Here is a 144,179-nt window from a genome sequence, read left to right on the forward strand (position 1 = left end):
TAAATAACTGGGCATCGCGATGCTTGAAAAATAACTTAGGTCTTAATTGGGCTCTGGCAATCAACATGAAGGACTGAGGCAGACTGATTAATAGGATAGCTCAGGAAAGAAAAAATAAGTTTGTCATGCACTGTTTAAGGAAACCAGTTAAATAACTAGATTTTATTACTTAAACTTTGTGCATCTGAAATGTACGGCAAGAGGACACCTACCGAGGACTGGCATTTATCCTCTAGAGGCCGGTAGCTCGCTGACATCCACTCTTGGGTTCCTGGTTGAAAAAGGAAGCTGGCTTGGTCGTGGGATCGGAGGACGCCCACTGACCCTTCAGGTCTCCTGAGCCATGTGGGGAATTGGTGAGGTGAGGAGAAAAGCGATTGGCCATTCCAAATTGAAAGAAAAACTGAAAATTGTAATTGGACACACTAAATTTAGAATAAAAATTAAAGTTAATATTACAGGCTATATTTACAGTATTTCTGCATATTATATTTCCAACATACTGTATATGTACCATCTTTCTGATTCATTGTTGGATGACGGACTAATGTTTGATAAAGGGAAAAAATATCAAAGCTCTCCACCTACTAAAAATCCTCCTGTGTTTTACTAACTGATTTTACTTTTCATATTCACACTGTGTTATTATTGTCTGCAATGCATCTGAAAAGACCCTCTGTAATCTTAACTGTTTTTCTACCCCACTGCACCTCTGTCATGTTTACATTAATTTGGGTAGTCTTTGTTATTATTATGTTATGCTAAGTTTTCTATCTTTTTTTATTTTTTATTTGCAGTTCCTTCTTTGAGCCTTAATAATTGTCAACCCCCGGATGAAAACACCAAAGAAAATGCCTGCATAAATTATGAAAAGCAGCTCTTAAATAATTCTGCCTCTAACCTTATTTCCTATCAGGTGGCACTAGCCTGTTAAAAGTATGCAATGAATAAGGCATATAAGACACGAAGATGTCAAATTAATGTTTTTAATTCCTTTAATATTTTTAAATGGTTTGAAATGCCCGGAGACAGTCCCTGTCATGCCCTTGCTGCTTTTCCATTGCTGTTCCATTTGGTGGTGTCTTTGAAACTGCCTGTGGATTTAAATATATATATTATATATTATATATATATACCTATATATAGTATATATATATATTGGTATACTATATATATATATAATATATATATACGTTGCACGTGTCTGAATGAAAGGGGAGTCTTGGAGTCACGATGCCTAATCAAACCCTTTTCCCCAAAAGTTCAAGTCAAAATTTGACATCACCCTCAAAATGCATGCAAGTAGAGGTTATTACTTAATCAAAAATGTTCAACATTAGTACTTTGTAGCCCCCCAAAATACTGGAAATGTTACATTAAATAGAAGAAGTCAAACACTACTTGTATAATGTGCTGAATATAATCAATATTACTCCACACTTGACTCTTTTAAGGCAAACACTTGACTCTTTTAAGGCAAACACTTATCATCTCCAGAATGTGTTTTCTCAGCTAAAATAATGAAGTTGATTTAGTTTTTTAGCCTGCATGCAAATGAAATGTCCACATCTAGTCATATTGTATCGGTGTGGAATACATGCCATAATCTCAAGGGGGCGCCATTTTCTATTTTCTTTCTAGGCTCTGGCATCATTGGTAGTGGTGAGTTATTAAAATATTAAGATGTCTCCTAGCAATAGCTATAACACTGACCAAACAGATTGGTTTAAGCATAGAATCAGCAACAATGAATATTCCTACTGGACAGTGCACTACAAAAACACCTTCGGATTTGTTATTTGTTCTCCCATCCACTATTTAAAATGGTGCGTGAAACAGCAGTTCTGGGTTGTGGTTTTTACCGAATAGGATGGAACAGTTTCTTAACAACTGTGAACACCTTATTGTGAAAGTGAATAAAGTGGGCTATTTTCTGTAGCAGAAAAGTCAGGAGATGTCCGCAATTCTTGGTGAAACAAACACGTTTTTGGTTTTCAGGTAGGTCAAAATGAGTTTACTGAAACTCGAAGACATATCTTCAATTGAGGGTTTTTTATAATCATACATGTACTTGTGGGAAAGGAAAATCCGTGTAATTGATATCCTCTAGCTTGCGCACACTAGTGCTAAATGATTCTGAGATGAATATCTTGCAAACGGGCCAACGCTCTTTCACAGGTAATGCTCACGTTTAATAGCCTATAACATGCTTTATGCACGGAATTACTTGCTTATATCAGGGAGTTTGATTAAATCAAGTCTGGTCCCATTTCCACACAAAACATGTTATATAAGAATTGTTTTAAAAGTCCATTTCTTTCTTTCTTTCTTTCTTTCTTTCTTTCTTTCTTTCTTTCTTTCTTACAGTATATTTAATTTAAAAAATGTCCCCCACATGGTTAAAGATAGAACAGAAAAATAACGCTAATATCATTCAGAAAATAAAACGTTTACTAAACCCTTGATACATAATGCTAAATCTAAGTCGGTCACATAGGAACAATACATTACACAATAATTCAGTGGTAATACCGGCAACGCTCCAGCCTATAACCTGTAAAATACAGAACTAATGCTATAGTAGTGTACATTCTCCAAGTATGCAGCTTATATCGTTTAGACTCGCTGCTAGGATAGCAACTGATGCTGATGCTGGGGCACAGATGCGGCTTTTCTTCTATCTCGCAGATCTGGAATCACGTGCCAAAGAGCTCCTGCTAAATTAAAAGTTTGCCGTTTCAGAAAAAAAAAAAAGAAAAAAAAAAAACTGAGCCTCGCCGTGTCCAGACGCAGCAAGCACTGCTCCCCGGCTTTCGTTTTTAAAACAATACTAAGTCCCACCGGAGAGAGACCGTCATCATCAGCGTTTATGGCTGTTCCTTCATCATTTGACTAATATACGTTTACAGTGAATTCAGCTGGATCAAAGGGGGGGGCATCAGTCAGATGGATTGCAATTACCTGGTTTGTTTCTCGAGGACATTTACGAAATAATATATGCTGGAAGTAAAGGGTATGCTTATGGGAACTCAGCAGTCCTCAACAATAAGGTAAAAGGAAATGAATTGGAGATCATTTAAAATGATTTTTTATTATTATTTAACTTATGTATTTAGAAACATCAGTTGTGTAGTGTAGTTGCACGCGTGTAAAGTGACTATTTAGGCTGTAACTATCTGCGTAAATTATTTATTTTGTGAGTTTGTTTATTTAGTATTTTAAACACCACTCACAGGTTTTCATCGGAATTCGTGTGAAATAGTAAATTGACCCTTTCTTTGTTAACAGTATAAAATGTTTTGAAGTCATAGGATTTTCCTTTGCTATATTTGTATTATGGATTACTGCATTACTATATTTACATGTGTCTTTGTAAAAAAAAAAAAAAAAAAAAAAAAAAAAAAAGCCTTAACTAATTACTTATTTATTGATTGATTTAAAACATTTCACTTCAGCGCAGTCTTTTCCCTGTCTCCATCATCATAGTTTGCACGCGCTTATCTTGACTGCCTGCTTTCTCTTTATAAGTAACTTAAACACTGTGTTAATCCAGCTGCGTGTACGGAAAGTCCAAAACAGCTACAACAAAAATACCGTTTTGAAATATTTAAATGTCCTGCGCGCTGGTTCGAAGTGCGATAGGACTAAACCTCATTGTGAACATCTGAAGTAAACCCACACGAGCGCTCTGTCTGTGCCCAAAGCAGGTTCCCGTTGCCAGTCGCGCTATCATGACTGATGGCGAGGGGAGAGAGCAGTTCCACCCGCTAGGTAGCGAGGAAGTCCGGGTCCCGATCTCAAGCTCAGAACAATGCCCGGCTCAGGGCAAGGACCCCGGGGATGAGGATGGAGGCAGCGCTGGGAACCCCGTTCTGGAGAGTCTGGGATCAGGGGGATCCAGTGGTCTGGACAGGGCTCCGGACCTGGTATCCGAGGAAGAGGAACAGGTCCCGTATCCAGTTTTGGCTCCAGTGGTCTTTTTTTGGCTCAAGCAGACGACGCGTCCCCGAAGTTGGTGCCTCAGATTGGTTTGTAATCCATATCCTTTCCAGTTAAAAAATAAAAAATAAAAAAATAAATATAAAAAAGTGGCTATGAAAAAGTGGCTATCAAACGCGAACGGGAATTCATTTTATGTTCATGTGTTCTGGACTTTTGCAGTTGTATTGCTTTTTTTTTTTTTCAGAAGAAAGGGTGAGTTTGGTACCCGGAGTTCTTGGGTATTTATATGTATCGTTACTTATAATCATGCCCTACAGAAAACCATCAAATGGCATTTGATGGAAGCATTAATGTTTGAGTTATTGAATTAATACAAAAGATAATATTGTCAACACTGTGTTTTATTATTATTATTTATTTATATATTTTTAAAGAAATTGAGTAGACTCCATCAGTGTGACGGATGGTAATAAAAGCCAAACTTTGTTTAGTGAGTGGATCTGTTCGTAATGTTTAAAAATAGCAGTTGAAACAATAAAAATGATGCGTGTGTTTTGGAGAGAAAGTTTTCCCGAGGTGATGACGAATTGATTTTATTGGTTGAAGATCACGTTTTATGAGAGACAGCTTTTATCTTCCTCTTTTAATAATGGCTGCGGAGCCGTATTTATTTATTTATTTATTTATCTGTTTGTTTGTTTTAAACATCTTTGGTGGTTTTAATAGAATACTCTGAAGCTTACATGAGTACCAGACTTGAACACACTCAATTAATATACATAGATGATTATGATTAGGAAAACGGTATTGCTGTTATTGTCATCCACTCCTTTATTTTACTATTATTAATATTATTTCCGTTTTCTGTGTTGCCTTGAGGCTGGATGTAATTTGCGTCATGTCAGCTTTCTTTATATATATATATATATATATATCATATATATATATATTATATATATATATATATATATATATATATATATATATATATAATTAGCTAGATCTTATATACTTATCATATTATAGGATACTTAAGTTATTCAATAAGAAATCGGATACCGGTTCACAACACAATTATTATTATTATTATTTATTATTATTATTATTATTATTATTATTATTATTATTGGTTCTGTTCTTTTGTTTATTGTTTTAAATATTATTATGTGTTTTATTCTTTTTGTTCCTTGAACATGGGATTATTCTTCTGGCTGCGTCTGCATTTGTTTAATGAATGCTGCTTTAAGTAAAGGTAATTATTCTGCCACAAGAGGCAATTGATTAATAATATTTATGAAGAGTGGAGTCTGTTTGTCTTGTGTTATTCTGCCATTGATAGACAGTGCTGTTGTTGTCAGAAGTAGGTGATTTTGGCCATGCTAGATAAAGAGTTTATTGTTTGTTCCAGCCTCTTTAGTTTGGCAATACAATAAAGAAGTTTGCAGTTCAGTTCAGAGTAAGAACCGAATACAGACTTAATAATGCTTAATAATGCTTAATAGTCGTTAATAATGGTTTGTTTCTTTATATGTGAACATGATTTACATTCTGTTCTAATATATATATATATATATATATATATATATATATATATATATATATATATATATATATATATATATGTGTGTGTGTGTGTTCAATTATCAATTTTCCTTGTTTCCAAATGTATCTCCTATATATTTTACAGCATTTTTTTAAAAGGCTCTTGCCCTAGGTATAGAGATATATTGTCTTAGTAAGAGGTACCATATGTGTAGAAAGTGTACCAGTACTGTCAGTTTTTACATTTATTAATGCACATTGCATTCCCATACAATACCACTAAAATTGTGCCTACTAGCTGCCTTCTTTGACAACCACTCATTTTGTACTCAATTGCATACTTGATGCTTGTTGCCTCTTGCCAAGATCCAGTAAAGGGAATTTATATCTCAAGGGTACTGTGCCTGTTAAAGCTAAATGCGATGTTTCCTTTATCTGCTGTTTATCACTTTCTAACCGGGAATAGGTAAGAAGTAGGGCCATCTGTATGCTTTTCTACGGACATAATAAACTAGAATGATTAACTTCCCATTGGTTGTGTTCTATTGCATTATACTGCATTCCAAGCTACCATGATTCAGCTTCATTGTGAACCCATTAGAATAGATCATTGTTTAATTTTGTCAGATTTATGGAAATACAAGTGTGGTTATGACATGTGCAATAACAATTTAACTGTACATGCAAAACATTAAAAAAATGCATTATGTTCCTTACAAATCAGTTGTATACTTATATATTTTCATATATCTCATTGTATTAAGAAGCATGATGCTTTATCAGTGAAGTCCACCTTCCTCCCAAAAGCTGAATTCACAACCTCCCTTTGCTCTCCTGGCTTTTTTGTGTAAAATTATTATGTCACTTCCAGTTTAAAAATGATTTCCAGGCTTTTTGTATATACTGCTGGTAATTCGAAAACAGTCTGTAGTGCAGTAATAAATAAAATTAATTTTACAAATGATCTGGACCCTCTGCAAGAGAGGCAAATAATGCTTCTAGTGCATAGCACTTTAGTTGTGTTTTATTAAACTCATAGTAAAACCAGGAACGAATCAAAGTAATATGCAATGGGTCTAACTTCCACCCCTGTAGTTCCTATATGTAGATTCATTACACTGAGATAACCAAGCCCCCAGTTGTGATAACAGGTTGCTATCACACATTCAATGCAGGCTGATGGATGTTGTTTGATAGCGTTCTATATAGAGGGCTGGGAGACTGGTGCAGATTCTTATACCAAAGGACAGCAATCGTTACAATAAAAAAAAAAAAACACATGTACTTACACAATACAAGGAATAATTTCTCCCTAAAGCAAAATATGGCAGTAAGATCTGAATTACAACCATAGTCTTAGATCTTTACTGAGGCTGAAACAAGCAATGTTTTCGAGGCGATCTCAGATTGGAATCTGTGTGTGCTGTTTCGGCATTGATGTGTAGAAGTGTCTTTAGTATTGTATTCATGCTGAAATGAATGATGCTCTCCAAATTGTTTCAGAAAACCGTCATATTTTTACTCAGTTGTCTGAGATTTCATTAATTAGTATTTGATCAAAGGTCAGCGCTATGGATAAAGTTTCCTTAAAAAAAAAATGTGTGGAAAGTAAAGTCTTCATGTATTTTAAGCCCTCCTTTCAGTTTGTGGGTAACAGATAAAAAGTAAAAAAAAAAAAAACTGTTGTAACTAAAGTGTTTCAAATGACTGTACAACGAGTCATTGCTGGTGTAGTTTATATCATATTATTTTTAAACAAAGTGCTGCTGCTGAATTTACTGGAAGTTCAAAGCGTGTGATCCAGTAGACCATCCATTTTATTGTTGCATTCCTGTCACAACCCTGCCGCACTGTAAATTAACCGTCATTGTTATGTCAGGAAGCAACTGTGGTACCCTGATTAAATAAATTCATAAACCCATGTATTTGTCTGATTTGTTCCTTTTCTACTTTGAGCTGTAAATTGATAATGCAGACTGGGTTTCTCATTGGCTCAGGCATCTTGTGTGGTGGCATTCTTGTTTCAATACAGATCTCTGCCAGCTGTCTAATACCACACTTGCAGATTATGGCAGATTGGTCTAACAGCTGAGCCAGGCTTTGTCACTGGCCTAGGCACTAAAGTGCAATGTTGTTATACACTGTAAAGATTAGCTGTGAGGTATCTGTGAGGTTTACTTCTCAGTGTGCTCACACACATCTCTTTGGAGATTATCCACAGATGAAACCTGTTTTTAGTACTGTGTTTCTCAATCGCCATCAGAGCCAGGCTTGATCGTGAACACATTGATGCATTTAGTAGAAAATGCCTCAATTATGTCATTCATATCAGGTTTGATTTCCTGAATTTATTAAGGATATTCAGAACGATCTAGTAAACAATCTAGTTTCCCAGTGCTGTGACGATCATGTGGTGGGATCTGTACAGTACAACAAACTCATGCAAAACTCACTGTTGACCTTTTTTCAGAATGAATAGCTCCTGTAGCCAGCATGTTAATGTTCACTTTCAATAAAAGTGGCAGATGTTTTTCTGTCTCATTTCCTTGAATAAGACGGAGCCCCTGAGCCAGGACTCCGCAAGGTTCTGTCATTAGTGTATTACTTACTTGTGTGCGTTTTAAGTGCTGGTTATTATCAATATCAACCCTTAACATGTCGGCATTGTACCTTTTAGAGTGCTGTCTTTATGGTGTAATGAGTGAGTACAAGACAGGCTGGCCTAAACATACTGTATGAGAAACAGTATTGAGAAAAAATAACTCATGGTACATAGTATTTCCAGTATTCCCTTTTGTTTATTTCAGCCCAACTGTGTTGAAAGTTTACAGTTTTTGTTTTTACACCTGAAGGTTTGCTAGAGAGCAGAATTCCTACAGATCCAGTGTATTTCATGAAACAGTCCATCATCATCTGCTTTATAACATGCATTTGCTTTTCTTCTGTTGCATTTAGTGCACAGTTAACCTAGCTGAAAGGCCATTTAGCAGAGCCATTATTCATGCTGAGGCACTAGTAAAGTGTGTAATTCTCAGCAGTAGGGTTAGGTTTTAAAGACATTTTGAAGAAATTCCCTTCTTTGTTAGCCTCTCTTGAAGAATTCGGACACCCACACAAAGAATGAAGAAATATTTATTAATGAGTTTTGTGCTGTTGCCTGGGTTACTTGTCCCTAATGAATCTCAAGGGTTGCCTTTTCCTTGTCACTGCAGTTAGAGGCAGCGTCTCTGGGTACCAGGAATAGTTACCATGGCAACAAGAGTCCCTAATACCCAGGCAGGCTCACCCACGTAACCACTGACGGAGAACCTCATTAGATATGCTGGTTTATTTACAGTATTCAACTGTGCTAATGGCCTGGTGAAGACCTAATATCTACAGTAGATTATTCCTAGATATATTATCAGCAGTTTCTGGTCTATCACTACAGACTTTTGTAAAAATCCTGAAAATAAAACAGTATTTATTTATTTATTTTTTTTAATATATAGTTTTCAGTTTAGAACTCCCTAGAGTTTTTTTTTTTTATTTTATTTTTACAATTTTAACATGATTAGAGCTTTACACAGTTAAGTAAATGACTAAATGACATTGTAGGTGACAGTTGTGGAAGTTGAGGGGAATTCAACAGCACAATTTAGACTTCATACAGAGAGTTCCTGAAACAACACTCAGCTTCGCATTCTTTAAGGAGTGTTAGCCAGACACCAGTACTCGCCAACAGCTGTAGGCTTATCTGTGCAGACCAACTGTGTTTTATGCAACTGCACAATGCAAAAATATACTTCCATCTACACTGTATAAAAAATGACTAATACAGAACATGTACCTATCAATGAATTAGTTTTTTTCTGCCCGGTTATATCATACAGTTGCAACAGATATTATTATTATTATTATTATTATTATTATTATTATTATTATTATTATTATTATTATTATTATTATTATTGTGTGCTGAGGTGGTAGAATAAGAATTGTTTAAATATTAATATGGTACTTTCATTCCATTTTAAAATCATATAATTTATTGCTGAAAGCCTATATTTTCACATTATATATGATTAGCCTTTTTTGGATAAGCTAAGGCTTATTTACAAACACATTCACACAAGCATGAAGCCAAACAAATAGATTAATAATGAAGTTTGCGTGTATACTTTATGCAGCAGATTGTCATATTGATTTATTATCAAAGATGTCTTGAAATAACACACTTGAATGCAGTGGCTGTCAAATGTGTAGTATAGACTGAGAGCCATATTGATACATCATTAGAATCATATTAATGTAGGACATGCAGAACCAGATCTGTGTGTGTGTGTGTGTGTACGAAAACAAATATCCTCAAGCCTGAACTCATTCGGTTTCTAGAACATTCTCTTTCCCTTTTTTAAATATTTTATTTATTTTTCTCTTTGCAGTGAACATCTCACTTGCTTTTTCTTTTTGTGTTAGTAACCACTAAAATGTTATATTGGGCTGACATCTGGGTAAACAAAAAGCAAACAAAATATATACTATATTGTAAATTTGTGTCTTGATTAGTGATTGACAGATTTGTTTTGATGTAAGACCATTATTTGGCCTGTCAACCTTTTGCTGTGTTTTATTGTTTGTGAAACAACAGTTGCAGCTAGGAAAGCTTTTATAGTATTCTGAAGGTAATAACAAAACTGTATTATGATGCAATATTATGCGTTAACATGAAACTGAAAGATAACTCCAGATTCTATCATGAAACTGAAAGATAACTCCAGATTGTATCATGAAACTGAAAGATAACTCTAGATTGTATCATGAAACTGAAAGATAACTCCAGATTATATCATGAAACTGAAAGATAACTCCAGATTGTATCATAAAACTGAACGATAACTCCAGATTGTATCATGAAACTGAAAGATAACTCCAGATTGTATCATGAAACTGAAAGATAACTCCATATTATATCATGAAACTGAAAGATAACGCCAGATACTATCATGAAATTGAAAGATAACTCCAGATTATATCATGAAACTGAAAGACAACTCCAGATTGCATCATGAAACTGAAAGACAACTCCAGATTCTATCATGAAACTGAAAGATAACTCCAGATTGTATCATGAAACTGAAAGACAACTCCAGATTGTATCATGAAATGTTGACTCTGTGTAATGTCTGCAGAATAATTGATATGCTTGTTGTGTTGTTGTAATATCTTTGTTTATAGTAGTTTTAGCATACAAGACGACACACTGATCTTTAAAAAAAGCTCCTTGAGTCCTTGTCAGACTGAAGACAGTTCCGTACATGTACATCCTACTGGAGAAATGGTACCTTATTTCTCAAAAAAGTTAACTACAAAGAAGAAGAAGAGTATCCTGTCTTCAAAACACATACTGATACCTACTTTTTAGAATACTATTTGGTTTTTAAAAGTATGTTTAATCCAAGGCAGAGTGATTATATATATATTCTGTAAAATCTATTTGACACCATGAGGTGTCAGTTTGCCATGTGCTTCACACCTTTTTAAAGCTCCCACTCATCTGCACATGTGTACAGTAGGTCAATTCAGATCCGAATCAGTTAAAATGCCCTCGACTGGCTAATTACTATAAAGAAAAGGATTAATACCAGCATGTACTCAGTCATGTGTAGAGTATAACACTGCTCATTACAGAAACAGTTGATGTTCCATAGTAGATGATCTGAAATTGAAACAAGGATGTGAACACGGCTTTTGCCTGCCAATGCCTAATACAGAGGCAACAACATGCATCCCTAATTAACGTGCAGACTGCTGATTGAAAACTACGTCGTCTCATCCAGCATGATGCTGCACTTCTGTTCCTTCTCTGTTTTCCTGCCCTTAATTTCTTTATTATAAATCATCCTGAGGCCAGAACAGATCACAAAGCATTATTTACACTGTAGCTGATATCATATATATATATATATTTTTTTTTTAATAATTTAAAGGTTAGTACTATTCTTTTGTGCAACCAGGGCCAAAGCCAGGCATTCTACACGTGTGTGGAGGGACCAAGTAATCTTGTAATACTGCACCTCAACTGCGCATTAACCAGGGCTTAGCTATTTTCTAATTTCACCTGTTTGTCATCATTGACTCCCTATTTAATTACTGTCACAGCTCAGCTCTTTCTCTTGCATTTTGCTTTTTGTGTGTTTTGATTTTTGCATATATTGCAGGAAACCTTCCTGAACCCAGAATCACTGAGTTTCCGTCCTCAGGATTAGCCCCATTGGAATAGCGACCCACAAAATATAAGATACACCATCGGCCCGACTAGAATTCCTAGGAATCACCTAGGACGCTGTCAAATCCGAAGCCAGCCTCCCACTCGACAATCCTGGAATACATTCGTCAGCTCATTAACAACTTTCAGGTATCAAAATCAATCTCTAAACGCAACCCGTTATCTCTCCTCGTCCACTTCAATTTTGCAATTTGCATTATTCCCAAGGCAGAACATTCATATCACACCTTCTCATTCTCGCCTCAACTGCAAAAAACCTGGATTCTCACGTAAAAATATCTTTTAGAAGCAAGAAACCCTTCCAACGCTCCAGCTTTCCTCCAATACTTGGATCGTGGTAGCATTTACGCAGTCAGGCTAACGCTAATTCCCATCTAATATGTCCACTCATCCTCTCAAATACAACAAACATTAACACTAGAACCACCATGCGGGTCAGTTTGACCCATTTTGCATTTAAAATGTTAATTACTATTCCGTTGTAAATCATATGTGTATGTCCATTTTTGACCTTTCCTAAGTATATGAATTAAATATCCTGATGGCGTTTGATAGCCAGCATTGCAAAAATGATACAGATCTACCTAGAGCCCCCATGTGGATCAATGTGACCCATACATTACAATACATGACTTTTTTTAATATAACATAAGATATTCTATTATTTTTGTAAATGCAGCCAATAAGACACACCTCCTCCTCTTAGCACACATGTTTTTTTTTTTTTAATTTATTTCATGCCTTTGTTTGTAGACAGACTGTGAGACAAAGATTGCTATGATTGTGGATTTGTCAAGATGACAACTCAGTGAAAGCCTAGTTGCTTATTTTTCAATGTACCTGGGAGACAACAATCCTTCATTTTGTTCCACAAGTGCAACTGGGAATATATCAGAAGAAAATATTTAATCTTGAATGTAGTCATTTTGATTGGAATACGGCAAGCTGCACTCAGATGCATAAAGCAAACTGAAATGGCAGGTAGGATAACTTATGTGCCTAATATGAAACACATCTTATGTATTCTTTTTTTATATTACTATTAGGAAAAAATACATTTCAGTTTTACAGGTTTGTATATACCAGTTTACATGTGTTTACACAATAGCGTTCAATGGAACTGCGTCTGTGTTTACAACACAGCTCCTGGATGCAGGCACAGTCAGCTGGCAGATTCTCCGCCATAGAGTACAATACACCCGTCATAGTGGAAGTAGTGTTATATTTTCTTTTTATGTAGTATTAGAAACTGTGATTTTGGTTTTATAGTACATATCTGTTTTATACGTACATACCCGTTTCTTTTGAAATGTGTATTTTATTATATTCTTTCATTGTTTGTAGTCATGCTGTATATGTGCTCATTAAAAAATAAAGCCTTTTACGTTTAATTTTCCACTTAAATACGGTGTTTCTGCGATGCAAATGTTCATGAATACACCTTTTCAGTTGTATCCGACAGTATGTCTTTCATTTTCATAACGAAACAGTTTAAAAATGTATCAGTCAAAGTGACCCACGTGGCGGTTCTAGGTGTTAATATATGGTGAGAGATGTGGTACGACACTGGAAATCTGTCTTGATTGTGAGTTAAGGAGTTTCACTATTAGGATAATGACTGGAGTTGTGAAACCCAAATCTCTGAATGTGAGTTCACCTTTTCCATTCCAAGCAGACATGATAGTAGCAAACCACTGATCGATCCTGTATTAACTAACACATAGGATGGTCGGCATTTCATCTCTCTAGATATCAGACTGTGGTACATCTTGCTGCAACACATTAAGTTACAGCAGCTCATCTTTAATTGTTTGGATATCAGTTTCCCACAATTTCTTCACCCAAGCTTCCATCTTCCAAGCATCTGCAATAATGCAGTCATCCCAGCATAAACCCAACCCTCTCCAACCTTCTCCTATCAACAAAAACCTATATGTTAGCAGCCCTCTCTCCATCCACCCACTCCTCTTATGCAACATGCTGAGCAACCTTCCCTACTTTCTGTGCTCATAACAGGATATCCCCCACACCCTTTAACGAAAACTGGATCGTAGCTTTCATTGTTCATGATCAGGACACTGCATTTATCTCCTCTATAAAAACCTACATTTCAGGAATTAAATTTCACTTCCTAGCATGTTCATCCCCTCGCTGACCCTTCTCTCCATCCCAGCAGTACACCTGACCCTCTGAGGAATCACCAAGAGCCTCCCTCCTGCATCTCCTTCCAGACTTCCTATAACAACTGATATCCTCAATACCCTGTTATCAATTCTCAGACCAGGATGTTTCAATCCATTCGATGGCATCGTCATGGAAGCAGTGTGCCTAACGGCCATCTTTGGATTATTGAGAAGTTCACAATTCATATTACCTTCATCATCCAGTTTCCCAGCCATAGGCATCCGCTCCTGCGACCCCTCTCTAGTTCCAGATCTACATTACATCCTGTTTCTGACAGCATCCAAGACAGACCAACTCCGCCACGGTCAACTCATCCAAATATCAAAGATAGACTCCCCTCTCTGCCCTTTCTCCTCTCTTACTAAGTTCACATTATTAAAACCTTTCAGTTCCTTAGCTCCCCTCTTCACTAATTGCTCCAAAAGCATCATTACCAGACTTTGGTCCACTTCCCACCTCTCCGCCCTCATCACCAGAGCAGGTCTTTCTCCCCTATTCTACACCGCACACTCCTTCACGATTGGCGCAGCCTCTTCAGCAGCCAGAGCCCGCATCAGCTGTCACCGGATCAAGACCATGGGGCGTTGGTCCTCTTCAGCAGCAAATTCTTACATCCGTTCCCTGCCATCTGATATTACTGCAGCTCACCAGTCCAGAGCTTGTATGCCTGGGGTAAGGGCACCCTCTCCACCAGGACTAAAAGAGGTTTTCCCATAATAGAAAGGTTTTTTTCCTCTCCGCCAAGCGGTTGACTAACACATAGCTTGTTCCACTAACCATTTATTTTTTGTTATTTTGTTTGTTATTGTTTGTCTTTTCTGGTTTTTATGTTATACAATGGCACGCAGCCTTTGTTTGTCTTCACAGCTACGGGTTCAGCAGGGAGCCGGTGGTCCATCTTTTGGGGGGATAGTGAGTCTCACTTCCCAGACCTGGAGTTCCAGTAACTGTAGGTTCTTTGTGTGGTCAGAGGGGACCACCGGACCACTATTGTTTTGTAGCTTATGTGCTATGAATCTTGCTTCAAGGAAGAAGGCTCTGTCTTACTTCCTCCTTTACCCTCCTGGGACGTGACCCTCATACTTTTAGTGCTTGAGTCCCCTAACTAACAATTATTTGTGTTCTTTCCGATTCTCTTCTTCCTTCATCAAAGCTTCGTATGAGCATTTCTGTCCTCTGAGGATCGACTCCGATCGTTAACTGGGACCCAGTCGCAAAGCCGAGTCTATGATGACTGTCCGAAAAGTCAGGGGACTCTGTCTTTTATTGGCCCTGAGGACAGTAGGGCTAGCCGTGACTCCAAAGGGAAAGTTTTCTCAGTTGGAATCAGGCCCATCCTTTTCTCTGTTTCTCCCCTGCTCTAGAGGCCGAGCCTAGAATCCCAAGTTGCAAAACATTCCCTTCCTCTCGCAGTCCTGGTTCCTGCCCCTTTGCCAGGTAAATTAATGAATATTCATCCTAATGAATTTTAGTCTTAATCAAGTTCTGAGCAGAAAAGAAGCACAGCCCTGACCAACAAATTCAATTCACACATTGCACAAAGACAAATAAAACTGAGGATGTGCACAACTGATCCGTTATATGCATGTGAAGCTAAGCAGTACCTTTGTGACTAATTTATTTTTATAGTCTGTACTCCAACAAATGACAGGAAAATGAATGAGTGCAATTGGAAAATTTAACAGCCAGTGCTTCTTTAATGTAGCTTTGGGCCCAGTAGATTTCTCCCTATGTCAGCTTGTTGATTTTTATAGATCACATTTTTTTTTTTACCCTGTGAAGTTTTCCCTGGGGTGTCAGTAGAAAGGATGGCATTTACAAGCTCAACGGGGAAGCAATGTCTAAAGAAACAAGCTATCCTCTGGTGGGCTGCAGTCTCAGCCTGATGAGGTTCTTGAAGGTGTGCAGAAATGAAATTACATGCCAAAGCGCTGCACACATCTGTACCACAGCAGTGCTTGCAAAATTAATTTATTTATTTTGTTTGGTCATTAGTTAGTTAGCTGGTTAGTTTACCGCATTACTGTCTTATTTGTTTTATTTTCATGCGGGTCCCCAAGAAGCTTCTTGGCAGTTCTGTAATATAGAATTGCATGGAAACAACAGTTGTAGTGGTCCCCGAGTAGTTCACCTGGTAGAAGTGCACCTGGTAGCTTGCTGACGTTCGCTGAGGAGTTCTTGGGTTGAAAGAGGAAACTGGCCTGGTTGAGGAATCTGAGGACACACCCTCTACCTTCAGTTCAGCTGAATTGTGTGGAGAATTGCTGTGGCGAGGGAACATAATTGGACATTCTAAATTGTGGGTAAAATAACTGGGCACTCTAAATAATAAACAAAAAAGAAACAGCAGTTATTGTTTTTCTGTTCATGGCAAGAATGCTTTTTTTTTTAACTTTCTCTGACTAGCAGCCTTCCCTCTAAAGTTTTTAGATACCGAGGAACTTGCCGTTTTGACTGAGAAAGGGTAAATTATCAGCGAGAAACCTTCAGCCACACATTAACACTTTTAATATATTATTTTTGTTGCTTTATGTAATTTTTAAACAATATTCTAACAGAAGTATTGCAACAATTTTACAATTTGCTTTAAATTTAAACAAGACATTTATTGTTGCTCTACCTCTGACTCTGAATCATCCTCTGTATATAACTGTAACGCTATGGTTTTTCACTCTATTGAACTGCAAGACCGGGACGCAAACCTGCAATCATGTGGCCAAAAGACAAATGCCTTACCAGTCAACTAAAGAGCAAGCTCTCTTGTCGAGAGGAAAGTATGTGTCTTATGCTGATGGTAGTATTAGAAAACCATCAGCCACTAGGAGGAGGATCATTACATACTTCCCCTGCTTAACCCAGGCCCGTCCTTGAGCGGAAACACACAGACAGCGTCACATGTCTTGCAAGCCAGCATATACTCTATAGGATATGTAATTACCTGATCCCACCACCAGGGTCAGGATTCTTCCTGTAGGGCACCACTGTAACGCTGTGGCTTTTCGTTGTAGATTTATTTCTTTTTTTCTTCGGCAGATAATTTTTTTTTTAACGTCTTATTATTATTTATTTTTCTTCTTTTGGTCCTGCATACGGCTCAACCAGCAGTCTGCTCCTCTCTCCCTCTAATCTCCCTCTCTCTCTCACCATGTGCTCCCCATGGCTGTTTGCGTACCACACATTCTAGTGTTCCCCCCAACAGCACAGTTCTGCACCGATTGTTCCTGGACTAATCCATCAGAGCCCATTTAGTAAATTATTTTTCTATAGTTGTCTGTTGGGCTCAGGAAAAAAATCATTGACGCTGTCAAACTTTCAGTTTCTATGGCCAGTAGAAATATAGTTAACTAAACTTATCTGCAAAAAATACAGGTAAATCCCCAAGCCTGGCTTGGCAAAGGGGTTATATATATATATATATAATAAATATAGACTTTCTCAGAGAAAAAGACGTCACAGGCAGGGGTCAGCATTTTTATCATGCTTTTATAAATCTCTGTGATTCATTTCCACAATGCCTTTACTGCACTTAACGACACTCTGCTATGCTCTTAGCATGGCTGTGACAGGCTGGAGAGTGGATAGAGGCCCAGAGACAGACTGCAGTTCAAAAAAATAATGCTTTTATTATAAATAAACACAAAATAAAAGGGCACAAGGGCAAAACAAAGGGATTTAAACACAAAAAGAAAGACACAAAGGAAAACTTACAATAAATAAAGATTTCCAGGCTGGGCGATGCCTTCACTGGATGAGAAAACCCCCAAAAAAACCCCACCAACTTAGTTCCTCAGCTCCCTCCTCTCAATGGGAAGTAGAGGCCTCCTTTTATGTCAGGTGGCTGGGTGCTGATTGATTGTTAATTATGCTAATCAACTAATCAACCCCAGCCACCTGAACATAATAAACCCAAGCAGGTAGAGGAATTTAACCCCATCCCTGCCAATTTATAAAGGGCGGAGCTTTGCTCTGCCACAATGGCCTACTGCAGTTAGCTTTTAAAAACTAGTAAAGCAAATGTGTGGCACCTTGCAGTTTTAAACAGTTACTGGTACTTTGGATTGTTGACTCAACAAGAAGGATGCTAATCAAGAACAGATTGGAGCAGTACGGCACTATGGCAACACATTGATAACATGGAGTTTGCATTTAGACTCTGAGTCCAGTGTATCGCTGCTGGATATTATCAGTAATCAGTGCTGAGATATTAAAAACATACACATGTGATAATATAAAAGGAGAATTGTTTTATGTTGGATTAGTATTGGATGGATGTCTTTCAGGCATATAGATTCTCATATAGCTAAATCAATCTTACTGAAAATCTTCACAAAAAAAAAAAAAAAATTTATGGAGTAGAGTTGCCTTTTTATATTGCGATAATGCATCTTGTGTATAACTGATCACTAGGTTAATCTGTAGGCCCTCAGGTGAACTGTTAAGCAATACCATATATGTTTCTGTTTCCAAAGCTGTGTAACTAAATACCTTTGCTGCTCGGTTACATAGGCAGGAGATTGTTAAAGCCTATATCAATAAATGTGTAGATTTCTGAAAACCAACATGTAATATCCGGGCCAGGGTAAATGAAGATGACAGCGCCTCTATAAAGGTTATGCAGTGTTAGCGAGCTATGATTTTGATATAATCTGAGTGTAATTCACCACCATATACAGACTTCTCTGATTATCAGATGTTTAATTTTTTTCTGTTTAACTAAGTTTTAAGCTAATTAGGTTTATAGACTACTGAGTTTCCATAAAACAGACCTGAAATCCTGCAGCATGCAGCAGCACATACATTATATAAGGAGGGCTTAATTTGTAAACAAAAAAGGTATAATTAAGGAAGAGGAGTAGCATCTTTTGCTTCTAGATGTATTGAGTTACAGCAGCTCCCATATATGCTTCAAGTTCTCATCTGCTTGTGGATCGAGGTTTCGTGCCTTATTATATGTGTAGGGAAGTGCATGCCCACGTTTGTCAAGCCACGTTTTAACATAATCTTCAGGCCTGAACAATAACAGTGGTTGTAATAAAAAAATAAATAAAGTAATTTTCTTACTCATACATCTTACATCTTAAAATATATCGTTATTTTATGTTTTTGTTTTGTTTTGCAAACTGTACAATTCTCTCCTGTCAGACAAAAAGGTACCGGATCTGGGATCCTGTGCGATCTGGCTCAAGTGAACCCCTGCATGTAAAAGCAATATTAGGCCTCCAATATACTCTATTATTAAAACAGGTACAGCACCTGTCATGTCTTGGAGTTTTGAAATGAAGTTGGAAAACACGCAAGCAGTAATGACTAATCAAGGAGCCTGGTCTCAAGGGACCAGCTTAGCTGTCAAATCGAAGAAGGCCAGACTTCAGAGAGAGACTGGCACTGCAGGCAGAAGAAAGAGGTTTTCAGGTGTCGATTTCCAAAGCCTAATAATAACACAAAAAAGTGTACTCTGCACAGCTGCTTCAATCTGAGTCACGTCAGATATCGTTTTAGTTTTCACTTTTTTAATACTGTTAAATTAGCAGGGTGGTAGTCTATTGTAGTGATATAGAATAAAAGTGACTGTGAATAGGAATGTGAATTTAAATATGTAGCTTCTCTTTCTGTGAAGTCTTGGGGCCTTGGTAGAAAGCTGCCTCATCTCCAATGAGGTCAGCTGTGACAGGGCCAAATGGAGAAATTCTAGGCTACTTTGTTGTAATTAAATCTATTACTTTAATTAAATTACCTCTGATAGAGCTGTTGCCTTTGGCTTATATCTGCTCTCACAACCGGTTGCCCGTTGACATGGTCCCTTTCAGATGAAGGGAACATTGCACACTTAATATTACTCATTATTAAGGTTTACACTGTGCATGTTGATAGAATCTTGGCAGTTGAAAAACTAAACTGCAGACTACAGTGTACAGTACATCCAGCAGTTGATACAGTCTTTGTAGTTTAAACAAATAGCGAACACACATGACTACAGCATTATTTTCACTGAACAAATTAGGCTCTAGGATGTTGCTGGAAATAAGAAAAGCAGTTCTTGGCTGTGTATAATCAGGGTTGGTCTCCCGTTGTCCCACTTGTGAATCTCGCGGTGTCACAACTAGTTTTTTCATGTGGAACTGACACTGTTCCTGCCAGACTTTCAGTGGCACCAACTCTCACAGCTAATTTGCTGAGTTCTTTTACTGCTCTTTTTTTTTCTGACACGAGAACAGTGCACAGATTTAACTGGTTGACAAGACTCATGCAAGGCAGCTGAAGACGTTTCTTGTCAGCTGTTTGTACCTTATCTGTCGGAAAAGAGAAAGTCATAACTCAGTCTCGATGTATTTCCAATGTCATCTTACTTAATACTTCAATTGTTTTTCAGCACATTGGCATTTAGAATCTTTCTCCACTCCAGTCTGCCCTGTGCCTGCCTATCTCTGCTGCCAAAGATTTCCTTTATCTTATATCTCTTCAAACAGCTGTCTCGTGATAAGACAGCCTTCAACAATGCAGGCCAGCTCACAGGTTTAGTTACAGTTTATATCACAATACACAGGATGTGATGCATGCGGCGGTCCAGATGGCCTGCCTTTATTAAGTTATTATTTTGTTTAATGAAACAAAATAAGAAAGTATTTAGATAAAGTAGCAGAACAGGTATTCTTCCCAACAGTAAACTGCATTATTTTAACATGCTTTATTAACCGTTATGCCAAGTGCATTCAACTTATCCAAGGAAAAACTAAGTCAAGTAGACAACTGTTTTTTGTGTGTGCTTTCTTCAGAGTACTGGATAGCTTGGCTACTAGTTTATATATCTAAAGTAGAGTAGAACGTGCTGCTTACAGTATTGACTTTCATTAATTGAACTTTATATTTGGAACCTTTATTATTTGCTCAAAATGCTGATTCCCTCCTTTAAAATAGTAACTATAAGTTCTATTGAACTATTTGGTCTGACAGATACTGTGTTAGTTCTTTTTGCAAACGACAGTATGTGAGGATTTCTCATAGGCAAAAAACACCGCTTGGTTGCTAAGAAACCAATGTGTGCATACTCCACACTTTTTCAGCAGAATGCGCAGAGCTGAGCGTGCTGTTTTGAAAAGAAAATATGATTTCTTATTTAACTCTCTGGTATGGTGATACCAGGTTTTAGAGACAAATAAAAGTTATTTAAAGGCTTTTAATGTAAAAAATAAATAAATAAAAAATAACTAAAAAACGTGATCTTCTGTGTCCAATTCGAGATGCGTTTTCTTGACATTCATTTCCTTGGTAACCAGATCAACCCACAGGCTTCCTGAAAAATAAATAAAGCAAAGATATAGAAAACTGTAATCCTTGGGAGATCAGGCCAGTCAGTGGTTGTGTTCAGTCTGGTGGTTAATTCCAGCATAATAAAATGTGACCAAGGGTAATGTTGATAATGGGTTGCTTCCACAGTAATAGGAAAAAAAAAAGTATCTTGAAGAATCTTCAGTTTGCTATGTTTCAGTCCTGGTCCTGGAGGGCTGGTGTCTCTCCTGGTTTTTTTTCCAACTGTACCCTAAATTACTTAATTGGACTAATTAAGTAAAATTACTTAATGAAGTACATTTAAGTACAGTTGGAACAAAAACCAGGAGGGACACCAGCTCTCCAGGACCAGGATTGGAGCCCCTGCTCTAAACAGTGACAGATCCAGTTAAATGTTGAAGTACAATAATGTATTTATTTGGCTGAAAGCAATTTACAATTAATTATTTTTACATACAAATTCTAGTACCTGTTTATACAGTTGGACTTATATTGCAACATACATTGCTCAAGGATACAACAGCAGTGTCCTGGTATTGAACCCACCACTCTGTGGTCAAAAGTCCAGAGCCATAACCACTACACCACAAATACTATTTGAGTTTTATATGCACGACTTCGCTATTTATATCCACCTTTTTAAATCAATTGACGAGACACCAATTTCTTTGTAAATTAATGACAATACATCTTAATTCAATCTTAAGAATCAATTGAGTGCAGTATTTTCAGTCTTACGTCAGCACAGTTTAACTCTGAAGATAGTCCTGGCCAGGATATTATAAATCTTGGGCTTGATAAGTGTACTGTATCCCACTCCTGTCAAAACAGTGGTGGGTTAATGATTTCCCATTAATGACAATTAATGACAATACATCTTAATTCAATCTTAAGAATCATTTGAGTGCAGTATTTTCAGTCTTACGTCAGCACAGTTTGCCTCTGAAGATAGTCCTGGCCAGGGTATTATAAATCTTGGGCTTGATAAGTGTACTGTATCCCACTCCTGTCAAAGCAGTGGTGGGTTAATGATTTCCCATTCCGATTTTAGATAAATGTCGTGTCAGTCACTGTGTTTGCTCTGTAACTCGTACAGGCAACCCTACCTGCTGTTTTGGAAGAGCTTCAGATTATACTCGCCGAAACGGACATCAGCATAAAGAAAAATAACCTAGATTGTTTAAATATTGACTTCATTTCTGTTTGCCATAGTCAAAGCTGTTTGTTAAGCATATCCAATAAGATAAGCAAAAACGTGTAATACGTTCTTGGTTGTATACTGTACAGTTTTTCAAAGATTAAAATCAACATAAAGGAGATTAAATATATAATATATATATATATATATATATATATATATATATATATATATATATATATATATATATATATATATATATATATATATATATATATATAGATATAGATATGATTATCGCCATGGTATCTGATGTAAACAGACAATCAGTAAAAACAACGGGTACAGCAGTTTAAAATAGATCTCAAGAACTCAAGAATCCTGTGTCTATGGATGTTTATGTATCATTAGGATGTGCTGGCGCATTTATCAATGTGACATGACATTTGCTTTATGGGCTTTACACACACCAATAGCTACCATATCTACTATATCATCTGCTGTTTATTAGTAAGTGATTTGTGATGCCACAGACCACAATTTGTATGTTGATTGTTAAACACACACATGTGCACCAGCCCCTGTTGTAATGCTCACTTCTGTAATATGAATTTGCCGAGTGTTAATGCTGTGACCCCCATTTCTGTATCGGTACTAAATTTATCCCTTGTAATATTTGTTGAGAGACAGGAAGGTTTTATTGAAAACCTTAGTAGGCTGGGATAGTATAGCAAATTAGATGAAATACAGTAGATTTATTTGAATATGTGTCAAAAATAACATATACAGAACAAAGGACTAAATTGAATTTAACAAAAAATATAAATTAATGGAATAAACATATTAGCACACTTGTTTTCATTTATCATTAATAATTGGTTTAAACAAATAACAAATGATCCAAATTTGTTCTACTTGCAGCATTCATTTACATTTTCCTAAAATACCCTTTCCTAGCTAAAGCTTCATTGAATTGGGCCCGAAAACTGGTATTTTAAAATTGGAATAGTTTTTATTTATTTATTTATTTTAAGCTGTAGACATTTTCAGGCATTATTTAAAAATATTAGCCACGGATAGCAATTAAATAATTACAGAAGATTATTTAGAGTTAATGCACAGAGCTGGGGCTCGAGCGAACCATTGAAATGTGGTAAATGTTCTTTTCTGACACTGAAAATCTGTTTCCATACAGATGAAACAGTCCCGGAACATGTAATATAGGGCTACTGCTGCCTGACCAGATCATTTCCCAATTTAGGTCTGTAATTACTGCTGAGTGGAGCGTCTGAAAGGGAACTGGTAATATAAGAGACACACGCTGATATGTTTGTTAAGGATGAGTTTAATTTGATGTAATGTCCAACCTGCCACAGTGTGACTGCACCTAATTGAGGAACAGGAAACCTTAATGTAGAAGCATCAATCACAGCTCTTCTGTGGAGCCATAGACTTGACATGAGAAAATGTTAAGTGGTGAAGGGGAGTGTTCACTTTAAATAAGATAGAAACAATTACTTTTAATGAACAGGATTGCTGTGTAGTCTAGTATTGCTGTCCCATCACTATAGGGGGGAAGGGGTGGGGGGAGAATAGAGATTTAGGGCCTTATTTGTGTGTAGTGTGTGTCTAGTTACACAAATATTAGACTATTAGACAAAAGTCTTTAAAAGTCTAGAAAAAATTATTTCTGGTATTTAACTCTTTGTGTTCTGCCATTGGATAAACACTGCTGTGCAACTGACAGCATGATTTCAACTTCTGAAGAGTGTCCAGCTCTGCTTTAAGATCTCGTATTTAGAAACATGAAGTATTTATGAAGTACAATATCCTTTTGATTTAAATATGTAGTGTAATGTAATTCTAAATGCCGCCAACTTGCATCATACAACCAGCCCCCCACGACTGTTTCCTATTCACTGTCATTTATCTGTTTACATATCATTTTATGTGAATGTTGGCTCAGACATTCCCAGGCTAAGCAAAGTCTGGTATTCATTAAAGTGTCCTAGATGGTTGGAGGTTTTATTAGCACGTTTTATATATATATATATATATATATATATATATATATATATATATATATATATATATATATATATATATATATATATATATTTTTTTTTTTTTTTTTTTTCTGCTGAGAATATGCTAGAATATCCATTGTCGTTGAATAAGTAAGACCAGGCTATTACATTTTAATGTTCTATAATTATTGTAGCTTGGTTCACTTCAGATGTAAACATGGAAAAATATATCATTATCATACATGATATAAGTGTTCCTAAATCTAGCTGAGCACTGAGAAAAATATATGTTCCGTACATGTTATTTCTGGACGTACAACACAAGAATATAGGAATACCATCCATCTTAACCCTATGATTCGATTTGTGTAATATAATTAGAATCTATAACTGATTGTTCATTTTTGGGATTGGATTTGGTTAGTGTATGGAACAGGCAAATACAATTAAAATGTAACCTTTAAAGTCGTTGAAGATAATTTCAAAGACCAGGTGGTTAAACACAAATGAAGAAACCATAAATCACATAAACAAATTGTGGTAGTTAATGTTTTTTGACTGCTTTAAAATTAATATTTATGTTCTATTTGTGTGTTTTTGAATCAATAAAAGGCATGATGTATGTAAAATGAACTGATCTGAAATGTATTCTTTGGTATTTTTGCAGAGCATGAATGAAACAATCCTATTTTTCTTGTATTAAGTTTGTTAGTTAAGCTCATCCTAGGATGGTTTAGCTGAAGTCAAGTTATAAAATACAGTATTTCATTCATATGAAAGAAATGCATGTATACCTTATCTTCAAAATTAATCACTAGGAAAGCTCATTAGCAAACATTTGTTGAGCTGCGATTACAGCTGTATAATGACATTGTGATACAACTGACATGATAAGAATGGAGGAAAGTATATAGAGTATTTTTAAAATTGGGAAACTTTAAAGTTACAGTCCACAGTAATATTGCTATGTGTCATTATGTACAGCTATGGCCAAAAGTTTAGCATCATCTAGAATTTTTGGACTGAGAAATCATAAAAAAAAAAAGCAAAACCATAACTTTTATTTAACAACATGCAATCAAAGAAACTACAGAATGATTTTGTAAAAGTCTACCAGAAGCCATCATGTAGTACAGTATTTCTTATTATTTTTTTAAATGTCACATTTTTCAATTTTTGTCAGTTTTTCGTTAAGTATAAGGAAAACTACAAAACAGTATGCAATTCATTGTCTTTAAGGTAATATTATTTAGGTAATATTATTTATTATACAGGTCTCATTCAACTTTACGCAGCAAAATGCGTTCATTCGCCTGGGTGGCCATAGCAGTATTTGTTGGAATACAATAAGTACCACCAGAGCATTTTTCTTAAATCCCTGCAGTGCTCATTCTGTACTTTTACTTTTCTCTTTGCAAGACTCTACATTTGTTATAAAAAAAAAATATTTAAAAAAGATGTCCCCCTCCTTTGGGCTGCTTGCGATTCCAGCAAGCTCCAGCATGTTTGTTCCACACTGTCAGCGCTGTCAGGGCTCTGAATACAACTGACTAATTGTGATAGAGGGAGTCTCTGCTCCATGGAAATCAGAGAGGAAATGTTACTAATTGGACTCCAGGCAGCCGAAGAAGGAGTTCAGATAGTTAGACTCCTCGAATACTGTTAACCTGCCAGCAGGATTTATTTTGCAGATGCTACACAGATGCAAAAAAAATACATAAATCTGAAATTGAACAAGGTAAAACTAAGATGATATTATGAACATATCATTACGGTACAATAGACTACTTAAGAGATAGAATGCACCATATTGATATAACCATTTTTTTGGAATAGACAGTTTGAAAGGTTATCTCCAAGTTTCAAATGGCAATGAAAAGCATTGTTAACAAGCGCCTTTGTTGAGTCATCAATGTCATACAAGTGGCGAGTTTTGTGGTGATTGGTCTGTCCTAATACACTAGCACCAGGGTACCTCATATAATATAATTAAAAATCATATAGCGCCAGCAACATTAAATTCTGGCACCAGTAGACATGTTTAATTTTTTTTTAATTCCTGAGCAGCCATAGATGATGATAGTTTTTCACTGGGTCTGGACTATTCACACAACCCACCCACACTCATCATCATACACAGGAGAGTTGTGTCATGTGGGAAGTTTAACTGCAAAAACTGGTCATAAACATGTCTTAGCAGCACACTTTTACTCAATTATCAATGAAATCAGTGACTCAAAATGGTATGTGGGCTTAGGGATTGGGAGCATAAAGGATGTGAGGGAACATAGTAGGTAATCAATGCAGCCAGATAAGGTGGGGCAAGACCATGGAGAGATTTATACACAAGGGTAAGGAATTTGAACAGGCAGTGATAATTGACAGGGAGCCAGTGACGCTGGAGGAGGAGAGGGGAAGTATGAAAGGGGGGGTGTTCAATATGATATGGGCAGAAGCGTTTTGAATTTGTTATAATGGTGTATAAGCATAAGAGGGAAGGCCAAGGAGGAGGGAGTTACAATAGTCAAGACGGGTGAAGATTGAAGAGAGTGGACCAGGAGTTTAGTAGCAGAAAGAGAAATGGAGGGGCGTATTTTGCTGATGTTGAATAGATGGTATTATGGCCATGATATGATCAGAAAGGGAGAGGGTGGAGTCAAAGACAACGGCGAGGTTACTAACAGAGGGGGATGGAATGAGGGACAAGGGAGGGAATGAGATAGTGGGACAGTGTGGGGGTGAGGAGCAGGAAGAATAAGAATAATACAAATAAAAATACATTGTATTCATTATTGTTGTTATTATTATACAAGCGTTTGCTGCACATGGTATTTAAGCACCAATATTAATTTTAAAGTTTCATTTATGCTTTAATTTCATTCAGTTTAGGGGCAAGCTTAAAATCCTGTTCTGTTATTCATGTTTATGAACAACTTCTATTAAAAGTTCTTCAGAAACTTGCTCTATTGCGCTTCACTGGCTTGCGACCATGCGACAATTGTTGGATTTTTTTCAACATCATCCAATCCTGTGCATTTTGCTGTCACAGGCACACAAGAAAAGGCTGTACAACTTTTTTTAAAAGATGCAGCTCGCGGCAGTGCGGATGATGTCATTCCAACCACTGACTTAGACAAAAAATTGTGCCGCGGTTGGAAGTATAAACCAACCTTTAATCAGCATTCATTTGAAGATTAATTCAAGACAGCAAAGAGACAATAATGTCAAAAGTAATAACTGATGCAACCTGCAACAACAGCGCAAAATGCCAAAGAGCATTGCATTCCGTCACCTGCTTCGTTGGGTCCAAAATTGTGACGTAATTATTTTCCAATAAACTGCTATGTCAGTTGAATACATTTTGTACCAGTGTTCGTTACATTTTCTGTTGGTATTAGATTTTACATTTGTATAGGAAAGCTTACATCTCTTGTGGTTGCTCTTGATGGATTCTAATTGGAGATGATTCTGGAAATATAATATTATAATACCTTGTATCAAATTGAAGCTAACATTTAGACAAGCCTTGTTCCCAGACTATAATGAAGTATGATTTAGAGTGCCTAGAGTTTCAGATATTATTTTATGCTAGATTTAAGGCAAATTGTGCAACATATCATCATGAAGCATAAAACACTTTATTTTTATAGCTTTTTGCCTGAATAATGGATAGAAAAAAATCTTCTTACTACTCTCAGAGTCATTAAAATGAAATATGTGTGCCAGTATAGCAGCTTATTACTGAACATGCAGGATAAACATTGTGAATGTAAGAGGAATGAAAATCAATCAGCAATGCTGACGAGGTGGTAATTGAAACAAAAATCTATATATCAGTCAAGCAGCTGTTTCAGTTATGTGTGAGGTTTGCTTCAGGACTCCAGGATGCATGCAATATATTTACTGTTGAGAAAACCAAAGATTGATATTTTTAATTTAACCTGCTTTTTACTAACGTACAAAAATAAACTTTATATTTAAAAAAGGTGGATGATTAATACAAAAAATGATGCCTTAAAAGGCATTCATAACACACCATACAGTATGAGACAAAGACAGGAGAGCTATTGGAATATTTCTCATCCTTGGCAGTGGAATTGAACAGAGTGGTAAGTGTTTGCTTGAGACAGGTGGTTCCTTATTCCAGCTGTCTCTGTCATTCATATAGAACATTACATTGGGGACATGTTCTTCTTTGTGCTTCAATGAGAAATACTTGGTGATTGAATAAGACTTTTATGTTGCTAACCTTAATGTTCAGACCATCTCTGTCTCCTGCTGTAACTTTATTGCTGTCCCCCTCACTCTCTCCCTGTAGCGCGTTACCATGGAGATTTGTTCATGAGCAAACCCGGTCATAAAAGTCACTGTTTCAATCACACAAATAATAAAGTCATAAACTTAATCTACAAAAGATGTGTTATATTGGCATTTTTTTTTTTTGGTTGTTTTCTTTTTTTTTTTTTTTTTTAATACATTAGTGCAGTGTTGTCAATCACAGCAAATCCAGGTTCAAAACATATTCATAATTATTTACTTGAACCAGTTAAACCTCAAACCAGGTTCAAAAGCACCTATCTGTAAAACCTGAAATGGGGTAGCACTCCAGGACCGAAGCTGCTTTCCCCTGCTCTTGACTGTTCTGGCTGAATCAGAGGGCTTAGGTGTTCAGTGCAGGTGTCTTTTGGATTGGGAAGTGATGTACTGTAAATCTGTTGTACTGTGGAAAAGTCATAGTAAATACTACTTTTAGAATATTGCAATCACCAATGGAACCATTGTTTGTATACCACTCTGTTAAATCTCACTGAAAAGCAGGAACACTTTTTGCTCCCGTGATAGTAGCATAAGCCATTGAATTTTTGGGGACCATGTCCTTGTGAAGTTGTTCGTTCTTACTGTATCTGTGTTGCAGATGTGGTCCTTAATAGCAACTCTACAGCACACTTTAAAATCCATCCCCATCTACAGCAGCATCACCCATGTGATTTTGCCTAGGCTGGTTAAAAGATGATGCAGTTTGATTTTGGACTGCAGTCGATTTTTGCTCTGGCTTTAGATCTTGTGGAGTTTCCTGATGGTGCGCGGTGCATGTATGAAAAATCTATAATTAAACCGTTCAGATTTTTCTGGTAAATCGTGAACACATTACCCATTAAAACAAAACAGTTTAAAAGCTGTAACCACACGTCTGACAGCAAAACAAGCTGTAACCACACGTCTGACGGCAAAACATGCATCTTCATAGCATAACTACACTATCACCCCAAAGATGAAAAATAACATCATACACGCTGTAGAGCCCCTGTAGGGCAGCACATTATCTGTTCTCACCCACTTATGTTCACTATATATATATATATATATATATATAATATATATATATATATATATATATTAATATATATATGTCCTAATTTGAGTATTTCACTCCCTTCAATGGGGACAATAAACTGTGAGTACCTTTTTATAATGCTGTTGGTGTCCCGCTAGAGATATGTATCTTTACCACCTATCCGTGCTTTAAAGCCTTTGAATAGAATATATTTAAAGTCAAGCATGCATTCAGTGTTTCCAAAATGGCAAGTGTTAGATGAGTGTTTAATAAAACTAAAGCACTAATTATTTTCTTCTTGTATTAATAAATAACATTTAATGTATTGGGTAAAGGTAAAAAAAATGACTTTTTAAGGTCAGTAAAAATTCAATTAATTAAAAATAGCAAACATACCAACTTTGTTCCTCCATCACCCTTTGGGTTTCATGTCCTGTCCCTTGGTCTGTTTCAGTAGGGAAGAAGGTACTGGTGCACACCCCTTATGAAGCTCTTATGAAACTGTTTTTTTTTTTTTTTTTTTTTTTTTAAACTGGACTCATTTCAGTCTTGCTCAGAGATATGCTTTATTCAAAATGCCAAATGTCTGTGACTGAAGAAAAAGTTTTCAATTATGAATTTATGATTACAAACACATGCCATAGTATAATAAACGGATGAAAACAAAATGAAATATTATGCAAATGCAGAGCGTATAAAGTATTCCATTGATACCTCTCTTTTCAAAAAACAGTTAATGCCCAGCTCTAACTGTCAATATTGGGGAAATACTGAAACAGAATAAGAGATGTTAAAGGCTAGCTAATGAGTCATAACAGGGTTAGTCGAACTGTAACATTAGTGGTGTTCTTTGTTATAAGCATGTTGGAAAATCCTTGCATTTTAATGAAGTCACTTAAAGTTCTCACCAGTATTAAGTGCATTTTATTCTACTTTATGTGTGGAGAACATGGTGTTCTGAGCCAGTTAGTTACATAAATGATGCCTTACATTCCTTTCTAATAACCATTTGTCCATTAAAACTACAAGTACTTTATATTGGCCTATTTGTAAAAGGCTAGTTAGATGGCATTGACATTTAAACATCATTAGGCTGTTAGACCTGTCTAAGAGTTCAGATATGAGGAGATTTTATACTGTTTGCTCCTGTGCTTTTTTGCTTATCAAATCTGCATTCATTTATTTTCCCCAGCTGCAGACAATTGGTGTTGCTAATCCTGAAAGCGACTTTACCCCATACCGTGGAAACTATATCATGTCGTTATTGTTATTGTTGCTCTTTGTTCATGAAATATTAATTCAGATTAAACAATACATCACGGTAATTATCCTCCTTGTTTTGTCTGATGCCAGCTGGTGAACAATTTTTTTTATTTTTTAATGTGTTGTTATAGTTGGTGTAAAAAGTCATTTTGAGGAATTAAAAAAAAAACAAAGTTTAACCCCTGAAAGACTTTTCTACAGAATAGTTGACTCGCAAATGTATAATTTTCATCAGCAGTACTAAAGCAGAAACCTTGATTCTAAACCAAGAGAAGATACTTCTTTCTTCTTTAATATAAAATAAACCTCTTGCAATGCAACAACTAGAAGAATCTTGTTACACTGCACAGGAGTGGTCTGTGGTATGAGCTTTTTATTTCAAATTGTGGAGTCTGCTTTAAATTAGCACCCTGTGTACGTGGTTTGACTAACAAAGTGAAGGTACTGTGTAGGCTACTTGGCACTGAATATGTACTATTATTTTATATGCTAAACTTCAGAAGGAATGGTTTTAAAATTAAGTGTAAAAGTAATTGAGTTTTGCTATAATTGACCAGAAACTCTGAGGGGTAAGGCTGGGTCTGGTTGATTGCCAGTTAAGGAAAAACACATATGGGTCTCTAAAATATTATATAAATTCCCCCAGATTTGAAGATGTAAGTTGTAATGGTTTGGTTGTTACTGGTTTGAAAAAAAAAACAATGACAGTGTTATAAAAAAAATCGAATTTTGGTATATGGGTTTTCTAATATGAACTGTTCCACAGTGAACCGATAGCAGATCACCCAATTGTCTTCATTAAGCCAAATTTGTATATAGTAAAGATGCTAAATAATAAAAAATAAAACACCATAACCTTTGACAACAGGATATACAGTACCATTTCTATAATACAAATTCTGAAAAGATACATTTGATTTAAAGAATTACATTTAAAACAATAGATTGTATTCATTTAATTGTTATTACTGTGAGTGTGTTGTCTCTCTAAACCTTGGTGAAGCAAAAATAGCATCTAATCTATTCATTATATAGTGGTGTTTTGTGAACTATGCATCAGCTGCAGAGTCACTTACAACAAAATCTCCCCTAAAAGATGGAGCACAAGGAGGTTAAGTGACTTGTTCAAGGTGGCACGGTCAGTTTGAATAGATAGAGTTCAATATGTTCGGTTCATGTGTAATATATACACTTTATTATATATCCCTTTAAAATATTAGACGTGAAAAAATGAATTTCAGATACCTTTTAATATATTATTTTCAAGGTCCTTATTGTAGATGACAAGAACAATTTGTTAACACTTTATATTAAAATGCTGCTTCCAGAGTATCAGGCAGCGTTTTGATTAATTAAATTGAGCTCTAATGTTCCACATGATACCAGGCATTGAAGGATGAAATATGACAAGCTGGTGGGCACATGTAGGTGTGAAATGATACATCGAGAGAAAGCTCAATGACATTTTTTTTTTTGGGGGGGGGGGGGGGGGGGGGGACTTCTAACGGGTGAATTTTTAGTTGATGTAATTAGGCGGTGAATTGATCACAAGGCTTTGCTTCCCTAGGCTGTAATGCTCTCGACAGAACTTGGCACATTTAAATATATACAAACCTGGCAAAAATACACTGCACAAAAATCCACACAGGTATTAAGAGCCATCATACCTAACTAATAACTATAACCACCTCTAAACACAAGGACACATCAGCCCTGATGTTAGTCCGTAGCAGGGCCTTGTATTCTTTACTCGTCTGTCATTTTCACGAGATTTCAACGTACCGGTCCACTCCTCCCCATTTGGAATCCCCTGCTTGCTCACGTATTCTTATTGAATTATGTCTTTGTAAATTCCATCAGGGTGAGTTCTCAGTGAATGCCCGTTTATTGTGACAGGCATGAAAAAGAAATCAAGAGTCGCAAACCGTGGCGTCCAGACGGGGTGCTTCTCTCAAATCTAAAATGCCAGCCATGTAATTTTAATCCTCTTTTCAAGCCAAGCATTGATGTTCACAGAATGTTCATTTTATTTGAATAAAAAGAGGAACGTCAGTCTTTTTTTTTTTTTTTCACTGTGTGGGAGTCAGGAAAAAGAGGTCAATCCCTGAGCAATATGAGAACTAATACAAGAAAGAGATGGATTTCTCTCCAAAGGCTTAATGTCATAACTTCCAGGGTTACAAAGCACTGCCTTTGCTTTGTGTGTGAGCACAACGCCTTTACTTCAAGGTATCATTTATCTCTATAAAACAAAACTGATATGAGCATTGCTGTCAGAAATGTGAGTTACTTAAATTAAAACCCTAGCATGTGTTTCCCAAATATTTATTTTTAATGGGAACTGTTTTTAAGTTGTTTAATGTTGATAACAATAAATGAGATAGTCCTGCCTGGGGCTCTGTTGGCCTCGGTCAGTAAGGATAGCAGGTTATTTCTATTAATGAACAACAAATTGACTCAATAAATACACATGTTTTTATTTTACTATACATATTATATTGTATCAAACCCTGTACTATATTACAGGTTATCAACCCTTATATATATATATATATATATATATATATATATATATATATATATATATATATATGATATATAGTATATATCAAATATAAGAGATATATATATATATATGAAATTTCTATATATTTATATAGATACCGCATCAAAAGAAACTTATCACTATTACAACACATTTATTTAAAAAATAAAAAAGGTATATAAATGATGGACATTGACAAAATGTTTTTGGTTTGTTTTTAATCACTTGATCATTCATCCTTGATCATGGCACGCGTGAGTGGCTATGACTGAAGCATATGCACTTAATCACCTAATTAGTGAGACAATTGGCTGGACACTGGATATGGAGTGATTTCAGCTGTTTGAATAAAAGCAATAAAGAAAATCACAGAAAAAAAAAACAATATGCCACATCCATCAAGAGAGCAGCGCTTTCGTGCAATTGGCAAGTTGGAGGCTGGACTAGGGCAGCTTACTGTGGTGGTCACAGCTAGCAATTTTAAACCTGGTCAATGACAGGCCACAAACTGGGAGACCCAGAGTCACAACACCTGCCCAAGATTGACAGATCATTTTGCAGCATCTTCGTGATGTCAATTGTTAATCAGCACAATAAAAAGTCACTGCACCTGCTCTAAAACTGCACCTGCTCAGTTTGTCATTTTCCGATCTAGTGAATTTTATCCAAATATAAGTAATAGGTTTCTTTTTATGATCAACTATAAGTGATATGTGACTCTATTGTTTTTTATAGTGTTGTATCTGTGTTAATGTAACATTGTACAGCATTGTATCCTGGTTCAAAAAGCACTACATAAAACAATAATAGATCCAGGACTGTTGGACAATATCTGCACTGCTGGAGATCACAGACCAATAATCCAGATTCTAGCCTGCAGGGAAACCCAGCTCAACCTTTAGGATGTTGACTTTCTTAGCTTAATTCTGCTTACTAAGAATTATAAAGTCTACATATCGCTTATAAAATGCTGTAAGGAAAGGTGTGTTTGTGGTACGTTTCTGGACATAAATGGTTCCTTTTAACAACCCATAGTTTATAAAAAGAATTGTAGATCGCTATTGTTGCAAAGCACTCGGCACCATCCTGGCACTTCTTTCCTTTTGAATGTCAAAGGGACGTTGAGGTTGCTGCAAAGGTAATTACATCCAATCTAAGTGCATGTTCAAGAGCTAATTAAAGCCTTTCCTGATCTCTGGATACTGTGTTATTTCTCTTCACCATTGGTGGAATACAAATACGGTTTTCCATTAATGTTTGGTTACCCCCCCCCCCCCCCCCCCCCCCCCCCCCCCCCCCCCCCTAACCCCCCCCCCCCCCCCCCCCCCCCCCCCCCCCCCCCCCCCCCCCCCCCCCCCCCCCCCCCCCCCCCCCCCCCCCCCCCCCCAACCCCCCCCCATAAAACCCCCCCCAGATACAACTTTTAAGATACAGTTGTGTCTAGATGTCAAAGGGGGAGAGGCGGGGTCACCAGTTAATCATTTGCCTTTCAAACAAACTATGATGTTGCAAGTGCAATTTCGTGAAAATTATGAAATTCAAACACACACTGTAAGAGATCACATTAAGGTTATAATATGAAGCAAAGGGATGTATTTTAAAGACCTAAACAGCTGTTTTGCAATTATAAACAAGTACAGTGATTTCCAGGAATATTGACACAATTCCTTTGTGTAGCATGCAACGTCATTTTGAAACTATTATTTAATTCTGAGAGAAAAATGATAGATAAAGACAACGAGTTGTCAATACTTAAGGGCACAACTGTAACATAACGTATAACATGTTAGGCTGCTTGGAACAAACACTCTGTTTCACCCGATTAATATTGCACTCAAGTCAATTGGGAGACAGGAGTAAATCCAGATCTTGTGGCATCATGTCCTTTATAAAGTATAGCTATGGCAGCATCACAAGCTTTGATGTAATTCAAGCAGTGATGTGTCACTAGAATGACTAGCTGCGTTCTTGTATATAGTTTAGATAATGGATTAAACCCTGCACCCAAACACTTTGGCTCAGCTGCAGCTTATTTAAAAACAAAAGAAAACAAAAAACCCACAGTTGTTGACTGTTATCCTGGGCAGACAGCATTCAGGTACTTAATCAGTAAGCCAGTAATTGACTGTCATACAGCTTTCTTCTTCACATTAGTCATCTTGCTGGCTCTAGTCTGAAGGCTGCAGAAGAGGTTGCTATAGAAATTGTTTAGTCAAAGATGGCAGCAATTGTTACTAAGCAACAGGAAAATTACAGAATGATGGGAAAGGAAAATGGTTATTCTAGTGCGGTCATGTGCCAATAGCTTCCTGACATGTTTGTCAACAAAATAAATGAATTGATTTTACCACTTTTTTTGTTGTCGATCACATTTTTTTTTGATAAACTGAAGTTATAATCATTTTAGAGGCACTGATCAGGTTATAGTAATCATGTGATTTATCCTGTCTGTTTGTTTATTTATCCTCCCAAATTACAATTCATAATTCTTTCTGTATACCATCTGGTTAAATGATTTTTACCATCTTGTTAAATGATTTCTACCAGGTTTTAATTTGGCCTTCGTTATTATTGGTCTTAATCTTTGGTAAATAATAATAATACAAACCCATCATTATTAAATGTTTCTTGATCGAGATTATAATAATTATAATAATGTGCATTTGGTGGAGAAAGTGATAATGATTACTGTAATGAGTTATTGACATTTTATGACACTTAAGTGATAGTATTAGAAGTAAGCATGCTTCTGATTGTCTGCAGTTGACTTTCTTTTTCTTAGTTGTGATAAATACAGCATGTGGTTAAAATACCTGCTTATTTTCATGTTGGCAGATTGTCAGTGAATTCTACAGATGCTGAAATAATTCAAATAAATGGCTGCATATTCCTGCAGTGTAGTCATTACTGCTATTGTAATTAATTTACAGCTGTCAGCTCACTGGTGTAGTCTTGGAAAGATGGATGTGTAGGCAGTTACAAGCTTTCATTTCATATTTCCATGATCTGTAGCTATGCTAATATAATAATACTAACACTAATATAATAATAATAATAATAATAATAATAATAATAATAATAATACATTTTGTTTTTATTTAAATGCAGGCTCACCAAGTCTCATTCATGTAGTGGGACCTACTCATTAGTCCCGTTGAAGATTTGCAGATTGATAGAATATATTGTTGCTTGGCTCTCTGTCAAAGATACTTGGGGGGGGGGGGGGGGGGGGGGGGGGGGGGGGGGGGGGGGTGGGGGGGGGGGGGTGTGGGGGGGTGTTTAAATACCGAATTTCATGTAAGGATTTTAAAAAACACTCATTTCTCAGAGCTGTTGCTTTGAGAGATTGTCTAACCTGCATTCCTCCAATTTTTCAACACGTATGTGTGTGTGAGAGCGTGGTGTGAGAGTGCGCTTGTGTCACCTGCGTGCGTGTGCAAGTGCACGTGTGTGTGTGTGTGTGTGTGTGTGTGTGTTTATGTGTATGTCTTTGTGCGTACGTGCGTGTGTGTGAGCGTACGTGTGTGCGCGTGTGTACATGTGTGTGTGCTCATGTGTGTGCACATGTTTGTGTATGTGCATGTGTGCATGTGTATGTGTGCGTGTGTGTGTGTGTGCTGAGCTGTGCTGTGCTGTGAAAATGAGAAGATGCTCTGCCAATCCAGAGACAAGCCCAACTGCGGGAGATACCCAGCCTCGCTCAGCTTACTGCTTTCTGAACTAGCAAGCAGCTTTTTTACAGACACTTGTTGTGAAATGAAAGTGGGGCCACAGGTATTAAGAGAGAGGCCTTACTTTTCTAAGTTGCTTAGAAATGTTACCTGTCTGGGAGCACTGAAAAAAAGAGTTCTTGTAGGTTTTAGCAATGATCCTTTATTGTGGGTCACAAACTTAATAAACATATTAAACATACCAAGCCTCATCCAGTATTATAACACACCCAGATATGTTCTCCTGGTCTACATCTTCCCATGAGAATGCCCCATGATTTTCAGTTTTATACAGCATACAGAGAATCATCAGGGGAAGCTACAGCTAAACTGCGATACATTATTTCTGTTTTTCTTTTGTTTTTTTATTTTAATTAGTTTGGAGAAATCAGTGAAGCTAGTTCTAACGGGGCTATGAGTCAGCATTCAAATCATGTTGGGATTCGTGTCTCCAGTCAGCTCTATTCTGTTTCATTTTGTCCTTGTGGAACCAAGAGTACCTTGGTGAATATAGTCTTGATAGCTTAATCTTTTTTTTTTTTGTTTCTTCTTTTCTCCAGATCATTGTGCGTTAGATTTAAAGCAGCCCTCATCCAAGCTCCTGCTATTTAATTCCAGCCTTCTGGTCATGAAGGCTTTTATTTTCTTTGAAGTCTTATTGGTGCAGCCTTGTATACCCTTTGATTACCATGTGATTGTGTGACCCCAAAATAAGGTCATAGCTGGATCACAGAAACGGATTTGGTTTATTATTGAGTGTGCTGTCTAGTATTGGCCCTTTTTTGTAGTCAAGTAAAGGGTCCCTTCTCTTGATTAACTTCCATGTATTTTCAATTCCAAGCTTTCTCTAAATGAACACAGGGGGGGTGGGTTGTCATTCTTTATTGGAGGGTATTGATTTAGATTTTGTTATTTCAGTTGCAACCTCTGTTGCCTGTGACTCTCCAGATGGGTAACCTCTGATGAAGTTTTCAGATCAATACTGCAGTTATAAATGTGAGCAATCAGCTGATGAGAGAGACGGGGACGTTATGTTGATATCACGCTTTGTCGCAAGATTGATGACGAATTCTAGCCTGTGAGATACCCTGGCTTTCTCCACCAGCAATTGCAAAACTCAAAGACTTCATTCTGAGGAATACACATGTTGACTTCAACACGTCTGAAGAAATACATTTAAATCCACATACTTGATATACACCTATTTTTTTTTTTTTATTAAAGAAAAGATTAGATTTTGTTTAATTTTGTTTTGTTTGAATTGAATTGTATTGAATAGGAAAATAGCTTGATAATTGTTGGGGGGGAGTTGGGAATTAACCATATTATATACTTGTAATAACTTTAGCAAACCAGGTGTTTACTGATCTCTTGAATGTGACAAAGCAACCTGTGTTTTTGCTTTGCTTAAATTAAGATATACTTGCTTAGGTACTGTAGTGATGTAATGCCATAAAACTACACTGCAGGAAATTCTTGATTTTAAATAAATAAACAGCATTTTATAAAATATTGATGTGGTACATCATTCTAGTATCATTTCCCTTGTTCTCATGCGTTTACAGAAGGGTTGGGAACACTGTATATTTCATATTCCGTATTTAATAATTTGTGGCAGCAGCTGCATTTATTCCCTTCTTGCTCTCTCTCTCAATCTCTCTCTCTCTCTCTCTCTCTCTCTCTCTCTCTCTCTCTCTCTCTCTCTCTCTCTCTATCAGATGGTTTTTGTTGTCTGTTCTGTCACTGCTATACTTGTTCACAGTTACAGTGTCAGCTTCAATGAGGCAGTCATTCCTCAGAAATGCATCAGTTAGTTTTCTTTGTATAGAACTCATGGTTGAGGTGCTCCTATTTAAACTGTTTATGCAGATGGCAATAATAGTATTGTGAATATCCTATTGGGATTAGTAAGAAACAATGGGGCCTAGTGTTTACTTGGTTATTTTTTCTTCTTTGAGAGGGGAAAAGTCAACATGTTACAAAACAAAGAAACAGACCTGACTCGGTTTCAATATCTTTATGAAGACTGATTAAAACACTTAGTGGTAGATGCCAGTTGCAGTGCAAACATACCTCAATTTACATTTGCAATGCGGCAATTCACGAAGTGTACATTTTGTTGTAAGTACTAAGAGAAAATATGTTAATGAAAAGAGCCTCATTATACTAATTTAAATATTTGTTGCGTCTTGTTAGCAAGATCTCTAACACTGCGAGAGTTGTGTGACATTGTTCAAATAAATACCGGGGAGTTGAGTTGTGGTTTGCTGCAGCAGAGAGTGCCCCAAGGATAACGTCTATACATGCAAGAGTGCAAAAACCAAAATAACATTGTTTTTGTTAAATGTAAAGGCATTATTCTATCCGGCTTCATAATTTACCTATTTTAATACTGTTAATATACTAATTAAATAGTATTATATCAATAATATATAGATATATATATATATAGTATATATATATATATACTATATATATATGTATATATAAGTGAAAGGCAGTTTAATTCCATCAGATTCTATAGTGGGGCCCTTCACCCCCAAAATCAGGCAGTAGCCCCTTGCTAAATCGGAAATCGTTCTAATATTTGAGAACCCTCATTTGCATCTCCACCCCATTTTTCCAAACTTATTTGTTTAGTACATCTCACCATAGACTTACAACTCGTTTGCAACTGATTTGCGACTATAGTGACAGATGCAACACTTTAGTACATCTACTCCTTAGTATTTATTTAGGATGAATAAAGATCTTCTGTTGATCTATGAACTACTTTTAAGTTATAGATGACCGCGATGACGTGATAATATTACCAGTACTGTAAAAATGTTGTAATCATCCATCTCCCCTCCTCCCCTCCTCCACCTTACTGCTGGTGTCCATCACTCATGCGTTTGCTTGGCTTGTAGACCTGCCTGCCTTGTATCAAAGACTACTGAAGATATTACAAGGATTTTATAATATGTTTTAACTTGTAAAATATTATGGGTTATGAAACAAGCGCAAGACACATTTTTATAGAGGAATACTTCATTCTAATGGTATAAAACAAGCAATACACTTCTGTGAACAACTTTTTTCCTGCTAATAATGCTAGTTCTAGCCCATTTTAATTGTTATGCTTCTCTCAGTAAATGTATCTTTTCTATTGTACTTGCTTTAATATAGAGCCATTTATTTAATTGTTTAGTTTTTCCTAATTGAAATCCGTAAAATTTCTACTTGTCATTAAGTATCACAATTGCAGCAATTGATATTTACTCTGCAACATATATTAGTTTGTAAAATGTGATTTTATTTTCTTTTTGATTGCATACAAATAAAGCAGCGCCTAAGGGAGAAATGCCAAATATAATAACAGAACTCATGTTCAACCCAACTAAGAACACATTTATATTGGAAAATCTATACTTTATTGCTTCCTTTGGGGTAATAGCAGATACTGCTGTGCTTTGTAAGAAATAAGTATAAATGCAGTCTCTCTGTTGTCGAAACAAACAAGATTAATGTTCACTTTTAGATGTGTCCATTGAGACCTAAATAAACACTTATCAGATACATTGTTATTGCGCGCGCACACACACACACACACACACATATATATGATACATATGAATCTTACCTGTCACACACTTCTATTCGCTATACAGCTCTCAAATGAGCAGTTTGGAAAATAACAAATACATAATAAACAGAAAACGGTATCTCTTTCTGTGGAGTTGTATAGGTATGAAATATGGGCAGGATGGGAATAAGACTCCTGTTGCATAGCAGTTTCATCCATTCCAGGGTTTATTGTCTGCTTGATTTGCCCCAGTGTAGAGGTACAGTAACAACCTCAGATGTGTCTTATTAAACTTATAGTACAACAAAAATGGATCAAATTGCTATGCAATGGGAGTCTTATTTCAAACTCTGGAGTTATCATAACTAATGTATTCTTCTTGCTGTTTAGATTGACTGCAATGTGTTTGTGTCTCTACTTGAGTTAATAAAATACAAATAATTTTTTAACATTGTTATTGTATTTATTGTGTTTTTTTTTCCTTCTCATTCTTAAGTAGATTGTTAATTTACAAATGCTTGACAGTGATATTAAATAATGACATTTGGAAAACCTTCCCATCAGTCAGGTTTATAATGATTCAGTCGCAAAGGCTCACTAATGCAGAAATAGGCAGTGCTGACCTCAAGCTAGTAGTCATTTCCCTTCGCTTTACTTTCTGTTGCCATTGGAGAGTATTTGTGTTTGTCTGTTAATTACCACTGTGGAGATAATTAGCCGTTTTTTTGAGACACATACATTTAGAATAGTGTTGCTTGTTTTGGAATAAATGTTTGAGAACACAAATATCAAAGGCAAATCAAATCTCATTTGTTCTATAAAGAAAATATAATTTAATAAGGGAGCCTGTGGTAATGTGGTATGTTGCTGGTCTTGCAGTGCAGTATGAAATTTACACAGGTATTTTTGTCCCAGGTGTGTCAACTTGTTCTTCATGTAGTACGTCTCTAAATCAGTCTCTGACTCTGTGCTGCCTGTATAATCGGACGTCACAAGTCCCAAGTCAGATCTTTATGAAGGATGCCACAGTGACAATCTAACCAAAGCAATATTTTGAAGGAACTATTCCATTAAGCTAGTCTGACTCAGAGGTTGTGCCAGTGCAAGGGTTTGGATTTATAATTCCTTTCTTATTTTTTAGTTATGTGTTTATTTTTCATTTGTTCACCAATTTTTTTCTGCGTCTTTTGTTGAGCTCCAGTTTCGCATTAGGAACGTTTTAGGAACTTTTTAGTATTTATAATTTAGATTTAGTAGTCTCACTCATAAGAGAAAGAAGAAATACAAAATAATGGAGTAGTCTCAAATCTCACAACCAATTATTATTATTATTATTATTATTATTATTATTATTATTATTATTATTATTATTATAGTTTTTTTATTTTTACCTGACTTTGGCATCTATGCATTAAAAAAAAAAACCACAGGATTAATTTCTGATAATAATTAACAAGGCATTGCTTCCTTTAAAATGTCAATATATATGTCTGTACTTTTCCCAATGAACCCTATAACTGTGCTCATTCTGCAAAGAGTGGGTCTTTCATTTGTGTTGCAGTGCAGCTATATGTTAAAATGTATCAAAAGTTTAGTTTTTAATTACATTCTGCTGCCATTGTTAAGGTTAAAATCCTCCCTGTTGGTGTGAGTGGGAGACAAGTTAAGGGCAGACAGACAAGGACGCCAGCTGCTTTGTGGCTGTTCTGTAGCAGTTTATGAACTCAATACTGTGGCCTATACAGAGTGTTCTGTCTGTTATTTATTTTAATACACTTGATTTACGTAGATCTTTATGGAGTTTACGTTATTTTGTAATGTACACAAATTAAAATCTTATCCTGTCTAAAGTATGTACGGTTACTGTACAATCTATTCTATGTACACCAAAAATTACTTAATTATTAAGGTCTTCATCTCGTAAGAAGAATTATGGTAAACATAGGAAACAGAATGATCCTAGGTTTCGAATCTGCTACTGAGTGGTAATGTGGAATTAAACCCAGGTAGGTCTGACTCCAATGGTTTATTGTTACCTTTTGACTTTAGTAAGCATAAGGGTTTAAGATTTGTCCATGTCAATATTCAAAGTTTATTTGACCTGTTCCAACCGTGGTTGAGCCATCTTACTCCTGATATTGCAGTTCTGACTCTGACTGAAACTTGGTCAAAGAAATCCATCTCTGACTGTGAGACACATATTTCAAATTATACACTTTTTCATGCTGACAGGGCATATAGGGGTGGGGGGCTGCATTATATGTAAAAGATCATTTCCATATTGAACTAAAGTTAACTGATTCTGTTATTAAGGGTTATGAGATTATTGGTTTGCATTTATATTTGCCACATTCACGCCCCTTATTGATAGTGAGTTCCTATAGACCCCCGTCTGCTTCTGAAATAGTTATACAAGATCTTTTTAAGACTTTCATCTATTCTAGACATAATGGGTGATTTTAGTTATGATTGGCTAACTACTAAATTCAATATTTTAAAAAAATTAAGCTCAACATTGTGTCTAACAACTCATCCCAATCCAAAATACAAGACTCCATCTTCCTTAATTGATTATTTCTTTACAAATACGCCTCACAAATACAATAAGGCAGGAACATTTTCTAATGCTTCCAGTGATCATAACACAGTTATCACAGAGCTATCAACAATCATGCCCCACTTAAAAAACATAGTGTTAAAACATACAACTGTCCCTGGTCAAATATCCTGCTCTTTAGCAGAAAGGGACCAATGCTGGACTAGAGCACATCAAACAAAGTCTGGACATGACTAGCAGCAGTTTCATACTTTGAGGAATAAATGTATGCATTTAATTAAGAAAACTAAATCGGATTACATTTTGAGACTACTGGTAATGTAAATGACCCACACAGATTCTGGAAACTGGCACAAGAATACAGTGTGCTGCTGACATTAACTCTCCCCCAAAAAGTGGCATTTAATGATTGTAATTATATTGAGAGTAAAGACATTATCGTTTGCTTCAATAGGCATTGTGTAAAGGCTAGTCAAGCATTTGAAAATGATGTAATACTGGATTCTGTCAGAACCAATAGTCAGTCACATATTGATTCTAATTCTGAGACAGCAGCGACTACAGCTACATTTTATTTTTGTGCTATGAAAACAACAGACATACTTATTCAATTATTAACAAGTCTTGATCATAAAAAATCATCTGGTCCAGTTGGGCTGGAGCCGTATTTTTTAAAAGCAGCAGCTAGGATTATTGCTCAAACATATGCATTGTAACTCCTCAGCTTTGTCCAAGTTAATTGATTGGGCTCTAAATATTATTCTTCCTTCTTGGTTTTAGTGTTGTTGCTTCAAAGATCACATCATAGGTGATTTGAAGTAAACAGAGGAGGCACTTTATCTCTGTGTACTTAGGTGATGTTAAATAGAAGCTCTGCTTTTGGACCTCATTTAGCAGCAATCAGAGTGTCTTGATAGGGACATTGCATTGCAGGAGCTGCATTAGGACATGGTGTTTTTTTTTTTTTTTGCTGGGTTTGTATCACACCCATTAATAAAAGGAAGGTCTTGTGTCTTCATGATAGCACCAAACAGACTGATATTGTCGCTGTCCTTGGTACTGATTGAATTACTGGCTCGAATTGTGTCCTGTCTTGTTCTCTCAACTCCTTAATATTAGCTGCTGACCAACGCCTAGGAGCTGACAGGCACAGTGTTCATAACAAGTGAGCCAGTAGCTATTGCACCCATCTCTCAGGAGGAGTGGGCTATTGTTGAGCGAAGAGCAAGTTATTTCAATGTGACAGTGAGGTAAGAAAGTAAAGCAGTAAGGAACATGTGAAAAGGAACTCTTTAGTACTGTTGTTATAACATTGCTCAATGAATCCCAAATGAAAAAGCCGATTCACACCTAACAGTGTTTGTTTACTGGAACGTTTGACCTTTATTTGCCACTCTATGTTTAACCCTTGACATGTCATTTGTAACCTAAATGCTGACAGCCTGGCTTGTACTAATTGGTGCTCCCTTTTCTCTGTACCACATTGTGATAAAATGGGATTTGGCTTGAGCAACTGCATTAGTGAATGCTTGCTTTGGATCAGCACCCAGCTGTGCTCTGGGCAGATCTACTATATATTATAATGTGTCCTTTTATCCAAAGACCCATACACATACTCCCCTGTCAAACAGGCAAACAAGACAATAAACTGGGTCAGGTTTGAATCCCAGCTTGATAGAAAGACCGTTTGCTCTTTTAATACAAAGGGTCATCACCCTCATCAACTTCTACCACTGCAGCTTAATTCCCTGCTTCTCCTGCTATTTAAAAGTTAATGGACTGTTTTATATGGTATTGTGATCCTTCTTTGCACATTTCATTGTGAGAGCTTGTTTCTAGGTGTTGTTGACCTAGGCACAGGTGGACTTGTGGTATGTGGTATAATGATCATATATCTTTGGGTTACAGATGAAAACTGCAAAAGCCTATTAGAAGCTCACATGCAATATTATACTGTAAATGCCTGAGCATAAAATGAATGTTTAATTTAATTTACTTACTGAACAGAGTACCGCAGAAGATTTTCTTTTTTTCATCCACCACATTTTTAGGCTGTTTTGTTTTTTAGAGCTATTAGTACTTGCTTATGACTTCTCTTTTGAAGTTATTCTTGTTTCAGTAAATAGTAAGGACGGTTCTTTACGCTAGCTATGATCTACAATGCTATGTTCAGATCTTTTTTAATATAACCATCTCTGAAACCATGTCACTGCTGAGCCATGAGACTTGCAGAGGCTCATTTCCATTACTATTGGGCTTTGATGATATCCCAGTTCATTCTCTTTTACTATTTCATTTTGTTTTGTGCCAAAATCTGAAAATATTAATTGGGTGTATATTGCCTATTAATAAAAATACATTCTTACAGTAGGAGTGTTGGATGGGGGGGCTTGCATTTCTTTTGAGTTTTTCAGAGCATTCTCACTCATGGTTCACCCTTCCTTGACTCTCCTTCTCACCTGGTTTGAGTACGTCAGCATGCTCGTAATCCTCCTGAACTGCACCACCTTGGGGATGTTCCAGCCCTGTGATGATGTCAAGTGTCAGTCCGAGTGGTGCACTGTCCTTCAGGTAAAACCCCTGCTTTACTGTCTTGTTATCAACAAAGACAGCCAGCGTGTTCACGTTTATTTTTTATTCTGCCTGGCTGTAAGAATTTAAGTTTCAATCAGCTTTGCTTTTTCCTGCCCATAAAGCCTTAAATACCAGTCAGACCTAGTTTGCGTGGTTTTAGAATCAGTCCTGCTTGTTTCCATTGGCAGCAGATTGAGATCAAATTGATTTTGCTGCTCTGTTGTGCGAACAAGTAATCAATATCCGATTAACCTTTTGTGGTGATGAGTCTATGCTAATAGGCAGAACTCTTAAGTAGTCTGATATTGATGACTTATCCAATGCTACAACCTTAACATATTTTTATGGAATGGACGAAATTGTGGTTGTACACTGCAAATGGAACCAGGAGCAGCTGCAGTTTAATAATGGAGCCCAGTATTACAATGTACCATGCAAAAGCACTCTCAAATAGCGTTGACTATAAACAAATATATATATATATATATATATATATATATATATATATATATATATATATGGACTTCCACTGATGTTGGATGATTTGGCCAACTCATTTGAGACCTAAAATATGTTTAACCACTGTTATGTGGATGAAGGGTTTTCACTTGGCCCTAAGCCAGATTTGCCTTGATGATGTATAGACTAAGACTGTTCACAAATCACACTTTAGTTCTTTCGTTGATCTGCCTACCCACTCACATGTAGGTCAGATTCGAAAAATGCATCCAAGAGCACACACAATCTGATAACGAGCATATTATAGTGCTGCTTCTCAGTCGACTTCTTGTCACGCTGCAAATGCAAAATTAACATTGAGTATTTTATTTCTACACTGTGGAGGATGAAAGAGCATTCCCATTGGACTGTAGTACTTCGGATCTTCGTTGAGAGTACTGCATAACTGTTATTAGTTTTTATTAAATAATATTGATCTGCTTTGTTTTTTCAGGCATTTGATGACTTTATTTTTGCATTCTTTGCTGTTGAGATGGTCATCAAGATGATTGCCCTGGGGATTTTTGGACAGAAATGTTACCTGGGAGACACATGGAACCGTCTGGATTTCTTCATTGTCATGGCAGGGTCAGCATATCTTCTAGAAAGCCAACATTCATTACATTCTCTTCTATTCTTTTTCACGTGAAGTATTTAAAGAGTAAGATGGGGTTCCGAAAAATATAGTGTTATGCGTCCCCATGTGTTGCTACAATTGTTTTAATATTGTACTTGTCATTTTTCTTTTCATTGTTAACATCCTGACAACTTTTTACACTTGTAACTTTAAAGTCTGTTTCAAAGCTCTTTTCAAAATGACTGCTCTGGTGGACTGAGGTTTGAGATTTCCTCTAAATCACTGCAGGAAGAGCGATTAAAAAAAAAAAAAAAAACGTAAGTGCTCTGGCTCTTCTGTTCCCTACCACATCATGGATCATTACTGCCGTGTTACCTGTTTGACAATGTGGGCAATAATCCTTACACTACCAGTGCACTAGAGCATTAAAAAAGACTTCCAAGTTATAAGAGTAAAAAGTTGTCAGGATGTTAACGAAAATAAAAATTGCAGGTATATTATGTAAACTGTTGTAGCAACACATGGGAACGTATAACGTTGTATTTTCTGGAACCCTGATACTTACTCTTTAAGCAATTGAATAGCCTTTAAAACACGGACTTGCAAATGCATTGGATTATTATCAAATAAAAATGCTAGAGAGATCAGATTCTACTAGAGAAGTCAATGCCCAGTTTTAAGCATGAAAAACATTGTTAATGAAAATGTTATGCAGCCATCATTTCCTGGCTGAGTGTATTCATGAGACTCACAGAAGCTTATCACTCAATGCCACTGATGACATGAAGTCCGTACTATAGATGGGCGACTTTAACTTTGTTCCGTTAATTAACTTTCAGTCTATTTGGCTGTCATTCTTGCTGACTGAAAGGTGAGGAATATACAATCCCCTAGATATCGTGATAGAGAGCAGGGCACGGGGGAAGGTTAAATATTCCATTTATTGTCAAGTGGAACTGAATGTACTATGTTTATTAGTGTTGAATTTGATTATTCAAGGTTTAATTAAGTTTAGTACATTTATAGTCTTTTGGCATCCACATACAGTAGTTAATAGTTCATAGCATAGTTTCAGTGCAAACCAAAACATAAAAGTAAAAATAAAATTGGAATGACAGAGGTCCCTAGCCTTGGACAGCAGCTTTGACAGGTGTGAGAAAAAATAACTTGTCCTAATCGGCATTCCCGAAATTCAACACTGGAATGTAATACAGCAGGTGGTTGTGTTTAATGCACCGCTACTCCATGTCAGCAGATGCCCCTGTGGACTGCATGCATTGAAATGTGCCTTTTGCATAAATCAAAATAGATTAAAGCATTCAAAATATGTTATTTATTGTTGTAGTTATGCTAACTTGTTAAAATAGCTGAAACTATATTTATTATACAATTCAGCTATTTGGATAGAGTTAGCTACAGCTTGAATCTTTCCATTTTCATTTAATATCTTTTTTCGGCACAACATGAATAACAGTCCAGCACCACTCAGTGTTACATATTTCACACTTCTGAGTCTTTTAAATTGACACCTCTGGTGACTGACTGCTTGTATTTAGAGAGAATAAAAAACCTTTTTCCTGTTCCCTCTGTTAAACAGTGATGGAGCTTCCATGGTGCAAAGGGATTTCCTGTGATTGATTTTGGCAGAAGTGCCTCAGAAAGAGAGAGGGGGGAGGAGAAGGAGGGGGAGGGGGAATATTGAATGATTTAGAAGCAGTTTAGTGCAGGGCTTTGACTTGGACAATAAAAGACAGGTGACTCATGGTTCATTGCTGCAAGTAATCGGATATACAGTACAATGCTAATTTTGAACCCTAATAAAATATATTAAAAAAGGCTTTTACTTGCTGTAGTTCTGGAGCCTACTCTCTATCATCTTCAAAAACGTCCTCCACACTGCCTCCTTTGCAACTTGAGTCTTTCTTGCCTGAGCCAGTCTGTCTCAACGTCCCCCGTGTAACCCTTTCTAAATTTCTTAAAGCTACGGTGCTACGCCTGCTGTACTGGATATGTTTTGAATGTGTTGTTCACATCGCCTGTTACGGAACTGAACGCTACTTCAATATGGTAAATACCAGCATGGCTTCTCTTTTGCAGGATGCTGGAGTACTCACTGGATGGGCACAATGTCAGCTTGTCTGCGATTCGTACTGTGCGGGTTCTCAGGCCTCTCAGAGCCATTAACAGAGTTCCTAGTAAGTGCCTTTTCCCTCAGACTTCTTATACAATGGTATTTGCTGTCAGACAGAAACATACATTTTTAGCTCTGTTCCAGCTCTCCACTTTAATGAGCGTTAAAAGTACAGTACGTTCAGACTGCTCGGCTGACAGCATCACAGTTTATTTGTTACACTGAATTAGTTACAGTAACTGGAGCAGAAGTCAGAGTGCAGAAGTTTAACGTCTGTACTTTGAGGATAGTTAGGCTCTGAGCAGTTTTTAGCTTTTTTTTTATTTGTGTCTATTAAAATCGTATTCTTTATTTATATTCCCCGAAGGTCATTTGGAAGGTGTATTATACAAAAAGGTTTTTCAACTTATGGCAAGCCAAGGTTTAATAGATATAACTAAACACTATATGGCATTAAAAACATACAAATTAATAAATAACAGTTGTATATGTTTTGATTGTGTGAGTTCTTTAATTATGTTCCTTGTAAACTCTGGAGCCACGAATAACACTGTAATAAAATCTTTTCACATGATCAAGATCATAATAAAGGCCTGTAAAATCATTGACGGTTAGATATTTTTATGTTTTAGATGATGTCTTGGATTTTAAAGTTGGCATCTAACACCATATATCATTTGAGCTCTTTCAAGATAATTGATTTAAATCATGAATCCTTCTAGAACACAAGGACTGGACAAGCCAGAAAGGAAATACATTGCATTTCTAAGCTTTTTATTTCTGCCTCCCCCCTGTGCTATTGTGCAGCACATCAATGCCCAGTTCTCTTGGGCGAGATCCCTACTCTGTCTCACAAGCTTGCTACCAGTTGCAGCTCCTGCAGACTCCCTTCTGAGACGCACTGCCACACCTCTCCAGCTGGGGTCTGTGGTTATGATGCTGGCTTCATTGTGTGGGTTTGATTTCATTCCCTACTTGGATAATTAGATAGCACCGCTGCTTGTTATGTTCTGGAGCCAAACAGAAATTCTGAGGTTCAATAGACCAACAACCTACCATAAAAGCACAAACTAGCAGAGTCCGATATCCTCTTATAAGTGGATTTCTTGAAAAAGCACTGATGCAATGTATTTGTTCTTTGGTGCAATTCATATTAAAGACATGGCCAAACTTCGCATCCTTTCTAAAAGAAAAAAAAAGGCAACAAGAAGACTCTACTCTTGGTATATATTGTATATAGTGGGTATCAGCCAAGTATCTTGAATGCAAATTTACTTTTTAAAAGGGAACAAACTAATATTTTGAGAAATCCGTCATTTTTTGTTTCCTACTAAAGACTTTTTTTTTAAATAAAAGGAATAATTGAACATAGTATTGGGTCATTTATTTTTCTAAGCCATCTAGAGTTTATTACTCCATAGACATTAAAATTAAATTGCAATAACCGCAGAGGCATACAAAATACGTGTAGCTCCAATGCAACAGTGGGCATTTCTGGGTTAGAGAATCCTGATTGATACAAACAACACTCACCATGCTGCTTCTCATCACACTGCTGACAAATGACTTATTGATAATCCATTCATTGTATATTTACTTGTTCTGGCTGTCACAAAACAGAATCATATCTCACTAGTTGTGCCTGTTCTCGAATATCTGATTCCAAAACACATACAGTGTTTCAACTTACGTAAAGAAGACTTTTTTTTTTTTTTTTTTTTTTTTTTTTACATTAATGACATGTTTCTTTCATGCTCTGCACACAATTGCAGGTCAACCCGAAACTTATTACCAAGACACTTTCCTATGTAGGAAACTGATGTGGCTTAATTTCTTATTTCCAACTCAGCAGAGTATCCTAGCAACCATTTCCAGCACATAGGGATGTCAGTAGCTTTTAAATTACAAACTCATTGGTCATTAATATGTTTGCCTATTTCTGTTGTTTTAGATCAGGGTAGGTCCTGTAAAACGTGGCAGCTAGTTGGCCAGGATTGTTGCCCTTCGTCAGGCAATAAGTAAAGCTTAATCTTTAAAATAAGTTAATGTGATCCTACTATGTAATCCTTTCACCTGGACATGCTACACAGGCACAGGGAGGCCTCCAAAAGTGGCTGTCAGCAACCTCTCGCTCGTCTTTATAAAAAGTCTTATATCTTTTCTCCATTGTAAATATACACAGTATGACCATTTTTGACCATTTGTATACTTTAATGTACGGTTCTTGATAGGTTTAAGTACTCCTTATATACAGCGTATGAGCACTTTAGCTTGGACCTAGAACAGCGACAACAAGCTTTACAAGTGATCAATCTAGGTGCTCTGATTTTCTTGTTAAATATTTTCTTCACTGGCATTAAAACAGTTAGTGTCTCGGAAAATCACTGAACCTAAAACCAAGTGTAACTTCACATTAGTCCAAACACTGCAGGATGTAGTTTGACATACGCTAGTTAGGGCATGGGTTCGAAGGCTTTCTGAGCAAGTCTCACCATCACAAAGCTTTTTTATTACGTTTTCTGACAGATACGGCTTGTGACAGTTTATCAAGGAAAGTGCAACACTAATCAGCTTATGGTTTGCGATTCTGTTTCCTGACATGGTTACAACAATCAATCTCCATCCTCAAACGTAAACAACTAACTCTTATCAGACCCTCTGAAATAATGAAAGTCTTAAAGGCACGGTTATTTGCTGTAGGACTGACTGGGACGGCCGAAGTGGACAGGACCGTCCCCATGGCCAATCTTTATTGATTATCACACAAGAGACACAATTATTGTTTTGGAAATTAAACTGTTTCTCTACAAACCAATCCTTGTAGGGACATTCTGTGTCAAATGGACCCATGCCCCCCTTATAACCCTCTCCAATTTTTATTAAACTTTACACAGTGGTTTCTGTATATATTTGAGTAATCTCACCCAAATTGTAGCTGGCATACTGTTATGAACCATATTTATTGCTTCATCTCTGGAACCCTGTATTGGCCTGTAGTGAAACTCTGAAACTCAAGTTTGCTGTCTCTCAACAAACAGTTGTCCAATTTAAAAATACAAATTAATTAATTGACAAACGTTTCCACTAGGGCACTAGTTAGAGAACATTTACTTATGGTAATAATGCATTACAATTGGCAAATGAAATTATCGGGAATTTCTTGATTCTCACCGGGAGACAGGAGATCGGGAGAATTGGGAGATATGTGCTTATATATTGATACATACCACTTGGCGATGTGGATTGCAGTGGTAACATGTGAGTGGTCTCCTAATGGTCACATTAAGAGGAATGTGAGCATGCTGATTTAATCCATGCTGATATATGAATATAAGCTTTAATCCTATTCATTTGTTGCTCAATATGAATAGAAAAGAGTCCTGCTGCTACAGAGAGGGACGTTTTTTTCAGTTCAGCTATAGGGAATTAAATATATCTGTTGAGTGAAGTAGACTTTTCTCTACATGATCTGCTTCTTATCACAGACATGTTTGTACTGAAAAGCAATAGTTCTAAGAATAGTAGCAACATTCTTCACTTTGTTCCTGTTAATATGCAATTTGGTTGTTTTTACAAGTTGCTTCTTAAAAGCCAGTAAAGAGACTAGTGTATTTTAAACCTGCCGTGTTATGAAAAGAGGGTTCTTTTTATATGTGTATTCATTTATTTATATTATTTCTCTAAGTGGGTCTCCTGCTTTTTTTTTGTTAAAAGTTGTGACTACATGCTTTCTACACTGTTAAAAATTAAATGGCATTGACCTCAGTACTTGACACACTAACTTTGCAATTCTTTTAGATACAAACTTTTTGTCTGCTTGACAAATCCACATTCACCCTGTGCATAGAGCGAGTCTTGGGTATCACGCTTGATAAGACAATTGATTTTCAGCATGGTTCCCTGCTGCTAGTAGAAGAAATAATCATCTCTGGGTTCCTTGTCTTTATTAAACATGCAACACTGCCTTCCCATCACTTCTCCAGGTATTGGGCACCACTGTCTCTAAACTTGTTTTTCATCCAGCAAATATGACAAAGGCTCTGGATAGATTCACTTAATGATTAAAGTCTTCTACTTTCTTAATCCCCCTGCCTCTGACATTGTCCTACTAATGGAAACTCCTGTGTGCTTGTTATAGGAATCCGTTACTGGTGTAGTGGTAAAAAACAAAAGTGGACAAACTAACTACTTTGGTGTTCCAGAGATTACATATATGCATGTCATTTGAGGTGGTTGTGCAGAATTGTGGATTAAAAGATAATTGGAAGAGATTCTGCCCATCTTCATATAATACATTTGAATATGCCTTGGCTTTAACCCTTGATATAGCCAGGATTTGCTTATCACAGGAGAGTTGGAGTGAGTGAACGCTTTTCCTTAAATGAAAAGTGGGTAAATGCCACATTCCGCAAATGATAAACTCGTTTTACCCGCATTTACCCTCGACTGCACTACTTGAATGCACTGTAAATAATGCATGCATTACCATTAAACATATCGCAAAATGTGCTTTGCAGATCGATGGGATTGTTACTTAATTCTCATAAGAGGGTCAAAAAGGGTTGGGGGTTAAAGAGTCTTGTTTAAAAATACATGGTTAACTTGAGAGTTTGAAAGTGCAAGCAAAGGTAAAGAGCAGAGATAATACCACAAATTGAATTCAGTTCCACAAGCAATAGTTACAAAAGCTGGAAAGCAATAACGACAGGCAGATAGAAGGGCAAACAAACTTTAACTGACCTTTAAAAACAATATATGTGGAAACGAGCAGAAGACCAATTACCTAAAAGGCTAAGCAAAAAGGTTGATTCAAATGAAAATCTGCGCTGCATGTGCCCAGGATCAATTCTAACAATAAAGCAATAGGACACAAATATTCACTTTGCGACCTTGCAGGGTCTTAAAGAGACTAAGGTGAAGGTGAGGAGATGCGAGTCCAAGATCCTCAAAGAAAACAGATGCACTGTATTGAAGAATATGATTTGATAAAGTGGTAGTCCTACTGTGTGGAAATGCATTTGATGCTTGAGTGAGGATTTGCCCCACATTTAAGATTTTTTTTCTAAGCTTTTGAATAAGACTCTGTTTGTATAGTGAAATAACTAATAATGTACATGAATGTAATACGATATAAAGTTTTTGTTTTGTTTTTTTGTTTTGTTTTTTTTAATTACAGCAGATTGGGGATGTGCAGCTTAACCATTCAAAGTTGTTTTTGTTTGTTTGAATTTCTGTCACTAGTGGGTAAAGATCATGACCAGTTAGTTGTTATCTGTCTTTGTAGTAGTCCACTTGTGATTTTCTCAGCTATTATATAAAACAGCTGTATTTATTTATAAGCATATGCATTTCCTTTTAGTTATACCAGTCTGCAAAATGTGGTGCAGCAATCATAAGTAAAAAAGGTATCACAATATTCCCACATGTTAATTAAAGGTAGCTGTTGAATGGAATGGAATATTTCTAGAAAGATATCTTCTGAAACAAATGATATGTTTCTTCCAAACTGGGCTTTCTAACAATTATTTAACACAACGGAATTGTATCTGATTTCATCCTAAAGCTTTGAGAGTACCACTGAGAATTTGTGATGTCAAGATTTACCAGCTGTTCCATAACACACTGCTGAAGGCTATCAACTACAAAATAAAGAAGAACAACTTCCCTGGTTTTTAATGTGTTTTTTTAGTTTCATAAATTTTCCTATGCTTGCTTTTGTACTGTATATAATACAGGCCTTCTGCCAGCTAAACCTTTCCTATGATTTGCTCCTCACCTAGGTAGCTGTGTACATGTTGTTGTTGTCATGCCAGTAGAGTAATGCACATTTATTTTAATTTTTGAGTTAAGTAAAACAAATTAACAAAATGCAGAGCCCTGCTTCTGTGACATGGGTACAGCAAAGTAGAAAGTCCGGAGTAAATGAAGGGGCTTGAATTAGAAGTAAAGAAGTGTTCTGACTAGATGGCAGACAGATGTGTTATAGCATGACGTTCTTTTGTGTGTGTTTCTTTCTTGCAGGTATGAGAATACTAGTGACCCTGCTGTTAGACACTCTGCCTATGCTAGGCAACGTCCTTCTCCTTTGTTTTTTTGTCTTCTTTATATTCGGGATTGTCGGAGTGCAATTGTGGGCTGGCCTGCTGAGGAACAGGTGTTTCTTAGAAGACAATTTTAAAACGTAAGTACTTGTTTCTGCTTTGCATCTAAAACACCCCCTCAGGGGATCAGTGAGTGAAACAGATTGATGCAAAGTGGCAGCTAACTGCTCCTGGCAGAAGTGACTTTTCAGAAGCTGAGGATTTTGTAAAATAAACATCTCAGCCCCAGCAGAACAACACTAAAAAAATAAAAAAAAATGTTACCTTAAGCATTTTTGTTTTCCCCAAAAGGCTGTACTTTACAAATCTTTGAAACAGAATCTCCAGCAAAGGTTTTGTGAAAGGTGAGACATTTTCAAGGTATTCAAATCATTTTCACAAATCACTCCTTTTTCGCTGGATCACTACAGATTATCCTACATTTTGAGGTTGTCAAAAAAACGAGAGCGAGTGTGTGAAAAATATTTGTACGATAGATCATGCTCTTGATAATTAGATTGTTGACTAGAACTGCAATCAATAAATCTGCACACTGTAACTGTTGGTGGTGTTTTTTCTAATTTTGCCTGGTTATCATCAGGATGGTGGGCAGTAGACCATCTATATATCTATATGTAGTTAGTAATGATTTTAACATCTTATGGTAATTTGAGTGTCAGTGATTTCAATAAAAGGCATTAGATAAACAAATCTAATTAAACATATTTATTTTTTAAAATATAGCCAGTTCTGTTACGAATTTATCATTTGCTAAGTACAAAGAGGGAGATGCATCAAAGATGTTCAACAACAAGGCTTTATAATGCTAGGAAACAGAATTAAACATCATTTGTATGCGAGGAAAGCCTTGTTAATAAAAGTGCAGTGGACAGAAAAGCATAATTGGCAACAGATTGGAAATATGTTGTTTGGTGAAAAAGATTTAAGCCATTAAGTACAAGAACATCATGGATACAGTCTTCTGAGGTCTGGAGGTGGAAGCAAATTATTATCTTCTCAAAAGTCATTGTATTTATCAAACACAATAAAAGTTTTACCCAATATTAAAAACAGTCATGAATAAGTCAAAGTATAGAAAGTCCCTATCTAGACAGTTTCTGTTATTTGAGCATCTGGTTAGCAATGAAGATTCGATTTCTTCAGTTGTGGGACTGAAGCTCCAAAATTAACCAGAAAGCCTTGGCGATAAAATTGTTTATGCAGTATATGTACAATCTGCACAAAATAAGGCAACCATAATAACTTTTTTTCTTCTAATCCTTATTTCTAATGCCATAAAGTAAATGCTGGTCTTAAAACACTTAAAAATGAATGGAAAAACAAAAACAGAAGCTCTAGTATGTGTTCATAATAGAATCACCAGGGGCTGGTTTTTCAGAACTTTGGTAATCGGATTTCTGCGTTTGATCTGGATTATATTGTGCAATTGGCTTTTTCAAACATCAAAATGCGATCAGGATTACTGTGATACAGATTTCGTTTTGGTAATCTGATCGCACTTTTAATCAAGATTAAATGTTGCAATTGGGTTTTTCTGAATTATCAGGATTACTTTGATCCAAAATACCAGGGTTATTGTGATCCTACTGTAGAGGTGGATTTAGCTTTTAAATAATCATAGGACGGCGATATTTTGTTTGAATTGTCATAGCAAACACACAACGTATGTCCAAATAGAGTGTTAGAATATAATATTTGATTGTTTATTTAAGTTTTGTATCCATGCAAGCAAAAAGGAAAAAACATATTTTTAATGGTATAGCTTTAATTAAAAAAAAGCATACGTATGGGCATACGCCTTAACATACACCTCCTTATACGACAAGGAAGACGAAGAAGTTTTATTTTTATTCAATGTAGATTAAGTTATTTAATTTCTGCTAAGTAGGCATAAATAAAATAATCATAACGCATGCAAATATGTGTATAAGAATATAAAACAAAATAAATAAAGTTGTGTATTAATCATTATTACCATGATCTTCAAAAAATATGTATATATATATATCTATATATATATATATATATATATATATTATATATATATATATATATATATATATATATATATAGATAGATAGATAGATAGATAGATAGATAGATAAAGAACTAGCTTATTAAAAAAAATTGATTTCGTAATCGTGATTATTTGTTACAGTGTCATTTTCTGAAAAACCGGATCAAAATGATCCAGGTAAAAGTAATCTCAATCACAAAATATAGGATTACTAAACCCAGATCACTTTGATCCAGATTAAAAGTTTTGAAAAAGTGGCCCCTGGCGGTTGAGTATTCTAATTCTCAGCCCTTTAAAAGCTCTGCGATTAAGGGTAGTGATTGATTTTAATAAAGGAGATTAATAAATCCACCTCCCCAACTCTCAAGAACCACAAGAAAAAAAAAAAAATGTGTTGTCCTACTGAGTTGATTGACCAAAAAGCCTAGCAGCATGGCCGTAACTAGCTATGAGGTCACTGAGGTCGTGTCCTCAGTTGTGGGTTTCATCATCAATGCTGATGCTCATGTTCTGTTAAAGTGCAAAAGACTCCTTCATTTTCTCTGTTAGTTTGCCGTGTAACATAGATTTGCAGGTTGAATGTAAATACCAAGCGGCCACTGCCAGCTATAACTTGAAACCTAAGTTTGACCTCGGTAGAATGTCAACTCTGGTTATGGCCTTGTAGCAAAGGTACCTTGCTTCATAGAAGATGTATTTAAATATTGTTGGTACCTAGGCACTAACGATAGAAACGTTGCTCTTCTTTTGCAGGGCTTACAATCTATCTTTTTTAACCCCGTATTACAAACAAGAGGAGGGTGAAGAAACCCCATTCATCTGCTCCACCAATAGGGACAATGGGATGGTTAGGTGTCCGGACATCCCGCGCTTGAAGGAAAATAGAGTGGAGTGTTCTCTCAGCATGTTCCACGACAGCCACTCACACAACAGTATGGACGTGGGAAACATAAACGGCTGCATAAACTGGAACCAATATTATAATGTATGCAAGACTGGGAACCTGAACCCACACAAAGGAGCTATTAACTTTGATAATATTGGATATGCCTGGATCGCTATTTTTCAGGTAGGTTCCAACGCACTTCCTTGCAGTGCCATACCAGTATTTACTTATTTATCTGTTTTTGAGATAAAGTAAGAAACGTGTGGTAGTTGACGAGACGCTGGCATTGGCATTACCCCAACAACTTAAAATTACGTTGTCACAAAACAACATAACAATTCGGATTGAACATAGGTACAGAACACTATTTAAATGCAGTTAGGTTGTAACTTTTGAAGTAGGTAAAATCATTTACTAAACTATGACATTACTGTAATAAATTAATCTCAAAAGAAATCGAAACTTAAAAAAAAAAAAAAAGGCAGATACTGTACAGCCAAGGGCCAGAAACCTACTGAAAAGCAGTTCGACCGCACGTTCTTAAGTTCATCAGATTTCTATAAAGAAAACAAAAGGTTGGTCTTTTTTAGCGCTCGGGAGCTTCATTTAAAACCTCCTATAAGCATCTTAGCTGTTTCTTGCTACTAGTATAAGAATATTGTTTTGTCTTTTTACAACAACAAAAAAAATGTTGCAAACTTACCAGTGATTTTGCACACGCGGTAAACTTCCTGCAGCTGTCCTAAGAACAGAGCTATCAATTGGTTTTAATTGGCTATAATAATTACTCATTTTAATATTCATTGGTTGTGAAAGCCTGAGTTCCAAGGCTGTGTTTCTTCCCATAAGCCAGGTATCACATGGCTGGTTTTCTGTTTACCTGTCTTGGTGAATAGCTGTGCCTTCAGGCTCTTCTCAAACAGTCACTGTTGAAGCAGGAATGATAAGTTAAGTGTTCTGATTGATGTTCTTTAAAACGTACTTAATTACAGGACCAGACCTTGTTGCCACTGCAGCTACCAGTGTAGGTGTAGTATCTGAATCAAGATGATTTGATTTGGTTGGTTTTAAAGAAGGACCTCCTGAAATGCTGCCCTTATTTGATTTTGTAGCATGCTAAAGGATTTCTCATGGAAGGTCAGTGTGTTTGTTGTACTATAAAGCATATGACTCCAATCTGTGTTTTCTAATTAGTGACTGATAAAGCAATCGATTTGACAGAGAGCCTACCAGCAGCGCTTTGGGTGCGGCACACAAGAAGTGTCCCTTCCTTTGATTTAACATTGGATAGGGAACAAAAATATAAAGTAATATAAAGGAAAGGGACCCTTCTTGACTGCTGCACCCTGACACTGCTGGTGAACTCTTTGCAGTGACAGATAGAAATGTATACATTGGACTTGATGCAAGCCTTCAAGCATTTTGTTTAAAAATGTTCTATTTCTATTCCGCATACTTCATTTTACCATCTAATATTTATAATGTGACACAGGAACATCAACAGACCTTACTCTAAAACATGGTTCTCATTTTTAGTGTAGCTGAAATATTTCTGCTGTTGCAGAATTAATGAATGGGGAAGCCTTTAGTTGTACAGATGCAACAAAACTGTAGGACTATCTCACGCTCAGTATGAATGTTTGAAAGGAGCACCTGCATGAAAAGGAGGCATATTGAATAAGCAGGGAGACTAAATTACCCACTCGCTAGATGCTGCTCCATGGAGGTCACAGTTACCAGTGTAATGGAAGGGATAAAGCCCACCATTATCTCCTTGTGTCTTAAGGATTGATAATAGGTCAGCCTCCAGTATGTCTTCTTGAATGTGTTGCCTGTAACTATATAATGAAAACGGTTCCATTTTAGACAGTGGTGGGGATGTGAGCGCTGGAAGCTAGAGCTTTTTTTTTTTTTTTTTTGTAAAGCTGAGAATGCAAATAACATTAGGCTTAACACCAGAGATCAGACATACAATATCTGTAAACAAACAAACAAAGAACATGGTTGCTTAAGGCTGCAGTGTCCGTTGATCATATCAGATAAACGATTTTGTGTATTTTTAGATTAGATTTTGGCCTGGATCACTTAAGCAACAGGAAATGTAGCTTTTAGAGGGCATCTATCTGTAGGATAATGACTGCTCTACTCCGGAACTGATTCTGTGAGGATTATAATTTAGTTTATCATTTGCATTGGTTTAGCAGAAAAAGGTATTGCAGTTTTTGATTACATTATGCAGTTGGTTCAATTCACCAGTGATTTCAGGGTAGTATGAATGGGAAGAATTTGTATTTCAGGTAAATAAATAATGTTGTCTTAATACGTTTTTATTGTGAGACACTGTCCATTCGCTTTCTGGCAGGCGTACCAACGGTTTGCCATAAACTGAGACAGAAGTGGGAAAATAAAACTTCCTACAGAGCAGCTAATATTGACTTCCCTATAGCAGTGTCAGCCTTTTTTAAAGTGACAATCCACATTTTAACACAAACATTCCATAAAGTGTGCGTCTCCTAGGTCCTTCTATTAAAAAAGTAATATAAAGTCTTGTGCACAAGATAATCGTGAGCTTGTGTTATGAGCTTGCTAATCATTTCTGCTTGGTGTTGTCCACACAAGTTTCTGATTGGAGAGGTTTTTGACTAGGTTCAGAAAGTGTGGAATTGAACTCCTGACACTGCATGAAGTAGCTCTTGCCCTGCACTTCACTGCACATCTCTAATTGTTTTTCAACCCAGAGTATCCTTTTGTATGTTTATAATTGTAAGAACTCTGTCTTGTGGAATGGCCCTGTTAGATATTAGTGCGCCATTGCTAAGTTGCTGTCCTTCCTTGATCAAACTGTAAGGTAGAGCAATATTCTGACCTTGAGAACTATATAATTCAAAAAGGGGAAAATATTGTGAATCATTTTCAACAAAATACCAGAGAAACCAACACCAGCAAAATGTTGAAATGAAGCATTTACTTCAATTAATGAATAATGAGTCCCATTTTATACAAGCTAGCTGAATGCATTAGAGCAAGAACATGTCATCATGAATTATAATGCAAGCGGCTTTAAAGGTAGTCTTTGAACTTGTTTGTACATGTTCTTCTCAGTTTGAGTAATGTGGCATTTAGTATCAACACAATGATAAAGATTTATAGAAGAAACCCTAGAGGAACCAAAAGCAGATCACAATAGCAACGCAGTAGATTTAAGTTATAATGCAGTAGCACACTGGTAACAATATGGTACCACAGTAATCAATCACTAATTCATACCCTTATCTCAGTGGTGGTTTTAGGCACATGCAGTTGCATGGGGCCCCAAAGCGCAAGTTTATGTCAGTATTTATCAAACGATTTAAGCTAAAATGGTGAGACATTTAAAAATGAACTAATTTCGACACACTACAAATAATGTTTGCTAGCGCTTGCTGGGAATGCATGTATAGGTGTTTCACACACGTAGGGCTGGAAACAAATTAAAATAAATGCGTATTGTCCTCGCATCTTACCATGCTCGATTATATCTACAAAGGGAATTTGTTGGACCTGTATCCTAACTTCAGTATTATTGATTGGCATCTGCTTTTGACTGTGCCTGTCACAGTAGCGTCAGGGGAGAGAAGCTTTTCTTGCTTCACCATAAAATGAATCAAAAACGTTTTACTTTCTACAATGTAGCTTGACTGGACTAGGGCAGATATCGATCATGCACAAGATTTGCAGAAAACTGGATTATTCAGCTAAATTTGCAGACCTTGCCACTGCGAAAGCACGAAAGGTTCATTTCTAACTGTCTCTGTGAGTGTGTTTTTTTTTTGTGATCACAGTAGTAAAACACATTTAATAGTGTAGTTGTTACCCTGTTTGCAAGTCATGGCATCGTAACGTAATATAGGCCTACTGGTAACATAGGCCCCGGAATCAAGCTTTGCATGGGACCACCACAGGACAAATGCCGCGACTGCACCTTATCTTAAAATATTACCACTCTGTGCTTTTCTACCAATAACACATACTATTGTAGCTTTAGTAGGAAACCATTGCATTAACACAGCAAGGCAAACCATTGAAGATGATTTAGCAAGCGGGGGGTTACAAATTCATATCTTCCTCATCTTTATATTTGATGTTTATTTCTAACAGACAATCTCAAGCCCCAAGCACAGTTAGTTCCAGTGGTTGAGCTGGAAAGGGGGACATCAATATACTAGTGGAGTGAGTCTCTTCTTCTCAAGCCTGGTGTTAAGCCAGCCTTCTGGATGTGCTCTCAGGAGCGAGCTGCCCATCATTTTAATTGAATCTTCAAGCCATTTCCCAGGTGCTGCCACCACATAAACAGTGCATCTAACCAAATCTTATTTTGAGTGGATAAAAGAATAAAATGCATTCAGTGAAATAATGATACTGTCCTTTGGTCTGGTGATGAGCAGGCAGATTGAAAAAAGAAACAGTGATTGAAAGTGTGTACTGCAGGTTTGTATGTTTTGTGAGTGTTTTTTTAAATCTATTCTCAGACTGTTATAACATTGAAACTGGATCTGAACTTTGTATCAGGATTCTGATAGGGAATGTCAAATTAAATCAAATCACAGTAGCCATTTCTCTTTTTAATATTTACAAATTATATACACTTCTATCCTTTAGTGATTATAGAAATGCTGTTGTTAGAAACCATTGCCTTTAAATTGCTCAAAACCATGCAAAAAAAAAAAAAAAGGTTTTATATATCAGATTGTTTATTTTTATTTCTTGTGTCACAAAACTTGACATGGTTGCTTTACTGTATATCATGTCTACATAAACACAGGGTTGGGGAAATATAATGTTATATTACTTTTAAATATTGGTAATATATATATATATATATATATATATATGATATATATAAATAAAAAAAACACTTGTGAATCAGTCTGGGCTTAAAACTGTTGCGATGGGTACATATTTAATTGTGACTTCTCAGAGCTCTTCAGCAGTAATTGATCATTAATTAATTGGAATAGTTTTTAAAGAACATTCAACTAAATGCAAAATGTTTTTCTTTTTTTTCACACCAGGCATTGATTTCTTTTGAACATTTAACTTTTTAATTTAAAATTATGAAAGTATAGTGTCATGAATCTCCTCCTGGCGGCTGATTGGTAAATAATCCAGACATCAGCGTAAACATGTGCTTGCCTCTTGACTAGAGGGCTTGCTCTTCAGTTGAATGTCAAGGCGTTCATCTTTGAATTGTGTGGTTTGCGGTTCACGCCCAAACAGGGAACAGGATTAATTAAAATACACATTCTGTTATAACTGTTACTCACTGTCCCAACTTTATCATTGATCTTTTAGAGCTATAACCTAAGACACAAACACAGTAGATATTGTAACAGTGCTGGCCATTTCATGAAAACAAATAGTAATTGTGTTAAAAGTCAAAGTAATCGCGACACTTTTTGCCTTTTTGAGATGGGTAATTCTGACTGCTGCTGCGTGTTGCCTAATTAGATTTCAAACACACTGTGCTGTCAGTGCTAATGGCAATTCTTTGTTTTTGCTTTTCTAGGTCATAACTTTGGAAGGTTGGGTGGATATCATGTATTATGTTATGGATGCACATTCTTTTTACAATTTTATATATTTTATATTACTTATAATAGTAAGTATTTTTCTGTTTTTCAATATGCACATCATTACTGTCCCAGCATTTTAATCACCTTCAGTAATGCTCAGCTTAGCATAATAGCTGCATATGTGTTTAAACCCATTATAAAAGCATTAAGATTTATTGTATAATTATGTATGTTTGAAACAGACAGGACTTTTAACATAAACTGCAAATGTAGGAAGCATGTGCAAGTGACTTCAGATATAAGCAAAGAAATGATGACGTATAGTAAGCACATCGCTTGAAGAAGCCTGTACCTTTCTGGATATATAATTTTCTTACTTTACCAAGAAAGAGGAACAAAGCCACTGCCTATGATCTGGCAGAGTGTTTTTACAGATGATTAAGAGAGAGAGCCAGGATAGACAGTGTCCTGTGGCTGAACCTGCCCTGGTGACTGTTGTATTACTCATTGTGGTGTAAAGTGAACAGTGCAGAGAAAAGTGCAGAGAAAAAGGACAGGGGCTATAATATTTATCAAAGCAGTCCTGCAGCAATAAACTGTGTGTAAAACCAAAAAAAAAAAAAAATTTTGTTTTCATAAAATAATTACGTTTTTTGAAAAATAATTATAGCAAGATCTCCTGTATCAGTGAAAAAACCTCAGCATGGTTGTTTCTCTGGCCACAAAACCATTAAAATGCACAAAAAAGTTACATTAGTGCACTACAGATCATTGCAAGCCATTTTAAGCATGTATTTATAAAGGGTCCAGGCAGAGTGTTGCTACAGATGTGAGCAATGGTTGGTTGAATGTAATTGTAAAGTTCTGGTGTTGTTTATTTTTTTCTCCAGGTTGGCTCATTCTTTATGATTAACCTGTGCCTGGTTGTGATAGCAACCCAGTTCTCAGAGACAAAGCAGCGTGAAAACCAGCTCATGCAGGAGCAGCGCGCCCGCTATCTCTCCAACGACAGCACGCTGGCCAGCTACTCGGAGCCAGGCAGCTGCTACGAGGAGCTGCTCAAGTACATCAGCCACCTCTACCGCAAGGTGAAGCGGCGAGTCGGGAGGCTGTACAGCAACTGGCAGAGCAAGAGGAGGAAGAAAGTCAACCCCAACAGTATCAACAGTGTTATTAGTGGACAGGGCAGGAGGCGTAGAAACAAACGTCGAATCCGATCAATCCACCACCTGATTCACCATCACCACCACCACCACCACCATCACTACCACATCAGCAACGGCAGCCCTCGTGGCCTCAGGGGGAACTCTGAGATCTGTGATGTCATGGAGATGAGATCCATGAGACCTGGGAGTCAGTTAATGCTTCAGTCACCCTCCCCCAATCTTCAAAGCCCTTCGTCCGGAACAGAGTCGGTTCACAGCATCTACCACGCTGACTGTCATTTCCAAGGGCCACCGGTCAGATGCAAGTCTTCCAATGCAGCAGGGAATGTTAAAGTGATCAGCGGGATTCATGGAGGCATGAACTATCCCACCATTGTCCCCTCCATGTCCAGTAGTAGGTCCAGCATGCCAAAATCCAAGGGGAAAAGAAACAGCAACCACCCCATGAGTCTAAGCAGGGCAACGGGTAATATCAGCATCCCAGATCCTTATGGGAAGATCCACCAGTTTGTGGGAGAGCATGGTAAGATATGTCTTTTAGAAGTTACTTGGCCACCATGTAGAATATAAATCAGGCTGACTACATTTTTGCAAAGGGGCCACACCCATGCTGCATTATTTGATAGCTGATTTGTTCTTTAAGATGGAGTTGACCATCAGACACAAGATAATTAAATAAATAACGTTAATAAACACATGTTAAAAAATGCAGCAGCAGCTGTAGATTAATTATGAATACCTCTACAGGAGCAATATTCAAGACATGCACAAAATTATTTAACAGAATGGTGAAATAACTCACCAGAATAGAAAACATTGAATTACTCGGATTCAGGCTTTTTTCAGGTGCTCAAAACAACAAACTTTTTGTAGCAAGAGAAACAGTGGCACGTTTCCTTGTTTGCTTACATGCCATTTTGTAGCGATAAGGTGCACTTGTGAAAATCAGAATACAATGATATGGCGCCGGTTCGGGAAAGATTGAATAAACCAATCAGTGTGCCTCAAGACACTCTCACGATGACAAGTCACATTTGAAAAGATTGAATAAACCATTTGAATTATCAGGTTACAAAACAGTACTGTGTCAGCTGTGAATTAATCCTTAGCAGTGCCAAAAATGTGTTATTTTAAGCGAAGTTCCTGTTCCTTTAGGCAGGGCATTTACAATAAGAACAATCTGTTTCACCACAGGGGTGTTCTCTTAGACGAAGTGTTCTCTTAGGTGCTCCTATATGCGGAGACAACTGTATATGTATTTCATAATTTTTAGTGAAAGTGCTTTTAGACTGATGTTAAATAAGGTGCAAGCTTTCAGCCCAGCACATGTTAGTCTCACCACCAGAACTAATGACATTGTGGGGACAGATGTAACTGCAAGCCCTTCTGTGCAGGTGTTATAATGATGGGATTAGATGTTGGACAATTGTGTTGTGCTTTTGATTACAGGACTATTCTACCTCAGGGTACAGTCTCTGAGGTACTGTATATTTCATAATTGGGTATGTTTAATAACTTCTGGCTGCCTTCCATCACAGTCCCAGTTGGCTTCCAATCACATGTGTCTGTTGTTCTTCTGGGGTCACTTCTATAACAAGTCTCAGTCCACAGAGGACAGCTCAATTCGGATATCATATATTGATATTTTTATTTTTGCTTTTAATTTGTTACATGATCAATATAGCAGAGCACTCAATAATAGTGGTAATGTCAGGTTGCAGCAGTCAAAAATAATCCTCATTTACTTTTGTGTTTTGTCTTCATCATGCACTTATTGGTACATAATGTGTTCTGTGTAATTGTTACTTTAGCTTTTAATATTTAATGAAAAAATATTTCTGAATGCTTTAATACGTTCTTTTTTCTCTTGGGAAAGGCCATCTAAATGTAAATTTGAATCACTAGGCCTCAAAGTACATAACCAAGATGAGGCAGACCTAGCTTTGCTCTTGTTCATCTCCTCTGCTGCTTAATGTTTAAAGATTATAATAACAAGAAGTTGTTAAATATTTTGTTGCTTTCATAGTGCCCTGAAGCAAAATCATAGACTTCCACACAAATCAGCAAAGAAGACACATATATAAAATCAACCTTAATGAGCAGAGACTTGTATAGAAAGTACATTTATCATGTATTCCAGCAAGGAACAGTGCAGAAACTCACAGCTTCCCAAAGACTTGTGCAAACACAGTACACTGATGTACAGCCTAGAACTTGAATTTCTAATGTAACTCAATACCTGTTTTCATGCCAAATCAAGCACATGCTTTTGTACCATTTAAAACCAATTAAAACTCCCAAAGCCAATCAAGGATTTTGGAATTGATTTCCTCAAACCCGCTAACAAGTTTAAATATTTAGCTGTATACATTACAGGAAAATTCCAGCCCTCCTGTTCACAAATACTGGGAAAAGAACTTTTTTTAAAAAAAAAATTCTTCAAATCTGGTCTAGATCAACACATCATATAAAAATCATCCGATCAAGCTACATTAAACAAGAGTAAATTATAGCAAAGTTATGGTTTAATACAACCCAGCTGTGTGAGATATTAAATACAAGTCTAACAGATACATAACGCAAACGCGCAATCTATAAAACAAGTGAAAATGGTTAACATTACCGTTTTTTGGTTTTTTTTAGGCCTAGTAGCCAGCATTTGTATAGACCATGTCAAATGTCTGTGCAAAAGAAATGCAACAGCGCAATAGATAAATAATGTCTCTGTGTTTCAGGTGTGTATCGGGCTTCCAGTCGCCTGTCTGGCCTCAACATGCCCTGCTCAATGGCCAGCAATCAGCCCAGCATGCTGTCCTGTGAGCTGGCTAAATGCCCTTATTGTGCAAGCGCACTGGACAACCCTGAGTTCGATCTCAGCGACTCTGACAGTGGCGACTCGAACGCAGACGTGGTTTACGAGTTCACACAGGACCTGCGGCGCGGCACAGAGTTCAGGAACCGCCAGTCCGGTAGAAAGAAAAAAACAAAGGAAAAAAACAAGCTTTCACAGTGCTGGTATTTATTCTGCCAGAAACTGAACAGGATTGTGGAAAGTAAATATTTTAACCGTGGGATTATGATAGCAATCCTGATCAACACTTTGAGCATGGGAATCGAGTATCATGAACAAGTAAGGTTTTTACATTTTGAATTATTGAATGTCTTGGAAATGATATGCGTGATTGCATAGTGGTGTGTATTTTGTACTTAGCGGATACATACAAAACCATTTCACTCCAAGTAGAAAGTTTTTTTTTCTGTTTGAATTAGAACTGTTCAGAAGCTGTAATGCTCTCAAAGCCCATTGCCGTAGAGCGACCAAATTGTCTGTGTTTCCTATCTGGTAATCTGCGTCGGATATATGGAACTGTCCCTGAGAACTTTAGAGTCATTGTTGGTTTATGGCATATAGGCATGTCTTGGCAGTTTTTCAAAATTGAGTCGGAAGGAAAGTTTATCATGCTGCTAACTTCAAAAGACTCCAGTTAATTGCAACATTGTAAATCTGAGAGATATTGCTGGTTAACATATTTAGCCACCCCTTAGGGAGTTTGTTCAAGGCCAGTGTTTATATAAAAAAACAAACTGAACCTTACCTTCTATGAGCAAACGTTTTAATGGAAATGAAGGCTGTTTACTTCTGTGCCCATAAGGATTGTAAACACTTGTAATAAACAGGAGTTTAATCATTGCCTGCTAGAGTTATGTTGTCTTTAAGCCACAACAATACCTAGGAGACAAAAAAACAAATAAAGTAAAACACAAGCAACATTTTTTTTCATTTTCTTTTACATATACTGTATGTATATACTCTATAGTAAATTGGCCTAGTTTCGCAAGTGAATGTGCAGCCATACTTAAACTGTCCTTCTAATTATAAGGTAGGCAGGCTGCCTTGAACTTAATGATACATGTGTTGTGCTTAAAGGTTAATTGGCTGCCTATGGTTTTAGATTCTGAATTAAAGCATAAGCTGTCCATCTAGGCAACCAAATAAAATGAGATGCCTATTGTTTCATTATTGTTCCACAGGCAGTATATGACTGAATCAAAGTTTTATTTTACCATGCAAATTACCGGCTGTTGTACGGTTTCAAATGCTGCAGAGGCAGTCTATTTAATCATCTGTATATTGAATATTTTGAGGTTGGGATTGTTTGGATGTTATCCATAGTGTTTAGTCTGCCAGCATTACATGTTTTCATGGGAAATGCGTTTTGATTTTAACAGCGATCCTTAAGAAAATGATTTGGGATTTATACATTATAAGTCTTGGATTCATGAGAACTACAGTTGCATACAGAGTATGAAGGAAAGCTGCTGGCATATTGCCATGGCATAATACCATAAAAATGTTAATAAGCCTTAGCACAGGTGTCCGTCCTTGGTGCTCTTGTTAGCATTTTAAAATCCATTGTCCTTGTGCCTTACCAGACAGTACAATGAAAGGCTTCATTGAATGGGTATGACCTAACTAAAACTTAGAAAATGATCAGGTGAAGGCCAAGGAAAGTGGACTAATTAAACAAACACTAATGAAAGACCATTCTAACACTTAAGTAGCTACTAAAGAAAAGTATTAACTCTGTAAGGTGTCAAAGTGAAGCTTTTACAGAGCACACCAGAGTCCAACGAATCAAAGCAAGAATGAAAAGACTGAAGAAAAACAAAAAACAAAAAAAAAACTTTGATAGAGGCACACAGAAGCTTGCAGGGTAAATCTGGAGAGGCTAGAAATAGGTTTGAACCATTTTTTTGTATTGATAGCATAACTCCTAGAGCTGTTGTGTTGTTTTGTTTTTTGTTTAGTTTTTTTACTTACAAATCTGTAATTGCATTTGGGTATCCCTGACTAATTGTAATGTGTTTTTAAACGAGTCAGCCACACTGTAGGTGGCTGATTAGAATTAATACATCCCAAATGAAATAGACCTACAATCACCTGAATGCAACACATCAGTTTTAATCAGTTTTAGAGCGATGCACAGTAGAAAATTAATTATTTGGTTGCATTTATGAAGGCAGCATTTCTTGAGAAACAAAAAAATACAAAAATAAATTAGCTCAGTAATGAATGGGCTCTGGCTTATATTTGCTTGGTTTTAGGAACAGAGTATATGTCACCAGGTTTTCTAGATACTAACATGGTGCATGAATCAATATTTATTTTATGTTTTGTTTTTGTTAACGGTCAAGTTAGGTGATTTTACTCTTCAGATTAGCTCAATCATGAACAGAACAACTCAAGAAACAAGGACCTAATCCAAGACGTGGTAAAACCGCTTGTCGCAGGTGCTTTGGACAGCAGCAAACAAGAAGAGACAAAAAGCCTTATTAAATTTAAAGAGTTTCCAATCTGATTACTCCATCTTGACACCAGTTCTCTAATGAAATCAGTAGTAGCCAATACCCCTCAGTTGTAAAGAAACTTATCAGCGTTGAAAAGGCTTGCCTAAATTGTATCCAGGACTGTTATTAATTTACTATTCTATAAAGCATTTCCATTTAAAATGACTTGCAATCCAGCCTTCACAGTAAATAAGTGTGTCATCTTCTGTACTCATGAAGGTGAGCACATTTAATACACTGGTTTCATTTCCTTGGAAAGCTTGGTGATGAATAATTCAGCAGAATGGCCTGTATTTTCAATGATGTGCTTGTGAAGATGGATGGGTTCTTTGGGGACTCCTTAGTTCTTCTCGGTTATCATCAGGGAAGTAGTTGTGAGGTAGGCTTTTTATGGGTGTCATTCCATGCTACAAGTAGACCTTGGGTGAAAAAAATAAACACATTTCTATATGTTTATTTTGGCCTAAGCAACTGATAACATCTCACTAACACTTGCCCCCTTTATATGTACAGTATGTGAACAGCTGATATAAAGTTACCCTCAGTCAGTGGTTCCCAACCTGTGGTCTGCAGACCACATGTTGTCCATGAGTAAACTTCAGGTGGTCTGCAAAACAACTCCCAAAATTCAGTTACGGAGTTATTGTAAAAAAAACATTTCTACACAATCACATGTTCTGCTATTACTAAGCAACGCAACACGCAGCTTTAACCACGTGATATATAATTGTAAGATATGTATGTAGTCTGCATTTTTACCCTTTATCGTTTTTTCTTTTATTACGGGCGTGTTTATAAATTAATATATATTACAGCTCCCTTTGATGCATCGTCTTCAAATCCGCCATTAACTGAAACAGCTCTCTAATGTGAAACAAATATTAACTAAATAAGTTACACATTATGAAGGCACATTTATCTTGACAAAATTACAGATTTATTTAAGCCAGCATTATTTATTTTTTTTTCCCATCTAGCATTCCCGTAAATGCACATCTTTCTAATCTGTGCTCATTCTACTGCTTGTGTTCACTGCTCAGGTGGAAAAAATGTAATCTGGCTGTCCCTACCTTTTCACTCTGCCTAAAATTGCATTGAATATTCCTAACTCGGTTGGAATGACTTAATAAAAAAATAAAAAAGCACTAATTAATGTGAAAAAAAAGAGGCTATATTTGTAGCTTGACTTGTGAACTGTGTTGTAGTATGAATGATCGATTTCAGCTCCATGTTATTATACGGGTTTATTCAACCAGGTTTAATATCTCACAAGACTATATGCCAAAAGGAAATTCTATTAATACTACTTCTGGAAAAAATGTGTACAGTCTGTTCTTGATGCTGTCATATCTAATGAAAATGCTATAAATCCTATCGACTGTCAACACCAATCCTGTTTAATTTACACATCACAGCCCACCAAAGTGGTAAGTAACATCCTGTACACTCTCCAATCCTTTTTTTTTTTTCAAATTGCTTCCAACCCACCTTGTCTTTGTATTCCGGTGTGTTATATATATATATATATATATATATATATATATATATATATATATATATATATATATATGTACAGCAAAAGAAGTTGGCACATAATAAGTTGCATTACTAATGGATAGATTTATTTGGCTACACAAGGTAACTGTTGCAGGGACCAGCACTGGCATTTACATTTACTGGATCTGAGGATGACCCAAACCTCAGTGCATTATTTGTCAGGAGGTTTTGTCAAACAAAACTCTTAAACCTGCAAAACTGAGAACCCCTTTATCATGCTAAACTTTAAAAAAGTCTTTCATAACACAACTGAAGTCAAAATCATTTTTGCTGCTAATACAGCTTAGAAATTAAAAGCAGATGCCAGTTTAAATTTTTAATGCTGTATGGCTCATACTTTATATATCCTCAAGGGATATTTATCTACGCTTCCAGTAAGTGGGCAATGCAGCAACCCTTAAACACTCTTTACTGCTAAACTAATCTTCTCATCTGCCAATTTTTCAATACTGAACATTCATCATTTAGCAATTACATTGTTTCCAAACAATCCACCCAAAACAAATGTGTTTATTCCATCATCAAGCTTACATTAGCTCATTTAGCCCTTGAATAAACAACATAAATAGCCCTGTAACATTATTTCTATTGAAATATAGACAAAATTGTGCTGTGTTCATGTGAAAGCAGCAAATATAATAAGATGTTAAATGAACTCCTCAATGAAAATCCTAAATGTTTGTAAAATGTTTAAGCTGCTCTTGAAAGGCTTAAACTCTTCATTTGCAGATTTTCCTCATGAAATGAACTGTGAATGTGTTTATTGTTTCATAATGAATAAGATATGTAATTTAATAGTTCCAGTACTTCTTACCTAGTATATAGTACCATTACATTGAGGTTTTCACAATTTCCTACATGAAAGAGGCACATGTTACGGTAAAAATGTATTTGTTCTTTTAACAGATTGTGTTTATATATTTCAATCCTGCCTTTTTCGAGCCCCATTACCGGAGACATAAAAACAAAAGTAGTAAGAAAAGCAGTGATTGGTTATTGAGGCGTGTGGAAGAGTTGCAGTGGCCTCTGGGTGTTAAAGTTACCAGAAAATGAAAAGAAAACATCAGTGTGTAAACAAGAAGATATAAAATCATCTGCATTAAAGTAATTGTTACAATGCACCACATTTTAAAATATGTGTTTCAAGTCATGGTTATTTAGGTAGAGTGACATTTAAAACCAAATAATGAATTGCTTCCAATATGCATACACTTAGACACACAATTAATACAAATTTCTCTTTCAAAATGAAGACATGTTTGGATCTTCGTTTGACTATAAAATATTATGAGGCTCATGTTAATTATGTATTCAGAATTGATAATTATCCTTGGTAAGTGATCATAGACTCAGTTAAAGTGAATATTAGTGTTGAGGTAAGCAATAAATGCTGGAGATAGCATTTTGACAGGAACCACTGTGTAATTCCATGCAGGACCCAGTCCACTGCCTCTGGGATTTAGGTAATTAGCAATAATTAGTATAGTGGTGGTATTAAAAGCGTCACTACTTCTGTTAAGACTGATTTGGGTGAACAGTGGAGCAGTGTTGGGATTGTGGTTTATTGCACTGCATGGAGAATATTTTTTTCAGCTTGTAGCAGTGCAGTACATAAAATCTATCGGTGCAAGGATGGCAGTAAGACTTCTTCTGCTTAGCAGCTTGAGCCAGTCCGGGCATTACTGTGTGCTTAATTAGACACAGCTGAGCTACTAATCTATGCATGGTGCTTTATGAAGCTCATAGTAAAATCTGGAATGGATCAAACTGCAATGGGAAATTTCCCAAGAAATTTGATATAAAACAACAAACCAGCATAAGGCTTTGATTATAACATTTTGATTATAGGTCCAGACTCGAGCATTAATTTACATTCATCATTAGTGAAAATGCCACGCAACAAATTATTTTAAAAATAATTGTTGGACACAAGCAAATTGGCACAGAAACTGTCATCCTGTAATTAGAACAGATTAATTAAAAGTCATACAGTGGACAACCCTGTTTGATTCTCTGTTAATTTCAGTCTTGTAAAGCTTTTTAATTAACACCTTGCAGTCGAGAGCAGATGCAGGAGCAATACATACGCATGATGACAACACATTACAACAAGTGGCATATGGTGCCATTCATTGTGAGTCATCGTAAAAAAAAAGCGAACTGGGCAAGTCACAATGGGCTGAACCCCCTGCTTCGATTTAAATGATCATTTTATTTTCCAATTCAGCTGCAGCATGCTCAGTTGAGATGGTTTGATAAAAAGCAACCTTGATTCCCGTGGTTGCGTTTGATTTTCTAAAATCACCATAGAAACTGTATTTTCTTCTGTCTCCCAACCTCTCCTGAAATACCTGATTTACTAGTTTAAATTTCATAGATAAAGCCTAAAGGTGTTCAAATACACAGCCAATAAATTAGGCAAGCAAATTAATTGCAAAGTAATTAGTATCGGCATCATTTAAATTTAAAATGATTTGCAATGCCAAGTGTGACCGTGATCTTGTCCAGTTAATTTCATGAATTAAGAGGAAGGCTTTCACTATTGCTCTCATTAGAGATTAGATTGACTCTAATCATTTTGTGTTCATTAATAAAAAAATAATAATAATTCTGTGAGTTTGGAAACACTCATGCTTGTACTCATTCAAAATTGAATTCACATGGGGTGAGCTGGGGGTGTAAGGATAGGGCAGAAGAAGCAGAAAGGAGCTGTTAGTAGGACAGATGCTGGCTAGAAAGGACAGGACTTAGGATAGAGGAGTGGGCCAGGCCCTGGCTCTAGTAGCAGACCAGCAGAGCCAGTCATGGAAACTAGGATAGAAAGTGGTCACTGACTGAGGGAGATGATGCCGACACAACCCAGGGGCAAAGGACCCAACAACCGAAAAGACATACGAGGGTTATGACTCGGGGAGCAGCCCCTCAGGAGGAAGTTGGTCCCGGTAGACCGGGACACAAAAGGAGATAGAGAGTGAGGGGTACCTAGCATTTGAGACTTCTGTAAAGGGGCACTCGTTAGACCCCCAATTGGCTGAGACTTCACACTGTCTGGGACCTGAAATAAGGAAAAGGCATAGAGGTTAATATTGGTCTCGAGCACGGAGTAGCCACGTCCCGAAAGTAAGGCAGCGTATAGAACAAAGCCTTGAGTGAGGTAAGATAAGCGCAGGAGCTGCGAAAGGACAGAGTATGGCCGGTGGTCCGCTCTGGCTCACAAGGTGAGGACCACCTGAAGGTCAGGGAAGTGAGACTCACTTGCCCCCTAGAGACGACCAATGTGAAGGCATGTATGAAAAGAAGGAGGAGGGGACGAGGAGGAAAACGAAATGCTAGACACTAATGTGATCAGGGTTTAAATAGAAAATAGGTATTAATTGACAGGAAATTAGCTCAGCTCCATGCTCCATGCCCCCTGAACTACGTTGGCTAACATATAAATACATTGATAAAATTCCACTGATAATTAGATTTATAAAAGAATGTGTGTGCGGTGTCACCCTAATATATTTTGTTCTGTTGCGATAGATATTGAGATTTGTGTACATGGTTTAATATCAAATTTCAAGATGGCACGGAAATCATTTACTTGTGCACAATTTGCTTTGTGCTGTGTCCAAAGTAATGTTCCTCAGATAGCAATATGGCTCATGTATTGAAATGTGTTTGATCTTTGCAAAAAATAGTTTGTTGTGTCTTTTTTAATTAGATTAGTTTTTATTCTCCACCTTGCTCCAGAGGAATTACCCCCTGTTTCAATAGTTTATTCACTATCACTAGATTAATAGTTCAAAGGATGTCTCCTCCTAGATCACGGTTTAACTATTCAAAATACAGCATCTACCCGAGGCACAAGGCAACATCAGGACATCAAATTAAATATCGTCTTCTCAGATGCATTCTCTCTTCTCATCTTCTTTGAAGAGTTCCTGCAGGGCAAATGTTTTTGATTTCTTTCCCCAGAGGAATAAAACAAAGAAGTTGAAAACTCCTACCAGGGAAAGAGGAGCATTCAGCTTTGAAAACAATTAATAAAATGTAGCTTCGTACTCGCTTGCTGACAGGGATCCCTCAACATAAGGAAGGCTTTGCTTTTCCATAGTCACAGTTTCTAAAAAGTGTTTAACTAAAAGAGCATTTGGAAGCATTTGGTCCTCAAGCCACGTTTTTATTTTAGGACAGACAAAAATAAATTGTATTTGCGCCACAGTGAATAATGTCTTGTTGTTTTGAAAGCTTTGTGTTTCTTAAATGTGTGTGTGTGTGTGTGTGTGTGTGTATTTAGCCGTTTTTGATTCACAAGCGCTCAGGATTAGGTTTTGAATAATAACTCAGTTGATTAGGTTATACTGGCATACACTGGTAGTATTGTTTTGCATTCTTGGGTGCTGGATCCCTTTTGATGTCTGGGCCATTGCTCCATGCTTGGCTTTTGACATTACCAGTAGAATATTCCTGCAAATTACATGTTGCCTCTCCGGGAATATAGCCTGTGAAAATATCCAATCATTAATGAATTCATCGCCAGGTTTTATAGCGTTACTGTTTTCAGTGGCGTAGCTTTGGTTTCAAAAGTGGGGGGAGGGGGGGAGAGACAGTTGCATGCATAAAGATTATTCTATCTGAACTAATGAAAAAGCGAGGGACGTGTATCCTGTGTCCACTGTGTAAATTATATCTACGACTGTTCTAGTCCTGGGCTACAAATCAGGAGTTATTTCTTACAGTATTAAATGTGTAAAAACAAAACAGATTTCCAAGGTACTTGTGGGATTATGTGATTGGAACTCTGATTAGTGGTGCTGATTAGGCTTGTTCTCTGGCAGAGAGATTAGAAGGAGATGAAGGATTGCTGTGTGCATGATTGAGGGACTCATCATGTTGGAACACACAGGCAGCTGTGAGTGCATATGGAGTTCCTCTTTAGAAAAGTCTTATTACAGCATTTCTTCATACTTTTTCTTTAACCCCCACAAGGCTGGACAAGCTATTGCTGTAGAGTAAATGGCAGCTCAGCAGGAGAAAGCTTATTTGAGTGGAAAGGTGGGCTTGAGTTTTACACTTAATGGAATTAGGTTTGTTGTGCATTTTACATTTCGTGGGGCCATGCAGTTTTGTCTGGTTTATGCATACTCTGTACACAGGCCAGTGTAAGAGCCTCCCTCTGCTGTGCCTGTCAGAGCAGAGGGAGTGAGACAGGCTCTTCTACAGTACTCTGTGAGACAGCTGCTGTGTGTTTATGATCAAACAGTATGTGACACTAAAGAGATACATATACAAATGTAATGCTGGGCTGTTAACACATAATTTATAAAGCATAAACTTAAAAATAAAATAATAAATAAATACTTGACATCACCATTTTAATAAGTTGTGATACTTCGCCCAAGGGTACAATAAGAGAAAAACTGTTTGTTTTGAAATAAATAACTTGTCAGATTTTGGGCCTTTATTCCATTACAGTGCATGTAGATATTGTGACAGCGCCCAGACCTTTGAACTGTGCACCAGGGACATTTTTCAAAGGACTGAGTGATTTTTATTAAAATGCATCTGATGGATCTCCTTTGAGTTGTATGAGAAGATGTTTCCTCTGTTGTTTAGTTAAATGAGCTGTTCAAAAGCTCTGCTGAGAAAATGCTAAACATTAATAATGCATATAATAGACACCTGTTACCCCCCCCCCCCCCCCCGCCAGAGAGATCCAACATTTTAGATGCATAAATTCTATAATGCTGAATAATCAAGAACACTCCTTTGAACAAAATGATTAAAACAATGTAACAATCATACACATGTATAGAACTGGAACACACTGCTAGAACTGACTCTATGTATTATTCATAAAACACAATTACAAAATATTTACACTTGTATTTGTGCAGTTACTGTATAATTACAACCCGTGATGATGCTTATCACTCCTTTAATGTCACTTGATTTGTTTGTTTCTGTGTTTCATTATTTGTACACCGTACTGGTGTATGCTGTGCACCAAATACACTATATGCTTTGAGCTTCTCACATCCATATCAATTAAATAACAAAAAAATAAGCAGTACCATAAACTGTCTTTGTTACCCTGTAAACAGCAACGGATTGTACACATTATCGACACAAAGTACTTTCAGTTTATTCAGAGTTGTCAGCAGTTTACTGGTTTTCTCGTAAAAGCTCTTGCAAAGTCAGTGGCAGTGAAGTTAATTTGCTGCTGTTCGCGATGTTTAAAAAAATGGGCAATTAGCTGAAGTTAACTGTGGCTGATAATAATAACATTCGATCTGCCTGACATATTGATGGGTCCAAAATATATACGTCCAGCTGCAGTGATGTGTGGGTGCTCTTCACAGTGTTAGAAGCAATTAGCTTAAGTTAATTGCAGATGATAGGTTTTGGGATTCAGGTTCTGGAAAGCCCAGGTATCAAACGTAGCCGCCTTGTTTTGATGGAGCATCCTTACTCCACATCAGTTACGTTATGGAGAACTTTAAAAGTGCTCCTTTGGCCAGTAAAAAAAATTAGCCTTTTAAACATATCCCTGAAGAACAGAGTAGACAAAGGACGGTCATGTTAAGTCCTCTATCCAACAGGATTACGTTTTAGCACACTTGACCTTTTTATTATTATATATATATTTTTTACGGTTCGATACTGCCTCAGAACAGTTTAAAATGGTAAGCAGCTTTAGGCACTCTGCCCACCAGAATATTCCAGTTCAATTCAGCCCCTCTTATCTCCCTGTCGTAATCAGTTGTCAGACAGCTACAGTGCTCAAGACAGGGGGAAGCCCTTTAGAATTCGTAGCCTAAACATGTCACAACAGTTCTATCAACACCGTTTGTTCCCCCCCCACTGGAAGGCTTGTTGTCTGATTACAAACTCCTGCTAAGCCAATGCAGCTGTATGTAGAGCCTAGATAGCAAGAGGGATAAAGAATCCATGTACAAAGCTAGTCATCAGTGTTTAACCCTTAAGCTGCTCCACCACCAGCCAGTTTAGATAATTTGTACATTCTGAACCAAGCAACATTAATAAAACATAAGCACTTGGAGCAATCAGAATAATTGCGTAACCTGTAAGCTTTAAATGGTTGGGCGTGTTGATTAAGTAATTTATTTTTTGTACAGCAAACATCTTTCATCCATAAACTAACTTCAGTTTCTTGATTTTAATTGTTTTCCATGATCAATAAAGAAAACACCAGTGAAATGCCTCAGAGTTATGAGCAATACTGTAATCATTTAAGTACAGCGATATTTGTAGTATATGGCTCATTAGGAAGCTGTTGAATGAATCCACTGCAATATGTGAGTATTTGGTTTTGTTTTTTTTATTAAGCAGAGTATGTCTGTTTCCTGTGCAACTATCATGCAATATGTATGTCTTAATTAGTAAAGGCAATTAAACCCAAGAGATCCTGAACAAATATCATAGCTTTGGAGCTCCAGAGTGAAGCTGAGATTTCCAAGCATTAATTAACATAATTGACAGAATACAGGATTGAGTAATACAAGTAATGCATTTTTTTTTTAAAGAGCATAAATTAATAATAAAAGTGACAAAATCTGAAAGCTGATATTCATTTCCAAATGTTGTACAGATGGCCAACCTCTCGAATGAACCATTTCAAGATTGCTTTTGGTTTTAAGGAATTCTTTGCTTCCTATTGTATTTCAGTGGTGTAGATTCGGCGAAGGACTGTGACCATACTTTTGCCCTGAATTGACAAAGACATAGAGAAGTAATCCTGATCTGATCTAACCTCACATTTGGATAGGCATTTCATTAATACACACTATATGCTGGTTTATTTCCATTTGATTCTTCATTTTTGTATTTGCTCTGTTGTATGAACATGTGTAAAATAAAGGTTTTGCATTTGTTTCTACATTAACAAGTGTACTGTAGATAAACAGTAAGAGACTCTTGGTGAAGTTATTTTTTTTCCAGACATATTCAGCTACAGAATTTGGCTTGCATTGCAAATAAAATAAATGAATACTGTACCACCATCAGTTATATTGGGAGCAGATCCCTTTAGATGGTAAGCTTTATAAACGGTAACTCGCTTTACCCCTATTCTGCAGCGTATGCAAAAAAATGTAATGAGGTCATACAGATGGCAAACTGCAGTACTTGCAGGAGACAGTTGTATTGTCTGAACGGTTCCCAGTCAGCAATTGAGGCTTCTAATAAGAAGGCCCAGGCACGATTCATTTCACTAGAAGACAACTCACAGAAGAGGGTTGCATAATGAGAGGACAGATATTCTTTTGAATTCTAGCAAAAGAGTTTGCATCGGTGGGCTCAAGGTGGGTTAAAAAAAAATAATAATTAGGGAGCTTCCTTCTGTTACAGAAACAAATGGGTCAAATATTTTTGGGGGAAACTGGGGAAGGGCATTGACCTTGTCTCTGTATTGGAACAATTAGGTTCTTCTCCAAGATACCGCCTCAGATTTCATATGAAATTGCTTCAGTAATAAATACAGCAGTAGATGGAGGGTAGCAGCTGGAGACACAGTGTGCAAGTTATTTGCTCCGTCTTTTAATGTATGTCCAGACATTCAACAACCCCTCCTCCTCCCCTCCCCTGCTGCATCAGCTGTGGAATTCAACATGGAAATTAGCATCAACTTTTTTTTCTGAGTTATATTTTAAACAAGCTTTAAATTGGATTTAAAAAATGAAACTCCTGCATACATAGACCTCAAAATGTCAAAACTTCATTAAAACATTATACTATTGTGTAATATCAAGACCAAAATTGGTTGCCTTTCCAGTTAGGTATCATTAATTTTCTTTGGAACTGCTCATAATAGTGATAAAGTGTGTGGGCTTTGTTTCAGTATGAAAGGAGTCCTATTTAAAGTTATTGTTGTGCTTTTTTCCAGCCAAAGGAGTTGACAGATGCCCTGGAGATCAGTAACATTGTCTTCACCAGCATGTTCGCCCTGGAAATGCTGCTGAAGCTCCTGGCATTCGGCCTATTTGGATATATTAAGAACCCCTACAACATCTTCGATGGGATCATTGTTATTATCAGGTTCATTTACACTGCTTGCTTTTTGTTTTGGAAAGCTAGCTCCAGGGACAGGGAATCATACACGCTCAGCACTCCATTGCAAAACTGGAGCGCTGTTTATTTGTGCTTTACTAGAACAGCATATCAAACCATTGTGTTTTTGTAACATAGAGGAAAATGCAAGGCCCTTTCTTGTCAAAGCATGCTTGCCAGTTTTGTCTCAAAGTTGTTTCAGATGCTGTTTACATATGTAATGAATAACTCAAGCCTGTCATATCCTTTACCCCAAATTTCAACCCCCCAAAAAAATTAAAATACCTTTCTGTATCATATTATTAAAAAAAAAAAAAACATTATGTACTTATGTGTGTGGGAGGGGAGAATATCCTTTCAGAGGCAGCCAGACATGTTCATGCTTTCATAAACAGAGTAAACAAGGATTAAAAAATACATGAAAGGGCTCCTATGAGCATCTGACAATTGCAGTAGCATTAGCCACACTCAGTATTCAGCTGTCACATCTGTGTATCGTCTTTAGAACCCATGTTTCTCCCTGTGTTTCAGTGTATGGGAGATTATCGGGCAGTCGGACGGAGGCCTCTCGGTCCTCAGGACTTTCCGGCTGCTCCGGGTCCTCAAACTGGTGCGTTTCTTGCCAGCGCTGAGACGACAGCTGGTCGTTCTGATGAAGACCATGGACAACGTGGCTACTTTCTGCATGCTGCTCATGCTCTTCATCTTCATCTTCAGGTACTGAGCTGCAATGCCCTTGATTTACAAGTGTTAAGAAAACCTGAAAAAAATGAACTGACTGTTCTACCATAGCCCACTTATGGTATCATCTTGATGATGTTTGGTGAATATGAGTCTACCTACTTGCCATCGGTTGCTGTTTTTTCTTAATGCAGATGAATATTGGGAACATTTTGTACAGTTATACTTTCTACATCCAATTCTGTTGCAAATCTTTTATGCATTTTCCTTTTAGCATTCTTGGAATGCATCTTTTTGGATGCAAGTTTAGTGTGACCACGGAAAACGGAGACACTATTCCAGATAGAAAGAATTTTGATTCCTTGCTGTGGGCGATTGTCACTGTGTTTCAGGTAAGACGAGCAACTCTGTTAGTGGAATAATTAATCAACCTCTTCAAGACCATGTGTTTATAGAATGGAAAAGTTCCAGTTATGATTACTTAACACAGAATGTCGACAGACTTGTTCATTTGCCAGCTGCACTGCAAGTGCTACACAGGAAACTGTTGTTAGCACCTCCAGAGAAGCTGGTAGAAAGAGTCGCTGGTCTGTCATAGTTATTAACTTGCTGAGCTGCATATAGGTTTGTGATAGTCTCTATGGCAACTTTGAAAATCGACCCTGTGTCCTGAAACCGTGGTCGAGAGACCGGCTTGTGTTTGCAGACAGATGGCAGCTGCTAGCATCTGGGAACCTAGCCTGTTTGGCTCATGTCCTGGAAGCTGCAATTGAATGATAACCTTAAGTCCACTCTCTACAGTACCAGCAACAAGCAAGGAAAAAAAATAAAGGAAAAACTGTATTCTGCTTCTGGAAACCTCTGAATTGTGATAGAAATGTACAATATGCATGTACAAATATCGATTTTATTAAGACTTGTATTACCTGTATGTACTGTATAGTGGAGGCACCTGCAAGTATATTTATTTTGGTTAAGCTTAGGATGAAATAATTACTAAGAAAACATTTCTAACAAAACAGTCCTGTTCCCTTAGCCCTACACCTGGAACTAACAGCAAAAAAGACTTTGCTTTAACTGGGAGCTCAAGTCACAAATAGCTTTTCATTTCCATTGCTTGATCATGAAGGGATATATCAATGGAGCGAAACCTCGTCTTGTACCAGATGTGCTTGCAAACTAAAATACTCAGTCAACACTGCTGTGTGTAACCAAATTAGCAAATTGCAACAATCTCCCCCAGTGGCTAAGATTCTTTGAATAGCAGACATTTTCTTTTGTAACAAATACTATTTACATAAAAGCTGTGGCTTCCCGGTTTTAATTAGCCAGAGCTATTCCATAATCCTTTGGCATCAAAGCATCCTGATTAGTTATGAGAGGGAATGGTCTTTTCTTTTCTATGCTATTCTTTTTAATTAAACACAAATGACTGCACTAAATCACAAATGACTGGGCTGAGTACAAAGTATAGATATATATATATATATATATATATATATTATATATATATATAAACATGTACTCTTCGGGAATTTCTATTTTGATGTATTTATGTCAGGAAACTGTTCCTGTATTTCTGACTGACTTATTAATCCAGACCTAATTTTGAAAAAAAAAAAAAATTTAAAAGCCAGTGAATTTCCCACGCATCACCATTGTGCTTGAATGAACCTAGTGGAATAAACAGTCTGTTACCTTCTCTATCCTGTCAAATACTACCTCTTACTGAAGATGTTATGGAGTCTTTATTTAAAATAATGCTTCCGATCGGTTACCGGTTAATTTTATACAATATTTGATTTTGCAGATCCTCACCCAAGAAGACTGGAATGTGGTCCTCTATAATGGAATGGCATCTACTTCCCCCTGGGCTGCCCTGTACTTCGTGGCTTTGATGACTTTTGGAAATTATGTACTGTTTAACCTGCTGGTCGCTATTCTGGTGGAAGGGTTTCAAGCAGAGGTACGAGTCGGTTTTTTTTTTTTTTTTTGGATTGTCTAGCAGCAGCTGTCAACTTTATATACCTTCTTTCTGAATGCAGTTGTTGTTAAATAACTGCTCCTTCATTATAGGGGGATGCAAACCGGTCTGACACAGATGAAGATAAAATATCAACCAACTTTGATGACGAAGACAAATTGAGGGACTTGCATTCATCAGGTACAGCAAGCTAGCTGAGTTTAAAATTAACTAAAAAGTACAGTAATGGGACACATTTATCTAGACATCAAAGGGTAGTCATAAAGTCAATGAGAAATTTGTGTCAATGATAGATGTAAGAATGAATTGACCTTTATAACTGATTCAACAATGACCAGTATGAACAGAAATTGTTAATTTGTCACTGAACTACAGTAAAAACAGTGCTCCATCTGTGTTTTGGTCTTATGTAATGATGCTACTTGAATGCTGTTTGTTAATGACAGAACTGTCAAGGTTGACTGCTTTGTGATTATCACAAAAAAAATATATAGATATGTCTAAAAGATTGAAAGAAATAATATCCACCATTTGTTTTAATTGTTCGTACAAGGGGTCCCCAAGTGGATCACCTGGTAAAAACATGGGTGAGTGGTGTGCAGGGTGAGTGATACAGCCAGGGTGAGTGACAGGCTGAGCAAAGTCACTTGTCTTCCCTGGGGCTTCCGGAGGTAGTGTCGCATTGGCTTTGGTGGTCTCGTGGGTTAGGGAGGCAAAATCGTAAGGTATTGCTTCTCCTCATCACCCCATAGCAGACCATAACAGCCAGGTGCTTAGTGAGCTTGGGCGGAGCCCATGTAGGGCTGGCCTTTGTCCTCTTGAGATTGTTAGCTTGTTGACATCCACTCTCGAGTTCCTGGGTGTAGACGAAGAAGCTGGCTTGGTTGTGGGATCAGAGGAAGACCACTGAACCTTCAGTTCCCCTGAACTGTGTTGGGAATTGTGGTGAGGGGAACAAATAATTGGATATTCTCAATTGAGGATAAATCAGGGGTAAAATAATTGAACATTAGGTGTATAAAAAATAAAAAAAAGAATTAAATAGTAGTTTGGTTGGAATTTTGCTTCGAAAAGGAGTCTTACCACAAAAGCTATTGTCCCTGCATCCAGACCCTTCCTAATTTCTTCATGCTTGTTTCGTTCACTTCTCTTATTGACTAGTCTCCATCACACAGTGTTCTGCTGTGGTTCGATTGCAGCTCTGGGAAGCAGCTGGAGCATTCTACTTTAATTTGTGCTCTTGATCAATAATAGAGTTTGTCTATTTTCTAAAAGTACAACTCATCTTTTACTGTTATATAATCTGTTTTCCTTTTGACAAAAACTATTGATTTCTGAATGTAGCTTTTTTTCTAACCTGTAGCCTTTGACTTCTTAACATTTCAGGGTATATATTTCATTAAACAGTAGCAGATCTAAATATTGCCACTGAGATAATACAAATTTGAGTACCAAGGTTATAAAAATCAAACATCTAACAGTGCGTGTGAATTACTTTATTAAATTTCTATCTAAAAATAAGTAAAACACAAGAGAATGTCCTATTGAGTGATTTTGAATGACGATGGTTTAGATCCACCAACATTAAGATAAACTGAATAGTCCCTTTTGATTTTTGGCTTTCGCTATTCCCACATTTTACTTGTATTACTGTCCTTTAATGAGGCCTTGCCAGCTGTAATTGGCTTCCTGTTTTTCCAGAATTGAAGATGTACTCTTTGATGATGACTCCTAACGGACATGTGGACTCACGGGCTAGCATAGCCCCGCCCATCATCATGCACACTGCTGCCACACCCGTGCCAACCCCCAAGAGCTCGCCCTTCATGGACTCGGTCCACACCTTCAATGAGTCGAGACGGGCCAGCAGCTCCTCCATTGACCCCAACGCTTACGACCAGAGGTCCCTGGTGAGTGAAAAACAGAACTGCTGGAGTGGTTAATGCTCGGGTGTGAGTGACACAGAATAAAGTCAGTAAGAGGTGAGATGATGACTGATAGGTTGTCTTGACTGGGAGACGTCATTATGTTTGCATTACCGCGCTGACACTTATTATAAAGTGTTCTTTTGTACACTTTTTGCACTTTTCCATCTCTGTTCTCTGTGGAGTTCTGAGCGCAGCTATGTTTTTTCTAGACTTGGATCATGCTAGTAGCTCAGTCACAGGTGAAGCTCTAAGCTTGACCCAACGCATGCTGGCTGACTGAGGATCAATTACAGAGGCCTTTATACTGTCATTACCACCCATTTGATAACTGACTGAAGGAAAGGGACCAATGTATTACTACACACCAGCTAGCTTTGGAGTATATTATAATACAATATTTAAACATTGATGGATCTTTATTCTGTCTCCTTAAAACTGAAGCCCATAAACCTGCTCTAATGTAGACCTATTTTTATGCTATCTGTGATGCTAATTAAGATTAGTACCAGCAATAAATCAGGATCAGGTCTGATATAGTTAAGGCTGGATCTTGAAAATGGTTAATATGATAGCAGAAATGTTTTTTGTGTGGAAAATGTTCACGTTATATCATGGTAAACAAATCTCTTTTTTTACAGTTTATTGTTGGGCTGTTGAGCACATGATGGCAACCACATTTATCAAATGAAACAATCTATAATGAAACAAAAATATTTGAAAGGCCATAGTGCATGAAAAAGTGCTATAGAAATAAGTTATTATTTTAAAAGAAGAGTTATTTATTTTATAAATCTCAAAGCTTATGCAGTCATTTTCGGAAATGTCAAATGAAGCGGACTGCGAAAATTCAGTTTTGACACATTCTCGCTTATAAATCCATTGTATGGGAAGCTTCATGGAGATATTGTGCATGTCTTTCCTTCTCTTCATAGTCCAGCATCCGCAGCTCCCCGTGTGCTCCCTGGGGCTCGGCCAGTAACTGGGGCAGCCGACGGTCAAGCTGGAACAGCCTGGGCCGGGCTCCCAGCCTCAAGCGGAAGAACCATTCCGGGGAGCATGAGTCTCTGTTGTCCGGGGAGGGCCGGGGCAGCTTCGAGGATGAGGATTCAGATGGTGGCAAGTCCAGTAAGGCCGGCAGTGTCTGTGGGACGTCACTGCAGCACCGCACAGAGTCCTTGGACACCCGCGGCTCCCTTGACCTGCCCGAGCTCCTGCAGGTCCCCATGCTGCGTCACCACAGCATGGCTGAGCACCAAGACTGCAACGGCAAGGCCCTCCACATCCCTCACGAGTTCTTCCTGCACATTGACAACCACAAGGACGACCCCAGTGACTATGAGGAGGACATTGATGGCGTGAGTTCAGTTTGATACCCAGACATCCATACACACACTGTCACATTTCACAAATGGAAAATGCATAGGTATGGCCACCAGAGATTTTATTTATTCATTGAATAATTGATCAGAAAGGCATCATGACCGATGTGGAAGGATGCAGACAGTTCTAGGAACTAAAATGACATTTTAATTTCCGTGAGATTATGTCAGTTTGACCTCAGGGCAGAAGACATTGTTTAATTTTATTATTCACTGTGTTGGAGCCCAGAAACATCACCCAGTGAATTAATTGGGTATTCATGTATTATTATTACTCTTTTTTTTTTTTAGGAGATTATAGTTTTATCACACAATTAGTCAGGAAAGCTCTGCATATATTCCACACGGTATGTGTGTGACACAAAAACTATTCAGAGTCAAATGGTTTATTTCACTGTGCAAACTGTCTGCTTAGTCATAGTACCTAAACACCCATATTGAAGGAGGTATAGAAATGCACATGCTGGTACAACTATGGAGTTTGGACCTTTTACGTAAATTGGGTTGTAAAAAAAAAAGACAACTGCTATGATATAATTGATGGAAAGTACCTCTTAAATTCAGTAATAGTATTCAAGCCATTAGTACGCAGTGTTGGAATACATTTACAACAGATGCAAATTAATTTGAAGGGTCTTGAAAACAATTGCTCATCGCTCTTAACCACCTGAAAAAAAATTATGATTTGAATTCAAATAGTGTGTATTTCCTCATTTCAATGTGAAGTATAGGAGACCAACAGAGTCTGAATGGCATTCTCAAAACTGCTAACGTTTTGATTAGCAAAGCTTTAATATGCTTTAATATTGAACTTTCATAAGCACTTTCTTTATTTACAATATCATAATACTCTGTAATTATTTATAAAGTGGCATTTTGTCTTTTACCTAATCCGGTGAAATGGAACACAATAAAAGCAGTTCTCACTTGGAACAGGGTGTGTAATTGCAATACCGGCTTGTCTTTTAGTAGCTGAGCTCCAGGGTTTGCTCATGCAATACCGGCTTGTCTTTTAGTAGCTGAGCTCCAGGGTTTGCTCATGCAATACCAGCTTGTCTTTTAGTAGCTGAGCTCCAGGGTTTGCTCATGCAATACCTGCTTGTCTTTTAGTAGCAGAGCTCCAGGGTTTGTTCATGCAATACCTGCTTGTCTTTTAGTAGCTGAGCTCCAGGGTTTGCTCATGCAATACCTGCTTGTCTTTTACAGAGTTACTGCTTCAGGATCAGGAAGATGCTTGAGCCATACAAACCTGAGTGGTGTAAAGATCACGAGGACTGGTCTCTCTATCTGTTTTCTCCACAGAACCAGTAAGTCGTTCTGCTAACTTGTCTGTTCTGACCTATGTTTAACCCTGGTACTGTTCCTTCTTACTTCAGCTTTAGGAAGGCTAAGAAAAATGACCATATGCATTGAAATGGATCTTTTAAAAAAAGCAGATCCAGTCATCATTTGACAGAGGCATATATTATTAAAATTGTTTTTTTAGAACATTTCTCCACAAAGGACGATCGAGATTCATTCCTGCAAAGAAGAAAAACTCAAAGCAAGGCACTGCCAGTCAATCTGAAAGCCCTGACTTGGCTATTATTTCTGTACTTTTTATTGCAATACAGCAATGGGTTATTAGATTACTTTTTAAGTATTCATTAAGTAAGCTCTATTATTACCTTTTCAAGAGTTTCAATATGTTTCTAATGATGTTTTATTGGAATGACAAATCGTTACAATTAGATAATGCAATTTTAACATCCTCTAACAACAGCTTTTGTACTTGCATCTCCTTTACCATTGCTTTGAAACAAGATGCTCAACATATGGGGCTACAATCAGATATCTCCTTGCTTAAAAGAAACTGCAATAAAAAATACAATTCCCATTTTATCTGTACTGAAATGTGGAGGGGAATTACAGCCACCAGAACCAATAGGTGACCCTTTTCTACCATCCAGTAAACCCAAAGAATAGGTTTTTAACTGTGTTTTCCCATCATCTAGAATTCTGGGTCTCAAAGCAGGGATTTTTAAAAAATTTAAATGTAGGTACTAATAAAACTTCCATTATCGTCTGTCGCTACCATTTTCCTGCTTGTATCCAATGGCCATCATTCTCCACTACTGGGTTCTCCTGTATTTGTCCTTGATGGCCCTGGGCCCTGGGTGGTTGTGCTATGTGATGGATGTCACTTCTCATTGAGATGGCGTCCTGTCCCCTGACATGGTGCATCTGTTAAGACATCTCTCTCTGTCCTAGGTTTCGCGTGATGTGTCAGAAGCTTATTGCTCACAAGATGTTTGACCATGTAGTTCTCGTTTTCATCTTCCTCAACTGTATCACCATTGCACTGGAGAGGCCTGATATTCAACCGCACAGCACTGTAAGCAATATTACTTTAATCATTCTCTCCCCAGCTCTGACCTTCGCATCCAGCATGACACATCGCGAGCCTTCATGTTGTCTGGGTTCATGTTCCAGGGAAATGCTTTATCAGAGGAGCTTCAAGATTTATAATGCGTACAGAGGTCTTTAATTCCTATTTTGTGAAATGGAAAAACAAAACAAAAAACGTATTGATGTTACAAAAACAAAAGAGTTAATTAAGGACTGGAGCAAATGTTTTCATAAGCTTGCCTCTAGCTTCCTACCAGCAGAATCTAATCACAATAATATTAAGCAGCCATTTATGAGTGACTCATTTTTCGAAACCCATTTGTGGTTTTGAGCTATGTTTAAAATGATTGAATTGAACATTTATTTCTGCTTTAAGAGCAGCGGTACAGTTGGAATAGCACAGTGTGGGACAACTTTTGATTGGTAGCACTTCTAGTTATCGAACATAACTACAATTACTAATGTTCTAATGATTTTTTCGTCCTTTTTTCATTCATGTTTATAAAGGAGAGAGTGTTTCTGAGCATCTCTAATCACATCTTCACTGCCATTTTTGTAACGGAAATGACAGTTAAGGTAGGTGTCCAACTTATTGGTTGTTGTTGCAGTTCTAATTCATAACTGCATTGTTCAAATTTGTGGCAACTTTGCATTGAAATGTGTACTATGAAGTTAGGTCATGATGGCCTGTTTCATGTTACTGAATCACGTGATTGACTAAGGGATGGACTTGCAGAGCAGATCTATTCCTGTTTTTATTATGAGTTTAATAAGATGCACTTGAGCTTGTAATCAATACACTGGCTAATCAAGCTCATAGTCAAAGCTGGAATGGGTGAAACTGCTATGCAACAGTAGTCTTATTTCCATCCGTGTTGGCTGAACTATTGAAGGCTCTTGAAATTCATGGTTATGATGCACTATTCAACATGCCACAGATGTAGGTATTGATGACCTACTTTTTTTTTTTATAATACTGACATTTGTTATGTGTTGATATTGTCCATGTCACTGATACACCTTTGCCGTTCATATTTCTGCATGTTTAATGCAGTCACAGTTAACACTTTGGCAGCTGAGCACACAGCTGTGTTCATGCTAATTTACTTAGAGATATCTCCTGTGGCATGGTGAATATTGTGTTAATATTAATAATTAGACTAGGGGAACATTGAAATGATGCCCAATGCCCTGGTTTCTGTGCATGATTTTAGCTACTGATTTGGGAGACACGGAGCTGGGTTTTGCTGTCTCCGTTCAGCCCTGTTGTGGTGGTTGTTGGGGAGATATCCTCCAGTGGGCATGTTAGACTTTCACTGGGGATACCAAACTATCAATAGCGTCACAGCTCAGTTAGCAAGACAGCATTCCTCTATTGGTTCTTCTCATCTTCTCCCAAGAGAGTTTCAAGTAAAGACTCTATTAATTGAACAGAGCGTATCCTGGCAGTGTTCCTTCAATATAATGGTTTTGTATCAATGCCATATATTTAGTTGGACACCAATGTGTTTCAGGACGTTCTGTGTGAAAATTCCATTGTGTACTTCATGTGCGAAGATGACTTCAAAAGAAAAATTAGCACACTTAAATTGAATTAGATACCACTTAGTATACAAATAGATATAGGAGCAAAAGTTAAACTGCAGCTGTATACAGGTCTGTGAGAGATAACACCACTCAGAATTACAGATACGTGGGCTTGTATAGGGTTAGTGGAAATGCACAGGCAAAACCAGCTGTAATATCAGTTGTAATTGTAAATCCAGTTTAATCTTGACTTCTTTTCATTTCATAAACATTTTGAGACCTACAGTAAATGTACACCAAAGTTTAGGAATTCTAGGAATTTACAAGACCGGTGTCCACTGATGTTCTGGGACCTAAGGGGTTACCCAGGGTTTTTTTGTTTTGTTTGTTTTTTTTAGGGTCAGCATGATTGGAAATATTCTCTGCAACACTTGTTCAGAGTACTGTATTGTTTTGCAACACATCTTTTTTGTCCTGTGCAACATAATTGTTTTGAATCTATTGTTGATCCACGTCAAATAGTGATTGTTTAATTAATACTGAAGTTCTGGTGTCTCTTAAGATCATGTTGTCCCTGTACGCAGTGCAATGTATCTCATTGGTCTCTGGCATGCTTGCAGGTTGTTGCGCTGGGATTCTTCTCGGGTGAGAATACTTACCTCCAGAGCAGCTGGAACATTCTGGATGGGGTGTTGGTCTTCGTCTCAATAATTGATATCATCGTCTCCTTGGCCTCTGCTGGGGGAGCAAAGATTCTTGGGATACTTCGGGTTCTTCGACTGCTGAGAACACTCCGGCCACTGAGGTAAGATCAGATCCTCACAGACCGCATGGTGACTCCATTTATTAGGCTTTTAATGAATAAAACATGTCAAAAGCATGTTAAAAAAATATATTGTGCTGTAATCATGCAAAGATGCATCATATTTCCATGAGAAAAAAAAATTCTGGTTCCAAGAATGACGATGTAATAAAACATTTATTAACGTCAATGATTAATTATCCAGTCATGGTAATGGTAACCCTGTTCTTGTAAGGCTTATGAATAAGTATGTAATGGATTGTTAACTGATTAATGTCATATTAATTGAATATGCCAAGTAGTTTTAAAATAATCACATTTTACATTTTAAAATATTTATTTTCCTATATATATATATATATATATATATATATATATATATATATATATATATATAATATATATAATTCAGTTTTACTAATTATTTTGGAAGTATTGCCATTTGGTTCCATGATTCCAGTAAAGTATAAAATATATATTTTTTGCTTTTATTTTTTCTTGCCCAAGCCTAATGAAACAATCCTTTTTTTTTCTTTTGATTTTCACCTGAACCTGTGTTGGCAGAGGAAACACTGTATGCAGTTCTCCATTTTCTGTATACAATGAGACACTATGGTGTTGTGTATCTTTGCAGGGTCATTAGCCGAGCTCCAGGTCTCAAGCTGGTGGTAGAGACGTTAATAACGTCTCTTCGGCCCATTGGTAATATCGTGCTGATCTGCTGTGCATTCTTCATCATATTCGGTATCCTCGGGGTGCAGGTACAGTATCAAAAGGCATTCATTAACTATGAGGTTCAATGAAAGTTCACAGTGCTGTCGGAAATACACAGAAGCAGTGTCTTTCTTTCTTTCTTTCTTTCTTTCTTTCTTTCTTTCTTTCTTTCTTTAATGCACATAAAACAATACAAAGCATATAAATATACAAATGTTAAAGCTGTAGACCTCAAATCCCTAAGGATCTTGGAATCTTAAGTATGTGCCCCTATTATTATCATTATCATTTTTTTTTGTAATGAATAAAATATATATATATATTGTCAAACTAGCAGGAAATAACTTTTTAGCACCGACCTGCATGAATCATAAAAAGCCAATTGAAAATGATTTTTCCAATGCGTGCCAGCAGCTTTCAACACTTGTATGGAACATGTCAAGTTTTTGTAAACATCTGTGAGGTAGGCTGCTTGTCAGCGGCTAGTCCTTTGTAGGCCTCGGGTTTGACACACATTGGCGATCAGTGTGCTAAACCTCAGCAAAGTTCAGTGTTACCTTCCAGAACAAGAAATAATTTTAACATCTTGTGGATGGTTTATGGCTTCAGCAGTTTGTGAACACACACATTACTTCAGGCACGTGCATTAGGCATGCCCTGTTCCTTTTTGTATTACAACCTCAACAGCTGTCATTGGACCAGCAACAGCATTTAAAAATCATAATATTGCAAGCTGTTAGCAGAACTATCATTTTTGTTAAAAAAAAAAAAAAAAAAGTATATGAACACTGGTTGAAGAAATGAGACAAGAGCTGTTTTCCCATCTTAACAGGTCTGCTTTGATCTCGTAAAGGGAACTCCTCCAAACTCTCCTTTCATCTCTCTCTGGTTATCAACACCCTCCAAGGCTCTCTGTCTCAACTTTCTCAGTTCTATAAGGACTAATGAACCTTTGCAATACTGTATTTCATTTAAAGGCAGTTTTATGTAGCCAGAGCTGGATTTGATCACATATATATAAATGTATGCATTTATGTATAACCCTTTTAAATTTTCCTTTACTGGTACAGTTAAAAATAAGAATGCACATCCTGAAATTGATGCTTTATTTTACAGCTGTTCAAAGGGAAATTTTACTACTGTGAGGGATTTGACACAAAAAACATAACCAACAAATCTGACTGTCTGCAAACAAACTACCGGTGGGTTCGTAGGAAGTACAACTTTGACAACTTGGGACAGGTACAGTTTGAGTGATTTATCAACGTGAAATTGGAACAAAGAAAGCACAGCTGGATGTGGTGACTAAGTTCATCTAAACAAGAAGTACAGTAGAATGCATTAGTCAAGAGAACTGTGCTATATGTCATACCCATGTCAAGATACCTCTTCATTTCACTGAAATAAACAGTTGCAGTATTTTATAAGATTAGGAACTACGCTTGAAGGAAGCAAGGTGAATAGATGTGCGAGCTTTGCTTTGCAGGCCCTGATGTCTCTGTTCGTGCTCTCCTCCAAGGACGGCTGGGTGAACATCATGTATGATGGTCTGGATGCCGTGGGGATAGATCAGCAGGTATGATGATTTGAGTTTAATAATATAACCACTTTACTGGTTGAATCGCCTATTCCTCACACTGGATACTGTTGCCTTTGTGTAAGTAGTTGGATGCAGCTTGCTGACATTTTATTGCTGTTGCCTGGTTCTGGATCAAAAATAGGTTAGCATGCTGTTACTCTTCTAGTGGTGTGTTTCTTTAATTGTGTATTGACATTTTAAAACTACAAACCAAAATGGCTAACAAGATCATGAATAATACAGTATGCAAGGGCTGATGTGGATGACTGCCAAGTTACATTTAACTGCAATTTTAATTTACGTTGTTCAAGTCAAATACAATGAGAAAATTCAGCTTTATAGGTACCATATCTATTTGTTTACTCCCACACTGCTACAAATTAGACCACACCAAGCTTCATCTCCTTCAGCTCTTCTCTGTGGACCATGAATGGATAAGTTGTTTTAGGATTAAAAAGTAGGCTGTTATGTACCTGGTCTTGGGCCTTCCTTGAATTGCTCTACTCTTGTATTTGCAGTTCTCCTTAGGCCTTATCCCCTAGCCATTATAGCTTTTTTCTGATGACAACTGGGCCCCATAGACCAAATTAGTGGCCATAGCTGGTTCAATTATTCCTCATTAGTATCCAATTTCTCAATTTCTGGTTCAAAGTTTTAGCTGTCTTGCACTTAGATGTCATTCATTCCTTTATACATTATACAGTAATGGTTTCTTTAAAAAATGCATATACAAACCAGGACATTCCTATTGAAGGTGCCTATGGTTCTGTATTTCCATCAGCTTAGCAAGTAGACAAGTAAAGCATGAAATCAAGTCTTTTAAAACTCCCCGTAGTCTGTTGACTTAGTCAGGTCTGATTTCTGTGTATAAAAACCAATGCTCTTTAATATACTAAATGACAGCAATAAGTTCTTCAACATAATAGACCTTAGCTTTTTCTTTGAAATTACGATTGGCTCTTCTGGAAATCTGTTTTTATTCTTGTTTGTTTCTGACAGCCTGTTAGAAACCACAACCCTTGGATGCTGCTGTTCTTCATCTCCTTCCTGCTGATCGTCAGCTTCTTTGTGCTCAACATGTTTGTGGGCGTGGTAGTGGAGAACTTCCACAAGTGCCGGCAGCACCAGGAGGCAGAGGAGGCGCGCCTCAGAGAGGAGAAACGTCTCCGGCGGTTGGAGAAAAAGCGCAGGAGTAAGGAGATATACGTGTCTGGTCGGTAGAATATCTCTGCGATCTTTCTGAGCCCTGCCTGCTCCCAGAATCTGAAAAAAATTGTAGTCATGAGAACCGTGTTGAGAGAATGAGAAAATTCTCATCATGCTAACCCAAAGCATGCTCCTGCATGCCACAAACGTGCTGCATGAGGGTATGACAAAGCAGTTGGTAGCTTGAAAACTCACTGCTGAGCAGGAAAAAAGTTAATGCAATCCTGCTTAGATTCTTACAAAATACAGTGACCTAATCTAACGTACAAAACAGTAGGCCTGATTAATCTTCCGTACTCCAGAAAGAAAGAAAAAAGTACCATCTTACATTTTAGACTTTCATGTGAACAAACCCATCCCTTTCATTACTTGCTGCTGATTTCCTGTTTAATTGATATGAGAAGCAAACATAATTAACGATGCATTCAACACTTCTTGATATTGGCAAGGCTGCGTCTGCTAATCATGATGATTCTGTGCCTGGATTAATGTTGGGTTTTTAATATGGGTAAAGTGTGCTATCTATCATGAGCATTTGTTTACTGCAAATGAGTGTTCTGTTAAGGTCAGCTTCCAAATGCTTCAGTATGTGTTACCTATGACGTAATTCTACGTGTCAGCAATTCAAAAGTAATTCCATTTAAACTTCTGGATTGCTGACAAGTAGAATTAAGTGATAGCACTCAATCTCCTGCATGTAAAACAAAGTAAAGTTCAGTTGGACTCTGAATAGCAGGGATAGGTTTGTAAATAAGCTTGCTTTGCATTTTTCAAAGATGTGACAAAATCAGAAATGTGAAACCTCTCTGTAGTTGTCAGTGTTTGCTGATGAAGCCACTTAAACCTTACAAGACATGATAGAAACGTGCTTTAAACATACAACCTGACACAGTTTTCTGTATGCACAGCACAAAAGAATATATTCTTCTAATTATATAAGTGGTGAATTAATCACAACTGTGACACAGTATTCCGTTCAGTTCAGAAAGCCAGATCACTGTGCACTACACTGTACCATCTTTCTGGTCTAGGGGTGGGAATGCTCACTTTATTTTGTTTCTTTTGAATTTTATTTAGAAAAATATGCCCTAACATTCATTCTTTCATTCATTCATTTATTTATTTTCTATAATTTCATACATATAGGGGGCTTGGAGTGCAGGATGCACCCTATAGCCTGGAAGTCGCCGGTTCGAGTCTGTTCCACTGCCAGTTGTGGATGGGAGTTCCCAGGAGGCGGCGCACAATTGGTCGGGCGCCGCCTGGGATGGGGAAGGCGTAGGTCAGCCGGGGTGTCGTCAGCTCACCGTGCACCAGCAACTCCTGTAGACTGGCCCAGAGCTGCGTGGTCTGTCGACGCTGTAGCTCTGAGGTGGCTGCATGGCAGGCCTGCAGAGTGAAAAGCGGATGGCTGACGACATACTTTTCGGAGGACGCGTGTGTTCGTCTTCATCTCTCCCGAGTCAGCACAGAGGTTGCAGCGTTGAATCAGGCATTTCAAATTGGGGAGAAAATGGGCTAAAAAACAATTTGTGATTCCAAAATTTAAAATGAATAAATAAATAGTTCATACATATTAAGGTAAGCATACTAATGTTTACAATGCTACTGTTACTCTACATGTGAGAGACATTTGCAGAGTTGACTTTAAATGTACTGGCAGTTCCACATTAGGCTAATGTGTTTAAGAAGCAGCTCATTCCACACAATTTAAACTAAAGCGACAACCGGTAATGTAGATAAAATTAGCGCCTGCATTTATTTTAATGCACACACAGGCCTCTAGGATGGAATGCTAATGGTGGGTTTTCAAGTGTGTGCTGTTTTTTTTTTTTCCCAGTATGATAGTTAAGAACTCCCAAAGACGGGGTCCTCGAGTGGCTCCTCAGGTGGAAACTCAGCCCCGTGGTGCGCAGGATGAGTCACACAGCGTACGTTCACGTCCTGGCTGAAATTTGATGACCTTCAGCCCTGTGTGAAGTTTCTAAGACTTTTTGAAAAACCTGAGCAACCTTCAGTTTGCTTGTGCCGCTACATAATTAATTGATTAGGAGTGTTAGCTCTCTCTTTATCTTCCCTGTGTCAGCGAGTCCCCCAAGTAGATCTAAAAAGCTAAAAGCTATGTATCTGAATCCCCATAGCCCTGCTGTTTTTAACATCACTCCTGCTGAACTTCACAGCAGGCTGCTGGAAGCTGTCAGTCCGCTATCACCAATTTAATAACAGCTTCAGGTATCAGGACTGTATAAAGCTCTCACATCATATAGAGACAGTATGCAATAAGAAAAAACTGCAGAAAATATGCTGGAGAAAATACACAATCAGCTGGTTCCACAGACCTCAAGTAGCACTAGCATAATGTACCCTTTGGTGAGGTAGTTTGAGATTAACGCTAAATGGACTTGTTGCTTGTTGGTACCCAATCAAGTGAGTATTTTAAAATAAAAATAATTCCCATGGGACTGAGGTTCAGACATGGCCAGTGCATCCCGAGGAATGCCTTCAGGAGTATACAGTAGGATCACATAAACGGACTTATCAAAGAGAAATCCCCTTGTGTCTAGGTGGGTCAGGAAGCAGCTAAGCAACATAAATAGAACTACTTTGAACTTATACCTTGTACCTAGTTAATTCTAATAGATGACAATTATAGGCTGTTCCATTCTAGCACCATACATCTCACTCCGAGTTATTCCAGCACTGTATCCAATAGCACCTTAATACAGGTTATTCTCTTCAGTAGCCAAATTAGAAAAAGCAATTTTGTTTCAATTATTATACCGCATACATTGTCACATTACAAAACACAGCTTTGCTATACATCAGCACAATTGTTTTATTTTTAAAACTACATGATTTATCTTTAAACTATAACATGGTACTGCATGTTTTTTTGTGTGTGTGTGTGTGTGTGTGTGTGGTTTTTTTTTCCAAATCGTTTCAAATCAAAATACAAATGATAGACTTGCGTTGAAATCGACACAGTTGCTACTGTCAAGGTGGTTTCTAGACTCTCAGTGAAGAAATGACCTGCGTGTCAGAAGGGATTGGTTTTGTCAAAATAGATCTCTCTGCAACCACTGTCATCAGGATGAGAAGTGGCAGAAACGTGTCACCACATAGTTAAGATAGTCAAATCTACACCAGCTCGCTTTCTCATTCTTAACCCGAGTCACAGAAGATAGATACTGAACAGAAATATAGTAAGCCAGCTTTAACAAAAAAAAAAGTCCTGTGCCATACAGTGAATCCCAAACAATCTTACAGTGATGTCACTGGATAAAATGATAAACTGAAGAACAGATTGCCTATAATAGTAAACATGTTACATAAGTATATATATATACCCAAATACTGATCTTGTAGAAAAACTAATTAAAGAAAATAAATTGAAATACAAATGTGGTGTAAAAATCTCTGTGAACAGTGACTGAGTATAGTCGTTATTACAGTAGTATAGTTACTATACTATAGTGTAGTATTGTATGGTAGTTCGGGTCTTGTGGTATCACTTGTCAGTCCTCACCCAGTATACTATATTTGCTTTTGGAAATTGCTTTTTTCTAAACATTTGTTCAAAAGTGGCAGTCTCAGAAAGATGGTTTGTGAAGTGTGCTCAGTGTTAATGTAAAATGCTGTGTAGAGAACTTACATGTTAAATAGTATTATGGCTTTTATTTCTGACTTATATTTAAGTAGGGAAAAAGTGATCTCCACTGTTTTTCTACATTTAATTTGAGTTAATAACTAGGATCTGTAAATTCAGTAGTACCTGGAGATTCCTGTCAGCCCTAAACTTGCTAGTCAGCAGCGCATGTTAATTTGAAAATTGCCTGTCTTAATGCAACAAAAATGCAGGGGACAGATACATGAAACATATTACCAAATTACTTTTTTTAGATATTAAAAAAATAATAAACAGTTGTTTCTTTATCAGAATTGGATTGGGCCTCGGCCTGTATGCATTTTTAAAGGCCGTAACGATCTTTGAAAGAAGTGGCAAAGCAAAAAATATGAGCAGTGAGAAGTACAAGGGATTAATGTACTTTTACTCTTACTGTTGCAGAATCTAAATAAAGCAGTTACGACAGCTGATAAGCCCCCTGCCCTGTTTGCTTGTAAATCTGACAAACAATAGCACTGTGAATAATGATTTTGATGAATGGCTCTATGGCGTTAAGAACTTATAACGATGGCTGAAGGATAGTAGTAATCCAACTGTAACTTCCAGGTCAGCAGCTATGGTAGCTTGGGTTTTTAAACCACAATGAGCTCTTTTTCCATCCCCAGGAGCACAACCCAATATCTTCAAAGTTTAACAAAGTGATGCATTATGCTGTAGGATTTGCCTCCGATTCATAGTTATCTTTTTTGTTTTAGGTGGTGAAATTGATATATTCCTTATTGTACTTACTCTATGCTAGGTGGCTAGTCACAATAAGTGGGCAGGAAATGTTTAAATGTAAAAAAAATAATAATAAAATTAAATCCACCCAAGACAAAATAGAACATTTTTTTGTTGTTTTTTTTTTTTAATTTTTTTTATTTTTGTCAAATTGAACTTGTATCAGAATATAAAATATTGTGTTAAAGCTGCTTCTGCCAATATCTTTTGTACGTAAGTAATTTTAGCACTAAAATATACCCAAACTAAACACTGAAGCAGAACTTTGTTGTTACAGATAATTTGTACATCAGATAAGTTGAGTCAAAATGTTATTTGGAGAAAATCCTGATGCATTCAACACTTGGAACCAGTAACTGCAATGTAACCTGTATTCACATGGTTAGCCACTTATTGTGAAGATCCAGCCAGCTCTGTTGTATACTGCTGGTTTCCGACGACTCATCCTGTGCTGTGTCTTGTTGTATATAGAAGCCCAGAGACGCCCTTATTATGCCAATTACTCTCCTGCCCGCCTCTACATCCACACTCTGTGTACCAGCCACTACCTGGATCTCTTCATCACCTTAATCATTGGAATTAATGTCATCACCATGTCCATGGAGCACTACAACCAGCCAAAGGTAACAGCCGTGGCTACTGCATGAAGACGTGGTGTGCGTGGTGGAGCATAAGCCATTGCATTAAAACAACATCATTGAATGCTTGTGGCGAAAATAAAATGCATGGTACAGCCAATGCATGCAAACCAAAACACGATAAGGTGTCACATTAAGCTGATTTAACGCGGTAAGATATAAAAGCAGCATACATTTAAAAGCTTTAGTCTGCCAGTAGATTAATTCTATTAGTAATAAAGGAGTTGACACAACCCATTTTGTTTCACCACCCATGGATTTAATGAAAAAGGTGTTAATGAATTAAAGGGAAGCATAAATCAAACAAATTAACAATCCAATAAGATCTCTTAGGATCCTGATGAGATACTGAAGGCATTTCTAGAAGGTCAGAGGTGTTGATCCTGCACCATAGGCCATTCCCCTGAGAAACTATACCACAGCACCTCAGCATTGGACAGGTCATTCGTTACAGTGTTCAAGGTTAGGGTTTAGCCATTTAAAGAGCAGCTGTTTCATTAATATCAGGGCATTAAAAACACCTCTGAGATTTTGGTGTTGCCTTGAAGGATACATCCATTTTTTTTTTTTTTTTTTTTTTTTTTTTAAATTTGATTCCATTAATTTATTTATGTACTAATTATGTACAAAATAAAGCCCAGCAGTGGTCTTCAGGGACCCTGAACAGGCGTGGTTTTCATTTTAATCCAGCCCTGATATTTATCGTAAGTTTGTCTTGTGACCCTGACACTGTGCTTGTTAGGCTGTAGTTATTAGCAACTCCAATACCCTGCAATCATTGTAATGTGGAGGCGGCAGCAGGACAAAATCTAACATGGACAACGTCCAGCAGGTGTGCTTGGATTATAGGAGGGGGTGTATTAGACATCAAATGCCAGTGGCTCCACAGTTCTGTATGCAGCTTAATCACTGACTATACTGTTCACTGGTAGAGTCCCAGTTTTGTGTCTGTATTTCCCTACAGTCCCTGGATGAGGCCCTGAAATACTGCAACTACGTGTTCACCATAGTGTTTGTGTTCGAGGCGATCTTAAAACTGGTGGCATTTGGGCTTCGAAGATTCTTCAAAGACAGGTAAGATGACATGTTATAGTATCGGATGAGCTTATTTAAGTTTTAAGTAAACGGGTTGATTGATTTTTTTAACAAGGTTGTTGAGAGTAAACTTCTTTGCAAGCTTTTGTAAGGTCACTCTTGGTGTTTTGGCATCCAAACTTTGTTCCTCCACACTAATGCACAGCTCAGCTCAGGTCCCCAAGCAGCAGGGCTTTTTCTTTTTCAGTTCTCATCTGAGATACACTAAGAAGCCTCAAGCTTTTAATACTACAGATGGTTTCTCTGACCTGAGTTGTCATTTATTGTTTTTGTTATCTACACAGGGCCTTGGCACGCAAGTACAGTATGTAGAAGGCACTTTAGAAGAATGAAGACAGGCTAATTCAGATTTTCCTATAGTTATATGTCCATAATCAGCCATTTTATAAGCATGCTTGAAGGCATAAGCCTCTTCTCAGGTTCTTAATTATATATTGCATTCCACAGAAACATTCCATATGATTGACATTCTTCACCTTGCATTTTAATTTTACATGTGTCTCTTGTCAAATTGCTTGCTGAGAAAAATAACCAAAATGAGTGATGTTCAGTTTATCAGGAACATTCAACATTTATTAATAAAATATTAAATAGTACTGTAAAACAATAAACTTACAAACATATTTTAAACTAATGACTGCATATGTGTGATGGAAAGTTTGTCAGTCTTTTGTATTCAAGTGTAGTTTTGATTTGGAAGCAGAGTAAAATGCAAGAAGGCCAAAACATTTCATCCTTGTCAAGGGTTAGGATTGGGTTTACGCTCTCCTGGGGAAAATCATGTCTCAAACAACTGTGACATCTCAAATCTTTAAAATGCCCATTTACAGTGTATAAAGGGGTTAGATATATTTGTAAGCAGGTAATGTATTTTGACTTGTGTTCTCTGAAAGTGTTGCCTAAAACCCAATGCTAACTCAACCACGCTCAACTGAACTGACAGTTAATCTGGATCACGACAGAAAGAAAACAAAATATTCTCGCCGGGTTTGAGTTTGTTGCCTCTCACTTCTAACTACAGGCATCTCTCTTTGTGCCTTCGGGGGGTTTATATTCATGTATTCTTAGTTTGGTGGTACAGAAGGAGAATGGTATATTTTTGGAATTCATACACCCTCTTACTTCTGTGCTAAATTGTGCATGCATGCTAACTGTAACTATGAGGAATGCCAGTACCACTCATGTGACCAGTGTGCAGTTACACATACAACACACTGGCCTATGACATCACAAGATTGAACAACACTGCTGTCTGAGGAATATTCACAGGTTATTAAGATAGACATATAAGTCGACGCGCAGCTCTTTTTCAGGACTGTCCTAGTTGAGGAAATTAAGTCTTGTTAAATAAAATTAGCTAAGCAGGGAGTAAACTAACCAGTGTATGTATCACCTGTATCGCCTGTGACCGTCAGTTCATAGCAATTTAAAAAAATCCATTGTGTACAGTTCAGGGCGACAAGACATGTGTAAGAAAAAAAGTTATAATACTACCTGTGGTGCTCATGTTGGTGCCACAAAACCATACATTGGATTTTGGAAAGAACAGTGGAGGGGCAAATTGACAAGAATGACTGTTATTACGATCTGGTATTGGGGAGAAGGGGAGCTACAACAATGGGTCTTTGAGTGGCTCTGGCAATATAATTGACCATTCTGTAGTGCATTTAAAGCATGTCAGCATTTAAAAGCTGCTTTACAAAGCACGTGAATGACAGACCAAGGGGATGGGAACTGGTGCAAATTTCACATCGGTATATTTTATTTTAGTGCCAGCTGTGCTGATTCTGTTTTTGCTATGGACTTCAGTAGGAGCCAAGCCAAGATCCTCACAATTCAATTAATTTAGTCTCCTGGCCTGACCTGACCTTTTCCAATGCGTGCCATGCTGATTGAGTGCAGGGAGAATATCAGATCCATTTACTGTGCTTTTGATTTACTTCAGATTTAATTTATTTGCAACATTTTCTATTGAATTATTCTTTGAATATGTTTGGAAACGCTTGTATGTAGAATTGATCAGTTTAGTTTCATTTTATTTATTTATTTACTTGTTTTTTTGCTAGATGGAACCAGCTGGATCTGGCCATTGTACTTCTGTCCATAATGGGAATTACTTTGGAAGAAATTGAAATGAATGCCTCTCTTCCAATCAACCCAACCATCATCCGCATCATGAGAGTGCTAAGAATCGCAAGAGGTACACCCCAGCTTTTATTCTCCTATTTTTCTGGTTCTTCTTTGGGTCTTGTATGAAGGTACACAGATGTCAGTATTTGTGTTGCTTGCACATTTAATAACCATGTGTGTAAGACAAGGAAACTAAACCGTAGCGATTTTACATTTAAAATGTGCAGGTCACAGCTCCATGATTAGGTTTTGGGGTGGGTTATATACTTATTGTATTGCTCTAAACAAAATGATCACATTCCTGTGTCCTGAATATTGATTGAGTCAGCCTGGACACATTGTAATCATTATTATTACTTGTGTTGCTTAAATCTGTATCTCAGAGTTGACTGAGAAAGCGGTTTTGCACAAAGGTGACAAAGTCTCAAAATAACAAGACTTGAGCATAAACCATTGCAAAAAGCTGTCTTTCACAATGCATTTCCCGCTTTCGCAGTTCTGAAGCTATTAAAGATGGCTACTGGAATGCGAGCTTTGCTGGACACAGTGGTGCAGGCGTTGCCACAGGTAAGGATCCTGTACACTTTGATTTGATCATGTGACTCCAGTACATGTGCACATGTTTGAGGACCCAATGTAAGAGGCTTGAATGTTTATCTAAATAACCAGTATTTCACTCGCTGGAATGAGGGCTTTGCATTATTCCTCCTTTCAACTATACAAAATACTGATCTGTATGTAGCACTATCTCTCTCTATATATCCATTTTTCATCCTATTGATTAGTCACAAAACACGACGCAGAGGGAACTACAAGGTATTAGTTTGAACTGAGGTGAAATTGAGGGCTCGTTTCCATAATCGCGCTAAAGCTGTTTTCATTAATGCGTGTCTCTTTCTCTGCAGTCTATTGCGTGGTGTAGGGATATACAATGATGCTAAAAGGTTTCCAACTCTGTGGTCCCCAGAAGGTGCTCTATTAAAGCTCCTTATTTAGGTTGCATTTTGATTATGTGAGAGTGGCGGATGATCCCTGTGAGAAATTGTTGTTGACAGGCATACTGCCACATTGTTTACATGGATGGCTGAAATGTCAACGTGTGGACCATGATGCAGAAAATATCAATGCCAGGTCACTGAGGCACAGCTTATATTAACCAGATTTATTTTATTGTTTTCTTCCTCTCCATTCCTGAACTGAGCAAATGCAAATCTTCTTCCTAATCACCTAACAGTGACCTACTTGCGTAGGCTGCTGACAGTTGAAGACAGGCAGGAATGTGTCTGGTGTTGTTTAAGCCTTGCTTGTCTCGTCTCCAGGTGGGGAATCTTGGCTTGCTCTTCATGCTCTTGTTCTTCATCTACGCAGCTCTGGGGGTGGAGCTTTTCGGGAAGTTAGGTGAGAGTAACACATAGAAAATTAACAAGCTCAACTGGCCCACTGCCACTGCTGAATATAAAATAAATCTAAAGGCAGCAGCAGCCGTCCTTTTAACCTGACCTTTTCTGAGGAATTAAAACTGACTCCTAACCAGTGTTGAGCCTGTAAGGTTATTGCTGGGACGCTCAAAGGGTGCAGTAAAAGCAAGCAAAGCTCAATAATGCTTTATTCAATGCTAGCAGGAATTACTGTAACTGATCTGGCCTTTTATATGCTGGTCATTTTTCATTCTAGTACAAAAGCTATGAGTGAAGGCGGCAGGGTACCTTATATACTTCCAATTTAGAAAGCAGGTCATTCTTCTAAAAATGGAAACATGCCAGAACTCTCTTGAACTTGTAATTTATATTTTAATGTAAAACTCAAGTCTTTGTCAGAGCTGTCAGACATTTTAGGAACTCTGCTGAAACTGCCTAACTGAACAAGAACCCAAAGGTTAAACCAGTGTACTACTGTAGGTAGGGTCATTTCCACTGCTCAGATTAATTGTTTTAGGGTGTAAAAAAAAAAAAAAAAAAAAAAAACATTACTCTTTCTTTTCTTTCAGTTTGTAATGATGAAAACCCTTGTGAAGGTTTAAGCAGACACGCCACGTTTGAGAACTTTGGAATGGCATTTCTTACACTGTTTCGGGTGTCCACTGGTGATAACTGGAACGGCATAATGAAGGTAAGAATTTAAATCCTTGATTGTTTTTTTTTTTTTTTTTTTTTGTTTGCATTGCCCCTTGTGTTGTCACTTCATATGCACAATTACAGCATGTCATGTACTTCTCCTGCACTGAGCCAACAACTTACCCTAATCGGAATGGAAAAATGTGTGATTGCTTGAAAAAACATTACCAATAAACAGGAAATGTGGCATTTCTCTGGCAATGGGTCCTATTTCAATATTGAATTATAATATTGTTTTGGGTTATTTTTTTTTTTATTTTAAAAAATTGAGGTGTGTGGGGGGGGGGGGGGGGGGGGGGTCAGTGTTTGGGTGGGGGGGGGGGGGGGGGGGGGGGGGGGGGGGGGGGGGGGGGGGGGGGGGGGGGGGGGGGGGGGGGGCTCTCCTGCAATATCTCACTTGGATTGGACAAAACAAAAGTGCCTGTTTAAAATAAAATAAAAAAATGTGCCATTGCAGTACTGACAACTAAAAACTTTAAATGCACAAACTATTTTTTTTTTTTTTTTGCATTTGCCATTGATAGAGAACAAGAGGCGAGTGCCTGCTGTGAACCACTTGGTCTGTTGTATTCTTCTTGTCTTTTCATTTTTATATCTCAGGGAGGCTGCTTTTTTGTTTAAAGGCTAGCTTTTAAAAGGAATAAACACGGGCAGTCACCGTTTTATCCTTTTTATATAAAATGGTAAATATGGTTTAAAGAAAGTAATGAAACATACAATGCAATACAATACAGTGCCTGCAGATAATCTGAATTTAACACACACTCCAAACTTCCTTGAGTGAGCATGACCGGTGCCCAGAGATCTTGCTGGAGTAAAATCCTGCCCCCACCTCTTACAGAATGTCAGTATGGTACAGAACCTCTGCTCTCTTTCCCCTGGTCCCAGGATACCCTGCGCGAGTGCAGCAGTGAGGACAAGCACTGCCTGAGCTACCTGCCTCTGTTCTCGCCGGTGTACTTCGTGACCTTCGTGCTGATTGCGCAGTTCGTGCTGGTCAATGTGGTTGTGGCCGTGCTCATGAAGCACCTGGAGGAGAGCAATAAGGAGGCCAAGGAGGACGCAGAGATGGACGCTGAGATCGAGATGGAGATTTCAGGACGGCTCAGCGCCTCAACAGGGGAGAGGCCCCTGGGGGCCGACAGCAGGGCCACCTATGTGGGGCCAAAGCCAGACTCCCCAGGACAGGTAAAGCAAGATAGTGGGAACACCACAGCTAACCATTTATCACCCAGTAGCATTGACCTTTTTAAAATAAAACTAGATTCCTCACTACAAGCTAATTGCTGAACTTGAAACACAATGAAATATTAACACTGAGACTAGTTTGCTTTAGAAACTGTGGCTTGCAAAGGGCCATGTGCAGCGTCACATGTTTCTGATGCATTTCAAAATAGTCGATCTTCAGAGGTTGCTCCGTTGCTGAAATCCTTGACAGATCATATCAGTGCCACTGCAGGAGTGATTGACAAACCCTTTGCCTTCGCCTGCTAAAACCCTTCTGATCTCTAGATCATCCGCTGCTCTCAGCACAGGGTGAATTAGCCAGAAAGCTAATGAAATTTCCATGTCAATGACATCCAAGACAAGATTTAGAGAAGCTAATGATACACTGCGATGTGTAAAAAAAGTAGGGTGATAATTGCTTATTGAGCAGCTAGAGGCCAGTCAATCAAACAAGCACCATGAACAAACAGCAATGGTTTCAAGACCTTTATTATGAGTGCAATACAAGTAACCAGTATGAAGACCAATATGGCCAATACTGGAACTGATAATTCCAACCCCAGTGTTCAGAATTACAGATTTAGGGCACACTGTCATTGTGGTAAACTGGAAACCGCATTACAGTGGCTTGCTAAAATTGCCCATGGTTGCTGATTGGTGCGTGCTAATGTGAATTATGCACGGGGTGTGCTCTTTAGTGCATGTTCATTCTTAATGCCACTATAGTTTTCATTTCAGAAAGGATTATCAAGAGATCAAAGTGCAAGCCAAAATGCTCAGATGATTAACAACAGTGTTTGTTGTGCTTGCTACAGTTCAGTGCTTCTATCCCACCCTCACATCATTGGTTGAAGATTTTTTATTTTTTTTTTAAATCGGTGCAGTAAATGGCTTTGAGCTTTCACAGTGATGTCAATTTTGCCGATAACGCACAATCAGCAATTAATGACATCACCTGCGAGGCACACGCTCAACTGTGAGAATTTCAAGTCCGTACTTTTCTCCTGTGAGCATTCCAAGAGGCTAATGGAAAAAGATACACATTTGATGTGGGGATTGTCAGAGAAACCTCCCGCTCAAGTTTTCAGATGGATTTGAGGAGTTGGATTCCTGGTAGCAAAGGCCCAGTGGGAAATTTGTAATACAATTGGCTGCCTCTGAAAAGTTTGCTGGCAGAGTCACTTTGCAGTTGATTGTTTAGCAGCCTCATTGGACCTGCTGCAGAGAGAGAGAGCACCATTAAGCTTCGTGTTGGGAGTCAGGTGGAAAGAGAACGGTGCTTGATCTGCTTAAATAAGCTTTATGAAGCTACAGCTGCTATATGTTAATTTCTTAGAGAAACTGAGATTTTTTCTAAAATAAACAGATGTCTGAAATATGCCCTTGTGACAGGATAGCTGAGTGGGTGATGTCACAGAACAGGAAGTTGACAAACTCAGCACTACGGGTTAAAACGCTGGACAAAAATAAATGCAATAAACACACACACACACACAAAAAAAAAAAAAGTTTTCAAAACAGAAAGGCACGATGACCAAAACAAATAGACACAAAATACTGAACCCAAGAAGTATTGTGCTTGTGTAAAGCCAGCATGAGTAGCATTTGTTTATTTTTCTCTTACTCCTCCAATCCACCCCACTATGAGAGGACTGCTGGGCTTTTATATACATGGCCACCCCCCCAATTAGTAATTACTTTAGTCAATTTGGAGATGGCCACGTTCTGCACATGTTTAGAGGGGTGGGGCTTTAACTCCATCTACGCTGCCAAACAATAACAAACATTCCTCGTTCTTAAATAACCCCAAACATTACATTCAAACCATAATAGTACAACAATAAACCATTCCTTTTAAATCATAACACATATTTACCAGCAGGGTTCTGCAGTGTCACATATTTACATGAAGGGCTCTAGTCCTGGAACAAAAATCATGTGTTTCAGAAATGACTGGCACAGAGATCTTTGCAGCTTGGTATTTTCTTTACAAGCTTACTAAAACAACGTCATTTTGTGTGTCTTATAGAGTTTAATAATAGAAATGTGGTGAATTGCTTAAAAGAAACACACTTTTATGGATACAGCTCTAGGGTTTAGCTTTTAAGCCTCTGGTTCTGTTCCTTAGGAATTACACAGCTTACTGTTAGCCTACATTAGTTTTTTTATGAGCAAGGTACTTGACAAGCAACAAAAGCACAGTACAATCAAGAATAAGTACTAGCAGGTGGTTTCTACTTTAGTGCTAGTGGATGGTTTATCAGTGTATTTCTAATTCTACAAATACAGTCGTCTCACATGAAGCATGTAAACATTTTTATGTCACTGAATACCTGTGTCAAGGCTGAGTCACTGAAACTAGAAGCTAAAGATTGTGAAAAGGCATGGTCTCAAGAATTCCCTGCTTGCACATCTGAAAAAAACCCAAAGAAAACACAGATCTTATTAACCAGAAGGGTTTTTAATCTCTTTCTGGGTGGTTCATACAGACTTGCACAATATGAGACACACAAAAAGAATTACTGGCAGGCTGTGTTGTAAAGTTGAAGTACAGCAAGAGCAAAAATTCGGTGCTAGATTTAAGGGATTAAACACGTGTCCTAAAAGGCATGAAGCAAAACAAAACAAAAAAACCCCACAACCATCCACATTCCACTCTCCCATGACTTGCAAACACTTTTCCATAGTTGTCCTTCTGCATGTGGCAGGCACTACTGGGATCCAAGCCTTGAATTCTTTGTTAGCTCTGAAAATCTTAAATTATTTAAAAGTTTACAGTTCTTTTAAACCCTCTGGGCAGGGTACTTTATTTTGGAATTAGGGTGTTTATGCATAAAACATATTAACAATAGAGAATAACGTTACGTTTTTTTGTTTTTTTTTATTTGCAGGATGAAGCTAAGAGTGACAAACAAGGGAAGGAAGATGGGCAGGAGAATCTTCTATCTGTGAGGAAAGTTTCTGTGTCCAGAATGCACTCTCTGCCCAACGACAGTTACATGTTCCGGCCGGTGAAGCCAGCTAACACCCCTTACCCCCTGACAGAAGTTGAGTCTTTTGATGGAGAACTGCAGTCAGGTACTAGAGACAATCATAACCCTAACCCTAATCCTAATGTGCAGAGTCCTCTAACTCCAACTCTAAACCTAAGCCTCCCTCTATGCTAAGTCTGCAGTCAGGTACTGCGATGAAAGGAATCCACTTTTGTTATTCATCCATTAGGTGTCTAATCACAAAGATGCTTTTAAAACTCTTTCCCCCCTTGATAATACCAGCAGAAAGTAAACTAAATGCATTCCATATTTCAGTATTCTACACTTCTCCTTTCTTAGGGTCTGCGATTTCAGTGCAGTCTCAAGCAGCTGAAGTGGATTCTTTGCTCCAGATCCCGGTGACGACTGTTCACTCACACTCTGCATCTCCTCTCCTTGACAAAAACAGCCTGCCTAAGATCCCACCCCCACAGATTGCTTCCCGGTCTCCCAGCATCAACCGGCTGCTGCAAAGACAGGTAGAATTCTGCACGGCACATAGGGACCTATACTGTATATTGTTAGTCCAACTATATTTTAGTTATAAATTATAAAAAAGTTTCAGACTCCAGGAAATAAATATTTGTTTTGTTTACAGGAGGCAATAAAACATGACTCCTTTGACACACACAACGACAATTCGAGGGACAACCTTCAGGGCCAATCCAGCGACAGTCTGTCGTTCAAAGTTCCAGTCCAGAGCAGCCTGACTCTGCCGTTACTGCGGCCCATTGTGGTCTCTGCCCACAGCACCCCTCAGCCGTCTCCACTCCTGCCCCCCCGCAGCCGCACTTCCAGCGTGCACACCCACAGGCTGGTGTACAGCCAGCACAGCATTCTCAGTCAGCCCTCCAGCCAGACCAGCAGCAACAGCGCCAATCCAGGCAACTCTGTGTTCGATTCGGTGGATCCAACAGACGAGGAGGTGCAACACATCAACAGCACGGCCAAAGACTGGAGCAGGCAGTCAGATGCTAGGAGCCACTCTCTGTCCCCGTTCATCTCTTCTGCCCAGTCGCCAGTCCCCCTGAAGAACTGCAGCAGTGCCACCAGCCTGGCAGGAACCAACATGAAGGACAAGGACCTGAAGAAGTTCTACAGCGTTGACACCGAGGGCTTCTTGGCTAAACCATCATGGGCCGATGACCCACGCAGACACTCCATTGAGATCTGCCCCTCCATCGACGACGGAGACTCTGTCTTTGACCAGTCCTCGGACAATAGGCGAAGTTCTTCTCTGCACGGCCAATCAGAGTCTCCATACACACCGGGTACGCAGAGGAAGAAAAAGATGAGCCCGCCCTGTATCTCTATAGATCCTCCTTTAGAGAATGAGAACTCTGCCACTGCTACGTCTCTAACCAAAGTATCTGAAAACAGCATGATGCTGCGCAGGAGGACACCGTCCTCCGAGTCCGCTGTTTACAGGGACTCCCTGGACCTTTTAGAGGCTCAGCCCACGGTGGACCAACCTTCAAAATCCGAAAAGCGGATCTCGATCTCCTGCCGGAAAGATCACCTTTCCATCCCCCAATTCTCCTTCGACCAATCAGACGTCGGCTCTATGAGCAGCCTTTCCGACACCCTGTCTGATAGTGACCAATCCACCCCTTCTTCCTCCATTTCCTTTGACTCCAAAAACGAAACGGGGGCGGCCTCAGAACTGAAGAAACCCGACCACCTTAAAGTTCAGCACAGGGACAACTCTGAAACCAGCATTAAAGGACTGCTCAATGTAACGAGAAGCCCTTTGAGAAAGCGCGGGCTCGTCCGCACGGTCAGCACAAGAGATGAAGACACAGACGACTCAGTCGTATAGCCGTCGGAGGGTTTGAGGCAAAGACCTGTATGCGAGCAAATAAGGTGTTTGTACTGGACCCCACTGTTCTCCTCCAACCCCTTTACCAGTATTTTTTTAAAGTGACCACAAAGGGAGTACACAAATGGGATATGCAATTTTTGTTTTCAGAATGGAACTGGGGTTAGCTTCCCACAGCTCAATCACATTGATTTGGGTTCTGTTTTTTTGTTTTTTGGTTTGTTGTTGTTTTTTGTTTTTTTAAATGCGTACTTACTTACTGGCACTATATTGTGCAGATGCACAGTATGAAAAAGTGCAACAAAAAAGAGAACTGTACATTTTCTATATATATCTTGCTGTGTAAATAGAGAAAAAAAATAAGGTATTGGTGAAGAAAATAACTGTCTTCATATGCACATATTTTTATATAGAACTGTAATGTTTTGCACACATCAATTTGAAATCCAAGTTGGTCCATGTTTTATTATGCTCTAGTGAATGTATTTTTAATTTGGCAACAGTTTGTTTGACTTTGGCTTGCATAGACCACCTACCGAGGCTTACTTATGTATTCTTTGTTTGTTTTGTTTCGTAATTTAAATTAAATCCAATGAGAACCAACCCACTAATGAGCTGTAGCCAGTGCAATAACAATATATAGTTATTTAGACTTAAAAAAAAAAAAAAGTATCATGTTATAATAGCCAGGTAAATTGTCTGCAATAATCACAGATATCATTTGTAATAAGTAGATGGCCAGGAAATGAAAGAAAAAGGAAAGAACATCCCTAAATTGTATTTTACTTTAAAATTAATAAGCCTATTGTAATGACAGAAGAATTGTCCTAAGTGATGTCCACTATGGTCCTAATAAACTAGCAAAAAAATATTTCTAGTCACACAATTAATACAATTGAACATTTATCTTTTGAATGCTTGCCTGTTTCTGTATTGAATTTTGGTTTCTTGCTGCTAACCAGATTATACCAAACAAATGTTTTTCTTGCTTTACAGTGTAGAGGTACCACGATGTTTCTATCATAATTAAAAGAAATGTCTGTACAAATTACATCTTCTTTCCGAACACAGACACAAATCCATCAGTGTCCTTCTAGTGTGCATAATTCTATGAATCATGAGCTCCCTACACAGTAGCTTGCAAAAGCAGTAGTACATGATTCATTCTGCGGTTATGTCCTTTTAAGGAAAGGATGCTGTACAGTAGGTCTGCTTTCTGCTTTACACAGTATTTATTATATCAAAATCATTTCATAAAGCAGATTACAGAAAGATCCTATTTTGCCTTTAGATTGGCAGATTTACATTTTGCAGGCCTTGCTTGTACATCTATTCTGTATGAGGAGGCAAAAGCAAATGGACATCTAAAACCACAACTGTGGTATAGTCAGAACTACTGCACATTAAATAACTATGTTTAAATCTCATGAGAATCAAAAGAGAAATGGCTTTTTTGCACGTATCATCATGCATCCAGTTTAATAATAGCGCTCGACCTTCCACCCCATTCTGCTGTCCCTCTGCAGAGGTGTGAGGATATAATGCTGTCATCCCCACGCTGTATCTGTTCCTTATTAAAAAAATAATCATATCAGACCAACTGCTCAGATTCTTCAGAAATTCGGAACACCGTTGAATATTCTTGGACTTAAATGTGCTTGTATCACCTGTTCAGCTGTAATTAAAACTGATTAAGAAGCATTGGCTTATCTTCAGAACAGCATGCAAGGTATTGCTGCTGCCCAGCACGATCACACAGCCAGGACTGACTGCCGGTACCAGTCTGGTGGCAAGAAACCTAACCCTTAATAACCCATCAAGGAATCTAACAACTTTCTCTTCAAAAATAACAAACACTTTATCAATGCTCAAGTCCACATGATAACTATTCTAGTCTGTTGTGTTTGGAAACATGCCAATGAAATATCATTTCACTGTTGAATGTAACTGTGAGCGACGTTGATTTCAGTGACTATTTTACGTCATCTTTTTAAATAATTTGACAGTTTTTTGTTTGTTTTTTCACTTTCAATTTGATAACTATTGGACTTCTGCATCTCATATTATCAGGTATGATTTTCAGGTTGATACAGAGAAAAAAAGTATAGAAAGATTGATTTATATCATGGGACTAATTACTTTTCCAATACAGTTAATCAAGTATAATCTATCACTGTGATCAGATTTCACTATTATGTAATTACCATTTATCATCATAAATTTGAATAGTTACAGCTGCTTCTAATGCGACCAGGATCGTTAAGCTTTAATAAAGGAAGTGTTGAGCCATAAGGAGGGTAAGACGTTGTTTGAGAAAGTACATGAATAGCAAACAGCTGATCATTTACTTTAGATGTTCATATTCATGCTAAAAGGGTATTGTACCAACTTTATGATAAATAATAAAAATAAAATGATATATAGATATATATATATATATATATATATATATATATATATATATATATATATATATTTATTTTTTTTTTTTTTAATTGGCCTTGTTAGACTTTAAGACAACTTAAATTTAGCTTGATTATACCAACAGCCCAATCAGTATATATAAATGAATGAGTCTAATGCAAAAGCCAGTTAAATGTTATCTGCCCTCCAAATGTTGTGCTTTTAATTTCGATTCAGACCAACACACTAGTTGAGAGAACTCTATAGACATGAACAGAACTATAGAAAGCTACTGAAAACACAAGAACGTCAAAACTTGAATGGGCTATGGAACAATCAAAGCATTGTTTATTTTCTTGTCTAAAAGGTAACAATTAAAATCTTAATAAGCATGAGAGAATAGAACTAGGCAATGCTTTTCAGAACTGAGTATCAAATCCATGCCTCTCACAGCACCTTATAACGGTGTGCAATCCTGACTCGCTGTGAAGCAGGGAGCGTCCTAATCCCTGTTAAATTAACATGCTCCGAATGGCGGACTCCTAGATGCACCTTCTTCTCCTCAGATCCTGTTGAGTAAATCCATGTTTAAGGTGACCTTTGAAAACTGGCAGATAATGGAAGCCTGCCTGACTGCTCAGCACGGTGGCATTATACTGCTGTCCCAGCTAGTGGCTGGCAGAGGAAGGTTGACAGAGAGGTGGTGATTGCCTGTCCTTAAGATGGATGGGATGGTAGGGTGATGTGATGACAAGCCTCAAAGCTTCTGGATTGGACAATTTAGCACAGTGCTGTACTTATTAATTTGCTATATCAGTATTTATTTTTTAAATACATCGTTACACAGACTATAGCCACCAATGTCAAACTGCTTCATATTTCCACATTGCATGGAATTTTATTTTCCTCAGCTAAAAGGTCAATCAAATTGGTCCCCTGTGGGGTATTGAAAAAGGTTTAATCATGGTCCAATAGCTAACAAACTGTCTAAGAACATCACTGTGCAGCTTACCAAAACTGGTTCTCTACCACTTAGGTTAGCAGCTACAATAATATCTGCACACAGTAATTAAGTAATGAGACTTTGATAAGTGGATTGTGGAGTATTCGACATTTTACAGCAGTCAATGAAATAGGAAATTACAACTAGGATTTTGTTTGAGTGGGTGTCCCATAACAATTCTGATGGTTGCTTGTTAAATTTAAACAGTGACAGTGTACTGTATACTAGACACAATATAATTAAATGAGTGAACTGATTGTTATATAACTGAGGCAGCTTTCCTATAAAAGATGCTTGTCATAAAACGTAGGCTGCATTCAAAACAGTGAGATGTTTCTAGATACCAGGTTTAGGTCACTGGTGATGTCATGCAGGATTTGAATATAAAAAAATGGCAGTATTTATTTATGTATCATTATTATTTTTGCAGGGAAGCAGCATGTGATGGGGTTAGGGATTATAAAATGCATTTGGGCTTTTAGATAAAAAATAAACTGTTGCATTAATGAGAATGCAAGATTAGAGGATGTTTTATTCAGCTCGGTTTTTGCCTAGTTTCTTTCAGCAATCTGACATGTCAGCTGCCTAAACAAACCACTGGGAGCTGTCAGGGGTATTTCTGCCCTGGGCTTGAGGAGAACTAGACTCAAGAGAGGAAACCAAGGGGTATAGCTTTATGCAGTGACCTTTCACTGCCCTGTAAGAGGTTGATATTGTGTCGTTTTTTTCTCATCCATTTACAGTTGATTCCGACTACAGTATAAAGGATGCTGTAAGTCTGTTGTTATTGTCCCACATGCCTGTGGCTGCTCTTTGAAAATATAACCTAAGACTCACTAAATCTACAATGCACTACTATTTCCTCCCCAAGGATCTTGACATGCCCATATGATCGCATTCTTAATTTCAATAACCCAAAATAAAGCCTCTGTTACTAAACATCGCAGTAATACAACAGGTAAAGTGGTTTTCAAAAGCAGCAAAAAATAGGTTGCTAAACACAGAAGCAGGTTACTAAATGACTGTACTTTCAAAATTCAGAAGTGGTAACTAACAGCATTTTAGTCTGTACTTAATGAGCGCATTTGTCGTTCTTATTTTGACCAGGTTTTGTTGAACAGGGTTTACACTGTGTGTTCGGGAAAGGGTGGCTCCACTTTATAAGAAGGGATTAAAAGCTTCAGGGACATTTTTGAAAGCTTAACAGTAGGATGCACGTTCCTGTTTTAGTGCATTGTATATGTTATATGTTTCAGGCATTCCTCATTTGTATTCTTCCTTAATGATTCCTTGTATGGAAGGCATGTAACCCAGTGCTTTACATAGCTGCCTGTGAGTCGTATAGCGATTTCATGGGTTCAGAGGCAGATTGTGGGAAATGACCTTTTTCAAACAAGCCTGGCATTACAAAGGTCTGCAGTGTTTTCTCCAGGGGCCTTGGTCCCTAAACATCGCAAAGGGATAAACAATTGAGCATGGGAAAGCTGGGCCTGTTTTTCAGAGTGAAATCACAGCTGCCCCTCCTGCGCTCTCCCTGGAGTGCTACACCAATAAAAACTCATCAATTCTATTACTCACCAGGTCAAACCAGGAGAAGCCATAACACTTCCATATACAGTGTAGCGGTTTTCTGAGGTGGGTGAGCAAGTGGTTTATTTCTGTATAGGAACACTTAGGTATTTCAACAATGAAGACTAAAAACAGTCCATCAAAACAAATGCATTTCTCCAGCTACCGTGACATATGTTCCCGGGGGAGCCATTCCACATTCCATAACTAATTCCACATATCCCACATTAGGGGGCTGATCCTCTCATCAAACTGGCACTGAAGCTCAGGAAACTTTTTTTGGTTTTGTTTTCCCCTTTACTACCAGTAAAGAATATGTCCAAAACTGGAAATGATATTACTGTTTTGTTCAAAACAGAAAATAAACGTAAAACCACAAAGCAAATATAGCAGGCTGAGGATCCTGTTCAATCTGCAGTTATGCAAAATGAGAAGAGTCTCAAAATAATGGAGGTGTTTTGTACTGTAGGGCACTGTAAAACTTTTATGGGAATTAAAAGCTGTGAACTGTGCAAAGTCAAATTGTGCCTTTCATACCCATTTTGGTACCACTTGGAATGGCTCTCAAAAGAGTACGCTAATCCACCGAAGTTTAACCTTCTAAAGGAATAACATTATTTGTTTATTTAGCAGACACCTTTATCCAAGGTGACTTACAGAGACTAGGGAGTGTGAACTATGTATCAGCTGCAAAGTCACTTACAACAACGTCTCACCTGAAAGATAGAGCACAAGGAGGTTAAGTGACTTGCTCAAGGTCACACAGTAAGTGCAGTGGAAACGATTCCTCCAGTGATTAACAACTAATATGCTGGCATCCAGTACAGTGTTGCTAAACAACCTGAAAATGAAGTCGACTTCATATGATCATCCTACGAAAAAAAAAAAGTTTCCTTTAAAAAAAAAAGATTAAAAAGTTAATATTTCCATTTATTTAAGTGTGAAAATCAGGGAGAGGAGGGGGAGGTCTGTATAAAAGAGGAATCATTATTATACATCTATACTTAGTGTGTATTTATTTATGCCACTATGAATTTTTCATACATGAAAACAAATATCTTTTCTTAAGCTACTTCTACCTTTTTCTCTAAGAAAATTTTTTTTTTTTTTTTAAAGAAGTATATCATAACATTTTTAGGGAGAACTTGAAATTGAAGGTAAAGCAACTCATAACTGTGTATATTTCTACGCTCCAGTGTGCTTTGAACAATCAGCATACTTCTACTGACTTAAATTCCATACAGTGCATGGCTAATTAACTTGCCCAATATACTTTATACAATATATTTTATACAATATACCAAAAAATACTCCCATTGTAGGAACAATGTTTGTAAAGATTACAAAGTAGGAGTCTTTCTGTCACAAGCCCAGCTGTGTTTTACAAACAGTATAAAAGCCAGCAGAAGTGAAAAAAGAGTTTATGTCTGGCTTTCAAAGCTGTGCTAATACAAGACCTCAATGGGACCTGCAGTCCAAACCTAATAATAACATTTGACTGGTCAAATGGATTGGCGGACTTAGGTAGGCCATGTAAACAAACTGCTACAAACTCCAGCTGTCCCCTGAGACCGTCTTGTTTTAGTTTTATAAATATTTTACCTTAATGGGTCTCGAGAAAAAAAAGGACATTGGACTATCCTAAAATACTTACAGAAATCATAAAAAAAAAAACTAAAAATGACCAACTAAGAAGCATCATGCTGCAGGTTGAGAGTTGATTTTAAAGCTGGAAATAGAAGGATGTTTGTCTAACAAGCACTCACACACATAATAAAGGCTGAATGTGTTCATTTTCTAATATGATTTGGAACTACACCACATACCTAAAAGCTGAACCTGCTAGTGATGTCACCGTTTACCGTTATCAGTTTTCTAAATCTTATACTACATTAGGAAAAGTGTAATTTATAGCAAACTTGTAAATAATCAGTCGTTTTACTGTTTCTAGTCCAACCCCTTATACCTCTCACAACTACACATTCCCCTCCAGTTATTTGCAAGAGTGTATTCATTTTTCACTCTGCCAGCAAACGCAAAGCTGGATAAGACGGTATTGATAAAGCCTTTACAGTCTCCCTGAGCCTGAAGCACAGCCAAGCTGGAGTCACTTCTATAAATGACATCCTGGAAAGCAAAGATCGCTGACAAAGTGACTAACAAGTGATCCAAGACAGACCATTGTTTCCACACAAGCTGAAGTGGGATGCTGTGCTTTCACAGACCTCTGTTTTTTTCATGCTTTTTGATTATGGACCATTCTGTGAAAATACATAACAATAGCAATCGATATCATACTACTAACAAGTCCAAGACTTTGTGAAGATCAAACGTCTGCGTATTCGGATAGACACATCACTTGGATTGCTCTTTAAACTGATTAAAACAGGGCCGCATGTCCAACAGCATCTGCTGCAGCTACCAGCTGAAGAAACAATTAGGCAGGATCCAGGGTTCAAACCTAGCCAGTTGTCCCAGGATTGATCTGGACTAATAACCTCTGGTGTGCAGCTTGAATAGTGAGGAGCAGCTAAAGAAACAAACCTAAAACACCATCCAGTACCATCAACCCTCCCCCAACAGGCAAGTCAGGATGGAAACTGGCTAGCTTTATCTTGGTCTCTGTAGATACTGACTTTTTAAAAATAATTTGAATCAATTAAGCATTAAAGGACAAAACACAGAGGGGACTACTTTGCTGATTGTAGGAAATAGCCTCAAAAAGCCCTATTTGCTCACTATATCTTTACATGCTTTTGTTAGAAATGAATTAACTGTTCACGATCATAGTTCTTGTTCCACCAACTAAAGATGTCAACCGAGTAACCCTCAGATGTTCCGACTGGATCTTGAATATGAGTTCAGTGAGATTCAGGCTCACCTAAACCTACGACTGTTTACCATCAAAGTGAAGAAGCAGAGAAAAATTCATAATCAAACTGAACATTCATGACATACTAAACTTCAGTTCACTTGCCTGTGTGCGTCTGTGTCTTGTAAAGATATGCTCCATTTTTCAACATTGCCACAGGTCACAGGATGCAAAACACAGCTGACACAATGTCACAACCCTTCCACCCTTTTTCCCCCATGCGGTGATACAATATCTAGCTAAGACCCAAAATTTTCACCCTTTCACCTCATTTCCTAGCCATGGCTTCCAATTCATTTCTTCTCTTAGAAGTGCTTTCAAATTTACAAAAGGACACTAAACATTATGGTGCACCATAATTAGTATGCATGTTCATGATTTCCATATTTACTATTGCAACTGTATTCTTGTCGTGCGAAATAGCGGGCATATTATGACACACACATTTTATTGTGCCACACTATGGTAATCAGAATGAATATGTGATTTGTATGGTAATGCATGATAATGTATTTAAATGAGGCACCCCACTTTGAATAATGACATGAGCTTTATTCACATTGTGGCGCACTATTTAAACTTATTTTTCTGGTTTGAAATCTATTGGGTATCACGGAGGCATGACTTGTGTTAAAGTGTTTTCATATAGAGCAGTAAAAATTATCTGCAAATAACTAGATTATATTAAGCAGGAATAAACGTGAATGAATGTTATAATTTTTTTATAGTTAATTATATTGGTACAAACAAGGTGTGATAATTTAAAACAACCTTCTCCACTACAAGTTCTAACTCCGCTGCATGAAGTTTCAGTTTGCATTGTGTCTGCCTGTCCCCTGCAGATGGCTGCATCTGTTAACAGCTCATTTTCAGTCAATGTAAGTCACAGGTAAGTCTTGGACATTATCATGAACATTAAATTATCGCTCACAGCACATGTAGTGTGCACGCTATGGTACGTAAATTAGCCAAACACTGTGCACGTAACTTAATGTGTTCTCTGTTAGTAAATGGGAAAGTGAATTTAGATTTATGGTGCATGCTAGGCTCATTACCTAATGTGCACATTACAGCTACATTTAGTGTCCTTTCATAAATGAGGCCCATAGAGTAAATAAATACACTTTTTTTTCCATGGAACACTGGCTACTTCACAGATCATTACCAATAATTACTGAAGGCTCCCAAAGCAGATCTGACTTGATAAACATGAAACGAATTGAGACAATTTTAAAGGGGCTCCTTTTGAATGTATTCAGTTGAGGCACACAATACTCTGGCATTAAAGGCTCCCTGATTTTTGCTAATGATGATGGTTTTACGTAGGCGGGTATGTGAGAACATTGGTGAATTTCACAGAAGGAATGTATCTTTTAAATCAATTTTCTACAACATCTTTGTATATTGTCGCAAATTACAAAATAATTAGAGAATGCATTGTAATTCATAATATAACAGCAGTTTAATGTTTTATTAATTCTTACGTAACATAATATAGTATCCGTATTATATATATATATATTATATATATATATATTATATATCCAATTCAGAGCCACATATTCAGTTCAAAGAGCCAGCTGCCCAACGTTTCGATATGTTGTACATATCTTTCTCAATGGAGCCTAAAATCAGAATAACAATATAGGCCTGGTGCAGATGTTCTAAATAGGGATAATACATAAACTGAGACTAAGAGAGATATTTAGATGATGCCGCATTTAATGGACTTAGCCCACAAGAAAAAAATAGGGTCCTATACAGTCTGGAAAGAGTATATACCTCCAATCTCATGTTGTCCCAAAAAAAGGAATCAAGTTCAACATTGTTTCTTCTTTTTCATCTCTGGACTAATATGACTTCCAAAACAACTTTCAACAGAACAGCTTTTAACTTGCATAACGCAACTCCAGTTTCATGGTGCCGCAGCACATCGCTGTGTAGACAGACAAAAATTACGGAAGAACCCATTGACAAGCAACTGAACTGTGAATCTGACTGTACCTGACATGATCGATGAAGCTATATGTATTATTTATACATCTGTCTGCTTTATAAATCAAATTCAGCTTTCGGATTCCGCAGGTAACCCTCCTCCCAGTGTGCTCGGAGATTGCAAAACATAGCCGCGATTCCCTTGTTTAATTATGAAAGCTATAAATATTGAACAGGCATAAAGGCAACATGTTTGTTATTTACATTCCTCAGACATATACATTAGAGAGCTGAAGCCTGAGTGGCTGCATACATCTCATTAAAACTGAAACTCCCTTCATCCTGTATCAGCTCACAGTGTTTCAGCAGTTCGTAACTAGCCACGTTGCTTATTTACTTTCTGCAAAACAGGGGTTCGTTTATTAAGGATTTGCTCCAGTGCAAAGTTTTTTCCCCACTTTAAAATCTAACTGTTACAGTTATAAAATGATTCTGGTGCATGAAAGGCATGTTTAATTCTCAATTAAATGAGTTGTTTGCACCTTGCTGGGAAACAAGTAGTGTAACCCTAAACCTAAGACTCCTATTGCATAGCAGGTTCACCCATTCCAGGTTTTACTATGAGCTTAATTAGTCACAGTGTATGAGTAACAAGCTCGAGTGTGTCTTACTAAACTCATAGTAAAACCAGGAATAGATCAAACTGCTATGCAATGGGAGTTTTATTTCCATCCCTGTATACAGGTCTCTTTTAGAACCACTGTAACCACAGCATGGCTTCATTGCACTTTACAAAACCTGGTGCAGTAGATGACATTTTACTGTTGGTTCAGTACCAAGAATTATAAGTTAATTGCATATTGGCTAAAAGGTGAGCCATATGTGCAAATACTTAATGACCCTCAGACACATGACATTTTGCTCATATTTTTATTGTATTGAGAAAAAAAAAAAAAAAACTCCTCCAGTTTGCATATCGGTGTAAATGTCAACAGATGTGATCAAAACGACAACAAGTGTATCAACAGCATTACTGACGAAGGCATTGGATGCCATCTGATTCTAAAATGTAGAAGCCCAGCACAAAAGACAAACAAGTTGACACATTAAAGCAAAGTGGTACAAGGTAGTTTAAATCTATTTATAGGGGTTCAAACATCATTCCACCAGACCCAGGAGGGCCAAACTTTCACAATCGAGGATAATCCAGTAAAACTGGGACACACAGAGGGCATCTTGAAATTTATTCCCACTACTTGACATTGAAGAACACTGATACAAAGTTTGGGCCTATTCGCAAAGCTTTATCACATCCTTTATTTTTCTGTTTTGAAAGAATTAGTATTGTTCTGTATGTATTACATTTCTGGGCCGTTGTTAAATAAACCAACACGACTAGAATAGCTTATTTATTGAATCTATAAAAGCAGAAAAAAACATGATTTTTTTTTTTTTTTTTAAGCTGAGGAGAAACTGTTCATAATTCAGGAAAAATAAAGGCATAGCGGTTTGATTCGTCCACTACTAATGATCAAAGAACTCCCGCACTTTGAATAATTGTATAATTGTACAGCTGCCGAGCCAACCATCTCATTACACTAGAGCCCCCTGGAGGATGGAGGACAGAGCTGCAGGCATCCACGCAGGCCCATCAGGCGCCTGGCCTGTAGAGGCCATTTTATGTAACACACCACCCTGTACACTATACAGTCATGTCTTAACCATGTCTTGGGATTCTACCTGGCACATTTTACAGAAGATACATTTTATACATAATATTAGTAATTCAAACTGCTTAACCTAGTTTCAAATATTTTAACCCATTTTTTTTTTTTTTTTTTTTGCATCGTGTTGCTGCTTTTAAAACTAGAGGACTTTATAATGTTTTCTGTTTTAGTATGACTCCCAAAAAAAGACTGTTAGAAATAAGAATAAAAAAAACACCCATAATGCTGAGGTTTGAAAAGGTCTTTATGGGCCTGAGGCCGCAATCATGTTAGAGGCTTGGAGCAACCACCGGTTTCAGCTCTGCACTAAAAATAAAACTGTTTCTCAATGGCAGGACTCCATATATATATGGACTCCTGCCACAGAGAAACAGTTAATCTGTTTGGAGACTGTTAATATGTTCTTTCCTAAAGGTCTCTTATCTGGCTGTTGACAAAGGAAGCCTCTTCCCTGAGGTTTGGAAACAGGTTTTTGGAAAGATGTGCACAGCATTATGTTAAAACGATATTTGGCACCAGCTTTACATTTGCATAATATTTAACTGTATACTTGTTTAATGCCCTATTGTGTGTTCTCTGTCATTTGCTGTCGTGGTTTCTGTTCTACCAGGCTTCCTAAACTATTCCAGCTTCTGAAAAGACTCCTTAAAGCTGAGTTTCTGGAGGGGAATGCAGCTATAATGCCCACTCCCTCTGTAAATGTGACTTTGTGTCTTTATTTTCCATGTACTAACTCAAAGGTTGCAACAGTTGCAAAGGGGACACAAACTATAGTAGTAGTATTACAGTAGTCTTTTCTAGAACCTTCAGAAATTCAGCTTTTATAAGCCTCATATTTCTGTTTAGGAGAAATGTATGCAGCTACCACCCCTGCCATCACATGGAGAAAACATGTACTACAGCTAACCAATAATACACATTTGTTCCCTTTATGGATTACAAAAAAGTAACAAATTACAAGCAGAATCCAAAAGCTCCTTATTAATAGTCTTACTAAAGATCATAATCAACTTTGTTCCATTATCTGTCTGTGTGCTGAAAATATGTCTGTCATCAGTTCAAAAGAAAATCAAAAGGGGATTAGGATCAGCCTGTGAAATATCTTGCAATGAAGGGACAACAATTACGCTGAGTGTGTTTAATAGCAACTCCTATCATACGTGAGCAGTGAGCTGTGTGGTAGCTCCATCGCCACAGTGGAATGTCATTGAGAGGAGATGATGGGAGAATCATCATCGATCAATGCGCTACGCTAGACAAGCGACAGGTGAATGTACACAGCAACACAATCTAAAGTGACTTCTGTGATCTTGCTTTTAACAAGCAGTACCTGTCAAGCTTGGCTGTCTCACAATCAGGCCTGGCTGGTGGCATATTCAGATGTACAGTACAATGTAACCTTGCTGGGTCTCCAATAAAGGTGTCAAACTTCCATTTCTTATTATGATTTTAACCCCTCCTCCAATCACTGTGTAGATGAAGTTATTCAGCTAGGAAAGTCTCTGTTTCAGATCCCATTTATTTCTCCTTGGCTCGAGGAAGTGTAGTTTCATATACATATAGTGTTTACAACATAATATTTTAATTGCTACTATACCACTATTTAACATTTTATCTTTTTTAATATCTTATTCTGTGTGTTCTCTGTTGTTTTTGCTTTTATGATTATTTACCATACTTACTAAACTATTCCAGCAAATATTGCTTCTGAAAAGACTACCCACAGGTTTGGAAGCATAAATGTAGTGCACGATGATTCACATGTGGGCTTTAGTGCTCAGTGCAACATCAATATGCTCCCCCGCCTCACTATCAGAATCGTTTCAAAATATTTTTTTGCTAGAATAGTAAGTAAGCATGGTAAATAATAATGCATACACAGAAACAATAACAGAGAACGATACAGAACACATAATAGGATATTAAACATGTAAGAAATATTAGATGATACGAAATGTATTTAAGCTGCATCACAGTCTGGTAAATACTGCAGGTTGGAATATGGTTGATTATTTTACTTCAGCTGCTTTCCCTAATTAAGATATGGAAGAAAAACCATACAGTAGCTGGTAGACCTTTAGTCCGTGCAGTACTATGCTTGTGATGAAGCATGAACAGGGTTTTACAGGCCTTGTCTTCCTTTGCATTTCAGTCATAGCTGATGAATAATGATCATTTGCGCCACAGGAACTCTTGGTTCAGTATGACTATTTGAAATCATCCGATTCCCGAGTCACTGTGATCATAGTTTATGTTCCACCTAAATTTAGGGATAAAATCCAGCTATCACCAACGCCTGAACACTAGGCCAATCTACAGTGCTACAGTATTGACTGCTGATAAAATAGTCGTGTGAACTAATCAGATATATTGTAAACAAACTACAGCAGTTTTCTATTAAAATATCTGATTTAATGATTTATTCAAGTCTCTTATAAAATTAGACCTACATGGAACCATGCTCAACCTACAAGATGTTCAAACTGTTCTGTTTAAAACACACAAATGAAGAACCATGAATTACTTTGACTCTTCTTAGAATTAAAGGCTGCAAAAACCCAAGTTGGATTTTAACTACTATTAAAACATTTCCTCTGTCTATATTATAATTTATAACGTGTAGTTGAAAAACCCTTAACACATTTACAGCTTTATCCCCTCAACTCTGCTTAAAAACTACAAGATTTGCAAACTTTACTGTTCACACCTGTTCTTGGAAAGTCAAAGTTCAGATTAGTTGAATTTGCTGCAGTGCAAATACTTTTATTTTAGTGTTATATCTAGCCCAAAATATTTCATGGCTAAACATTATTTAAAGGGCTCTAGGAGAAAACAGATCAGCCTGCCTCTAGTCTTCAATCATCAAGTCTCAATATTCGTCTGCTGGCAGTGATGATTTAAAAAAAAAAAAAAAAAACGTAATCCATTTCCCTATTGTATTTCTATATATTCTGCAGCTTTGCTCACGATATGTATTTTATAACGCTGACAGGTACGTCTGCACGGGTTTTCAACGCCTGACTATCTTATTATTTTTCCTCCTCAACAACAGTAGTGCTGACCTGTGCTAACATTATCAAGCCGTGTTTTGCATTCCTGCGGATTCCACACAATAATCTGACTGTGAACAGTGATCCATACGCATCACGTGTACAAACCATTAAAAATACTGGCCTGTGGTATTGTACACTGACCTGACTCATCACAAAAAGGGTGCCAGCCGCACAGCGCCTTGATGTTCAGGTGAATGCCGCCGGTCTTGTGCATATCGATTGATTCTGCAAAAGCTCCACTTTTCAAAGCCGCTAATTCCTAAAAAGCAAAACCGAGAGCAGATGACTGTAAAATAAATCCAGTGTGAATCTCATTTTTACACCTGTCCTGCTAGTTTTTTTTTTTTGTTTTTTTTTTGTTTTTTTTTTAATGTGGCGCCTTCTGTAGTCTAATTTTCTTAGATTATTGTGATTTAACCGTTTAAAGATGCACATTTATTCTACTCACGTTTATTCCTAGGTAACTATTTGCCATGCTGTTTATCCCTCTGTGACTTCGACAGCTTGTTTTGCATTCCCTAAAGGTGGTTGCCTTTGCAGGCACTCAAACTCCTGCCTCATTAAGTGCACCTGCTCATACTTGCAGCAGGAGGAGGTTATGGATCTTTGCCAGCTACGCTGTCACTCCAGGAATTAATACAGAAATGAAAATTAATGAAAAAAAAAAAAAAAAAAAATTATCCACACCACAACACAACACAACACAGTTGTTATACTGATACTGCAGATATTCCCAAGTAGACAAATAAGGTTGCAACTTTCTTAAATATTACAGTTACTGTAGGAAACCTGTCTTCATTTGATACATTAATAAAGCAACCGTTAACAAACTAAGGGTTTATTTTCTCTATTTAAATTTACATGTCTTATTTTTCATATATTTTGTTTAATGTTTGGTGAAGATTATTTTACGTTTCTTTGGTGCCATCTGGAGGTAGGAAGAACAAACTTTGCATAAGTATCTGTAAGAGTTAAATAGGTAATGTATTATTATTTAAATTAAGGTATGGATTACATAATAGTGCCTATTTGATGTGTCTGCAAAATGTGCGCTCCAGAGCTCAAGCGGTGATGTATTCCATGATGTTACCGTTGCAAGCACATACATGCTTCTAAACTGTTGACTTTTTGAGAACTTACCTGTACTTATACAACAACGGCACTGATAAACATACTCCCTTTTTTTCCACTGAATTACGTACAGGCACTTTTCATTTGGCGGGTCTGTGTAATAATTAAGACTAAAGTCGTCAATACAAAACGCTTTCCATCCTTTGTAGTTTGGACCTAACGTGAACCCGTAAAAGACGAGTCTCTTCGGTAGCCGCAGGAACTTGACAACAGAGGAAGTAGTCATAGCGACATAGCAAACAAGTACATAATATTAATAGTTAGTTTGCAAGCCGTTTTGTAAAAAGCAAAGATGACAGCAAACCCTTCTGTTTTTCTTCTTATGGTTAATGGTCAAATCGAAAGTGCAAATGTAAGTTGCAAAAATATAAACTAAAACTGTAGATCAAAATTGATTGATAAAGTATGCTATATTTTTTCTTCGTTTCTTGCTAAAGAAATTAGCAAATTCTATTTAAGTAGAATCATGTTTTGTTCTAAATTAAACAGTATGGGCAGAATCAGTGGGTCTAAACGTGGCAGGGGAGTGCTGGTAGTAGTTTATCGTCTTCACTGTAGTTATATTTTACTCATTAGTGTTGACTAAGAGTAATCAGAATTCTAAAACAATGCACGGATTGCTCTTTGTTTTGTTCTAGTTCCCAGAGTTTGATGATCTATATTGCAAGTATTGCTTTGTGTACGGCCACGACTGGGCTCCAACTACTGTAAGTACTGAAGGGGATTTTTTGTTTTTACCTAATTCTTTACAAACACACTACCTTTTTTTCTGTTATTTGTAAAGGCGAAAAATCAATTGCTTTTTAACCCGCTTTTTTGCGCTCGTTTCATTATATAGGTAACACTGAAAACTTCCACTAGAGGGAAGCATATGAATTAAAACATGTCAAGCTCCCGAAAGAAAGGTGGCGGAGAAGGGTGCAAACATGCGGAGCCCGGGAGCAGCACAAAAGAATATCCACTAGAAACTGTCTAAAGGGCATCAGATGATTCTAAAGGGTTAGGGTTTTAGGGCGAGGTTGATGTGGGAGAGGTGAAGGGAAGCAAAAGGTGGGAGTGCTTGGAAAATGTCTTAGAATCTGATGTTGTAGCGTTTTGTGCAAAATTACCAGACATACACATCCTGTTGACCAGTTTTTATATATATATATATATATATATATATATATATATATATATATATAAAAAAGTGACTTGGGCTTTGTTTTCGTTTATATGGTCTGCTAAAGGTTAATGCTGCTTGATGTTTTAGGGTCTAGAAGAGGGAATATCTCAGATAACCTCCAAGAGCAGAGACATCCAGCAAAACTTTGTGTGGAACTTTCCTATTGACATCTCTTTTAAGAGCACAAACCCATTTGGCTGTAAGTACCACATATTGTACTACTGCAAGATACAGTATATGCCAGCTAATTGCATTACATTTTTGTCAAACTATTTTATGCAATTAACCTCTGCAAACATCAGGAATACATACACGCATTTTCATAAAAAACGAGTGGAACTATTTTAGTTGTCAAGTATACAACTGGTTAATGAAACAGTTTATGCTGTTTTCACTTTTTCCAGGGCCCCAGATTGTGGTTAGTGTATACGGCCCTGATGTCTTTGGCAATGATGTAGTTCGAGGGTATGGAGCTGTACACATCCCATTCACACCGGGCCGGTGAGAACTAAAATCTTGTAATCAGTAATGAAAAGAGTTATGCATGACATAATTTTGTATTTCTTCAAGTTGCCCAGCAGTGTTAAATTATTAGCCAGTTCTGAAAACTGCTGGACATGACCCGTGATGTGTCTGTACTGTCCCAGTGCATCAGAATACCTGGATAATGCAGAATAGGAGGCGCGTGTGTTTTATCAACAAAGAAATAACATATTTGGTTGTTTGATTTACCCTTAGACACAAGAGAACCATTCCAATGTTTGTTCCTGAATCTTCTTCAATGCTGCAGAAGTTCACAAGGTAATCATACTAGACATGAGATAATAATACACCTGTTCAGACTGTGACTACAGTCAAATGGGTATTAATAACAATTGTTGTACCGTTAATAATGTATAGAATAAAGTTAACATACACAAGTACTTGGACACAAGTACCTACTGATGATATATAGCTAGTAACCTATTCTATCACATTAAGCATACAAAAATACAAAGCTTTACAAATCATTAAATTAATGCAATTCAGTAAAACTAACACCTAGAGTTAAGGTAATTACATACTGTAATTAAACGTACCATATACCAAACTTTGAAACTCGTCAAAGAACACAATTCAGTACAACTTTGACACATTACAGAACTTAAGGAATCATTAAACTTCAATAATGCAGTTAAATGTTTCTATACTTTGATACTTGCTGTTAAGGCATTGTAATATCATGCAATTGAAATGAATAAAATAAAAGTTCTTAGCTGCTAAATAACAGACAGAATCTCCAGCCCTTACTGACGAGATAGAAGAGAAATAAAGAACGATGTGACTGTGTTTTAATTTGCTGCAACAATTTAAAGCACACAATGCTCCATGGTTTTGGTGGTCTAAATAATTCTGTAACTTTCATTTTCCTCAGTCTGCTGGTCTTTTTTTTTTTTTTTTTTGGCAGCTAAATCTCATAGCCATTCTAGCAGCAGAAGCTTTGTGCTAATACACCACATGTAATTCATCATGTGATTACAAGTGTGTACAGTTGATCAAAGATCGGATAATTGACTACTGTATGTGTAATTTTAGAGATATATATATACTATATTATATATATAGATCGCATATATAATCTTATATACCGAAACAGTTTATTTAAAATTTAAATCTTATGGTAAAGTACGGGACTACAATTAACACAACACACTAGTGTGAATCACACTTACTTTAACAAGTGCTGGACATTCAAATGGATAAATGCTTTTCTGTGGTGTTCTATCTTTAGTTGATATATAATCTAATACAAATTGTGATATTGCCCATGCCTACCCCATTGTGTCCACCCAGTGATAAACATTTAGTTTGTCATTTTATATAAATGGCAATCAACTTCCAGTCAGAGAAAAAAAAAATTACATTTTTTAAAAATAATTAATGTTTTTGTTCTGTTCTTTTATTGATCGTACATCCTGAGATTGTGTTCTGGTTTTCCTCAGCTGGTTTATGGGAAGACGTCCCGAGTTCACAGACCCCAAGGTTGTTGCCCAAGGAGAAGGAAGGGAAGGTAGGTTACACTAAAGAAGGTAATTGCAGGAATGTTTGCAAACTTGTCTATTTGATCAACCCACACCACGCCAGGATAAGCCACAGCTGGCCTTTTTAGAATGAATTCCCTGGTTTTGTAAAATGCTCTTAAACAAATGTATGTCCCTTTTTATGCTTGCATTTTAAAGAGCATACCCATAAAATCCAGTATTTTACATTAGCTAAAGCAGATTTGAAGTATGTAACTATCTGTGTGGACCTATACATGTTTTTGTTTTTCAGTTACAAGAGTACGTTCACAAGGATTTATTACTCTTTCTTTCAATGTTGTCACAAAAGACATGAAGAATCTTGGTTATGACACCACCACTGCAGACCTTCAGAGTCCTTCAGTGTCTACGGTTACTGATGCTTCGTACAGAACATAACTAGATTCTGCACAGCCTCCCTCTGATGAAATGCAATTTTTTTCAGCTGTATAAGATGTTGTGTTGTAATATAGTCAGTCAAATTCACATGTACTTTAAATCTACTTGTGAACAGCATACCTGTATGTTGCACTCTGCTGTAAATAACTTTTTTAAAATAACTTTTATTTAAATAAAATCTGAATTGGTTTATGTGCGTTTATTCCTGCATTTTCCAGATCAGTGTAGGAAAGGTAGCACATTGTCAATGCATTGGCTTTTCATCTCAGTAGACCTGGGTTCATATAGTTGCAATTAAAAAAGCATTTAAAAAAAAAAAAAAAAAAAAAACTGCATACAAGTTTAAGCAATGCAATTTATTTTTATAACCATTGCAGCTACAGGCCCTTTATTTGCTGCTGTTTAGATGTTAAAACAATCGCATTTTCTAATGTGACTTAACTACAAAAACCATTACACAGAAATAAGATACAAAACAATATGTTACAATAGTACAAATGATAAATTATATTATACAGTAATAATGCCAACACGTTGAGCACAAATCCATAAAAAAGCAGCCTGCTCCCAGTAATATTAAACAGTTTGGTAAATAGACAGACACAACAACATGAAAAAATAAATGTTTATGCATATTTGCCATGAAAATGTTAACCTTCCACAATAACTACATTAGTACATAGAAACAGTATGCGTGAAACATTAGAAATGGTTACAGCAAACAGACAGTAATGACAAAGAGCTAGTTATTGTATGTAGTTAAAAACATTGCATTACTAGATGTTTGCTTGTTTTTTTCTCCCCCCTCCGTACATGTTTCTCCTTACAATGGTAACAAATCAAAGAATTTCAGGTATTCATATTATATCTCCTATTGTTCAAAGCTACAGTGTCTATAATGTTAACTCTTTTAATCCTTATCAGATCAAATGTACCCTAATCCAAAACTATACATCTTAAAGCTTTATAAAAAAAGAAAAAAGAAAATCAAAATGCCTGAGTAAATGTCAGTAAGGTACAATAAATTCTTCATCTCAATACAACTAGAATTTGCTAAGCCTCTCTTTAAACATTACCATGTTATGTCCAGTTGAGGGAACTGTTGTACACAGACTGGGAATGGAGGTCTAATGGGTAGGTACATGTTTTATAGTCTGCATAATTGTTGTTTTGACCATGTTTCAGCACAAATTATTTTAATTATATTTTTCTGTATATTTAAAAAAAAAAAAAAGGGGAAAAAAAGTTTGTAACAACTATCTGTGTCATACTTGAATTTAAAAAGTTCTGTCAGTGTTGTGACATTTTTCCCCACAGCCGATTTACCCACTGACAACTTTGAGTTTCATTACATCGTCTAGATGGTATCTTCATGCTGTATAACACTATACACGTAGCACAAACTGCAGTCCACAGTTGAGCCATTAGCTCAAATGGACAATAGTTTTGGTTTATAATACCACCACCAAAATTAAAAGCAACATAATTTACACTAAGCTCAAGGTTACCAGTTCAATATTTATACATTTGTTCACGGTAACAGTCATGAATAGTCTTCTATGATGACCAATCAGTTTATCCTCTGCAATTTATCTTACACCTACTTTAAATAAATTATGTTACCTAAAAGTACAGAAACAGTCATCAGTTAATATATTGCACATACTGCCTTTTGCTCAATTGTTTGTCCTAATACTAAAAGTAAGCCCATGCACAGAGGTATGTGTCCATCAGATTAGAGTAACTAAATAATGATACCATTACAAGACTGTTCACCAGATTTTTTAAGCAACGCATCATGCCCTGTGGATCAAATCTGCTGTGTGTTTTTGTTGAACATTTACATAGTGAAGTCCTAAAAGCAACTATGTGCCTTGATAGTAGTGCCTGAATGAGGAGTTCTATAAAATATCCAATTGAAGTTAATTTTTCAGCCCTGGGTAATGGTCTTTAAGATTTAGAAAGCACAACACGCTGTTTAATGCAACTCCAGGTTCTACGGATACACTGATGTAACTGAATGTCTCATAGAAATAGTCCATACACAAATGTTCTGTACTTCAGATAAAGTTTAAAAACATGAAACCAAATTAGTCATGAAATGACTGCAAAGGCACAACACTAAACTTCATTACCAAGTAGAATTTCTGCACTGTTTAAAAAAAAAAAAAAAAAGACATGTTTCAGTTAGGACAGATTAAATGTTTTCTTGACATCAGTCTTTGAGCTATAAAGTTTGCTTTATCCAAGAAAAAGCCTTCCAAACAATTTATAAACGTGATTAGAAATGTGTATCTGTGCTTTCTTATTTTTTTATTATTTTTTTTTTAAGCTGTGATTGGAAACTACTTGGTCACTACTTTTTACTAGTGGTGGGCAAATATCTGAAAATTTGATCTCCCTCTCAAACAATGCAGAATGCAAATAGCATTTGTTACCTAAATTCCAATCAATTACTTTAAATGCTTAATTATACTTTAGTGTGTGATGTGTCTTTGCTTACGAGGCTGACAATGATAGGCTTGTATAGAGTTTATTGTATCTCAATATAAAATAAGCTTGATTACAGAGCGTTAGTATTTTAGCAGTATTATTGATAAAGTCTCTACAAGCTTTCCGTACATCTCTCTGTAGAGTGTGTGGCGGCTGATATTTCTGGTTTCGCTATGCTGAAAAATGTATCTTCCACTTAAAAATAAACCCATTACAGCACAGCAAACTGATATTATTGTTAAAACTTCAAGAAAACAGATTTTTAGCTTGGTAGTTTGATACACCATGTTTACTTCACCAAAAGCTCACAAGTTTATCAAAAAAGTCATTGATGAAGCAAACATTTTAAAATCCCACGATATGGAAATTATCGATATTGAGCAATATCATATCAAAATATCGATAATGACGCCTATCACTACTTTACATTATAGTCACCATTTACATCACAAACAAGTCGTATTTTGGCATCCTCTGATTTGTTGCTAGTAAAGAGTCAGGTAAATAGACATATGTTGCATATATACATTTATAATAGGTGATGTATGATGGATTACAGCATAACTATATTCTAGACAACAAAAAATGTCTTTCTCTGAACAATTTATGGAGAGCATACAATCTTTGAGCAGGTACATTTTAGACTAGAAACAAATAAGGTATGTCACTGTTAGCATCAACAAATAAAGGATTAAAGCAATATAATTAAAACCATCAATTAAATAGTGTGTCAAACCTGGATATAAATACAGTCGGTGATGCAATTACAATAAAACATGAGAAAATCGGCAGGTATAAAGACTAGGCCTTTTTAGTGTTAAAAGACATTTTGTTTCCAAATTCCCTTTGTTCCTTTATAAAAAATGAATACATTACTTTATAAGTTACAGCAACCATTAAGGATTTTTCATATTTCATTCTGATGGCATGACACGAAAAGTCTATAAAACTAAGCAATAATAAAATCTAAAAAGGCTAATTAGGTCTATATAAAACTGCAGTATGGAGTTCCACATACAAAAATTGTTGTGCAAGAGAGTACAAGATAAACCGGTATATATTTTACTATAAATCTGGATTACTTTAATGTTTACCCAATTAAACATCATTTTGCAGACTATATTCTAAAACAAAATGGCAGATTTAACAAATAACTATTAGAAAAAAAAAAAATAATAAGTTTTTAAAGTCACTACTACATTTTGCTTTAAACAGTTATTACTGTTAACCACCATTTATTTTGATTCCAAATCATTAAAACCTGGAATCTCCAACATCCTAACAGTAACAGTGCAGACCATGCCACTAAACAATTTATACCTGGTACTGATACACACAGTTTATAAAGAACAGTCTTTTCACTTGTTTTTCATTAGCTATGGACTTTACTAATGGAGTTTAAAAGACAACTGTGTGAAAACTACGTAGAACCTCAAGCAATAAAATGCTAAAAACTCAGATTATACTTATTTTTACATATACAGACTTGTCATAAGTATTAAAGATGAGGTGTCTACTTATGACAAGACTATGCGTACATGATTAAAAAAAAACACATTACCTTCTAAAAGGAATTAGATTAAGTGAATGCCTTGCTTAAAACAAAGGGAGCAGGATTCCTTACTTTTAAACCTTCGAAGAAATGAAAGCTAAGTGTTAGAGGGTTCCTTAGTGAATACTATACTGGTTTTTGTGGAGCCGACATATATCTAAGGGTACCAGGAAAGCACACTTACACACACAGCAATTACCAAGTTTCTGAATGAATGTCCCCCAAAAAAATTCGATATATCACTGCAGGTTTTCTACCTCCAAGGGCCGACGGGATCTTCTGCCAGCAAATCTAAATGTAATTTATATATGTATATTTTTTTTTTTAAAAAACACTCCACAAAACCAGTCTCATAACACAACAGACCACTAAACTGTAAACTACAGAGGTTTTTGTCTTTGATGGGGACTGATGAGTTTGTTGAAGATCGTCACAGTACCTTCTTCACAACAGGAAAGGGTTAGTCGTACTAGTTGCCTGGGCAGAGGATGAAGGAATCCCTGTACTGATAAGTGGCTGGGGCACTGATCTCCCCATGCCTACTCCAGGAACCATTCTGCCCATTGGTGCGATGGCTGCCATGCCCGGCACTGGGACCATGCTCGTTGATACAGGCGGTGCCATGGCAGAGATGGGCATGGGCTCCATGCTCAGAGAGGGCATGGTGCTGAAGCCTTGAGGAATGATGCCCATCATGGGGCTTGCTCGCATCTGGTTTAATGTCGGAGGCTGCGGTTGGTTTATCTGGAAAGGGTTGATTGGAGCTGGGGCTAGAGTTGGAGCTGGAGCCGTACCTCCTATTAAAATAAATTTATAAAAAAGCTATAAAAGAAACACACACACACACTTTTTTTTTTTTTCACTCACATACCAAGTTATATTAGAGGACAATAAGATGACATATGTTTAGTATAAAAATACCTCTAAGATATTAAACTAAAATGGGATTCTACCTCAGCGGAACCTCTTTGATGGTAATGTACCATTCAGAGATTACTACTTTGTCTTAATTATTAAGGCTATAGACTTCTGTAGAAAATTAGTGCTTCATTATGCGTGTTTGGCCAACCAACCTCAAGATCCCACCCCCCACCCCCCCGAACAAAAGTTAACAAAAAAGAAATGCACTTCTGAGCACAGAAACTTATATTTAGAAAAAAGCAATTTTTTAACATTAAATCTTCATATAGATCAAGTATAGATCAAAATGTAAATCACATGTCAAGCAGGACAACATTTGTACATGGAAGAGAAGGGGTCTTTTATAAGGAAAAAATAAGTTAATGCTGCCTAACCAGGCCTTTTAACACATACCTGGAGCTAAGAAAGGGTTCGAGACAGTTGCCTGCTGCAGTGGCTTGGATATGAGCGAGTCCAGGTTGACCAGGGCTGCATTAGGACCAAGGAAAGTCTCAGGGGTTTTTCGAGCAGTGCTGCTCTGATTAAGAGAAGCATAACTGTTCTGCTGGGAATCGAACAAGTCTGGACTGCCGGAACCTCTGGGTCTTGAGGGCAGTGTAGAACTTCCACCAGAATTACCTTAAAAGCAAAAAAAAAAAAAAAAAAAAAAAAAACTTGCACTGTAATCTTCACTGAACGATCACCAGGCTCCATAAGAAAATAATGCTGGGTATATTGGTTACAAAAAAAAAAAAAAACATTTTGGTTCAATGCAAGAAATGTTTACATTTTCCAATTTTTCCAGTGAGGGGACCCAAAAATGTACACATTTTTAAAAACTCTAATCCTAAACATATCCAATGCAAAAAAAGTACTGTACAGGCTGTCCTCGCACTTACGACACAATTGGTTCCTGAAAGTCAAAGCACATTTTCCCATAGGAACAATGTTATAAATTGGGATTACGTTCCTGACTCTTCAGCCAGATAATATAGTTTTACAAAAAAATGACCAGTTATATTGTACTCATGCAAATAACTCTTTACACTCAGCCTGGTGATTACGTGCATATTACTCAGGCACATACCTGGCTTGTTTAAAAGTACAGACTCAGGGCTTTCCAACAATGTGTTCAGTGTGTGTACGTGGTACTCCAAGCAGGAAATAAGCCCCTCATCATGTGACAGAGCTCACAGCTTAGGTTTCGTTTTGAGTCGATTGCTCTTATCAGACATTGTTAATGGCAAATAAATTTAAAAAAAAGTTACATGCATTAAAAAAAAAAAAAAAACCTGCTAGACTAAGTCAGGGCGACCACGGCAGGTACCGCAGTTCGGACACTGAGCGTGCGCACATGACGCACGGCTCAGGTCTCGCCGTGTCGTAAATGCCGGATCGATGTTGTGAAGTCGAAGCAGGGTAATAATGTAAAAACAGTCGCAAGAGCAGTGTGTCGTAAGTCGAGGATCGTCTGTAATCTGTATAAACTTACAACTGTATTTTATGCTTAGAAATAATGGTACGCCAAATCTTCACGAAATCCATACCAGAACTATTCCCTACAAAGCCACAGTATCTAAGAATCAACTCCAAATTCTCTCTTGATAAAAATAAAAAGGCCACTTGTAAGATGACCCTACACTCTCCCAAGCACCCAAATTATCAGCAGCAGCTGGAGGTGGGAGTGGGGTTGGCTTTTTAATTATTCTTATTTTTATATTTTGCTGCTCTTTAGGTTATGGTTAATACATTTTTCCAGTCTGTTCAGGCGACTTGAAACGCATGTGTGAGCAAGGATGCATGCAGTCCCAATTTGCCATCTGTAAATGAGCGAGTAAGAAGTGGAATGGCATGGGTAAGACCTTTTTCCTCAAATGCAGCAATTGACCAGAAAGTACACCTATTGCCTGCATAAGAGGTTGCCTTTGTTGTACAATACAGATATTTGCTAGATGGAATAACCTAGAAACATCGTCTGGTGACCAATTAAATAAGTTAGTTTAGTAAAACATCAGCCACTGGCAACGTCAATATAATTTCCAGTGTAACGAGGAACAACTTCTCAATTATTTGCTTTTGAATAAAAAAAAGTTTAACAGTAGAACTAATGTAGAATTGATCACTATAGCGTTGCCTACATTTTTTATTAAATCTAGTACGGTAGCAGAGTTGGTTTTGCACGGAAGCTACCGTATTTCACTCTGCCACAACCTCATATTTGTTCATTTATATTTGGATGAGTTACTGTTTAATTTTAAATGGTATGTATAAATATTTGGACTGTAACACACACACTTACTTTGCTTTGAGGAAGAAGTCCGAAGGCTGTCAAAATCAGAAAAGTCATCTGTTGCGGTACCATTCAGTGTGCTGAAAGGATCAAAGTTGGCATTGCCTGCATCAAAATAAGAATGGTCATTATTAAAGTAATATTATACGCTGAAGTATTTAAATAAGTGAGTGTAGACAGGAATAAAATCATGTAGAGCTGTAAAATAAGCTTCAGTAATGGCCAATTTTGCACTAATACAAATAATTGCAGTGATATTAGTGTCAAATAAATGTTCATATTTACCGATTGCAAAATAAAGAGAAAGCTTACTTCATGTAATTACTATAATTGTAGCTTCACTGTATACGGCATACCCTGCAATGTGAAAATAGCTTCAGAATGCAATAAAGAACAATAAGCAACGCCACCACTTACATAGTAGTGTCTGTGCTGTGTAACATTTTAAAGTACATACTGTAATTCAGTAGATTCTATTACCCATCTGGGAACTGTAGATTAGTTACAAGCAAAATGAAACAATGAAGCACCTATGAGTGCTTTTTGTTTTTTTTTCTTTTTTTATATATATACACACACACACAAGTCCCAAATTGACCAGATATTTTGTATGGAAACATTCTGAATGGTGTAAAACAGGCAATACCCCAGCCCCACATACCACAAATAATGTAGTAATGTTGTAACCAAGTTTTATCCCAATTGGTTAGTTATCTAGATAAATATGTTTAAAGTGCGACGTACAGGTGGCTCCATTTATCTGGAATATTTATTTGGGCTTTTTATTAGTAGTCCTTTGAAACCCAAGACTGAACTGAAAGGCTTTTGAATTTGTATTTGTTGTTCTTCAGTAAACAAGGAAAGATAGGAGTCAGAGGCTGCTGCAAAACCATTAACATTATTTCACATTGTTCAAGTCAACAGGTATTTAACTCACCTGCAGATGAAGCAGTACGTCTGCTACCTGGCCCAGAAGCCCAGGGATCTCCAGAAGACTTGGGTGCTGAGCTCTGAGCCCAAGGATCAACACTTTTAAGAGGAGATGCTGTGTTTGATGTTGCACCCCATGGATCAGCAGATGGTGCTTTAGAACCTGTAACATAAAAAATATATCCAATATTAAAAAAAAAAAACATGTAAAAAGAAATTCCTAGATCAACTGCATGCCATATTTCCACTGCAACAAGGTCAAATACAGTTCACTCCATGACTTTAGACCCATTTGCCACTACGCTGTCAGTACATCATACTTCCAGCATAAGGAATGCTGTTTGTGCAGCTGATGCTGTACCTCACTGCACAGGACCTCATACAAGCAAGGGTCTTCAATTACTCCAAAATAGGAAGCAGAGCCACAAAGTGCAGCATCACTGCCCATCGGAGAAGACACTGCAGGACCGGCCTGTAGCAGGATTAATCACAGCAGAACTTTAATGAGGTGAGGAAGAATGATACAAAAAAAAATAAAAAATACTCCCAAAATGTTTTTTTGCATCTACACCAATAATAATAAAAAGCAGTATGCCATTCTATCATGTGGTTAAAAAAAAACACATTAAAAGTCCAGTTTATTAAATATATTTAATAGGCATTCAAATGTGCAGTTGATGCTTTTTTGTTAGTGTAACTGCAGAGACGCATGTGTTTCCAGCTGCTGGTAAAAAACATTGAAATAGGTAAGTGAATTACAGTTAATTTAACAGTTTAAATCGTTGATTGCTAAGGTAAACCAGACTGCAGTTAAAAACAATAATTTTGATTTCCTTTGTGTGCTGGGTTGTGTTGCATTGTGAGGCCGATTAGAAACATGTGTAAAGTATACGGCTCCAGGCCTACAGGTTAGTATAAATTGACAATCAGTGTCTTAGAACGGCAGCTGTTCTAAGCGCCAGCCGCCTAAGGGCCACAGGTCCAAGGGCAGTCTGAGCGAGGACAGGTACAGCGAGGACCTTTTCCAAATCCCTCCCAATGGCTCCCCTCTCCAATGTCCCTCACCCTTCTTATCTACTGTCCACCTAAGAGCAACTCTGCTTTTATTGCAGTTTTCAGAATTCCTCTCCCTCATCCGCACTCCTCCTGACAAAACCCTACTCCTAGGTGACTTCAACATTCATGTTGACTTGCCTTCCTCCCCACTAGTGACCAACTTCAACATGATTGTAGACTGTCTTGGACTCTCGCAATCTGTCAACGTCTCCACTCTCACGTTGGATCTGCTCATCACCCCTCTACAACGCCACCCTTACTCATATCATCGACACTGTTGCCCCGCTTACAACCAAACCGTCAAGAAAGATCAAAACTGCCCATGGTACACCCTCGACCTTCGAGTGCTTAAGTTTGCCTGCGGCAAGCTTGAGCTCAAGTGGAGGTCGTCTGGACTAACGGTTCACAGAGATCTGGACCGACCATCTCGCGAGCTACAGGCATGCACTTGCCACGGCCAGAGTGAAATACTTCTCTGAAATTATAACTATGGGACACGGTAAACCCAATGCTCTCTTTAAGACCATTGACCAAATTTTACATCCAGCCACTGACAGATCCATCTCCTGTTCATCCTGCTCTCTTACCGGTCATGATTTCACCTCTTTCTTTCAGAACAAAATCTATTCTACGCTCTCCCACCACAAACCCAGTTTATTACTTGACCACCATCTCTCCATTGCTGATGTGTCCGGCTTACTGTCGAAATCAACTACTGTCACGTGTCCCCTGGACCCCTGGCCAACTAACCTTGTCAGTCTCTGTGGTTCTGATCTTGCTCATTCCATTATGCACACTCTCAACCTGTCCCTAGACTTGGTTCCTGTTGCCCTTAAGCTTGCCGGAGTTACGCCAGTACTCAAAAAATCCTCCCTCGACCTGGCTGACTTATCTAATTTCCGTCCCTTTTCTTTCAAAAACTCTTGAAAGGGCTGTAGCCAGTCAGCTGATGAAACATCTCACGAATAAAAATCTGCTTGAATCTCTAGTCTGGTTTCCGGCCGCATCACAGTACTGAAACTGCTCTGCTCCTCTCCGGATTGCGAATGATCTCCTGCTCAATGCTGATGCTCCCTCTGTGCTTGTCCTCCTTGAACTAACAGCCACTTTTGACACCACAGATCATGGCATTCTTCTTGTCCACCTTCAGAAGTATGCTGGAATCTCAAACCTGTCTCTCATGGATGTCCTCTTACCTATCCAGACGCATGCAATCTGTTTTCTATGCTGGACGCAGTGGCGCTGCAAACCTAGTCACGTGCGGTGTCCCCCAAGGATCTGTTCTTGAGCCTCTTCTCTTCAATATTTACATGCTTCCCTTGGGTCACCTCATCCACCAACATAGCCTCATGATTCATTCCTATGCTGACAACACACAGATCTACTTAAAACTCGACCCTGGAAGCCCCTCTGTCATGGTCTGTCTCAGCTTGAATTCAAGACATCGAGGCCTGGATGTCTGCAAATTTTCTTCAGATGAACACTAGCAAATCTGCACACCTTCTAGTAGGATCTAAAACTCAACTTAAGAATCTCAATATAGCTGCCCTGAACCTTAGAAAACTGTCTGCTGCTGCCTTCCCCCGCAATATGAAGCCTTGGTGTACTTCTTGACCGCAACTTCTGCTTTGATGCCCACATCTCCTCCATGGTCAAATCTTCCTTCTACCATCTTCGAAACATCTCTAAAGTCCGTCCCTACCTTACCCTCCCTGACGAGGAGATATTTTCTCATGCATTTGTCTCCTCTTGACTCGAATACTGCAACTCTCTATATGGTGGTCTCCCAGCACGCACCATAAACCGACTGCAGCTAGTTCAGAATGTCACTGCCAGGATCCTTACCAAATGTAAAAAACGTGATCAAATCAACATCCATCTTGCCCAGGTACACTGGCTACCTGTAAAGTTCAGGATTATTTTCTCTTCCTCACCTACAATGCCCTTCATCACACAGGTCTGGAGTACCTCCTCAACCTGCTGACCCGCAAGCTGAGGTCCTCCAACTCTGGCCTGCTTGTTATCCCCAAACAAAAGTGCACCACACTTGGAGAACGCTCGTTTCGCTTCATAGCTAAATCAACCCTCAAGACCCACCTGTTCTCTCTTGCTTTCCGTGCTCTTTAAGCCTGCTATCTGCTGTTAGATGCTGTGTTACTGCTACTATTTCAAGTATTATGTAATTTCCACTGTATTTAATGTACTATTTCATGTATTATGCTACTATCAAGTATTAAGCACTTTCCACTGTATTTAATGTATTTTTTTTACTGTACAGCATGTACTATGCATTTCTCTCTATTGTAAGTATTAAAAGTATTACAGATTTTCTTGTTACTGCATCTTGTAAAACGCTTTGTGATGGTGGTCCACTATGAAACGCGCAGTATAAAATAAAGAATGATTGATTGATAAATGTTGATTGTGCTATATGAAGTACTGTATTAAACCTTTGCGGTCCATTTATTCAGCGCTTGTCAGGTGCGTCAGGTCCAATTTATTTTCACACACTCTGTTTATATTTTCTTTCAGAGTAAAACAGGTTTAAAAGGCATTGAATTGCAAAAAGGACAATCAGTACTGTATCTCCAGCCAAGCCCCACCCCTTGTTCATTGCATTTTTCACATACCTCTTTATAGACATGCATACTGATAAATCCTCTCCTGATCACTCGTTTTATGACCAAGCTCCTCAATAATGCGATCCAAGTCATTATTTTATTACTATAACATCTCAAAAAGCTCTGCAAATGTCTGTGATATTGAAGCATGCAGAATCTGCTTCTGCTCGATGCAGATGCAGCTATATCCTTTGTTTATGGCCGTGTTATCTCTGTGGTGTAAGGGGCTATCAGATACGCACTTTTTTTTCGGTCTTACTCAGCCATTGAAAGGTTTTCTCCAAGGGAAAAAACGATTAGTGACCTGTGCTTTACGTTTTTTTGCTGATGCTGGCCAGGGAAAAGGAAAGGGAAAATTGTAAATGTCAGACCTGGTCCGACATAGGACCGCAAAGGGTTAATCCAAGTAACCAAATTGTGATTTCTTATACCAAATTAGCTTACAATTGAATAAGAAAAGCTTATCACATATTTCAATAAACGGATTACTTTTTTTTTTTTTTTTTTAAAACACACAATAAAAGGGCACCCCCGCCCCCCATCATCTGCTTTAAATATTAATGGAATAATTGTTTCTAACTGTACTTTAATAAACCAAAGTCCTGTGTAATCCCTCCCCTCCAAAGTACTGGTACACCACTAACCATCAAGTGGAGGCATTTGTTTTAATTATACACAAGGGTTAACTCCCAAAACACATCTAAATAAACCTGAGCAACCTGTTCTTTGTTTCTTTTCTTTCCTTTTCTGAGAAACCTGGAACGATGCTGTTGATTGCCTACCTGTACAAGCTCTGTGGTTTACATAGAAATGCAGCACTCCCAGTTTTCCAACATATCTCTGCAGAACTTAAAAGACCAGACCAGGACTCTTCCCTGAATTTGTTGAGCCAGTAGATGTATATATTTAGATATCACAGATGTTCACCTTGGAAAATGTACTGCTCTGTCTAAACAGAGCAGTGAAGTGAAAAAGTATTCCTACAGCAGACTTTGCAGATTTACAGGAAACAAACTATATAATATACCATGAAAAATAAAAGCTACTGCATTTTTGAACACCACATTCTATAAAAAACTGTGAGATAACCTCTGGATCACTTCTGCGCAGTTATTATCCACGCTAATTATTTTGTAAAACCTGCTATCAAAAATTACACAGGCTTCCAAACTCTGGGACGGAGATTTAAAGTCAATCTACCATAAAAATAAATCAGCACAGGGGCTGCTAGGAAATATGGTAAACAGACGCTGGGTCTCTTTTAACGCTGGGTTATGAATAATAATATAATGCTCGTCATACTGAATGTTCCGGTCAATACACACACGGCTGTTTTTGTTGTTTTTCAACAGCGATGAAGAGACCTTGAGGCTCAGGATGAATGATAAGAAAACTGAATTTAATTTATTTTAAAATGTACACATAATGCATATAGTTTTACAAATACAAACTTGTTTTCTGATATTAACAGGGTTGCCTTTTAGCATATGTGCACGTGCTTGCTTTGTTTTTTTTTTTGTATTAACAGTATTTCATGCATTTGAGTC

At 37.3% G+C, this 144,179-nt stretch overlaps 3 protein-coding genes across 5 annotated transcripts in view; 2 read left to right on the forward strand and 1 right to left on the reverse strand.

Moving 5' to 3' along the window:
* Window positions 1–45,823: 45,823 nt before the first annotated feature.
* On the forward strand, window positions 45,824–113,344 carry LOC121331110 (voltage-dependent T-type calcium channel subunit alpha-1H-like). Of its 2 annotated transcripts, none has more exons than XM_041278314.1 (33): window positions 45,824–45,934; window positions 46,890–47,023; window positions 49,110–49,207; window positions 55,165–55,324; window positions 58,015–58,330; window positions 63,693–63,785; window positions 64,590–65,388; window positions 67,601–67,995; window positions 80,662–80,813; window positions 81,357–81,542; window positions 81,781–81,898; window positions 83,317–83,472; window positions 83,583–83,670; window positions 85,192–85,400; window positions 86,351–86,773; window positions 88,004–88,104; window positions 89,048–89,171; window positions 89,693–89,761; window positions 91,333–91,517; window positions 92,149–92,275; window positions 93,345–93,470; window positions 93,715–93,804; window positions 94,807–95,020; window positions 99,890–100,041; window positions 101,021–101,130; window positions 103,218–103,351; window positions 103,778–103,848; window positions 104,601–104,679; window positions 105,269–105,390; window positions 106,284–106,583; window positions 109,514–109,700; window positions 109,955–110,133; window positions 110,253–113,344. In XM_041278314.1, exons 1-33 carry the CDS (start codon window positions 45,842–45,844, stop codon window positions 111,471–111,473), a joined length of 7,011 nt encoding a protein of 2,336 aa, XP_041134248.1. In that variant the 5' UTR covers window positions 45,824–45,841; the 3' UTR covers window positions 111,474–113,344. The 2 variants fall into 2 exon arrangements, with proteins under 2 accessions (XP_041134248.1, XP_041134249.1); XM_041278315.1 differs by having other exon boundaries at window positions 94,807–94,999.
* A 14,024-nt stretch (window positions 113,345–127,368) lies between these two features.
* On the forward strand, window positions 127,369–134,838 carry b9d1 (B9 protein domain 1). The gene is made up of 7 exons (XM_041278425.1): window positions 127,369–127,518; window positions 127,805–127,873; window positions 128,419–128,530; window positions 128,736–128,832; window positions 129,070–129,132; window positions 130,314–130,381; window positions 130,645–134,838. The coding sequence occupies exons 1-7, from the start codon at window positions 127,459–127,461 to the stop codon at window positions 130,788–130,790; spliced, it is 615 nt and encodes a 204-aa protein (XP_041134359.1). The 5' UTR covers window positions 127,369–127,458; the 3' UTR covers window positions 130,791–134,838.
* Window positions 131,128–144,179, reverse strand: part of LOC121331199 (epsin-2-like) — a 20,879-nt gene continuing 7,827 nt past the window's right edge. For both annotated transcript variants that reach the window (XM_041278424.1, XM_041278423.1), the window contains exons 5-8: window positions 138,963–139,118; window positions 138,035–138,130; window positions 136,150–136,374; window positions 131,128–135,632 (exon numbers count right to left, since the gene is read on the reverse strand). In XM_041278424.1, coding sequence (XP_041134358.1) covers window positions 135,280–135,632; window positions 136,150–136,374; window positions 138,035–138,130; window positions 138,963–139,118 — 830 coding nt within the window. In that variant the 3' untranslated portion in view covers window positions 131,128–135,279. The remainder of the gene's footprint in view (window positions 135,633–136,149; window positions 136,375–138,034; window positions 138,131–138,962; window positions 139,119–144,179) is intronic.

This window comes from Polyodon spathula, chromosome 18 (genome assembly GCF_017654505.1).
Source record: "Polyodon spathula isolate WHYD16114869_AA chromosome 18, ASM1765450v1, whole genome shotgun sequence".
Lineage (NCBI taxonomy): Eukaryota > Metazoa > Chordata > Actinopteri > Acipenseriformes > Polyodontidae > Polyodon > Polyodon spathula.

What these genes read in the sequence shown, in the direction of transcription:
- LOC121331110 (XM_041278314.1), top strand. Translation starts at nt 45,842, where the DNA reads ATGCTCGTAATCCTCCTGAACTGCACCACCTTGGGGATGTTCCAGCCC. An exon ending in AGTGGTGCACTGTCCTTCAG is followed by an intron (nt 45,935 to 46,889) that starts GTAAAACCCCTG and finishes TTGTTTTTTCAG; the next exon opens with GCATTTGATGACTTTATTTT. An exon ending in ACTTTGACAACTTGGGACAG is followed by an intron (nt 93,471 to 93,714) that starts GTACAGTTTGAG and finishes TTTGCTTTGCAG; the next exon opens with GCCCTGATGTCTCTGTTCGT.
- b9d1 (XM_041278425.1), top strand. Translation starts at nt 127,459, where the DNA reads ATGACAGCAAACCCTTCTGTTTTTCTTCTTATGGTTAATGGTCAAATC. An exon ending in ACGACTGGGCTCCAACTACT is followed by an intron (nt 127,874 to 128,418) that starts GTAAGTACTGAA and finishes TTGATGTTTTAG; the next exon opens with GGTCTAGAAGAGGGAATATC. An exon ending in CCAAGGAGAAGGAAGGGAAG is followed by an intron (nt 130,382 to 130,644) that starts GTAGGTTACACT and finishes TTTGTTTTTCAG; the next exon opens with TTACAAGAGTACGTTCACAA.